General features: G+C 43.7%; 5 protein-coding genes and 1 non-coding gene across 7 annotated transcripts; 4 read left to right on the plus strand and 2 right to left on the minus strand.

Moving 5' to 3' along the window:
• Nucleotides 1–31,257: 31,257 nt before the first annotated feature.
• LOC121436689 (heterogeneous nuclear ribonucleoprotein H2) lies at nucleotides 31,258–37,140 on the minus strand. The gene is made up of 3 exons (XM_041636687.1): nucleotides 37,018–37,140; nucleotides 35,635–35,704; nucleotides 31,258–33,559 (listed from the first exon to the last, which is right to left on the minus strand). The coding sequence occupies exon 3, from the start codon at nucleotides 33,504–33,506 to the stop codon at nucleotides 32,157–32,159; it is 1,350 nt and encodes a 449-aa protein (XP_041492621.1). The 5' UTR covers nucleotides 33,507–33,559; nucleotides 35,635–35,704; nucleotides 37,018–37,140; the 3' UTR covers nucleotides 31,258–32,156.
• On the plus strand, nucleotides 34,413–34,513 carry LOC121436738. The gene has a single exon (XR_005972745.1). It is a non-coding gene; the product is annotated as a small nucleolar RNA U13 (small nucleolar RNA).
• A 192-nt stretch (nucleotides 37,141–37,332) lies between the features above and the next one.
• LOC121436690 (alpha-galactosidase A) lies at nucleotides 37,333–46,831 on the plus strand. 2 transcript variants are annotated; one of them, XM_041636689.1, is made up of 8 exons: nucleotides 37,490–37,620; nucleotides 38,023–38,128; nucleotides 40,335–40,509; nucleotides 41,606–41,783; nucleotides 42,466–42,557; nucleotides 44,334–44,495; nucleotides 45,630–45,827; nucleotides 46,462–46,831. In XM_041636689.1, exons 3-8 carry the CDS (start codon nucleotides 40,348–40,350, stop codon nucleotides 46,723–46,725), a joined length of 1,056 nt encoding a protein of 351 aa, XP_041492623.1. In that variant the 5' UTR covers nucleotides 37,490–37,620; nucleotides 38,023–38,128; nucleotides 40,335–40,347; the 3' UTR covers nucleotides 46,726–46,831. The 2 variants fall into 2 exon arrangements, with proteins under 2 accessions (XP_041492622.1, XP_041492623.1); XM_041636688.1 differs by lacking the exon at nucleotides 38,023–38,128 and having other exon boundaries at nucleotides 37,333–37,620.
• Nucleotides 46,832–48,107: 1,276 nt separating this feature from the next.
• LOC121436691 (60S ribosomal protein L36a-like) lies at nucleotides 48,108–51,147 on the minus strand. The gene is made up of 5 exons (XM_041636690.1): nucleotides 51,022–51,147; nucleotides 50,555–50,660; nucleotides 50,198–50,265; nucleotides 48,906–49,028; nucleotides 48,108–48,173 (listed from the first exon to the last, which is right to left on the minus strand). The coding sequence occupies exons 1-5, from the start codon at nucleotides 51,130–51,132 to the stop codon at nucleotides 48,153–48,155; spliced, it is 429 nt and encodes a 142-aa protein (XP_041492624.1). The 5' UTR covers nucleotides 51,133–51,147; the 3' UTR covers nucleotides 48,108–48,152.
• A 3,872-nt stretch (nucleotides 51,148–55,019) lies between these two features.
• On the plus strand, nucleotides 55,020–108,025 carry LOC121436695 (tyrosine-protein kinase BTK). Its single transcript, XM_041636692.1, has 19 exons — nucleotides 55,020–55,099; nucleotides 66,531–66,696; nucleotides 67,626–67,724; nucleotides 73,216–73,284; nucleotides 76,532–76,613; nucleotides 88,476–88,604; nucleotides 89,010–89,077; nucleotides 91,351–91,538; nucleotides 91,928–91,990; nucleotides 93,125–93,179; nucleotides 94,049–94,128; nucleotides 94,304–94,431; nucleotides 95,904–95,978; nucleotides 96,864–97,035; nucleotides 97,375–97,591; nucleotides 99,849–99,913; nucleotides 103,655–103,773; nucleotides 104,665–104,822; nucleotides 107,595–108,025. The coding sequence occupies exons 2-19, from the start codon at nucleotides 66,556–66,558 to the stop codon at nucleotides 107,664–107,666; spliced, it is 1,980 nt and encodes a 659-aa protein (XP_041492626.1). The 5' UTR covers nucleotides 55,020–55,099; nucleotides 66,531–66,555; the 3' UTR covers nucleotides 107,667–108,025.
• Nucleotides 108,026–108,766: 741 nt separating this feature from the next.
• On the plus strand, nucleotides 108,767–112,581 carry Timm8a (translocase of inner mitochondrial membrane 8A). The gene is made up of 2 exons (XM_041636706.1): nucleotides 108,767–108,971; nucleotides 111,570–112,581. The coding sequence occupies exons 1-2, from the start codon at nucleotides 108,840–108,842 to the stop codon at nucleotides 111,729–111,731; spliced, it is 294 nt and encodes a 97-aa protein (XP_041492640.1). The 5' UTR covers nucleotides 108,767–108,839; the 3' UTR covers nucleotides 111,732–112,581.
• The last annotated feature ends 9,315 nt before the right edge of the window (nucleotides 112,582–121,896 follow it).

The following is a 121,896-nucleotide window of genomic DNA, read 5'->3' on the forward strand; positions in this document are numbered from 1 at the left end:
TTCCAAGAAAGAGAGTTCACACAGTGTTTAAAAATTATCAGACCATCTCACGGGACAGACTATGTCCTGTGACAGGGCTATGTCCATGATGGGTAAAATATATCTTGACTGGAATTGCTCAGTTATGCATACTTCTTATCCTCTGGTAAAGCCTATACCTCCCTGGCGGTGTCACGAAGTTAATGGACTGCTTGCTTAGCACATTGAAAGCTAGCATTGCACAAACCAGATATAATGGTGCATGTCTATAACACCAGCACTCAGGATGGGGAGACAAAAGGATCAGAAGTTCAGGTTACTTCCTCAAGACCCAGCAATACCACTTTTGGGTATATATCCAAAGGATGCTCAGTCATGCCACAAGGACATGTGCTCAAATATGCAGCTTTGTTTGTCATAGCCAGAACCTGGAAACAACCTAAATGCCCCTGGACCAAAGAATGGATAAAGAAAATGTGGTACATTTGCACAATTGAGTACTTACTACACAGCAGAAAAAAAAAAATAACGACATTTTGAATTTTGCAGGAAAATGGATGGAGCTAGAAAACATTATTTTGAGTGAGGTAACCCAGACCCAGAAAGGCAATCATTACATGTACTCACTCAAGTGGTTTTTAAACATAAAGCAAAGAAAGCCAGCCTACAAACCACAATCCCAGAGATCTTAGACAACAATGAAGACACTAAGAGAGACTTACATAGATCTAATCTACATGGGAAGTAGAAAGTAGAAAAAGACAAGATCTCCTGAGTAAACTGGGAGCATGGGGACCTTGGGGAAGGGTTGAAGGGAGAAGGGGAGAGGCAGGGAGGGGAGCAGAGAAAAATGTAGAGCTCAATAAATATCAATAAAATAAAAAAAGAAGTTCAGGTTATACAGTGAGTTTCAAGGCCAGACTGGGCTATGTGACATATTGTATCAAAAAAGACAGAAATGATTTGCATGCATCTTAGTTGGTAGAGTGCTTAGTACACATGAAGTCCTGGGTTTCATCCCCAGCACTGCATTGATGTGGGATGCTCCTCTGTATGCTGTGAATACATTTTATTACCATTGGTTAATAAAGAAGCAGCTTTGGTATATGGCATGGCAGAATAAAGCCAGGCAGGAAATCTGAGCAGAGATATAGAGAGAGAGTAGGTAGGGTCAGGAGACACCGTGTAGCTGGTGAAGGAGAAGGATGCCAGAACCTTACTAGTAGACACCACAGCCTCATGGTGATACACAGATTAATAGAAATGGGTTAATTTTAGATCTAAGAGCTAAGTAAACAATATTTCTAAGCCATTGGCCAAAGACTGTTGTAATTAACATAGTTTCTGTGTGATTATTTGGGTCTGGGCAGCCAGGAAGAAACATTCAGTCCCCATCTACACTGCACAAACCTGACATGGTGATACATGTCTGCAGTCCTGTGCTACATGGCTAATTTGAGGTCAGCCTGGAATACAAGACTCCATCTCAAAACAAACAAATACCCTGGCCCTCTTTTTAGGGGCTGGAGAGATTGTCTCGATGGAGACATTGTCTTAATGGTTAAGAGCACTTGTTGTTCTTACAGACAATCTGAGTTCAACTCCTAGAAGCCACACAGTAGCTCATAACCATCCAGTTCCAGGAGATCTGATATTCTCCTCTGATCTCCACGGGCACCAGAAATGTACACAATACAATACACTTATGCAGGCAACATAAAAATATGCATAAAAATAAAAATCATTTTGGGGGAAAAAGCACAGCAGGGGCTGGAATGAAGTCTCAGCAGTTAGGAGCACAGACTGCTCCTCTAGAGGTCCAGGGTTCCACCCCCAGCACCCACCCAGTGGTTCACATCTGTCTATAACTCCAGTTCCAGGGAGAACTGACACCTTCTTCTGGCCTCTGCAGGCACCAGGCATGCACCTGGTGCACAGACCTATATGCAGGTAAAACACCCATATGTATAAATAAACTGTTTTTACCTGGCTGGTCTGAAATTCACTATATAGATCATTCTTGCCTTGAACTCAAAGATATGCTTGCCTCTGTGTAGTGAGGAGTGGTGTTGGGCGCCACTCTGTAGTGAGGAGCGGCGGGCCACTTCCCACCGCCCAGCTAGTTTTACCTGAAATAATTACACGGAAACTGTATTCTTTTAAATACTGCTTGGCCCATTAGTTCTAGCCTCTTATTGGCTAATTCTCACATCTTGATTAACCCATTTCTAATAATCTGTGTAGCACCACAAGGTGTGGCTTACCAGGAAAGGTCTTAACCTGTGTCTGTCTCGGAGAGGAGAATCATGGCAACTCTGCCTCACTTTCCTTCTTCCCAGCATTCTGTTCTGTCTACTCTGCCTACCTAATTTTCTGTCCTATCAAAGGCCAAGCAGTTTCTTTATTAATTAACCAATAAAAGCAACAGATAGACAAATGACCCACCTCCATCACCTCTGCCTTCCAAGTGCTGGGATACCTGTCCCTTTAATTGGCCTACTGAGTACAGGTAGCAGAGCCTAGCTGTTGGACCTTCAAGGAAGGATCAAGGCTTTGAACACAGCAACTCCAGTAATACTACAGCAAACATAGTTGGGGACTGAAACTTGCTTTGGTTACATGGATCTGAGTCTTTCTGGCAGCTGACTTATGAGCATATTAGGAAACTACTAAGACTGGACAAGTTTGAAAGACCATGAGGAAAGGTTTGAACAAGTCCACTGTGGGTTGGCTGGGGAGTCTCCTGAGAGATGTCCACAATTCCCACCCTTGAGGAAAGCAGAAAAAATGTGTTGGTTGACAGACATCCTGGAATGATGCACAAATTGGACCTACTAAAAGTCTACTTGCAGTACATGCTCCAGAAAAGGACTCAAGCTGCGTCCCATGCTTGATCCAGGCAATCTCTGGAGACCTGGTTTGGAGACCTGACTGTTTTCAGGTCTTGTTGGTAGGGAAGCGTTCACTAGCAGGGCATCCAATCGAATGGAAAACAGAGCTAAGTACAAGGAGCTCAGCTCAGAATTCAAGCTCTGTCTTTAGGGAAGTAGAGCAATGCAAAAAGCAGCCCTGAGGCAAGTACAAGGAAATGACTCAGAACTGAATCACTGAAGAGATCACAGGAACCCTCAGCTGATGTCTCTCACTCAGTACCCATCTCTGCTTCCAGAAGCCTCATTTCTGCCAAAGGGCTGCAACCGTGTATATTCTTTGCACTTCTGTGCTAACCACTGCTGGGGAGCTGGGGTCCAGAAACAAGCTCCAGGATAGGCAGAGCCCATCACCTTCTCAGTGGAGTCTTGCTCTGCTGACAGGATAGAAAGACAGGAAATTATGAGCACAAGAGATGGAGAAAAAGCCGCTCACTAATGAATCTGGCTAGCATCAGAAGCTTCAACACAGCTGATAGATCAAAGCTGCTTATAGAGGTGTGCTTGTTTTCCTAAAGGCTTTTCAAATAAAGATGCTAAAAACAACAAACTGGGCTGGGCAGTGGTGGCCGATGCTTTTAATCTGGGCACTCAGGAAGCAGAGGCGAGTGGATCTCTATGAGTTCAAGGCCAGCCTGGTCTTCAGAAATTTCCAGGACAGTCAGGACTACACAGAGAAACCACGTCTCAAAAAAACAAACAAATAAAAACCAAACAAACAAATAAACGAAAACCAAGCTGGACTTATCAAGGGCCAGAATGCTAATGCTCTTAACTGTATTTAGATCATTTCTCATCCCTCAATCTAAACACTGCATCTCAAGACATTCTTGTAAGTTACAAAGGAAAATTTCTTAAGATTAAAAGAAAGTAAGTAAACAGACTCATTTTTACAGTTTTAGTTTGTATTAACACCTCCCCCTTTTTTCCAAGACAGATTTCTCTGCAGCTTTGGAGCCTGTCCTGGAACTAGCTAGTTTTTGTAGACCATGCTGGCCTCGAACTCACAGAGCTCTACCTGCCTCTGCCTCCTAAGTGCTAGGATTAAAGGCATGTGCCACAACTGACTGGCCAAACCTCCCCTTTTTTTTAAGATAGGGTGTCTATGGATAGCCCTGGCTGGCCTGGAACTCACTAAGTACAACAGGCTGGCCTTGAATTCACAGATATCTGCCTGCCTCTGCCTCCTGAGTGCCTCTGCTTCCTAGTGTGGGGGCTAAAGGTATGTGTCACCACAGCTAGCGTTTTTTAATTTTTAAACTTGACTTAATTTTAAATTTTGCTTGATCTTTAAATCTTGTAAATTAGAACCTTTGAAAATGTAACTCAAAAAGCCATAGCATCTCACAAGAACCATTCTGAAGACTCCTAAAGACATCCCTATTCCTAAAGAGCCACATTTAAAGACGAAGTGTGTACTGTCCCTTATCACTCCTTCATAAGCGTGACAATGTCCCTTCACTCTGACTGTAGTGGAGGAGCAAGCTTTATGTGAGTGGAAATCCCTAAGTGGGGAACTCCTCAGATGGATGGAAATCGTGCTGACACACCCATGAACCTGGTGAGCCCATGGATATGCCTGCTCTGCATTCACAAGACTGAATTCCATGAATGAAAGTTGGAGCAAGTTATTGTAAAGTTTTTTTCAGCTCAATAAGCCTCTTCACCGACGCAATAATCCAAATCAGACCAAATCAAACTGAATTAGAAAAAGCCCAGGCTTAATGGATGCCATCGCTCCCGGGTGGCCTTCTGGGAAAACACGGAGAGGGAGAAGGAGAACCAGGAAGACCACAGAGAGGGGAAAGGAAGACCAGAAGACCACATGTTCATTCTCTGGGGGACAGTTTAAATACCCTGTGGGAGTGGTCTTGACCCTCTCTGGGGAAGGGTCACCGTTTGGGGGCTTTCTCAGAGGTAGAGTCTGCACCATGGCAACTCCCACGGGAAGGGGCTTGAAATGGAACTTTCCACCCAAACATTCCAAAATGGATGCCAGGGGCTGGGGTGAAGCCCCTTCCAAACAGTTATGAAATGTTCTCAGGATACTTAGTCTGGCACCAGACAGAACTTTACCCATCAGCAACTGTTTTACAATATCCCTTTCCCCTCACCTCAGAGAATAACGTCCTTTAGGTACGAATCAGCTCTGTTGAAAAGATAAAAGAACTCAGTTTTGACAAAAAAAATAAAATAAAAAAACCAGTTCCAGAGATGTCCTAAACTTGAACATAATGGCCTGAAGATGGATGGAGGAGAGCTGAGAGAAGTTAGGAATCTAATGGATACAGATGGAATCACCATAAACCTGTTCATGTGAAATATTTGCTCTGCATCCCTGCGCAGCTGGCCATCAAGGCCACTGCATCCAGAAGCTTTAGAGGCTGCTATTCCAAAAGCAGCAATAGTTCTCTGTATGGCCTGCCTCCTACTCCACTGTTCTGCGCTTCAGCTATGGTAAATGCATATCTGACAGAAAGAATGCTTCCCCTCCCCATTCTAGCAAAGGGGTTGTATTGCTGTAATAGACACCATGACCAAAAGCAACTAGAGGAGGCCAGAGTTTATTTCTGTTTACTGCTACAGTCCATTATGAAGGGAAGTTAAGGCAGGAACTCAAGGCAGGAACACACGGAGGCCATGGAGGAGGGCTGCTTACTGGCTTGCTCTTTTTGGCTTGCTCAGCCTGTTTTCTTATATACAAGAGGCTGGGCCCTCCAACATCAGTCACTAATTACAAAAATGTACCACAGGGTAGCCTATGGGCCAATGGAAATATCTTCTCTGAGGCACGGCAATAGCGCAAGCGCAAGCAAGTGCGTGCAATCTCACAATGAATAAGAAAAATTGGCCGCCACAACCTGTCAGCAGACCAAAAGCTCAGTTACTAGTGATGTGCTCCTAGCCAATCACAACACGCCAGCAGTGACCTCCAATTTCAAAAGGACCGACTAGAAACGTTCCTCCTTCGGCTTAATTTTCCTAACCCTATATAAACCACCAACCTGTTTACAATAAAGAGCTTCTGTATGGGAATCTCCCTGAGTCTGTGCCTTTGACTTCACATCTTCTCACCCCCTGCCCCTGGAAAATGGGGGCTGCACACAGGGGGCAGCAGCAAGCCAGCAAAAACTACACCTCTCAGATGTGGTTCCCTCTTCTAAGATAAGTTTAGGTGTGTACTGAGTTGACAAAAACCAACAAGCACACTCTCCGAGGTTTGCGACAAATACTTCATGTTCTAGATCTGGAAGAGTTTCCCAGCTACTACTAAGTTTTGCTTCTGGTTGTTGTGGATTCTGTAGTGGACCCTTGTACTGGTTGGTTTTGTGTGTCAACTTAACACACACTAGAGTCATCCAAAAGGAAGGAGCTGAGCAACCATGAAGAGCTCAGTAATCAGCTCCTCTCCATGGCCTCTGCATCAGGTCCTGCATCCAGGTTCCCTACTTGAGTTCCTGTCCTGACTTGCGTCAGTGATGAGCAGCAATATGGAAGTGTAAGCCAAATAAACCCTTTCTTCCCCAACTTGGTTTTTGGTCATGGTGTTTGGTCATTGCAGCAATAGAAACCCTAACTAAAACACCCCCTTTATTTCAGAAACCCCTTGGTCTCATGAGTTTTTGGATTAACAGTTTATAGCCAAGTTTGACGTGCATTTTCATAACAACCCTGCTCTCACACAGGATGTTCCTTGTTTAATTATTTTAGGATAGGATGGACTTATTCCAGAATAACAGAACGCGCAAATTGCAGGAACCATGAAGAATCTTGGAGCAGAACTACCCTAGACACTTGTCAAAATGCAACTTGTTGGGCCCATTCTCAGGGTTTCTAAATCAGTCACCTGAAGGGAAAATTCACATTCTTAAGGAAGTCGCATGGCTGTAGCTCCTGCTACTGCTGCTACTGTTGACGGTAGTGATCCACAAAGCCCTTGCTGGAGACCGCCCTAGGTTTTGGTCTTTATTGGTTTGGGCCTTTTGAAACCAAGTGTCTCCATGTAACCTGGGCTAATCTGGACTTTGAGATTCAGTAGAGTACTGCAATTATAGGTGGATACCACAACTAGCTCAGGACATGAGTGTGATTATTATACCCTCCCACGCTCTGTCTGATCCTGCCAAATAACTCATCTGTGCAATCTAAAAGAAATCCTCGTACACTCAAAGTCTATGGAAGTGATAGGGTGCCTCCATAGCATGGGTCAGGCCCTGTGTTCAATCTTCAGCACCACGAAAAAATTAAAATCAATCCAAAACTAATTAGCTAGGGATGTGGGTAGGCTGCCTACTTTATCTGCCATCAAACCTTCCTAGGTGGCATTAGATTTGAGTGTCAGGTCTCTGATGAGGGAGATTGTATACACATTTGTGTTGTTGTTCTAGCGGGGACGGTTGACCCTTGCAAGTCTCTAATGCTGACCACGGAACCTCTCCAGGCTTTCTCTCTTTTCTTTTCTTGAAATCAGTGTTTGACGAAAATGAAAGAAAGGGTTAGTTGCTTGTTTCTCAGCAAGTTCACCATGGTGAGGTGAAAGAATCATGGGATTGTTTACAGTCATGGGGGGGGGTGCTTGTCTTTGAAGGTTATACGGGGTCCCCAGTCCCCTCCCCACTTTCTCCTTCCTGTCTGTCATGAGGTGAACAAACTCTGTTTCACCCAGGGTCTAGAAACACATAGAAGTAATCATGGACTGGACACTTAGAAACTGTGAGCCAAATAAATGTTTTCCTCCTTGAGTTGTTTCTATTCGATATTCTGTCACAATTATGAGGGATGTAACCAATAATACAAAATCTCTAGGGTTGCCGGGCGATGGTGGCGCACACCTTTAATCCCAGCACTCGGGAGGCAGAGGCAGGCGGATCTCTGTGAGTTCGAGGCCAGCCTGGTCTACAGAGCTAGTTCCAGGACAGGCTCCAAAGCCACAGAGAAACCCTGTCTCGAAAAACCAAAAAGAATTAAAAAAAATAAAATAAATAAATCTCTAAGGTTATAGGAGTGTATCGCCATGCCTAGCTGAAAAGACATATGTTCTTATAATATACACCAACACAGGAAACTCTCAAAATAATTATACGATGTGAAAAAAATCAGATAATATATTCTGATTATTATCCCAACCCTCTAATTTCCCTCCCAGTCCAGTCAACCTCTCCTTCCCTACAAGTCCCTCTCTTATCTGCATGACTTTTTGCTTTGTTTTGTGACCCTGTGAGCCTAACTAGGCCATCTGTGTGACCATGAGTTTGGAACTATCCATTGGAGTCTGGTAGGTTCATCTACGAGGACTGAACTGAAGACAATGGCTGCCTATCTCCAGGAATCAACTAGTAGTCAATATTTCATAAGGGAGAGAGAGAGGGAGAGGGAGAACCCAGTAAGGCCCTCCCTAATCCGTGATTGGCTAATGACAGTCTCAGTCTTGTACAGGCCTCATAGAAGCAACCCAGGAGGAGTTTTATGAGATCAGCCTGGGCTATGTAGTGAGCTCCAGGGCTACCTGGATTACAGAGTGGAATCCTTTTTCTTTTGTTCTTTTCTTTTTGGTTTTTTGAGACAGGGTTTCCCAGTAGGTATGGAGTCAGTCCTGGAACTCGCTCTGTAGACCAGGCTGACCTCGAACTCACGGAGATCTGCTTGCCTCTGCCTCCTGAGTGCTGAAACTGAAGGCGTGCACTGCTGCAAGCCTCTCCTTAGTCTTCTTATTCAGAGCACCAGATTACACTTGCTACCTCCTTGGCTGTTGTAAGAATTAAGCAAGATAATGTAGGTAAAATACTTTGTTTACTGAGAAGCCACTTTTTTGGGCTTGGCTCTTTTCTTTTTCTAGGTGGTTGAGAACCTATAATCTTTGGTGGCATCTGGCTCTCCTCCACTGGACATCAAAATTTTGTTATACTGACTGCTTCAGGTATGCAGAAGCATTATACTTGCAATGTAATGCTTAAATCTATCATTGCAATCACAAAGCTTTTTAAATTTCTTTTTGAGATGGGTTTTTGATGTATTCCAGCTGACCCTCAAACGCACAGTTTTTAGCAAGACAGAGGGAATTGGGGAGAAGGGCAAGACCTGTCAGAGCCACATGACCCAGCTGGCTAGCATCTGTTCATTGCCTCTGCTCTCCAAGTGTGGGATTGCAGGCCTGTAGAGCCATGTTTGGCGGTATGTACCACATAGCCCCTTCTTTCCTTCCTACCTGCCTTCCCTCTGGCCCCCTCCCTCCATCCTTTCATTGTTTTCTTTTGCTTTGCCTTGTTTTGGTTTTTGAGAAAGGATTTCTTATAGCACAGGCTGGGCTGGAACTTACCACATGGCCAAAGATGACCTCAAACTCCTGACCGTCCCACTTTTACCCCTTGAGTATAGGGATTGCTGGCAGGCACTACCATGCCTGGTGCATATCCAATTTCTTCCTATATAATAAGCAGCCTTGTGTGGTCAAATTGAAATAGTTACTAGTTGCTATTCTGTTACAAAATTGAAGACAAGAGGGTCCTTTTGGCTTCGAGAAGCTCTCAGACTTAGTGATAGGCCTAGCCTACCTGTCTTACCGTGTATAATAAAACATTACAGAAACATCAGTAAATACAATATCTTGTGATTTTTCTCTCTCCTCCAGACTTTCCCAGATGACTCATTTCTGCCCCATAGAAATGGCTGGCAGAGTCAATAGAAGACAAGGCCTGTTCGGTTCGCTCCTTGCTGTCCCATTTCTGAGAATATTTTTTTTAATTTTTATTTATTTATTATGTATACAATATTCTGTGTGTATGCCTGCATGCCAGAAGAGGGCACCAGACCCCACTACAGATGGTTGTGAGCCACCATGTGGTTGCTGGGAATTGAACTCAGGACCTTTGGAAGAGCAGACAATGCTCTTAACCTCTGAGCCATCTCTCCAGCCCTTCTGAGAATATTTTATGCTGTACTAGTTAGTTGACCTCAGAGCTGTCTCCTGCAGAGGAGATTCAGTGGAAAGAGAATAGGCTCTTCTGTGTTGGTCTTGGTGCTAGGGTTTGTTTTCATATAGAGGGGCTGGAAAATAAAACTCACTATTGAGTTTTGGAGTTTAGAAAACTTGCTGGTGAGAACTTATTTCTAGGCAGACACTTGGTTGTGTGACAAAAAGCACTATTCTCTACCGCCAGCTGTCACTTTGGTTTGCTGTGTGTGTGTGTTTAATAAATATGTATCAATAGTCCAACCTTTGTGGGTCTCGATTTCATTATATCAACAGTGTTGATGTTTTCCTCAAACTAAAAGCCCTTCAGTTTAGCCACAGAAGTAATCGATCAAGAAAAGCTTATAATCTTCAACAAGTCTTTGATCCAGTAGCCACCTGCCTACACACCTATTTGGTCAATTGCCTCCCAAAGATTTACGGGTACTTGGGCCAGGTGCTAGGCATTGTGTAGGGTGAGGGGTGGGGACCTCAGAGTTTAACAGATTTTTATCTTGCACAAATGAAACAAGTCCCCTCTAGGGACCTCTTATAAGTGAACAGCCTTTGTGGGGTCATGGGAAATGGTAGAAGGGGAGAGGGGAGGAAGGGGGGAGCAGAGAAAACTGTATAGTGCAATAAAACAATAATATATATTTTTAGTATAATAATATTAATACTATATAATTATTGTAAATATGAAATAAGTGAACAACCTTCTAGTTGGGGTACAAAAGTGAGGAGAATTTTGGAAGGAAGAAAAACATTTATTGAATATGGATTGTATCATATTCATGAGATCCTGGAAAACCTATTAACTGCCAAGGGGATTGCTGACTCTCGACTGCAGGCAGCAGCACCTTAGGGTCTTCCCCGGAGGTGGGACTCTGAGGGACTAACACCCAGCATTGTCCTCTTCCTCTCGTCCTCTGTATGTCTCAGATGGTGATAATAGTATCTAGATAAAGGTGCTATTGGCTGTTTGTTTATTGTCTCCCATGCTGAGGGATATCTTGTTCATTTGGGATGATCAGACTTGAACTTCTTGCCACTTCAGAGGTGCTATCGCAGGGTACAAGTCTATCTAGGGGAATGAAAGGTTGGGTTTCCCTTCCTAACACAAGGCACAGTTGATGGAGGAAGGTCATTGGCTAATAAAGGCACTGCCCTGGCCCATTTTATTGGTTAGAGGATAGGTGGGAGGAGTAAACAGAACAAAATGCTGGGAGGAAGAGGAAGAGAGCTCAGAGACTCGACCGCTTTCCTCTCAGGAGCAGACGCCTGAGAGAGATGCCGTGCCCCGCTCCCGGGATGAAGCTCCGACCCAGGATGGACATAGGCTAGAATCTTCCTGGTAAGCGCACCTTGGGGTGCCATACACAGATGATTAGAAATGGGCTAAATTAATATGTGAGAATTAGCCTAGAAGAGAATGGGCCAAGCATGATTAAAAGAATACAGTGTCCGTGTAATTATTTCGGGGCATAAGCTAGCTGGGCAGGCGGCTGGGGTGTTGGGGACGCAGCCCCGCCGCCACCCTTATTACTTCACACAGTGAAGCAAGTATGAATAAATCATTATGACCTAGGTTTAAACATGTGCTTTGCACATACTTGTCTCGAAATGTGTACTGTGCATGTGGTCTTTTCTCTGCTTTATACACTATACTTCCCAGAAGTTCAAAGTCTTTCCCAAACCCCTGATAAACAGTTGAGGAATTGCCCATATCTGGTCTTAGAAAAGTTTACATAGCAAATTCCTTTAAGGCAGAAAGAGAGATAGCCATTTTTCCTGCCTTTGTTAAGAGGTAGTATTGTCCTGATCTTTTAAAAGCACTGTGCTCTATAGCAATTTTATGAAAACACAGGACTATTTAGAGAAAAATATGAACAGGGGAAATTGCTGTTGACATCTGGGCATATTTTCTCTAGTTTGTAAAAATAAAAAACCAACCAAACAAGCTGTGACTATATAATCTTAAAATCTCTCTTTCAAAAATTGGCTTTATAACATATATGTTTTTGTGCTGGCTAGTTTTTTTTTTCTGTTTGTTTGTTTGTTAGGTTTTTGAAGACAAGGTTTCTGTTATGGTAAAATGCTGCAGATCCCCAAGTTGTGGCAGTGGGCAGCAGGCACAAGACCATGGTGAGCCATAAAGGTAGCTGGTCCCAGGCAGGGAGCCATATAGTGGGTGAGAGACAGAGACGTATTAGACATGCTATGCAGAGAAAGAGAGTATTTATTTAGTGAGTTATGGAGAGGAAAGGAAAAGGGGGAAGGGGAGAAGGGAGAAGAGCAGACAGAGAGAAACAGAGAGAGAGAAAAAAACAGAGGGGGGGGAGTGGGGAGAAGGGAAAGAGGCAGAAACTGCCTCTTCAGGAGAGATGGAAAGAAAGGAGCTCAGGCTGGAAGCAGAAGAAAGATCTGCTTGCCTCAGTGGATGGGGGGTGGAGTGGGAAGGAGTGGCAGGCCTTGTCTCTTAAAGGGAAAGGACAGACCATTACAGTTTCTTTGTATAGCTTTGACGCCTGTCCTAAAACTAGCTCTTGGAGAACAGACTGGTCTCGAACTCACAGAGATCTGCCTGCCTTTGCCTCCTGAGTGCTGGAAGTAAAGGTGCATACCACCACCACCCGACTGTGCTGGCTAGTTCCATGTCAACTTGGCACAAGCTAAAGTTATCAGAGAGGAAGGAACCTCAGAAAAGGAAATGCCTCTAGCAGGCACAGTAACACAAGCCTTTAATCCTAGCACTTGGAAAGTAGAGGCAGGAGGATCTATGTGAGTTTGAAGCCAGTCTTGTCTAAGTGGTGAGTTCCAGGACAGCCAGGGCTAATAGTGAGACCCTGTCTTGAAAGAACAACAAGCGTGCCTCCATAAGGTCAGACTGCAGGCAAAACTGTAGGGTGTTTTCTTAATTAGTGATTGAGGAGAGAGGACCCAGTCCATTGTGGGTGGTGCCACCTCTGGGCTGGTGGTCCTAGGTTCTATATGAAGGCAGTTTGAGCAAGCCATAAAGAGCAAGCCAGTAAGCTCCTTGGCCTCTGCATCAGCTCCTGCCTCCAAGTTCCTGCCTTGTTTGAGTTCCTGTCCTGATTTCCTTCCATGATGGACTTACCTTGTGGAAGTGTAAGCCGAATAAACTCTTTCCTCCCCAACTTGCTTTTGGTCAGGATGTTTCATCACAGCAATAGAAACCCTAAGACAGTTCCCGAGTGTGGTTTCCAGAGCCAATTCTAGGACAGTCAGGGTTACACAGAGAAACCCTGCTTCAGAAATAAAATAATATTGCCTGTGAAAATTGAGAAAAGACAAAAATAAAGCGGCTGGAGAGATGGCTCAGAGGTTAAGAGCACTCACTAGCTGTTCTTCCAGAGGACCTGAGTTCAATTCCCAGCAACCATGTTGTAGCTCACAACCATCTATAATGAGATCTGGTGCTCTCTTCTGGCCTGCAGGCAGAACATTATATACATACTAAATAAATTTATTTTAAAAAAATTAAAACTTAAAAGAAAAAAGACAGTTCTCTGTTTCAGACCAATGTCTCAGGAGTATTTGCCTTTAAATTTGCATGTTTTCTCACTTATTGCCACAAGCAGATTCAGTCCACAACACCTTAGCCAGGAAACCCTCTCTAACCACTCCTGTCCTCTATTCCCTACCTCTAGAACAGACTGGACCAAATAAGGGCTTCCTAACTATTCCTTTATTTATTTATTTATTTATTTACTTACTTACTTACTTACTTACTTAATTATGTATGTATGTTTTTTTTTCAAGACAGGGTTTCTCTGTGTAGTTTTGAAACTCTCTCTGTAGATCAGGCTGGCCTTGAAGTCACAGAGATCTGCCTGCCTCTGCCTCCCAAGTGCTGGGATTAAAGGCGTGCGCCACCTCCATCCAGCAAGCTATTCCTTTATAATGGTTTCCTATGCAATAAAAAAGCCTTTAAAATCATTTTTAGGAAAGCTATTTCATTTCTCAAAGCCCTAGTCTCTTTATGAATCTACAAAGTTCCACTTTTTATTATAAAAAAGAGATGGGAATTTAAAGGTCTGTCCTGTCCTTTTAAGAAACAAGCCCCGCCCCCCCACCCCCCCCACCCCCACCCCCACTGAGGCATGCAGATCTTTATTCCCAAGCCAGTGACTGAATGTGCTCTACTAGTCTCACAGTGGCCTAAGAAATGACTTAAGAGAAGAATACTGGCTGAAAGGGTAAACTAGGACATAGCTTAGAAATGCTGAATAAACCAGCTGAATAATCCCAGCACTTGGGAAGCAGAGGTAGGCGGATCTCTGTGAGTTCAAGGCCAGCCTGGTCTACAAGAGCTAGTTCCAAGACAGGCTCCAAAGCTACAGAGAAATCCTGTCTCGAAAAAACAACAAAAAAAGAAAAACCAGAAAGAGAAAATGCTAATTAATCATGACACGGAAACAATTGTTCTTTGGAACCCACTTATTTTATGTACTTTGGACTACAGGGGCAGACACCAAGTGAAGCTCAAGCTTCCAACTCAGGAATATTTCCCATTACAGTATTGTTTTTTAATTTGGTGCTGAGGCTTGAACCCAACGCCTCACAGCTGCTGAGCATGCACTCCTCTACTAAGCTACACTGGACCTCACATGCATTCATTCATTCACTCATTCATTCATTCATTGCCGTCCGGTGGTAGGACTGAGGGTGTCCTGCATGCTAGGCAAACAACTTGGGATTATTCTCTAAAAACATCTGAGTGTAGGTAGGAGAGCAGGAAGTGCAAGGGAAACTAGTGTTTGACACTAGGTCACGTGCTCCATTCATCCAGGGTTTCCCACTCAACTTACACAACACTATAGTGAAGAGTCAGAATGCTAACTTTAGGGGGCTGGAGAGATGGCTCAGTGGTTAAGAGCATTGCCTGCTCTTCCAAAGGTCCTGAGTTCAATTCCCAGCAACCACATGGTGGCTCACAACCATCTGTAATGAGGTCTGGTGCCCTCTTCTGGCCTGCAGGCATACACACAGATAGAATACTGTATACATAATAAATAAATAAATATTTTTTTAAAAAAAAAAAAGAATGCTAACTTTACTGATCAAGTCAACCCTTTCCTAATGCTGTCACCTAACTGCTAAGATGCCAAACCTTCTGTAAAACTCAGTATTTTCCTAATAATTTCAACTGCATTGTATGGGTGTGCCGGATTGTTTATGCCCTCACTTATTCACATACATATCAGTTGTTTTCAGTGTAGGACAGCTATGAATAACAATAAGTAGAAAAGGCTGTGTGTGCATCTGTGTGTGTGTGTGTTTATCTTCCCTAGAGATGAACTTGTTGGGTCACAGAACAAACAAGTTTATCTAGCTGATTTTAAAGAACTGAGCCTTCCAAGATCTCCTGAGTAAATTGGGAGCAGGAGGACCTTGGAAGAGGGTTGGAGGGGAGGGGAGAGGCAGGGAGGGGAGCACAGAAAAGTGTAGTGATCAGTAAATACACACACACACACACACACACACATATATATTGAGTCTTCAGCTAGGGTGTGTGGAGTGGCTCACATCTTTCACCCCAGCACTTGGGAGAGAGAGATAGGTGGTTCTCTGTGAATTCCAAGCCAGCGTGGTCCATAGAGAGGCCCTGTTTCAAAAAAAAAAGTGAGCCTTACCCTTCAGTCTCCTGCCTTGCCTGGATTTTACGTAAATTAAATTATTCTTCACAAAATGGAAACTACACATACTTGCTATAGAACATTGGAAAATACATGATAAATATAGTGGGGCAGGCCTGTATTTCTAGCACGCAGGTGGCTGAAGCAGAAAAGTTGTGAGTTTGCACAAAAGCTAAGCTACGGAGTTCCAGGGCAACTGGAGCTCCTTAGGAAACCCTGTCTCAAACACAAGGAGCTGGGGAGGGAGGGGCATGAGATGGCACAGCTTGTATAGGTACTTACCACCAAGCCTGGTGACCTCGGTTCAGTGTTTGAAACCACATGGTGGAAGGAGAGAATAGACCGCTGCAAGTTGTCTTCTGACCTCCACGTATGCAACACGGATTGCATGTGCACAGTCCCCTCTAAGCAATCAGTCAATCAATAAGAAATTTAAAAAGTAAATGTGAGTTGGACATGGTGGTGCGTGCCTTTGATCCCAGAACTCAGGAAGCAGAGGCAGGCAGATTTCTGTGAGCTTGAGACCAGCCTGATGTACATAGTGAGTTCCAGGACAGACAGAATTATATAGTGAGATACTGTCTATAAATAAATAAATAAATAGTCAGGCATGGTGGTGCACACCTATTAATCCTAGCTCTTGGGAATTAGAGGCACAAGGATCCGTACCAACTACATAATGAGTTTGAACTCAGCTGAGACTACATGAGACCCTGTCTCCAAAAAAGAACGAAAGAAAGAAAAAGAAAAGAAAAAAGAAAATCCAAGGGAAAAATACAAAAAAAAAGGGGGGGGGAAATGAAATCTCCAATAACAGGGCTCAAAAATTCTCTTTTCTTTCTGGGATTCAGTGTTGATTACTGGCTGCCTTGAGACTGCAGAATCCTAGCTAGAGATTTTCTGGAAAATTAACTGAGCAGACTGTCAAGCATAAAATTAATTTGCAAATCCATAGAGAAGCTCTCTATGGAAGAATCGGGGCTCAATATACAATGAGACTCAGTTCACACAGAGCCTCTAATCAGGCCCAGAAAGGCAAACAACTGCCAGCCTTCCAGAGCTTTCTTCCTACACAGCACGGGAGACAAAGGAACACAACAGTTTATTCTGCTCTGGCAACCCAGCTTGTGCCTATTAAGAGAAAAATGCTTAGATCACATCATAATGCGTGCTGCATTTATTCTTCTCTGGCAACTCAGTATGCACCTAATGGGAGAAAAAAAACGTCTAAAAAGACCATATTATAACGTGTGCTGTGTTCACACAAAGGAATACAACACAGTCATTAAATATGATTATGGAGGCCTACGGCTAACAATAGTAAAGGATGATAAGGAGCAATTTTAGGACAAAGGCTCCTTTAATGGTCGAGATAATATGGATGTGATGCCTGCCTGCAAACCTAGCTTAAACAAATGAGACAGCTTTGCTGTCCTTCCATTTCATCATCTTGAAAAGGAGATAAAAATAATCTCCCACTCATTAGGCAGCTTTGAAGATTAAATAAAACACGGTGACACTTAGAAAGCCCTTAGGAAAAATAAAATGGGATTCATAGTAAATATACCATTGACAAGCTGACAATCAGAATTAGCCACTCACTTCTCCAGTTCGCTAGTCACCCCCAACCAGCTCTCACCCTCCAGCTCACTGAACCTTCGTCTCCATTCTCTTTGAACTTCCAACAGCTTGCCTTCCCATTGTCTCTCTGTGCACGTGACCACACTCCATTTACATAAAAAAAGGATGATTGTGCGCTGTCAGAAAAGAGCGCCCTCCGTCTTCCTGAATGCAATCACTGCAGGGTCCAGCTGCTCGAGCAGCCTTAGGAAGAGTCCCTCAATTAAGAAGTCCATGACCTTGCCTCCTATGCTCCGCCTCCATTTTCGGACCCAGATCCTGCTCTTTCTGAAGAGATGTACAATAGAGTGTAATCCCTTTCTCCGTTCGACTAATCACTCCCAACAGATGCTTAATTAGGATCTTTTCACAGCCACAACATTTCTCCCTATTAAAAAGGGCTTCTCTCTGGCACTTGGGAGGTGAGGGAGGAACTCCAGGACATCTCTGGCTGCTTAATATGTTTGAGGTCAGTCTGAGCGATGTGAAATTCTGTCGTAATAAATAATAATGATGATAGTGGTATCTCTTGACCTCTCAAATTCCTGCTACACTATTACATTCCCTTTACAAGCAAACTGCTTCCAATAATTCCCTATAGTCCTTGTTGTCTATTTTATTGGATAGTCCTATCAGCCAGTCATACCTCAAGTCACTCCAGTCAGGATTTCTACCCATCATTCTACAAAAATAGATCTGGCATATGCATGGTACCTCATGCCTATAATCCCAGCACTCAAGAAGCTGGAACAGGAGGATTGCCATAAGTACATACAAACCTGGTCTACATAATGAGCTCTAAGCCAGCTTGGACTGCAGAGTGAGATCCTTTTTCAAAGAAAGAAAGAGAGGAAGAGATGAAAAAGGGAAGGAAAGAAGGAAGGGAGGGAGGGAGGAAGGATAGGAAAAGAAAGAGAACCACCTTAAGACTTCACCTTAAGGCGTCCATACTGACCAGCCCCCATTTCTTCTATCATTGACTTCAATGATTGAAGCCTCTCCTATTGTTTTTTAAAGGAAGTTTCTAGATCTTTCCCTGTCTCCCTTGCATGCTGGTCCTCCTTTATTCTATATGAAATGTTTGCTGCTAGTTCTTAAGGCCATTTCTTGTCTTCTACAGTCTCATTCTGACACTATTTGACTTAAGCCTCGCCTGTGGTTTCTTTCTTTCTTTTTCTGGTGTTTTGAGACAGGGTTTTTCTGTAGCTTTGGAACCTGTCCTGAAACTAGCTCTTGTAGACCAGGCTGGCCTCGAACTCATAGAGATCCGCCTGCCTCTGCCTCCCGAGTGCTGGGATTAAAGGCATGTGTCACCATTGTCCGGTCTCACCAGTGGTTTCAATTAACGCCACCTGAATACAAATAGCTCACACTTTATACCTCCAGTCTGTAGACTCCTCCTAAACTCTAGATCCTCCCCTGCAACAATCTATATGGCTTCTCTTAGGTACATTCAAAGTCACCTACATTACAATATATCTAAGGCCAATCTCACACTCTTCTTCCCTGAATTTGGTATCAATTTTTCTGACCAGTACCTCAAATCAAATATCCAGGAATATAAAAAAGAAACTAAGGGGCTGGAGAGATGGCTCAGAGGTTAAGAGCACTGACTGTTCTTCCAGAGGTCCTGAGTTCAATTCCCAGCAACCACATGGTGACTCACCACCATCTATAATGAGATCTGATGCCCTCTTCTGGCATGCGGGTATACATGTAGGCAGAACACTGAATACATAATAAACAAATAAGTAAATATTTGTCAGGTAGTGGTAGCTGCACATGCCTTTAATCTCAGAATTTGGGGGCAGAGACAGGCGGATCTCAGTGAGTTCGAGGTCAGCCTGGTCAAAAAGTGAGTTCCAGGACAAGTGTGGACTGATATACAGAGAAATCCTGTTAAAAAAAAAAAGAAGAAAGGAAGGAAGGAGGGAGGGAGGGAGGGAGGGAGGGAGGGAGGGAGGGAGGGAGGGAGGGAGGGAGGGAGGAAAGAAACTAAGAAATTGAATTGACCTCCTTTTTTTTTCAGACAGGATCTCATGTAGTCCAGACTCCCTCAAACTCACTATATGCACATCCAAGAACAGACTTGAGTTCCAGAACCTCCTGCCTCACCCTACCAAGTAGCAGGATTAGAGGCTTGCATCTCCCCAGCTGAGAAAGTGTCCTTGACACCTTACCTAACATTCAGTCAGAACCTCCAGATCCCTCCTGGACAGTCTAAGAAGCTCCATTCCTGCCTCTCCAAAACGCACCCTCTCAGAGAATCTCCAAACAAAGGAAGGCACCAAAAAGCCCAGTTCCACTTTCTTGGCAGCTGTGGCAGCTTCCGCCCTTGAAGTTGCCAGTCACCCAAGTCCCTGCCTAAAGCGGTCAGTTTTTGACCATACTTGGGTACAAACCCAGCTTGTGGCGGACATGCTATCACCCCTTGCCTACAATCTATATAATCTTCTTTCTTTCATTTGTGGGCATGGTTTCCAGTCCCATCTCTGGGACTGGAGAATTTGTCTGGGAGTTGCTTTGCTCAAATACACCCATTGTTATATTTTTTTTTTTTTCAATTTGGCTTGATCTGGTTTATTGTGTTCAGCAGAGAAACCTATTACTGGGAGACAGAAAATCCTATTAACCCCCTCACTCTCTTTATAAGTTATAGAGAAAAGAAACCAAAGTCATCTTTTTCTTCTTCTCTAGTTGACAGAATCTTTTTGTATTTCCAAAAGTATCAACAATTTCTTCATAAAAAAAAACTATCAGTACTGCAACAGGCATCATCTGGGTCTTTTCAACAACTCTAACAATTTCTACTTTGAAAAATAAGGGTCATATTTCACAGGGCGAGGGTTAAATTTCAGAAGAATGTGCCCCCACACACCTCAGATGCCATGTCTTTGTGGAGATTTGTATAATCAACCATCTTTGGCCCTCCTTAGCTTTCAACGCCCCTCCCAGTCTCGGAGGTTGGGGTGGGGCTGAATGTTCCATTCATCTTATTGTGCCTTAGTCTTAGATTTTATTTATTTATTACTATGGGGAGGCAGTTGTCACAGTGCACATCTGAAGGTCAGAGGACAGCTTTGTGGAGTCAACTCTCTGTTTCCAGCATTTACATGGGTTCTGGGGCTCAAACTCAGATCACCAGGTTTGCAGGTTTTCCATTGAGAAGCTACTATGATCCTCATTAAGGAGCAAAAGGCATTCATTCTAAGAAATTCCAAGGGTTTTAGAAGTTGTATGTCAGGAAACAGTAGTGAAAACTTCCATTTGCCCTACCCAAAACTTATGTTGAAATTTAACTGCCATTCTAACTGTAGTAAGTAGCAGAAGAGCTGGGTGTCACTACTGTTCCCTCATCCTCTGCACCCAGCGCAGTGCCTGGCAACAGGCATGGGGTCCTAAAAAATAATTGCAGGAGCCAGAAAGATGTCTGGCAGCATATGCTTTTAACCCCACAACTTGAAAGACAGGAGTCTCTATAAGTTCAAGGCCACCCTGGTCTACATAGTGATCTCTAGGCCAGCCAGGACTACATAGGCGAACCCCGCCTCAAAAAACAAAAAGAACAGATTCAATGCAATGCCCAGCAAAATTCTTCAAAGACCTCAAAAGAACAGTACTTAACTTCATATGGAAAAGCAAAAAACCCAAGAAAGCCAAAACAATCCTGTACAATAAAAGAACTTCTGGAGGCATCACAATCCCTGACTTCAAACTCTACTATAGAGCTACAGTACTTAAAAACAGCCTGGTATTGGCATAAGAACAGACAGGAGGACCAATGGAACCGAATTGAAGACCCGGATACCAATCCACACATCTTAGAACACCTGATCTTTGATAAAGAGGCAAAAAATATCAAATGGAAAAAGAAAGCATATTTAACAAGTGGTGCTGGCATAACTGGATATCAACATGTAGAAGAATGAAAATAGACCTATATCTATCACCATGCACAAAACTCAAGTCCAAATGGATCAAAGACCTCAACATAAAGACAGCCACACTGAACCTCATAGAAGAGAAAGTGGGAAGTACACTTGTGCACATTGACACAGGAGACCACTTCCTAAATATAACCCCAGCAGCACAGACACTGAGAGAAACAATTAATAAATGGGACCTCCTGAAACTGAAAAGCTTCTGTAAAGCAAAGGACATGCTCAACAAGACAAAACGACAGCCTACAGAATGGGAAAAGATCTTCACTAACCCCACATCAGACAGAGGTCTGATCTCCAAAATATACAAAGAACTCAAGCAATTGGACACCAAAATATCACATAATCCAATAAAAAAATGGAGTACAGACCTAAACAGAGAACTCTCAACAGAGGAATCTAAAATTGCTGAAAGTGCCTGGTCTACAAGAGCTAGTTCCAGGATAGGCACCAAAAAGCTACAGAGAAACCCTGTCTCGAAAATCAAAAAAAAAAATTAAAATTGCTGAAAGACACTTAAGGAAATGTTCAACACCTTAATCATCAGAGAAATGCAAATCAAAACAACTCTGAGATTCCATTTTACACCTGTAAGAATGGCTAAAATAAAAAACACTGATGACAACTTATGCTGGAGATGTTGTGGGGGAAAAAGAACACTTCTGCATTGCTGGTGGGAATGCAAACCAGTACAGCCCCTTTGAATGTCAGTGTAGCGATTTCTCAGAAAAATAGGAAACAAGACCCAGTAATACCACTTTTGGGTATATATCCAAAGGATGCTCAGTCGTACCACAAGGACATGTGCTCATATATGTTCATAGCAGCTTTGTTTGTCATAGCCAGAACCTGGAAACAACCTAAATGCTCCTCAAGCAAAGAATGGATAAAGAAAGTGTGGTACATTTACACAATTGAGTACTACACAGCAGAAAAAAAAATAACGAGAGCTTGAATTTTGCAGGAAAATGGATGGAGCTGGAAAACATTATTTTGGGTGAGGTAACCCAGCCACAGAAAGACAATTATCACATGTACTCACTCACAGGTGGTTTTTAAACATAAAGCAAAGAAAGCCAACCTACAAAGCACAATCCCAGAGAACTTAGACAACAATGCAGACACTAAGAGAGACTTACATAGTAGAAAAAGACAAGATCTCCTGAGTAGATTGGGAGCATGGGGACCTTGGGGGATGATTCAAAGGGTGAGGGGAGAGGCATGGAGGGGAGCAGAGAAAAATGTACAGCTCAATAAATATCAATAAAAAATGTATAAAAAACCAAACACACGAAGTCATGCATACTGTTCTTGCAGATGACCCAAATGAATGTAGAACCCCCATCAGATGGCTTGCAACAGTTTATAGCCAGTTCCAAGGGGATCCAAAGCGTCTGGCTTCCCAAGGCATCCGCACTCACATGCATGCACATAACTACTTCCATTTCCCTCACATACACACACGCAATTAAATAATAAAATAATTATTTTAGGAAGTTTTAGGTGGATGTTTTAAGTCAGAGTCTCACTATGTAATTCTGGCTGACCTGGGACTCACTATGTAGGTCAGGCTGGTCTTGAACTCACAGAGATTGACCTTCTCTGCTTCCCAAGTACTAGGCCTAAGGATGTGTGCCATCATGCCCCTCTAAACTAAATCCTTAAAGAATAATTGTCCTCCTAGGTTTGGAGAGATGGCTCAGACATTAAGAGCACTACCTGCTCTTCCAGAGGTCCTGAGTTTAATTCCCAGCAACCAAGTGGTGGCTCACAACCACCTATAATGAGATCTGGCGCCCTCTTCTGGCCTGCAGACATACATGCAGACAGAACGCTGCATACATAATAAATAAATAAATAAATCTTTAAAAAGAATAATAATTGTTCTCCAGGAAACCAGACTATTATATATTAGCATAAATGTTGTATCTAATAGTATCTTTTTTTCCGAAAGAAAGTGAGCTACATTATTAGTTAAAGGTAGTAATGGTGTGAACTGAAAGATGGCTCAGTGGGGAAGAGTACTTACTGTGCAAGCATGAGGACTTGAGTTTGTTTTTAACTTTTTTTTTTCTTTTTCTTTTTTGAGGCAGGATCTCTTTGTTTTTTTTCTTTTTGGTTTTTTCGAGACAAGGTTTCTCTGTGGTTTTGGAGCCTGTCCTGGAACTAGCTCTGTAGACCAGGCTGGTCTCGAACTCACAGAGATCCGCCTGCCTCTGCCTCCCGAGTGCTGGGATTACAGGCGTGCGCCACCACCGCCTGGCGAGGACTTGAGTTTGAATCCCCAGAACCTATGTCCAAAAAAGACAGGCCCACTCGGGAGGCGAAGGCAGGTGGATCTCTGTAAGATCGAGGCCAGCCTGGTCTATAGAGTGAGTTCCAGGGCAGCCAGGACTGTTACACAGAGAAACCCTGTCTCAGAAAAAAAAAAAAAAAGACAGGCATGACAGCACAGCTTGCTGAGAAGCCAGCCTAGCTGAAGAGAAATAATGAAGCCCAAGTTCATTGACAGAATGTGTTTTGAGAGAATGGAGCAGAGAAGTGACCCAACTGTGGCCTCCTCGGGCACACAAATCCACCACCACTACACACACACACACACACACACACACATACACACACACACACACCACAGGCATATACTGTAAATACCACACAAAAAGAAAATAATAGTAAAGATAGATTTTTAAATAGGCTTTAAATTTTTTAAATTATTTTATATGTAAAGGTCATTTTGCCTGCATGTATACCTGTGAACAGTGCATGTACAGTTCCCACAAAGGCCAGGAGAGGGCATCATATCCCTTTGAGTTACTTTGTGAGCTGCCACATGGGTGCTTGGAATTAAACCCAAGTCCTCTGGAAAAGCAACTTGGTCTCTTAACCACTGAGTAGCTCCTAGATAGGTTTTTGGTAATATTCCTATAATAATGGAACAGGGGTTTCAATATAGAACAACTCAATTCCATATGCTGTGTTTGGTTTTTGTTTCTTTGTAAGACAGGGTTTCTCTGTAGTCCTGGAACACACTCTGTAGACCAGGTTGGCCTCAAATTCAGAGATTCACCTGCTTCTGCCTCCCAAATGCTGAAATTGAAGGCATGTGCCACCACCACGTACCTCATAAGTCCAAATTTAACAAGAATAGTGTAGACTTAGAGCCAAGGATCTGAGTGAGGGTGTCTCTGACTGGAAGACTACTAAGAGAGATATTAACAGAAGGAGGATTCCTACTAAAGTAGCCCTTTGTAGATTCACAGAGTTGTTCAAGCCATCACTACAATAGACATTTCGGACATTCTTAAAATGTCCATTTGTTTTTGGTTGTTTTTTGGTTTTTTTTTTTTTTGGTTTTTTTGGTTTTTCGAGACAGGGTTTCTCTGTGGCTTTGGAGCCTGTCCTGGAACTAGCTCTGTAGACCAGGCTGGTCTCGAACTCACAGAGATCTGCCTGCCTCTGCCTCCCGAGTGCTGGGATTAAAGGCGTACGCCACCATCGGCCGGCTGCTTCATGTCCATTTGTAACCATTCCTCAGTCTCTACCTGCCAGGCAGTTTTTGGAAGTCGTCACATTTAATGATTAAAAAGAATGGCCTGTGGAAGCTCAGCCAAAATAATAATAATAACAATAATAATATGATAATAACAACAACCAAATGAATAAACGACAACCCCACATGAACTCTGCCAAGCCCTAGGTGCTCGCCCTGACACCACAGAAGAGATATTTAAAAACAAAAAGCACACGTAGAAAAATTGGAGAATGATAAATATTACCCGTTCCGGTTTTTTGCTCAAAAACATTTAGAGACTAGAAACCAGCGTGAACTATCTCTGCACGGTAGCGCACGCCTGAAGCCTCAGCACTTGGAAGTTGAAGGCAGCAGATTATGTGTGTGAGGTCAAGTGGGCCTCCACAGTTCACACAAAACAAAGCAAAATGAGAACAAGTAAGTGTAAACTAGGGAGAGGAGGCTCAACAAAAGTGGTAAAAACATTTTTAGAGATTTACTACAAAAAAAAGGAAAGTGCTATGGGTAGAGAAAGAAAACAACTAGCATGTTTTCAGAACTTTTAAAAGTTCCAATATGGTGTTGTGACAGTTGGTGAGCTGTTTGTCCTTGATCCCGTCATCGATAGGAGAGATTCAAGAACAGAAGGAAAAAGATTAATCACAAGCCATAAAAGTTGGATCAACACTCAATTGAAAATAAATTTGTATCCTGCCGCTTCCTGCACGCCAAGCCAGGAGTACTGTGTAGGGTAATGTGACACCTTCTAGAGGTGCTGCAGGGCCCTTCCCACAGGCTTGTGAAGCTGCCCTCGAAGCAGAATCCCCGATTGGGGGTGGGAGGAGACTATCGAGCTTCCGACAACCTTGGCTGGAGGGGATCACTTATTGGCAGTGGGGTGGCTGTCCAGACTTCCTTATCTTTGCCTATGCCAGCCTTCCCACCTTGCTCGGTAGGACCAAGAGCGGAGGGAGAGGTCTGAGAGGGTGGGAGAGACAGCTCAGACTTTCCAGATGCCTGGCTAACAAAGGTGGTATTTATCCCTCTCTTAGCTCTGCAGACACCTTAAGCGTCTTCCTTTCCTTGCCGCGTCCGCCATTCATCACTCTTGACCACTCCCCCATTTGCTTCGGTAACCCGGTGCCACCCCACCCCATCCCACCCCACCCCCTCAGGCTCTAGCCGCCATTTCCTGGCAGCCTCTTCCCAACTCCTGTCCCTGAATTGGAAGATGCTGGGGGGAGCGGGTTGTTTAAGGGCCCCCGGAAATCTGGAGAGGAACAGATGGATTCGGGGCCAAATTCTCCCCAACCTCCTGAGCCCCAGCCCCCACTCCCATCCCCCTTACTGTGAGCTCCGGAGTGAGAACCAGCTTGCAGACTGAGAGAGGTTCCAGCGCTGCTTGCTCACAGATGCCCTCACCCACAGGTTCCCAGGAATGGCTACACAATCCCACGAGGATCCCAGACATGTCCTTCACTCCCCGACCCCCATTATTTCCTGCTTCCCTTCAGCACCAGTTTCTTTCCTCAAGATAGTTGACTTTCTGAGACTCAGTTTCCTCATCTCCAAAGAGTTCGGAATGGCAAGGAAACCTAATGGCATCGTGCATAGGAGAAGCAGATAAAGTACAAAGGATAGCAGAAAGAGGAAGGAGGGTAAAAAGGATTTTGGGAAAGATTCTGGCAATGTTCAATTAGACCTTCTAAAAAAGGGTTAGGTATGCTAGTGTCTGACATAGGCAAGGTTCAATCCTGGGCTCAACTTGTAAACAAACAAATATATAAATGAAAGAAAGATAGGAATAACAGATAACAGTTGGTCAAAGCCAGGCAGTGGTGGTGCAGGCCTTTAATCCCAGCACTCGGGAGGCAGATCTCTGAGTTTGAGGCCTGCCTGGTCTACAAGAGCTTGTTCCAGGATAGGCTCCAAAGCTTCAGAGAAACCCTGTCTCGAAAAATCAAAACAAACAAACAAACAAGAGTTGGTCAAAGTCAGGCACTGGTGGCACACACCTTTAATCCCAGCACTCAGGAGGTAGAGGTAAGCAGGAAAGCGTATCTCGGTGAGTGCGAGTCCAGACTGGTCTACAGACCTAGTTCCAGGGTAGACTCCAAAGCTACAGAGAAACCCTATCTCAAAAAAAAGGTGGAGCTGGGCCTTTAATCTCAGCACTCGGGAGGCAGAGGCAGGCAGATCTCCGTGAGTTCTATGCCAGCATGGTCTACAAGAGCTAGTGCCAGGATAGGCTTCAAAGCTACACAGAGAAACCCTGTCTCGAAAAACAAAACAAAGAGTTGGTCAAATAGCACATTAGAAATAGATAAATGGAATCAGGTGGTGGGGGCACACACCTTTAATCGCAGCATTTGGGAGGTAGAGGCCAGTTTGGTCTACAGAGCAAGTTCCAGGACAGCTAGGGCTGCACAGAGAAACCCTGTCTTGAAAGAGAGAGAGAGAGAGAGAGAGAGAGAGAGGAGAGAGAGCGAATCATAAATTGGACACTTAATGGAGCAGCAGTTAATCTGCTCGCTTTTCAAAAACGTTCCAATTTATTTTTGAGACAAGGTTTCTTTCTGTGGCTTTGGTGCCTGTGCCAGAACTAGCTCGTGTAGACCAGGCTGGCCTCAAACTCCCAGAGATCTGCCTGCCTCTGCCTCTTGAATACTGGGATTAAAGGCGTGCACCACCACCCAGCAAAAGGTTCCAATTTTCCTTTGCTTTATTTCGTTTCTAAGCATGCATTCCCTAACACTCTGCACTTCACTCTTTCTCTAACCTGAAGAGCATGGCTTTCTTTTTTCTTTCCTCTATCTTCTGCCTCCAGGCAGCTACCAAGATTTACAGTTTGCTGCCCTGAGATCTTTCTTTTAGATTAATTAAACTGTCCTCAAGCCTGGGGTGGGGTAGAAAAAGCAGGCTGTAGATTAAAGGCACTGGCTACTCCTAGAGGACCCAGATTCTGTTCCCAGCACTTATAGGGTGGCTCATTCTAGTTCCCCTCTTCAAGTTTCCACTGGTCCCACACACACAGTGGTGCACAGATAAACATGCAGGTGAGATACCTACCCATATGCATCATTTTTTTTAATGTTCAGAAAAGAAAGGAAGGAAAGAAAAGGGATAATATGTTAAGAAGACACCATAACTCTCAGCTGTTGCCACTCAGTACCGACCTCTTCTTCCAGAAACCTAACTTCCATCAGAGGGCTACAGTGTGTGTGATCTGTGAACGTCTGTCCGGGCCAGTGTTGCGGAAGGTGGGAGTCTGGAAAAAGGTTTCAAGACAGGTCCCACCTAAACTCTCACCTCCTCTGTGGAGACCTGGTGACCCCATGGCCATTCTGCTGTGTAGTCACAGGGCTGCTTTGCAGTCAGGGTGGGAGCGGGTTGTAAAAGGGTTCTCATGATACTCAGCCTGGTACTGGGCAAGCAAATGGATTTCACTCCTTCACCAACTGCCAATAGCTCTCAAGGCCCATCTTGAGTGGGGGGAAATCTCATTCTTACTGAAAGCACGAGATGGAAAAGGTGTTTCATTTGCAAATGAATTTGGCATCACATTTTCTTATTGTTTTGCTGGGGGGATGAGTCAACAGTCTTAGAGGGCTACATATGATTGTCTATATTTGGATACCCATTTTAAGGTCAGATGAATGAATTCTGGAAGGAATGAATGAATTGATGAGTTACGGAACCCACACACATACATAAATAAGCACATTAGCAGAACACATTATGTACTTGTTAAAAGACAGCTTGTTGGGACTCACTCCCTGACTTTCCCAATCACTTCAATCCATCTGGGGTGAAACATTGCATTCCCAAGGAAGCCTGAGATCATGTCGCTGCTGTTGCACAAACCACACCAGATCACTGACACAAGCTATTGTGGGAACAGCTTCAGGCCATGATTATTGTAGCTGACAACTTTTTGCTAATATTACCAGGTACCTTGACCCAATGGAGTGGGACATCGTCTTTACCTCTTCCAATCCTCCCCTGGGTAACTTTGGCAGTGGGGTGTGCCTAGGGATGTGTGCAGTACACAGGGACTGCTGTTGATGCCCTGACAGGCACTGCTGACTCTTTGCTACCTCTAATACTGGCCACTGAAATCCTCCATTTTTTCCTTTGCCTGTTCTATAGAGCCTGATTTTTTTTTAACGAATTTATTGCGGTAGGAGACACACCATATGGGCAGAGGACAACTTGCTGGGCTCTGTTCTCTCTGGGGTGGGTCCCCAGGTGTCAAACTCTGATGAGGGATGGCAGGAAGCACCTTTACCCGCTGAGCCCCCTTGCTGGCCCCAATTCAATGGAGCGAAGGGCATTCTAGCAAGCCAGGATTCAGCTCTCCTTTTCTGGGACTTGGTGACATCTAGTGGCTAACTGGAGCTTTTTCACTCATACTGAGAGAAACTTCTGGAAAAATTACTCAGCAATGTGGAGAGCAAAAACGCTTTGAATTTATTTACTCCTCTCAGAAAGGGTTCCAAATGAGCTCAGGAGAAAAGGGCAATCATTCCAATCCGTTATGGCACAATGGCATAGGAGTCAAATGGATTTCCTACTTTCCTGTCAATTGTAATAGAAATGAGAAATAATTTTAAAAAAAACAACCAAAAATATAAATTAGAATCCATCAGCGAATCTCAAATCTCACTGCCATCTTTTGTTTTAATTTTCAGAAACAATGCTTAATAAAGTATCCCTAAATACAGGACCAATTAATATAAATTTGGTATCTGCATCCAAATCTGTATACCTGTATACCACCGGATATTTCTATAGATGTTAAAGAATAGGCAACTCAAAGATCTAGTTTCTGGGCAGCTAGCTATCCAGAAATAGGTAGTTCCTGTGCAGCTGTTTACTGATCTGAGGGAGTCCAGGACTAAAGATCAGTGAGAGGTGAAACAGCTACCCACCGGGAAACAGAAGTGTAAGATACCGGAGCAGAAGTGCCACAGGTGCTCAAAATACTCCCCTGAGGTGCAAACTAAGGTAAACAGACAATCAACTGTGGCTTGCACTACAAAAATGTTGAACTACTTGCACTGGAAGTGGGGAGAAAACTGGTATCAGAACGCTATCTCTTAACAGTTCCTTTTAGAGTCGGGTGGGGCTGTGGTGGCGCAGGCCTTTAATCCCAGAAGAGGCAGGTGGATCTCTGTGAGTTCGAGGCCAGCTAGTTCCAGGACAGGCACCAAAGCTACAGAGAAACAGTCTCGAAAAAAACAAAATCAAAGCCGGGCGGTGGTGGCGCACGCCTTTAATCCCAGCACTCAGGAGGCAGAGGCAGGCGGATCTCTGTGAGTTTGAGACCAGCCTGGTCTACAAGAGCTAGTTCCAGGACAGGCTCCAAAGTTACAGAGAAACCCTGTCTCAAAAAACCAAAAAAAAATAAAAATAAAAATAAAAAAAAATCAAAACCAGTTCCTTTTAGGATTAGACTTTAGCAGTGGGAGAATGGTGAGCTGTCTCAAAACGTGGCCTCGAGTAATCTCAGCACAATATCTCAGAACCTTCCCAGGATGGGGTCCAGCAATGAGTCTTTAAACATGTTCCAATGACACTAATGCAGTGTCAGAGAACCAGTGGCTTACACACTTTACATCGTCTGCAAACCATAAAGGGTATTTGAAGGTTTTTATCATCAAGCAGTGGTGGTGCACAACCTTTAACCCCCCGTACTCGGGAGGCAGAGGCTGGCAGAACTCTGAGTTCAAGGTCAGCCTCGTTTACAAAGTAAGCTCCCAGACAGCCAAGGCTACACAAAGAAACCTGTCTCATAAAAAGATGGAAAGAAAAAAAATCAAAAAATCAAATTGCAGGGCTAGAGACAGCTTAATATGTAATGCTTGTTGTGCAAACATGGAAGACCGAAGTTCACATCTCCAGTCGTAGTCATCCACACATGTAACCTCAGTGTGGCCATCAGCAGAGACAGGAGGATCACTGGAACTTACTGGCTGCCAGTCTAGCTGCAGGCTCAGTGAGAGACAATTGAGAGCAATAAAACAGGGTACCCAATGTTTTTATGGTGAACATGTGTGTACACATACACTTGAACACACAAATCCAACACAAATCCAACTAACAGGGATTTGGATGTAGACCTGCTAGTAGAGTGCTTGTCGTGTATGCAGGAAGCCCAGGGCTTGCTCCCCAGCACTGCAAAGTGACACATGGCCAAAATTCCAGTACTTAGGAGCTAGAGGCAGGAGGATCAAAATGTTAAAGTTGCTGCAGTGAACACATTTAATCCCAGCACTCAGGAAGTAGAGGCAGGCAGATCTCTGTAAGTTCAAGGCCAGCCTGGTTTTATAGAGCAAGATTCAAAACTGGCTCCATAGCTACTGAGAAACTCCTGTCTTGAAAAACCCAAAACATCAAAATTTAAATGTCATTCACAGCCTGGAATATTTGAGACCCTGTCTCAAAAAAAACCTGAAAATTTACATTTAAACTACAGAGAACTTTAAAAGTTACTGTGTGCCCATATAATAGAACATAATTAAAAAAATCAAACTATTCAAGATTTTTCCAGTTTTTATTTTTTTTATTTTTATTTTTTTTTAAATATTTGTTTATTTATCATGTATACAATATTCTGTCTGTGTGTATGCCTGCAGGCCAGAAGAGGGCACCAGACCCCATTACAGATGGTTGTGAGCCACCATGTGGTTGCTGGGAATTGAACTCAGGACCTTTGGAAGAGCAGGCAACGCTCTTAACCTCTGAGCGCCATCTCTCCAGCCCCAAGATTTTTCCAGTTTTTAAAAGGAAGATTTATTTAACAAGTTTCACTTAGTACAATACATCTAAATGGAATTCACAATACAAGGTAAGATTTAAACCAAAGCCTCAGAATTCCATACAAACAACATGACCAAACTCCTGAAGTATTGGTATCACATCTCAAAATTGTCCCAGATCTTTTTTTAAAAAAAAAAAAGTGAAAGTGTACACTCACGTGCCTTACAGGATATTAAACCAAAAAGCTAGAATTAACAAACATGCCAAATGTTGTCACTTTGAATCATAGACACAGCTCCTATATTTGATTTTTACAGAAAAGCATGTTTCTCAACATGCATCTGAAGTTTTTGATGTATTGTGGTATAAGAGCAACATTTAACATAAGTGAAACTGCTTTAAACCTAAATATGCTTACTGCTTAAATACACTCCTACAACATAACTAACTTGAGGAAAGCTGAAAGTGGATTTAACAGTTATGGTCAATACTGAACTTGTTATTACATCCTAGATGAATATTTCAGTGTTCAAAATTGCTGAGCTTAAAGTTTGAAAACAATCTTAACTTTCACTTTACAGTAAGCATGAATCACAAGCTTGTAATGCAAAACTATTAAACTTAAATTTTGTTCTTAAAAAAAAGGAGAAAAAGGAAAGAAAGAAGCTGACCAATAGTGATCAGAAGCAATTGTATTACCCATTTACCGAGCATACTGGATATGCTGGACATCCTTCCTACTCTATCCAGTTCCTATAAATGCACAGCTGTTATTCCTGGAGCTGTTTGATGTTCCTTCTCTCCCTAAGCAAGGTTTGACTGATAGTCACTCGAGTTTTCCTGAAGAACTTGGTCATATCCACTCATACTGCTCTGACCTCCATATCCACCACCATACCCACCACTCAGCTGCTGGCTGGCAGGACCTCCATAACTAGACTGGTTGGATAAACCCATCCCTCCCATCATCTGGCTACCATAAGCACCACCGCTTGCCCCTGCTGTAGAATTCAGAAAGAGCTCTACGTAGCTATGATCGTAAGCTCCTCCGCTTGTCCCTGCAGTAGAATTCAAGAAGAGCTCCACATATCTGTGCTGCATATTAGCTTTATCTTTTGCCATAGCTGCCACGGCATCTTCATGAGTAGCAAACTCAACATCTGCCTCGCCTGTAACTCTGCCATCAGGTCCTATTTCAATGTGTACTCTCATGGGATTGAGAGGTGAGAAGAAATTGTAAATATCATTCTCAGTGGCTCTGTATGGTAACCCCCTCATGTGTACACAGTGCCCTGTGGTGCTCTGGAAACTGGACCCACCATCTCCGTATCTATGATCAGACATTCCTGAGAAACAGTAGTTTAGGTCTCTTCCAAATCTATCAGACCCAAAGCCATACCCGTCATTATACCCTCCATAGTCATCATAGCCTCCATACCCTCCACCATAGGCACCCCGCCTCATTCTTTCGAACCCAGCTCCTCTGCCAATGCTATTATACCCTCTTCCTGCCCCTGGCCTATCATAAGGACCCGGGCGCTGCATAGTCATGAGCTTTCGAGGCGGATCATAGTGGGTCCGGACTTCAGCTCTGCTACTCTTGAAGATCTCAATGTACCTGTGCCCTATTCTTTCCTTGTGTTTCTTTAAGGCCTTTTCAGCTATCTCCTGTGAAGCAAACTGCACGAAGGCCTCCCCTGTGCTGCGCCCCTGAAAGTCCACCGGCAGTGTCATCCCATTTGGCACAATTTCCAGCCCCGAAAAGAACTGAACAATTTCTTCCTTGCTACAGCCAAATGGGAGTCCTCTAAGCCGTACAAAGCCATCATTGGCAGTATCAGGACTATTCGGACCTGTATGCTTTAACACCCAATCCATTTCAACACTGTTGGACTTGAATACTTCAACATATCTGTGTCCCATGGTTTCTCTGTCTTTCTTTAAAGCCAATTTCACTTCATCTTCAGATTCAAGTTCGACAAACGCTTCACCACTTGGTCTGCCTTCTCTGGTGTAGATGAAACGAACACCTGATGTGCCATTCTGGATTTTGCAATCAGAGAAGAAGCGCATCACTTCCTCGGCTGAGCAGGACCAGGGGAGGCCCCTGACCTTCACCACGAACCCCTCCCGGCCCTCTGTGCTCAGCATCATGGTGACTGTTGGGCTCTTGGTGGCAAGCTTGGTTCAACACAATTTCAATGTGGCTTTAAAAAAATTAGAAAAGTATTGTCATGAAAAATTGTACACAATATACTAAGAGAAAACAAAACTGTTATAGAAGCTCACATCAGTAACTTCAAAAGATAGCCACATGGACAAAAGGACTGCATAAAACTATTAATTCATTCAATTAACAATTTCTTATTCCATTTCTTTATGCATATATCCAGTATAATGAATAGTGATTATTTCTTGGTAGCAGTACTATAAGACTTGCTTCCATGAATATATACATGGAATATCTTAGTACTTTTTTGAATATTCTAAATTTTCTGCACTGACCCAATGCATTAACACCATAGAGAGAAATTTAAAATTAAAGGTAACAAATAAAACTATCTCATTATATACAATTAAAATTTTCTTTAAATCAAAAAACAAACAAAACTAATAAGATACAAGGCCATTAATATCCTAAGAATATAAACAATGCATGCAAATCAATAAAATACAGAACTATTAAAGCCTAAGAGAAAAAACATTAATGGGAATTTACATATTCAAGCATCTTTTAGATGCTAGGACCAATACTCAGTTCTGATGCATAAGAATCAACGAGCCCAGAAAGGGCTTACAGTCCTAAAGGAGAACTGTATGCCTTTACCAAAGGTAAGTGCAAATACACAGAATAAAGGAGGATCGGTTGATGAAGTGCTAACAATTGGAGGCAGAATGGTTAATTGAATCAAACGATCCTGATCCTATTCAGGGATCCAGAAACAATTTATAAAAAAAAAATTTAATAGAGTACAAAATGGAAGGAGACAGAAATCAAAAGACAGGGCTGTCAAGAAAGAGGTAAGATCCTGAGGGTTCTATTTAATACAAGGAGGCTAGACTCTTGTTTGGTTCCCAAGCATGATGATTCAGTATTCACACCACTGTGTGACATATACCTCCCCCAAACCTTAAGACATTGGGACATTACTGCTCTGACGCTGGGTGTGGAGAAGGGAATATATATATAGCACCTTTTATGGATTTTAAACAGGAGTGATGTCATTATAGCCCTTTCAGACTTATCACCCAGGCAACTGGAGCCTTCAAACAGAAGACCGGGGGGCTAGGTGAAAAGAGCAAATTAAAAAATGACCTCTTAGAGATGTGTCAAGAGATCCATTTAAACAGCATCAAAGAGGTAGGGGGAAAAATGCTATCTGCCTAAATAATAAAGTGGAATCTGTAGGAATTGATAAAAAAAAAGATTATGAATATTAAGAGTTGATAGGTGTGGTGGTATTCAGGAAGCAGAGGCAGGTGGATTTCTGTGAGTTCAAGGACAACGTGATCTGTTTAGTAAGCTCCAGGAAAGCCAGGCCTGCAGGGTGAGACCCTATCCCAAAACAAACAACAAAAGAAGATATAGGACTGCAGGCAACTAAGAAATAATGAGTGGGAGAAGTGGGAAGAACACACTAATTAGTCAAAACATGCTAACACCCAATGGTCAGTCCTGAAAACCCATACACTAGGCTGAGCAGGCTGGAGTTGGATATTCAGGAACATGCACACTCGCCGCCAAGTAACAACTCAGAAAAAGAGGCCACAAATTTGAAAGAGAGGAAAATGGGGAGGTAATTAAACATAGGAGGGTGTGAAGGGAGGAAAATGATGTAATCATAACTTCAAAAAATTTAAATACAGCAGAAAAGGAGTATATAGGGAAAATGTCTGGGAAAGCTTCAAGCTTCAATCACTGGAAATGAAATTTAAAGTAAAGTAAACATTTTTAACACCAATCAAAAACAGTGGAGATTAAACTGTGACAATAAGTCAACATTATTTACAACTAGAGTTCTCTAGAAGGATAAAAACTGCTAACTATTCTGGAAAAATATTTTCATAGTATTTACCACACCTTCTGAAAGAAAATCAATCCACTTCAGGTATGTGCCTTAAGGAATTATCTGAAATTAAGAGCAGGACTTATTGCTGGAAAGGCATTTTAGGGAGAAAAGTGGACCAGTATACAATTAATATAAAGTTATAAAAATTTTAAATGAGTCAAGACCAAAGCCATTTTATAACCTCAATTATGTTAAAGTAAAAATTCACATACCCTTTGAGCCTGCTAGAGTTTCTTCCAGGAATCTGCTCGACAGAAATACTTAAGAATGTTTGCTGCAGCACTGTAATGGCAGAAAATGAGAAAACTCAATAGCCTTCAACAGAGACGGATAAATTCTATTTCTACCTTTATACGGATTTCTATGCAACCACTTATGAAAGACGTTTGCGCTTACCTAGAAAGATTTCCAAAATACATTGAATGAATGAATATATACAGTATAATCCTACTCCTATTACAATACAAGCATAAAACACAGTGTATAAACGTGTGAGAGATGATCTGAAAGGAACTTCGTATAAGATAAATTTGGGGACCAAATGGAGGGCAAGGCAGCAGAGGTGGCTTTTCACTTTAATACTATACACTTTCGTAGTCTTAATCCTTTAAACTCACTGTATTGGAACAAACGTAATCTTAGAAAAAAAATACAAGCATGGGAAATATGACCAAAAAAAATTTAAAACCTTTTTGTGTGCGCTGATGGCGACTGGACCTCACATGTTAGCAGTGGCTATTGATGCGTTTTTCCCATTCTTTTTTTATGCATGCCTAACGGTCTGCTGAAAGAATAATTTGACAAAACATCCCAGGGACGACGGTGATTTCTACAGCACTCTGCCTCAATAGGTCCTCCCTTGTGGCTGGGAGGTTTTGCTTCCTTACATTTCCTGAGAAGGCCACCAGGACTCTGTTACCTAACGTAGTAACCAGGATTTGTGAGTTAAGAATCTGTGTATTTGTACCTGTGTTACAGCACACTTTTTGTAACAGTAATAAGAGCTGGAAAGTGTCCCTTTTAAACGAATATATTACCTTTCGAATGACCAAAATTCAACGCGTAGATCGTTATAAGCAGAAAAACAAACGTTCGAATAATTAAGTAAACGCATTTACTGGGCGCCTCTCGAGCACGCAGTAATAGCCCAGCTCACACTCTAAGGGTGGAATTCACTCGGGACCCCTCGCGACCACCGGGCGATTTGAACAGTTGAGCGCCTGAATGGATGGAGCGGTACTCCGACCGCGGGTCTCATTATGTTTTTGGGGGGTTTTCTCCTAACTCCGGGCCGTGTTTTTGAAACGCTTTTCACCTTACGGGTCCCTCTTGCGAGAAGAGGAGGAAAGGTCCCCGAGACCCGGCCACACGAACCGATTTACAAAAACACGCACACAGTCACGACCGCACGACCGTCCACCATTTCCCCACCAGGCGCTGCGCAGGCCGCTTCCCGACACTCGGGGAGGGGGAGGGGGGAGGACGCGGAGGGGGGGGGGGGAAGCCGAGCACGAAAAAGGCGGAGGCGACCCCGGATTCCGCTCTGCTCTTCCTTATCACCACCCAGGGTCCCCAGTTCCCACCCACGCACCAACCTCCAACGAGACCGGGGGATTTTCCTCCTTCTTCCCTCAAACAGCTATAGCGAGGCGATAGACGACGACCAGAACTACTTCTGCTCACGTAAGCGATTGATCACGTGAGCGCCTACGTCATGTGAGATCTCGGTCACGTGAGCAACTCTCGGCTTAAACTCGGGATCACTGAGGTGCCGCACTTCCTCCCGGTTTGGAAATGGGGTGGACCAAGGTAAAGAGAGCGCCAATCTTATTGGTTAATGTATGTCTTACGTGATTGTTCATTGGTCTACCGCTGGCGCTAACTGTCCAGTTGCCTGAGAAACGATGATGTCATTATTAAATAGTTCATCCATGATTGGTCCGCCCCAAGGGTAAACTTAAAGCTGATAGCTGCAGGAAACTGAACTAAAGAATTCCTGTGACCATGAAGCTTTTTAGCGGAGATCCGCGACTGGTCTGTGAGCTTGCGCTTCGACCCCTGGCTTTAGTTTTTTTGGGCGTTCTTGGGGCCAAAGCACTGGACAATGGCTTGGCACGTACTCCTACAATGGGCTGGCTGCACTGGGAACGGTTCATGTGCAACCTCGACTGCCAAGAAGAGCCTGATTCCTGCATCAGGTATGAGATATTGAGTGGCCGTTTCTCTTTCCGTGTGTTTCTTTGGGCGTATTTGGTAGAAGGAATGGGAACATTTGAGCTGAAGGAGTAGATCCCCTACTGTTGCTGCTTCTTTATCCCCAACAAAACATCCATCCGGGATCTGGACTGCCCCTAAACTGTGAGCTGCCCCGAGATGAGAAACAGCCAGCAAGCCACTGCTTTGCTCCCTCTCCCTCTCTTTCTGCACTGGGAGCTTTTCATATATAATTTGGTTCAATGCAGACACTTTGGGTTTGTATTCTGCCTTTGTTTAGTGATAGCCTTGAGCTAGCCATAAGCACAATTGGAATGGGTAGGAGGATGACTAAGACCAATGTCATTTTTTCTTTTTGGATCACGGGTTCTTTGGCTGTACTGAAGCGAGAGTTAGAGAAACCATGAGATCACTGAGATGTCCCTCAACCCCTTTTCCTTGAGTGTGGCATCAGGCTGGAAAGTTGACCTGAAGGAACTTTACACATCAAAGGTGAGAGTTGAGACCTTGTTAAAGCTATCTGATGTTTACAATACTAGTTTGCAAACTAGCATCTTTTTTTTAACTCAAGGAGCTCTCTCTCTCTCTCTCTCTCTCTCTCACACACACACACACACACACACACACACACACACACACACACACACACAAAGCTGTAAAATTGCTGAGCGAGGTGGCACAGGACTAATCCCAGCACTCCTGAGGCAGAGGCAGACGAATCTCTTTGAGTTCAAGGTCAACCAGGGCAACAAAGTGAAACCCTGTCTCAAAAAGTAAGACCTTTAAAACGGTTATCTCACACAGATGAACTTGCAGTTAAACCCATTCTAAAAACCAACCACCATTCCTGCCCTGACCTCCTCAATTAGGCAAATGAAACAGATGTCTTTATCCTGGCATGTATAGAAAACTGAATTGTAAGTTTAAAAATCTGTGGGCATTTTTCTAGGGAAGAGATTTTTTTTTCTTTTCTTTTTTTTTCTTCTTTTTTGGTTTTTCGAGACAGGATTTCTCTGTAGCTTTGGAGCCTGTCCTGGAACTTGCATTTGTAGACCAGGCTGGTCTTGAAATCCACCTGCCTCTGCCTCCTGAGTGCTGGAATTAAAGGCATGCACCACCACTGCCTGGCCCCCTTCCTTCAAATTCTTAAATGAATCTGTAATTTTAAAAAGATTAAGCACCAAGTATTAGTGGCTTCTTTAAAAATATTATTGAAAACATAAAAAGGTCACCCAGTGGCGCAAAACTGCCTCTACAGGCAGCTGCCACAACACCCTCTCTATGTTCACAAGTTATTTCTCTGAATGCCTATAAAGATAAAATCAGGGTGTTGGTCAGACATCATAAAAGAAACCGGCTTTTTAGACTAAGTCTTGTTTGTTTTTCTTGATATTTGGGGACGTGGCCGCGGGCCTTGCACATGCTAGGAAAGTGCTCTATTACTAAGCTGAATTCCTTGCCTTTGGATTTGGGGACATGGTCACCCTATGTGGATCAAGCTAGTCTTTTGCCACCACTTCCTATTTTGCTGGAGTTACAGGCATGCAAGATCATGCCCAGTTTAATTGTTTTTTAAATTGGGCTGGGGTGGCCAGGCGGTGGTGGCGCACGTCCTTTAATCCCAGCACTCGGGAGGCAGAGGCAGGCGGATCTCTGAGTTTGAGACCAGCCTGGTCTACAAGAGCTGGGTTTTTATTGTGAGCCTGGTGGGAATGTGCACACCTTTAATCAGATACAGAAGCAAGTGGATCTCTGGGAGATTTAGGTCAGCATAGTCTACAAGGCTAGTTCCAGGACAGCCAAGGCTACACAGAAATCCTGTCTCAAGAGAGAAAAACAGGAAGGTGATTGTGAAACCTTGTATTCTCTGGGGAAACTACAAGACTCATGGCATGAGATGGGTGGAGCTCCTTCTGAAGTTTCAAATAACAGTAATCTTTGTGTTCTAATGCCATGCTACATGCAGTAGCTTCCCTTCTTTTATAGCACATCTTTTATAGCATTTCATCTTTTAGGTGAGCTCTTCAAATCTTTTGCCAAATTCCTTCAAAAGTCTGTTTGGGGTTCAAGGTTTTCTGAGCCAAGAGTAAGATTATGTTTCTCTATTTATTCAAACCACTAAGGAGCATGAGAATTTTAACATGGTTGATAAACATAATACTCTCTAGATAGCTTGGCCTTTTCTGTTTGTTTTTCTTTCTGTTACTATTGTGAATGAGATTGTTTCCCTGTACACAGAGAAAGCTGGTGCAGAAGCTGTCTATTCTGCTGACTCTTACTCTGTTGGGGTTCCTCTATTTGGATATAAGCCAGGCAGGCCTTAGACCTGCAAATCGTCCTGCCTCATTTTCCTCAATAGCCAGCATTTCAAACCTGTGTCACCACAACTTCTTAGCCACAATAACTTTGCGATTTTTTTCATATGTCTCATTCTTAGTTCAATTATTTGGAGGTTTTATTTCTTTTGTGGTTAGGGATGGAACTGAGGGCCCCACCCCTTGTGTGAGTCCTAGAGCAGAGATCATGGGTGGAGAGGGAGAGGAGAAACAGGAAAGAGTTAATTTTACCTCGTATGGGTTGTAATTATTACCACAGTATCACTGCATTTTTAGAAACCCAAATCCCAAGGTGCTTTACACTGGGAGCCCGTGGGCCTTCATCTCATGAACTGGAATGACTATTGGAAATTCTCTTTCAGCGAGCAGCTGTTCATGCAGATGGCAGAGCTCATGGTTTCTGATGGCTGGAAGGACGCAGGTTATGTATACCTCTGTATAGATGACTGCTGGATGGCTCCTGAAAGGGACTCGAAGGGCCGCCTTCAGGCAGATCCCCAGCGCTTTCCTAGTGGGATCCAGCACCTAGCTAATTATGTGAGTTTGGAGTGGAATGTTTCTTTTCTTATGGGTCTGTGTGCACTTAAAAAAGCTTATTGAGAAACAGGCCACGTGATACTTCAAAATGGTTGCTGTTAGCTGTTCATTATATTTATCCTGATGGAATTATCATCACATCAGCATATACACATTTCACAATAGTTCCTGAGCCCGAGGCCTGTCTGTCTTGTTGAAACTTTTTTTTTTTTTTTTTTTTTTTTTTTTTTTTTTTTTGCTGAAACCACTGAATTCTCTAGAAGAAAAGGAGAGCTTGGTTGTGTCAAGCATGCTTGTATTATCTCTATGGCAACGTGACAAGACTACCACAGTTATACCACTAATGAATTTTAAAAAATGAAAGCGCAAACATTGCAGAGACTACTAAAGACAGAAGAAGCCTGATGTTAGCTAAGGGTCATTAAGCAGGTTTTATTCAGGACTGTAGGAAAAAGGGTCAATCCAGGTGGACAAATGAGAATCTACAACCAATGAGCAAATACTGGGAGTTCAGTAGATGGAAAACTACTGGAAAGGAGACATCAAGTCAGGAAATGGTATGACTTAGCAGGATTCTTGCATTAAGTAAGCTCACCCAGATTCAGAGAGGCTTAACTGAAATGTAGTTAGCCTTTCTCAAGATAAATCTGTTGTCAGGCAGTGGTGGCGCATGCCTTTAATCCCAGCACTCCGCAGGCAGAGGCAGGTGCATCTCTGAGTTTGAGGCAAGGCTGGTCTACAGAGAGTTCCAGGACGCCAGGGCTATTACACAGAGAAACCCTGTTTTGAAAAACTTAAAAAAAAAGATAAATTTGTTCCAGTTTTGGAAAGAGACTGTGGGATCCCATGAGGAATATTAAAGTGGTCACAGCTTTTCCTCACTTCTGTGCTCCAGTTCACCATGTATAGTTAGAACTCTCTTAGCAGAGCTGGAGGATTTGTGCTCTGCTTCCAGCAAACTCAGCTAAGAAACTGGAGTGGTTTAGGGAAGCCCCCAAGCCTTGGGGAAAGCTCACAGCTCTCTGCTCTTAGCCTTAGTAAGTTACCCTCCTGTTTTAGAAAACTACTTCCTGATTCATCTTTCTTCTCATTTCAGGTCCACAGCAAAGGATTGAAGCTAGGAATTTATGCAGATGTTGGGAATAAAACCTGTGCAGGTTTCCCTGGGAGTTTTGGATACTATGACGTTGATGCCCAGACATTTGCTGACTGGGGTATAGATCTGCTAAAATTTGATGGTTGTCACTGTGACAGCATGACGTCCTTGGCAGATGGTATGTTTTTTTCATTACATTTATTTTTAAAATTATGTTATAGTCAACAAAATCAAAATTATGGTGTGTGTGTGACTGACTGTTTTGTGTGGGGGTGTGTGCTATGATGCCTGTTGAAGTCAGAGTGTCGACAACTTGCAGGAATTGGTTCTCTCCAACCTTTCGAGTTCCAGGGATCAAACTCAGGTCATCAGGTTTGCCTGCAAGTACTTTACTGGCTGAACCATTTTACCAGCCCAAATAGTATGGTTTCTTCCAGAAATACAGCCATAATCATTTCTCAGACTTTTGGTTAACATCAGCTGAAAGATCAAGCCACAGAGACAAGAACTTGAGGGCCACAGGGAAGCTGAGCCTTAAAAGAAATAATCCCGGTCATTTATTCATACATGTGGAATTCATCCATGCCTAACCATGGCATATATTGTGCACTTGTGATTCAAGGACTCTGAAAATGAATTATAATGAGTAATTCTAACTAAATCCTACCTGCTGCTTTACCCCTGCCTTTCCCTCTATCTGCATCCTCTCTGCACCACCTCCTCATTGCAATCCCAGCAGAGAGTAGCCTGTCCCTGTCACTGCTTTATAATATAGACATGGATTGGAGCTTCTTCAAATGTTCAGCACGAGCTGGGGATTTCCTTCTCTCCCTTATTTTACCCATTGTTTTCTCACACAGGTTATAAGTACATGTCCTTGGCCTTGAACAGGACTGGGAGAAGCATTGTGTACTCCTGTGAGTGGCCTCTTTATATGAGACCTTTTCAGAAGGTGAGCTAGTGAGCCCAGAATCTAAATTTCAGAACGCTTATAATTACAGCCGAAGCTTCCGCTAACCAGAAAACTGTGTTTGATTTCTTTCCCCTTTTATTTCACTGTTCACCAGAAAATCCTGCCAATGTTTGCACCAAATTCTATCTTGAATTACTAACATCTGTCATCCCCACCACATCTACACTGGCATTCCAGGCCACTCTCATCTCTGCCTGCTCTGACAGCCTGATCTCTCTACTTCTGCTCGCTTCCCTGCCCCCACCATTTTCCAAGCAGCAGCAGAACTGTCTTCTGAGAAATGTCAAGGGCATCCCATCAGTCCCCTCCTTAAAACTCCCCCCCCCCCCCCCCCCCCCCCCCCCCCCCCCCCGCTTTCCTTCCATTGCATTTGGAATACAATCAGGCTCCATTAACCTGCCTCTTGGCCGCCTCTCCATCCCCCAACAGCTCTTTCCCTCCCTGCGCTATATTTCCTTCTGTTCATCACATACTGTATTTACCTTGTCGGTGTGTATTCACTGTGCATGGTACTGGGCAACACAAAGACATTTTCATAAAAGTCTATGTCTTTTCATAAAAGTTGCTGACATAAAGTCTTTTCAGAAAAGTTGCTGACAAGCCTGCAACCAAGATTTTAAAAGGGTTGGCTACTTAACATTGAAATCTGACCAGATGCTGCAAACTTGAGTCTTCTCCATTTTAAAATAGTCTGCTGTCCATTTACTCTCTCATCATTTGCTGCTTGGTTTCCCTGTAAGAGCGTATCTTTATTGTTTACTTGTTTGTCCATCTCCCTACTAGAATGTAAATCCAGGACGGTAGGTCTTTCTCACTGAATCAATCCCTATTATTTTCTTTTTTTTCTTTCTTTGTTTTTTTTTTTTTTGGTGTTGTTGTTTTTGGTTTTTTTTTTTGAGACAGGGTTTCTCTGTGGCTTTGGAGCCTGTCCTGGAACTAGCTCTGTAGACCAGGCTGGTCTCGAACTCACAGAGATCCGCCTGCCTCTGCCTCTCGAGTGCTGGGATTAAAGGCGTGCTCCACCACCACCCGGCCCTATTATTTTCTTGAAATTTTTAGATAGTCTTTTTCCTCAACATTGTAGCCCTTGGATATCACACCTACATATCTACATAAACTGATTCATTCCACAAATTACTTGTCTCGAATTCAGATTTTATTGTGTTTAATGGCATCCTATATAATTTTATAAGCCTTATTTCTACTTATTTAGATCATTGTAATTATTTTATTACAAAAATAGAAACAAGCCGGGCGATGGTGGCGCACGCCTTTAATCCCAGCACTCGGGAGGCAGAGGCAGGCGGATCTCTGTGAGTTCGAGGCCAGCCTGGTCTACAAGAGCTAGTTCCAGGACAGGAACCAAAAGCTACAGAGAAACCCTGCCTCGAAAAATCCAAAAAAAAAAAAAAAAAAAAAAAAAAAAAAAAAAAAATAGAAACATGCCCACTTTAGGCTAGTTTACAGATTCCAGTCAAAAACAAAGTTCTTTCATAATGCCAGGCAGTACGTAGGCAGTAAAGTGCATAGCCAGCATAAATAATATTAAAGTCACTTTAATCAGGAACTTAAAATTATATGGCCTACATATGAAGTGAACATCTTCTAGTGAAATTCCCTTACATTTAGAACTCCAGGCTTTGTTATTTGTTATGGGGAGACTTTTGATCTGTATACTATAGAGGCCATCAGTGCCTCCTTTAAACAGGATCATTAGCATCTCATAACAAGTTAACCAATTCTGTCTTTTTATAGCCCAATTATACAGATATCCAATATTATTGCAATCACTGGAGAAATTATGATGATGTTTATGATTCCTGGGAAAGCATAAAGAATATCTTGACCTGGACAACAACTAACCAGAAAGAGATTGTTGACGTCGCTGGACCAGGGGGTTGGAATGACCCAGACATGGTAAAGATCTGAGCCCTCCTCATTCAAGAGCTGGTAGCTTTGTTTCTGTTGATGCCTGGGTCTGAGTGCAGGACCTAGCACAAACCAAGCAAGGTTTTTAGGTTCTCCATGAGTACATCCATCACAGTGCTGTGGAAAATGGTTTCTCTCAGTCAACCATCTAGGAAATTGTTTAAATGTTCTGACAGATACTGTGTAGCTGGAGTCTCAGCACTCCAGAGACAAGCAGGAGAGTGGCTCCAAATTCAAGGCTGAAAGGTTAGCCTGGACTATATAGTAAGACCTTATCTCCAAAAAAAGAAAAAGAACAACTGAGCGGTGGGGGGGGAGGGGAGCGGGGTTGCAGGTATCCAGTCAGAGAAGCGAACCCACAAAGAGATGAGAATGAAGTCCCAGTGCAGATTGACTTCGTCAGCCTGGATCCCACTTCGGAGTCTGATGCCAGGCGGTTCACTGTCAACATATTTAAAACACAGTAAAATTTGGGAAAAGGTTTCCAGGCAGTGATCACTCCAATCCTAGGTGTACAATAAAGTTTATGTGTGGCTACATTGAAACTTACACAGCAGAGTGTGGTGGCGCACACCTTTAAACCCAGCACTTGTGAGGCAGAGGCAGGCGGACCTCTGAGTTCAAGGACAGCCTGGTCTACGGAGCTCCAGAACAGCCAGGGCTACACAGAGAAACCCTATCTTGATTCTCCCCGCCCCACCAAACAAAGAAAGACTTACACAGTACGTGTGACCATGAGGGTGGGTTCCTAGCTAAAAGGCCTAGAATCTAGTGTGGTCCCTGGTAGCATAGAGGTCAGCAGAGCATAAAGTGTGTGCGACCTCTCCCCTAAGGATGGGTAATGGTCTAGGAGGGAGGAGTCTGGGATAACCATTCTGGGGAATTGGGGTGAGGTCTGCCTCCACAGATAACAAAGTCACCAGTTGTTAAAATCCTCTCCCAGCTTTCCCGGTAGGAAAGCAGGTATTTTATCTCTTCCCTCGAGAAGAGGCCCTGTGTGTTGAACATTCCAGTTTTCCTTAATGCTTCAATGTGAATGCAAGGATCTCTGTGCCCCAACAACAACAAAAAAACCAAACATTTGAATTTTCCCTTGCCTCATTCCTTTCCTGTTTGTTCTAGTTAGTGATTGGCAACTTCGGCCTCAGTTGGGACCAGCAGGTAACTCAGATGGCCCTCTGGGCTATCATGGCAGCGCCTCTACTCATGTCCAATGATCTCCGACAAATCAGTTCTCAAGCCAAAGCTCTACTTCAGAATGAGGATGTAATTGCCATCAACCAAGACCCCTTGGGCAAGCAGGGGTACTGTTTTAGAAAGGTAAGTAGTACTTCCTGGGAGAAAACTGACCAGGAAGATACTATCCTGCCTTAAAGTTTATCATTTGCAGTATCTTATGATGGCCTTTTAATACTTAAGTACCAAATTATCTTAAGCCTAACTGTGATACACGAAGAAATGATTGGCTTATTTTTTAGTTGTTTTTCCCTTGAATTTGCGAACTGAGTAATTAGAGCTATTACTGAGTTTTTCCTTTGTTTGGTTTTTCGAGATGGGGTTTCTCTGTGCAGCCCTGGCTGTCCTGGAACTCCCTCTGTAGATCAGACTGGCCTCCAAGTCAGAGACGCACTACCTTTGCCTCCTGAGTGTTGGGAGGATTAAAGGCGCTCAGGATCCCAGTGGTTTTTTTTTTTTTTTTTGCTTGCTTTTCAAAACAGGGTTTCTCTGTAGTCCTGGCCGGCCTCGAACTCAGAGATCTGCCTCTGTATCCCGAGTGCTGGGATAAAAGGCGTGCACCACCACCGCCTGGCTACTTTTTAATTTCTAAAACATCCTGCTGGCTGATCTTAATTTTTCCTCCAAGTTTATGATAGTTCTGACAATAAGGCTGAATATCAAGTAAGGCCAGTAATGGGGTCCCCACATGCTCATACTTCTTTTCTTGACTTTTCAGGAAGACAACATTGAGGTTTGGGAAAAACCACTCTCAAACTTAGCCTGGGCTGTAGCTGTGAGAAACCTGCAGGAAATTGGCGGACCTCGTTCTTACACCATCCAGGTTTCTTCTCTAGGTCAAGGAATAGCCTGCAATCCTGGTTGCATCATCACGCAGCTCCTCCCTGTGAAAGAACGGCTAGGCTTCTATGAATGGACTTTAACCTTAAAAACGCGAATAAATCCCTCAGGCACTGTTCTGCTTCGGTTAGACTATGTCTGAAGGCAGAGATGTACATTAAATGGCCAGTGTTACTAAGACCAAAACGCTCCCTGCCTCTTTCCTGTGATCCCTTTAATAAAGTATCCCAAAGTCATGGCCTTTAAAAGCTACTTGTCCTGGTAAGTTTTTGGAAAGGCTTTTGAAACAAAAGTGGGTACTCTTGTGTCAGATGCTGCTAACAGATGCTTCAGGTGTTCTGGTTCATATTTGAGTAAGAATCCATAAAGCCAGGATTTTAGGGAAAAAAAAATCTATGTTTGAGTGTCTTGCCTTCATGTATGTGTTCCACATGCATGCATGATGCCCAGGAAGTCAAAAGGGTATAGGTCCTCAGGAACCAGAATAACGGATTGTTCTTGATTACTTCACTAGCTCTAGAGCCTGGATTTAAAGACTTGCCAACCACACGATGACCACTAGGTGAGTCACTTGGTATGATTTGCTTAGTTTATTGCAAAAGAAAAATGAAATCAGCTTCCTCGGTAGAAAGATGGCAGTTGATGGTCAGGTGTGGTAGCATGCCTTTAATCCCAGTACTGGGAGGCACTGCAAATAAAGACAACCAAATGATGAACTACCCTGACAAACTGAGGTATTCAGGCAGTTTCAACCAAATTAGCAGACGTGCCAATCCGTGCCATCCATTTAACTATATACTCTCACAAAGCAATTGTGCATACACATAACCACAGCATTCAGAAGGCTGGAGGACCACCAAGGTTGCCCACGCGATGAGCAAGCATATATACCCGATATTCTCAATCCACAAAAATGGTATTAAAATCGCCCACCTGAGATACTAAAGGTAGCAAATAATTTTTTCAGGAAGTCTTAATGACCTGGGTTTGACCCTGGAACCCTTAGTAGGAAACTTTCAAAAGCTGATTTCTGACCCCCTACATTCACACCAAAAAATTTAAACCCCAGACATGGGCCGTAGTAGCTAACTCAGCAGATTGAGAGCACTTGCTGCTCTTCCTGAGGACCCAATTCCTAGCACCCACAAGAGGTGGGTTTGTTGGGGGGCACTTCAACAGCCTCACCTAAAAGGTATGTGGATAAGTCAAGGTGTTTACAGGAACATAATCTAAAGCAAGCAATGTGTATTGGGAGTCTACTATGCTGTCTGGAGAACTGTGCCAAATTGCCCCACTATACGCCAGAAGTAGCAAGACTCCTATACCTTAAAATAAAAGTATTTAGGATTTTATAACCAGTAACTCGTGTATTTTAAGCTGTAAGTGGGATCCCAATGACTAGTCACATTTCACACCAGCTCAACAAGGTTCAATCCTAAAGTAGCACTCAGCCAGCAAGCTGAGGGAATTTCTTGACAGCTTCATTTTTTTCCCTCCCAAAAGACCAACTGCAATCATACGAGGTTGAGTGAAAGCTCATGATTTTATTGTCTTCATAACAAGGTCAGCTTAGAACTGGATCACTTGGCCCTGTAAACAGAACAGAAGAACAAAGTGGTGTGCTTGTAGTTTTTAAGGAACCTTCCATTATCCATGGGCTCAGTACGTAGCTTAGTAGTTGGGTGCCTGCCTACCATGACCCTGGCTTCAATCCAAGACCACAAAACATTTCTAAGGAGACCCTGTTGCCCACACACTAAAATCCTTAAGCCATTCAGATATACTGATGTTAGATTTTCAGCTAATAAGGCACATAAAAAGCTCACAAATCTGAAAAACAAAACCTAAAAATAAAATACTTGCCAAGCGGTGGTAGTGCACACCTTTAATCCCAGCACCCGAGAGGCAAGGGCAGGCAGATCTAAGTTTGAGGCCCGCCTGCTCTACAAAGGGAGTTATAGGACAGCTGGGCCTACACAGAGAAACCCTGCCTCGAAAAAACAAAACAAACAAAAAAACCATCCTCCTGGCAGTGGTGGTGCACACCTCTAATCCCAGCACTCAGTAGGCAGAGACAGGAGGGATCTCTTTGTCTGCGGCCAGCCTGGTCTACACAGCAAGTTCAGGACAAACTCCAAAGCTACAGAGAAACTCTGTATTGAAAAACCAATCCCCCAAAAAACTTCTGGTCCCAAGCATTTCAGCTGTGGGCTATGGAACTTGTTTCTTCAGCTGTGAACGATTACTGTTGAGGATGCCCTGTGGCACAGTAAGCTCACAACAGTTTCCTCTACAAGTAAGGCCAATTTCAAAGGAGAGTACCTTTCTCTTCTTATCACCACCCAGTTCAAAATGCTTGCATCTCTTAATAGCCAGCATCCTCTTAGATCTGCAGTTGGGCTCCACACATTCCAGTCTCAGCACAATCTTCTTTGTAGTTTTTGCCTACAAAAGAAATGAAGTCAAATCCTTCACAAAATTAGGTTGCCACAATCTGTATTCAGGTATGGAGAGAAAAAAGATCCAGAAGCCAATCACTTTGCGCTAAACAGGAGGAAAACTGAAGGTGGATCTGGTTGTGCACACCCCCAGCACTTTGGAGGTGGAGACAAGCTGCAACCACAGGAATGAGGCCAGCCTGGGCTACATGACATTGCCGCCCCCTACCCCCCAAAAAAGCTACTTTAAAATTTGTAGCCTTTCAGGCTATTTGTATTCTTTAGTGGTTAAGTCAAATAAAAGCCAGCCAAATTTATGCAAATATGAAATAGAACTTTTGGGATTCACCAATTTTCTCAAGACTTCAATTAGCCCTAAAATCAGTTCCACTCCCCACTAATAATCAACTTTTTTCAGTAGAGGGTTTCTATAGACCCACCTGCTTCTGCCTCCCGGGGGCCGGGATTAAAGTCATGTACCACCGCCGCCTGGCTAATAATCAACTTTTAAAAATACACTAATTTAGTGATAGGTTTGTTGCTAGTTTGCAGTCTGAAAGCGGAAACACCTCCCTCTTCTGTACAAAATGGGCTTAACATTTAAACAAACAAGCATTCCCATTACACGACACCCACTTCAGGACCCAAAGAACTCATTTAATTTCTACAACCAGGCTGGCAGAGTAGGAACAAAGAGATGAATAAATGCAGGTTCCCTAAAGAAGGAACTTCATGAAACTGGAGAAGAATCTAGAATTCAGCCAGTGGAAGGCCTACACATGCACTGTAAGACTTCATGAGACTGAGAAATCCAGAGAGCCCTTCATGGCAATACAGGGAATCGAACCTGGGTTGCCCTCAAACTCTACCACTGAGCCTCCAGCAACAAAGAGTCACACATGACAATAAACGAATGAACGATCTTGCTGGGTACACACATCATTCCCTTCTTAGGAAAGCACATTCCTTCATTTTTGCCTCTTTAAAGTGAGATGCTCTACTCAAGACTATAGTCAGATCTGGGTTGACTCCCAGCTCCATTGCCTTGGAAACATTCCTGCCGCTAAGGGGGATATCTTAGCTGGAACACTATACTAATGCTTGTAGACTAGAGATGGCAAATGCCAAGGTCCTTACCACAATAATCAAGAAACATGTCAGTTAGGAATCACTAACCTTTTTGCGGAAAATAGGCTTAGTCTGCCCACCATAGCCACTCTGTTTCCTGTCGTAACGCCGCTTTCCTGAAAAAAGTTATTTGTTATGGTATGCTGTACACAGATCCTATGTCAAAACAAGTAGAAGTCTCAAGTTTAAATTGGAGGGGGGAATGCCTGGACTTGTTAATACTTCTCACAAGTGTCACATCCAAACCAGTTTACATGCAGGAAACAGGCACAGCCCCAACCCTTGAGAGGCTGAGGTAGGATTGCTTATTCCGGACCAGCTTGCTTTACATAGCTGGCGTTTATCTCCCACCAACTCCCCATCCCTATCCCCTAGCCATCATCAAATTACATATAAGCAGCTTACCCTGGGCATACAAAGAATCTTTGCCCTTCTTGTACTGGGTCACTTTGTGGGGTTGGTGTTTGCCACATTTCTTGCAGAATGTACGGCGGGTCTTAGGAACGTTCACCTAGTTTAAAAAAAAAAAAGTAAGTAAAGTGTTCAGAATGTGCAGCTACCGGACCGCAATGACCCAGCACCCTCCCTGGATTCAGATGAAGCTAACTACAGCTACTCAGTAAAACACAACCACCACGTAGATTTAAAAGGTGGTTCAGTCACATGCGCCCAACTGTATCCACCCGCAGCTAAATCGCCCACTTCAATTCCTCCGCCCAGAACTTCGCTCCCTGCGTTTCGCTCTCGGCAATGCTAGATTTCTTAGGTACATCGAGGTCCTAACGGAGCCTTGACGCAATCTGGGACAATACTGTCCACGCCGGCTGCAAGGATTGTGCTGGATACTACGAAACCCCGATACGCGATCATACCATGTTGACGGGTGCGATATCGGCACAGAAAGAAAGAGGGAAAGCCAGCAACGGAAGTTTATAGGCGGTGCCTGGGTGCACTTCCTCAGAGCCGTGGGAGACAGCTACCATAGAGTCTGTAAGGATCCCAGCGCAGCGCCCTCGGATGGCTGGATGATTTGCATCAGCCGCAGACAGGCGCTTCAGCCAAGGCTCCGCCTTAAGCCTACGGCTCTCTCCTCCACTTCCTCCCGCCTAGCGCCCGTCAGCTTTCATTACTCCACCCCTTTTGGCGGACTTTGCAATTTAGTAGCTTAAGGGAAGAAAGCAATGCTCTTCCCAGACTCTGATCTCCCGTGTTGGAGCAGACCAGGGACTAGGATCAAGTGGGAGGGGTCTTCCATCTCAGCCTAACATTCTTGTTCCACTTCAAGGAAAATGAAACGATCTTAAACAGCAAAATGTGGCTCACGGAAGCCCTGGGAGGTAGCCAGTTGCTTCAACTCATTTAGTTAATGTCTATTCTGTTTCAGGCACTGTTGTAGGAGCAGGACATAGTAATTGATTATGTTCATTACTGTCCAATCTCAGGCTAAGTACTTTGAAGAAAAAAAAAATGAAAGCAGTACCTTTTAGCTGAGGAAGTAAATTGGCTGATTTTAAATAGTTATGAAAACTAGCAATGAATTTATCCGGCTTCTGAGGTAGTTGGGCCAACCAAGAAAACATACCTCAGCTTCCCTGAGTACTTGGCAGCGGGCATGTATGAAGTTTCAAGTTAGTCCAACCGAGAAAGGTTGAAGGAAGCTAGCTGAGTTTTAAAATAGATTCTCAGAGTTAGTCTAGGAGGAACGTGGTAATGCTACTTCTATTTTCCAGGGGGAGGGCATTCATCCAGTAGCATGTGAAAGCTTTGGTCCACCGTCAACAGTAGTAGAAGCACACCTAACCCCCATGCGTTCTGTGATTCCAGAACTCTATTTCCTTTACTATCACATAATATTATAATATGATCATATAATATATGACCTGCCTATTATAACAGCTGTCTTTGGGGTGGGGAGAGCCTCAGACATCCCAGGGTGACCTTAAACTCACCTACATAGCAGACGATGGCTGTGAACTCCTGATCCTTATCCTGAGTGCTGGGGGCCACATGTATGTGCTATGTGCCACCGTGTCTGGATGCCTGCCTCTTGAATCCTGCCAATCTTCAGCAGCTGTTTCCTATGACTAGTATTTACCAAATGAGGAAACTGAGGCACCTGACCTATCCAAAGTCACACCCATGGTTATTTTGGAAGTTGGAATTCAACCTTCGGCCATTTAACAACACATAATTCCTAGTCTTAACCAGTATATTGCCCAGGGAAAGAGGCACCTACAGGGTAGATGTTTGGGCTAGAATGCAAGAGGAGGCAGCAGTGGCCCAGGAGCTGATGTTAGAAGGCCCGGGACATCTGCTTGTATGATGCTCCAGAAACAAGTTGACTCCACCCACATTTTTGTTGGGTGGTCCCCAGGGCTAAGATAACAACACCACCATAGCCCGCAGCATTTCTTTGCCAAGCTGCCAACCTGAAGTCCAGCAGTATTTTCCTCTGTCTAGACTCTTAAAAACCTCACTGGCCTTTAGGGAGTTTCTAAAGTTATTCTTTGTTTTGTTTTTCTGTTTTGTCTTGTTTTTGTTGTCCATGTAAGTAATCTGGAGATAAAAAGACAATTAGCCTTCTTCATCTAATTAAACTTTGTTTCTTGACTCATTCCCCATATGATGTGGTTTGGGGAACTTTTTTTGTTTGTTTGAAACAGGCTTTCTCTGTGTAACAAACTCTCTTTGTAGACCAGGCTGGCCCGGAATGCACTGAGATTCGCGTGCACCACCACTGCCCAGCAGAACTTTTTATTTTGAAATATTTCATTGACAAAATTGCATCTGTTTAAGGTATACAATATGATGATATACACTTATCTTGCATAACTGCCACAGTCAACACAACCATCACCATCCAATATTGCCTACGTGAGTGTGTGTGTGTGTGTGTAAAAACACTTAAGTCAGCTCTCTTATCTAATTTCAAACAAACAATAGAATATTAATTAGACCCCCCAAATTATTCATCCTATAGTTCAAAATTTGTTTAGCAATAGTCTACATGTCTCTGCTCATTATTTTCCCTAAAATGAAACATTCAGAACTAAAGACAAAAATCAAGGTCTAGTCGAGCATTGCACAGTTGTGTGAGACATTCACTTTCCTCCAGATATTTTACTTCTACAAAAAAGCCCCATGTCATCTCGATTCTCAATCATATATGTTTCTGCTTTGCCATTTCTTTTAGCTGCTGTCAGCAAAGCCCAGGTACCATTTTCACAAGCACTACTGCCACCTCCTCTCCTTCCGTGGACATTGAACACAAGTCATCAGGCTTGGCAGCAAGTGCTTTTGCCTGCTGGACCGTCTCGCCAGTCTATCCAGTGGTAGTCACTTGCATCTGTGCTATAAGCTTATTTGTCCGCACTGTTCCGTTTGGGCATGGTTCTGTTGGTACTAATGAGTGTGCTAGCTGAGTGGCTGGGAGCCAAGGGTGAAGAAGTAGCTTTTTCTACCCTTCCCCTTTGCCTCCCTGTCTATTTTCCCACGGTGCCCCTATGAACTCGCAATTCCTATCGCAAACGGACCTTTAGAAAGGATGGGGCATGTGACAGGGAGCATCGGACTAAAGAAAAGGGAAGGGGTGGTCAATGTCTGTGGTCACTCCATTGGTGACTGGAACAGTTACTACATGTGACCAGGGAAAGGACATAACTTGTCAGTAAAGTAGAGAGAGCCATATGACACTTGGTGCCCATCCATCTATACCAATGCAATGATTTCCCAACCTGCCATTTTATAAATGCTTTTTTAAAAACTCCCGGTGCTTTCGACATTCTGATCTGTTTTTAGAATCACTGATATGTTTCCATTTTAGAGTATAGCATCTCAGGGGAAGGCGATACAAAGGTGCCCCATGACACGGACAAGAAAATCAGTCACCGGGGGCTCTGACACCTTCAAGTTTGTGGCAGATACTGCCTGCATTTCTTTAGAGAATCCTTGGGGAGAAAACAGAAGCTGGAACACAAACTAGGGGCCTGCTGAGGTAACATGCAGGTTTCAAATAACATGTCTTGTTTACTGCTTTGCAGAATCAAAGAAAATGCTGTAAACTGTTTATCTTTGAGAGAGAAAAAAATGAGACAGACTCTCCTATGCTGTCCAGGCTTTGAACTTGTGACCAACCTACCTGCATCACCCTAGCAACTGGATTAGAAGTGTGTTTCCTCATGAGGTTGAATCTTGAAGGAAGAATATTCACGAAAGAACATTCACCAAAGAATGGGGAAGGGCACAAGTCTTTGTGCGGGCTTACATTCAGGCATATTTATCTGTAGAAAAAAAAACTTTCTTAGAAAATGACTCAGCAGGGGAAGTCTTGTCTCTACCTCTGTCAGGCTATGTATTTCAGGGTCTCTGAGGGAGCCCTCTTCATCCTTCAAGTTGAACTGCCTGACCCTGAGTCTCCCCTCCTGAGGGGACAAGAGACCTTGAAGACACTGGCTTGGTTTTGTGTCTTGCCAGCTTGGACATCTCTCTTCCTGTGCTGATCACCCCCCCCCCCCCACCCCAGCTCTTTAGGTATGTCTTCCCTTTACCCCAGGAAGGGTAGCCTGATGACCTGTGTGTTCGGTCCTGCCCCGTAATCTTAGGGAACTCAGCAGCCCCGGTAAAGGTAAGGTTCTCTCCAAGCTGGACTCTATTAGCGAAAGAGGTCCCAGGCAAATGAGGGTGGGGAGAGTTGAGGGGAGCAGAATGGGGACAGCAGCACGGAACCAGAGACCATATTGCTAAGAAGAAAAAAAGGCATTGGTTTAAGTCAGGAAACAAAAAAAGGGAACTGAGTGGCTGCAAAAGGGTGGGGTTTGTTCAGACTGTCCTTCCTCTCTGGACTGTAAGAATATGTCTCCAGGGCCAGTGTCTTCAGAGAGCGAGTCCCACCTTCCAAGTCCCGGCATCTCATTACATCTGGGAAGCTGCCTGCATTAAGTCAGAACTGAGGTGGGTCTGAGGTGACGCAGAGACGGGGTAGCAGCCGTAAGGACTTCTGTTGGGACCCTGAAAGGACAGACAGGAAACATGGCTGCTTCCATGTATCTACTGGTGGAGGAGACTCATGGAGAGTGGGAGTGTCACCAGCAGAAGACCCTGGCATGCCCTTCCAATGATGGAAGGGAATGTAAAGGTCTTCTGGAGAGGGTCAGTGTGGTGGGGTGGCTGGAGGAAGAGGAGACAGTGACCTGAGGTGACCATCTGAAAAGGTAGCCAACCTTGGAAATGGAGCTCTGCAGCTCTTGGTAGGAAAGCAACATTACAGATAGCCGCAGGGTGAAAGCAAGCCGTTTTCACCAGATATTGCTTGAAAATCCAAAATGTGTTCTCATATCAATGAGACCCTTAGAGGAAGGAATTCTAAGAGGCCGCTTAAGCTGCAAAACCTCTAAAATAGCTCATGGGTCTCAAATGGCAGTACTAACTGGGGAAAGGCCTGTGCTGCATGGGGCGGAGGCGACTTGGCTTGGCCTTCAACAGACCAAATATTACGAGGATGAGAGCTGGCTTCTAGGAAGGATTGTGTGGAGGCTGTGGGAACCTCGTGGTAACAGTGGGTAGGAGACAGGGCCAGCGCAAAGCAGCCTCCGCCCCAGCCGAGACAGTGTGGCCAACCCCTGAGGTCTCCGGGAAAGTTTTTCCTCTTACCATTGCCTACCATGTGCATGGCTACCTTTTCTCCTGCCTTCATTATTTCTCCTCTCATTTCCTGGCCGCTATCCCCTGATCCAGAAGCAGCACTTTAAATTGTATAAAATTTATCTTGCCACTTTCTCCTCAAACTATTTTTCCTTTCTCTTCCCCATTTTCACCTGCCTGTTGCTTTGCTTGGGCGTTCTTGCCAGGACTATGTGTGTAAATAAACGTAAAGTCATTAAGACAGGCCCCTGGCCAAAGTAAGTGTTGTATCTCAGCGGTCCTTACTAGTTTTGTTCCTCCCGAGCCCTGCCAGCACCACGCCTCATAGGGTTGGCCTAGGAGCAAATGGTGTGAGATTTAGATTCAGACTGCTGCTCTGATCAAGCCGACAGAGGCATTCTGGAGTGAGTGGCTAGACCTCCAAATGAGCCGGTACTTTCCTTACTACCCAGTTCTCAAGGCTGGAAGGTTTATCCCCTGCTATGCGGTTCTAGAGCAGCAGTGGGGGTGGGGCTGGGGTGTTGATCCCAAGCCCTGCAATTCCAGAGGCAGGAGAAGCAGCAGTCCAGAGACTGGCCAGGGGACACTGCAGGCAGCTCAGAGGCTGTCCTCTTTGCTGTTAGATGAACATTTTAGTTCTGCTCCTTCCCTCATTTTGCATGCCACACTTCTGAAGCAAGTAGACTATTGCCTTTTTCAATTATTTGAAATAAGCCACAAAATGCAAATTCTCATAGAAACCTGAAGTATTACACTCATGCAGTATCCTTTAAGACTTGCCTTATCCACTCTATTCTGACTTTTTTGATTTATTTTATTTGGAACTAAAGTTTTACCCATTTAGCCGAGGCTATGTAGCCCAGACTAGTCTCAGACTTGTGCTCCTTCTGCCTTACTTTCCTGTGTGCTGGTATTGCTTGTGGACATTACCACACCTGACTTGACTTTTTAAAAAAAATTCAGGCTGTTTAATCTATTTGCTTGTGCAAAAATCCAGGTTCTTGTTGCTTATGGCTGTTGATGTTTTGTTCAGACACTTTGCAAATGCCTTATGGCGAAGAACTAGTGTAACTTTCCATCTTCTCATAGGGTCTTGATGCAATTTAAATAGTCACTATGATTTGTTGTTTCCATTTGAGCAAATTTCCCATAGAGTCTCTTGTCAGTGGTCTAGAGCCATAGCAGAAAATCAGTTCTAACGGGGAAGATATGGCTGCTGAAAACCAAAGTTTGGGCCTTCTCCCAAGAGTCATCCATGTCTGCGTGCCTACGTTCCCCTCAGCAATGCTGGGGTCTGATTGCTAATTCCTGAAGATAAAGGAGGCCTAGACATTTGAGTGTAACCAAGCTCAAGGAACGGTTAAAGAAGAGTTGGGTGTGGTGGCACATACTTGTAATTCCAGCGCTCAGGAGGCTGAAGCAGGAGGATTACCTGGAGTTCCTGATCAACCTGAAAAGCAGAGCTAGACCTTGTTTCACAAATGTGGAGAAGAAGGAGGAGGGTGAAGGGGGAGGAGGAGGAAGAAGTAGTTGTTGTTATGGAGGAGACTGACTTATTTTACTCCAAACCTGCTTGGTTATGCATGAAACCGTCAGGGGAGGGGGAGGGGAACACGCCTCTGAGGAGCCTGAAACAATTGGGCCACGTGTAACTTTCAGTTTGTTGCAGAGGTTCATATAGAGCAATTGAGTATGATCGGGAGAGCTTCATAAACCTGGACCATTTAAGCACAGGCATTCCTCCCCACGCCCCACTCTTTGAAAGGCCTCTTCCAATGAGCCACAAAACGTAAAGACTTTGGGTAACACTGGTTATCTGAACCTCAGTTCTTCTCACTGCTGACCCTTACCAAAATGAAAATGACGTCTCACTCCTCGAAAGAAAGTTCGGAGAGTTCTGAGGACTTGAAGTGTAGGCAAGTGGGAGATTAAGACAAACTAGAATTTGAGACCACTGACCCAGTGAAAAATTTAGTGGACAATAAAGGCAGACTAGAAAATGCCTGGCAGTGAAGTGGAAATGAGGTAAAACTGGAGGGCAAAGGGGACTCAGGCTCTCAAAACCTGCTCTTTGGAAAGGATTTTGGCAATGAGTATCAAAATGCAAAGTGCACACACCGTTTTCACGTTTCTTTATGCATTGTGTGTGGTATGTGTGTGTCTGGATGGATGTGTGTCTGTGGTGTGTATGTGTGTGTCTGTATCTGTGTGTGTGTGTCAGGGTGTATATGGTGTATGGGTCTGTGTCTGGTGTGCATGCATGTGTGTGTGGTGTCTGTGTGGTGTGTGTGTGTGTGTGTGTGTGTGTGTGTGTGTGCATAAGTGTGTGCTGATGCTTTTAGAGAGTGTCAGATTCCCTTGAGCTGGAGTTCCTGGCAGCTGTGAAAGGCTTGATGTGGATGTTGGCAACTGAACTCAAGTCCTCTGGAAGAGTAGAAAGCCCTCTTCTTAACTGCTGAGCCATCGCTCCGATCCTTTCTCATTATTATTATTAATTATTGTTGTTGGTATTGCTCTTGCTATTTAGATTTTGAGGTAGGGTTTTTCTGTGCAGCTCAGACTGGCCTTAAACTCACTATGTGAGCCTCCTAGCTCAGCCTCCGGAGGGCTGAGATAGCACGCCTACTTCACAGGCATGGCTAGGAATAATGGTAAACAAGAATCTTAGAAACTTTGTTTTCGCAAAAAGTATTGTTGCATGGATAGATGAATGGATACATAGATAATTTTAAACATAAGCAAACTATACATGATATGTGCAATATGAATGCAACTACAATAAGAAATGTGCACAGAAAAAATGAAGAAGATGCCAAAAATACTAACACATCTATATATGAGGTTTATAACTGATTTTTAAATTTTTAATATCCCTGAACTTGCAGAAATTTCCTACAATGAATTTGTGTTATTTTGATATAATAAGGAAAAATAAACGTTTAACCAAAGGGAAACAAAAATTCAATTAAAAATTGCTAGTGTTAGTGTTAGGCTTTACCATGAATTTGGTCACCTGTAATGCTGACAAAATAAGTAGAGTCTAAACAATGTTTCAGTAGAGTCTAAACAGCGTTCCTTGGGAATTTACCACTCCTAATTGGGTTGCTTTGTTACTATGGAGATGACATTTTAAAGACCTTTCTTCTACCTGAGCATGATGAGTAGGCCTTTAATCCTAGACTTTGGAAGGCAGAGGCAAGAGGGTCTCTGGGAGTTTAAGGCCAGTCTGGTCTACGTAGTGAGTTCCAGGACAGCCAGGGCTACATAATGAGACCCTGCCTCAAAGAAAAGGAAATAAAGGGGAAGGGAAAGGACAGGAAGGGGAGGGGAGGGGAGGGGAGGGGAGGGGAGGGGAGGGGAGGGGAGGAGAGGAGAGATGGAAAGGGAAAGGAAGGCAAAGCCACTGAGTTTGATATCACCACATAACCTGGGTGTGGGAGTGCACACATCCCAACACTCAGGGGATAGAGGCAGGAGAGGATCAGAAGCCCAAGGTCTATCTTGACGACATAGAAAATTTGATAACAACCTTGGCTACATGGGACCTTGTGTCAAAAAAAAAGAATTCAATTTAAATCAATCTGGGAAGTAATGGCATGCTCACAAACTGCAAGAGCTACACAGCAGAGCTATAGAGGGATGGCGCTGGACAAGTCACACAGCCTACAGATATTAGTGCCCATGTGTCTGTTGTGAAGAACAGCTGGAATAACACACATAAGATGTTGATCAGAAGCTGGGCTATATGGCTCAGTGGGAGAGCTCTAGACAAGTAGGAATAAGACCCTGAGCTTCATTCCCAGCACCACAACCAGAAATACTAATTTTAAAAAAAAGTGCCTGACAGGTGAATGACACTGGAGCAGGAGTTCTCTTCCATATCCCTATAGAGAGAATCGAAATGACCAGAAGGAGAAATAATGAGAAAATGATACCTCTTGAATATTGTGGCTAAGGAGTTGTTTGGGGTACTATTGATTCGCATCTGTCTCATGAACTCTCTTCAACCACAGGCAAGCTGTGTAGTTATGGAATGTCGCTCCACTGTTGTCCCTGGCAGTGTTTTGTCTTATCATAAGTGAGGATGATTGCCACAGATGCTTTTATTTATTGACTCTTCATGTGTTATTTATATTAACTCCCTGGCATAGTGCAGTTTGTATGACTGAACTCTTACAAACAGGCTTCCTCTTTCTGAATTCCACTGCTGCTTATAGAGCTGGAAGGATGCAAACGGTGGCTTTGTGTATTCCTTGTATTCAGACTTCAGTAATGTTATAATACTGAAACCATATGTCATGCAAACAACTCAGATTTGCTGTCATTTTTCTCCCTCTTCTTTTGCATCATCTCTATGATCCTCTTTCAGTATATGTGACATTTCTTCTGTTTCAACCCTGTCTCCCACCCCTTGATTAACACGAGCAGGGGCAGCCCTCATCATGCATGTTTTGTGTTTGGATCACTTCTATTAGCCAATGGAATTTTTAGAGACAAAATAGGAGTTTCCCACAATGAGTAGCTACAAGGTTCTACCTGCTAACACAGAGCAGTCCGCTCCACTATACCAGCCTTCTGGGAGATGCAGAGATAGATGTTTCTCCTTTTCTATTATTGACTAAAGGACCAGAGGAGCCTAAGGAAGAACTGCCACATTTTGAGGTTGTGGGAGTCTGGATTTTACTCTAAGGAATGGGAGAGAAACAGTCAAGGGGATAACAAACTATGGAAATTGCAATAACTCTGCAGCTCTAGCTAGAGGCCATCTCACTCCTGGCTCAGAGGGGTGATGGTTGCTTACTTCCTCATACTGCAGCAGTAAACTTTACCTCAGCACAGGCATTTGAGAGAAACAGAAGGCTTCCTCTTGTATGAATTAGATGAGTTGAAGAAAAGAATGAAGGAAGGAAGGAAGGAAGGAAGGAAGGAAGGAAGGAAGGAAGGAAGGAAGGCAGGCAGGCAGGCAGAGGCAACATCCAGCATATGTCTTACAGGACATAAGAAGACATTATCAGGACTGAAAACAATGCTGGGTCTAACCAGGGAGTGTGTCCACTAAGATTCACAACATAATTGAAGGTCAAAGATCCCGCGACCTTTACTCTCTGGCACACACAAACAACTGGGCATGGTTTGTTGGAATGCTTTTGATCCTCTGTACTGCTTATGCTACTCACTTGCCTTAGGGTTTTATTTTGTCTTCTGTAATTTGGGTCTGCGTTCTAAAAAAGGTGCTTGATGTCATTCACCATGATGCATGAGTGCTATTATTACAAAGGTCTCCACGACTTAACAGCTAAGAAGACTGGAGTATGCTTGCGCTTTTACCACTACTCATTAGGAAATGGGGGGCAGTGCTCTAAGAGGAACTTCTTAGGTGTTTGGGCTGAAACCGAAGGTAGGACGGATTGCTCATAATCTTGCCAGCTTGTCACTCTGGTGGGAGTCCATTTTAGGCAGAGGCCAAGAAGGAGACTAATGCAGTGAGGTGCAGGGAAAGGTTTGCCTTTCTGCATCCTTTCTCTCTAAAGATCACCAACAAAACATTAGTCCCGTCAATCCACTGCCAGAAGAGAGCAGCAGCTCTGCAGTAGAAAGATGGCGAAGGTCATCGTGAGCATTTGGACATTCCTGGGATCCGTTCTTGTCTTCCTGTCATAATAATAGGACTGTCTGCACAGCAAGACAGCGCCAAATAACTGTGGAGAGCACTGGGCTTTGAAAAAAGACAGCCCCTTTCTCTCCCTACTGAAAAAGAAGTCAGTTTATCAGTGAAAAAAAAAAAAGGAAAGTGCACCGGGCGGTGGTGGCACACGACTTTAATCCCAGTACTCAGGAGGCAGAGGCAGACGGATCTCTGTGAGTTCGAAGCCAGCCTGGTCTACAAGAGCTAGTTCCTGGACAGGGTCCAAAGGCACAGAGAAACCCTGTCTCGAAAAACCAAAAAAAAAAAAAAGAAAAAGAAAAAGAAAAAAAAAAAAAGGAAAGTGACTTGACACTTGACTTGTTTGGTTTCCGTGGTGCCATCAGAAGCAAAAGGAATCTGGTGAAAATAAAGAAATAAAGCTCCACACCCTTGCAGGGAAAGTGCCCTGCTCCTCCCAAAGCTCCAGGGAGAGTTGATGAATTGTTTTTGTTCCATTTTAATGGCTACCATCTTTTCATTAATGATTCCAATAAAAACTTAGAATTTATAAAATTGTGCATAAACTTGAGATGGATTGATGTGGCGTGTGTATGTGTGTCTGTCTGTCTGTCCATCTGTCTGTCTAAAGAAGCCATCGGTGAGCCATGCCTGATGCTGCAGGCCTATAATCTAGATAGCACTCTAGATGCTGAGGCAGCAAGCTTAGGCCTGCCTGGGCCACCAAATGAGCTGAAGGTCAGCATGAGCTACACAGGGAGATGCTGTCTCAGAGATATAATATAAATTTCAAATAGGCTAGTGATGCACCTCGGTGGCTGAGTCCTTGTCTCCCTCGTGCAAGGCCCTGTGTTTCATCTTCAGCACCACAGAGACTCTTTAGTGGTTCATGAAATTTTCTGGAGTGTTCTAAGCATACTGTTCTTCCTACACGAGCACAAATGACATTCTTAAAAGCAACATAGTTACATTACTTTTTTTAAAGAAAAGGATGATTTACTTTTTAATTTTTATTGCATGGTTTATTGCATGAGTGTTTTGCCTGCAATTACATATATGCACCACCTGAGTGTCTGGTGCCCGTGGAGGTCAGAAGAAAGCACCAAATATCCTGGAACTGCAGTTACAGGTGCTTGTGAGCCGTTTGTATGGGCGCTGGAAATGGAACGCTGGATGCCTGCAAGAGCAAGTGCTCTAAACCATCTTAACCATTGCTCCGTAGTTACCTTACTGCTGCCTGCCGTCTAAAAGAAACTAAGGAAAGAGGAGGGGAGGCCAAAGCACCAATCCACTGCAGTAAAACTGTTCTCAACTTGAAGACAAAACTTCTCTCCTTTGTAACCCAGACAGCAGGGTGTTGCGGGAGGTCCTCCCACTCCTCCAGCCTATCACCGCTGAGGTACCAGCCCACTGGGGCGTGGTTTCTCTCCCTTTAAAAAAGCGGCCACTTCCCTCTTCTCTCTCTCTCTCTCTTCACTTCCTGCTCCGCCTGCGACTAGACTCCTTTCCTGGTTGCGAAGAGGGCTGTTGCCTGGGACAGTGATCTGTAAGTTTTTTCCCCTTTAAATAAATACCACCCTAATAATCATAACCCCGAATTGGTGTGGCATTGTTTGTGACTTACGCCTTCATTTTGGCGCCCAGACGTGTGGACAGCCTAAACCCACTTAAAAAACCTGAGAAGGCTTAAAAATAAGGGAGAGAGAGTTTAACACAGATTTTTGCTGTTTGTTGGTGGCGTGCTGTAGAGAGATTTCCTGATTCGGCAACAGTAGCAGAAAAAATGCTGTGTCATTTTAAAGCGCAACTTCCTGGGGCTGTGTCGCCATTGAGATCTCTGTCTGGCTCCTGCGGGAGACAGAGCTTTTGACTAGAGCATTTGGAGTAAAGTGCTACGATTTGTTTGATGGCAACTAGACTCGCTGTGTTCTCGGGTCTACTCTGCTTGCTAGAGGCAAGCAAGCGCCTCATCTAAGAGAGGCTTCCTGACTCAGCTTTAGCTGCAAAGCCTGCAGCTCATTAAGAGGTCCTACCACGAAACACTTAAATGGTGTTGACGAAAAGCTGAATGCATGCTTTTCGGTTTTCAGCCGTAGCAGGAAAAAAGCTGCGCCGTTTAAAAATGCCGGCTTTCTGGGCTGTCCTGCCAGGGCAAACTCTGACTCTTTTACGCAGGCAGCTTGTGCGGTTTGCTAGCACAGGCTGCTGAAGCTCGCTTGCTGGCTACAGCCAGTACCTCAGCCATGAGGCTGGAAAGCTAAGAAATGGACTGGATCTAGCTGGCAAAACCACGCCTTTAATCCTACCGACATTGCTTGGTAAATTAAAGACTCGTGTGGTCAGAAAAAGAGAGATATACAGTAAAGAGAGATTCAAAGACAGAGAAAATTTCTAAATGATTTACAGTGTGTTAAAAATATATGCAGACTAAAAGTTGAAGTTCTTAAAGTAAAAAACAAAAAAAGGAAGAGAGTTGTGTGTGGTAGCACACGCCTTTAATCCCAGTGCCTAGAAGGCAGAGGCAAACAGATCTCTGTGAGTTCAAGGTGTAGTAGTTTACACCTTTAATCCCAATGCCTGGGAGGCAGAGACAGGCGGATCTCTGAGAGTTCAAAGACAGCCTGGTCTACAGAGTTACTTCAGGTCAAAGATACAGAGAACCTATCTCAAAAAGCAAAAAGTTAAAAGTAAAAATAAACAAAATAGAGGTTAAAATAAAACGAACAAAGATGGAAAATACACAGAGAATCTTGATACTGTATGCTATTATGCTCTCTTTGAATTGTTTGAATGCTGAGGAAGGAGCAACAGCTACTAAAAGATATTTGTTTATAAATGCTGCTGAACTAATCCAACATAGATATTTTGTAAATGCCTTGACTTTGAAATTTGGATCTAAGGACATGATACTTTGGAAAGGAGTTTCTTATTTTGTTTTCACAGAGGATGAGATGCTGTTCATTTCTTCTATTCCGATTTGGTATGATGGACCACGCCCTCCTGAAGGGTTGCAGTGAACATCTTCAGAAAATTGCTTCGCTCAACTGCCAACTGAGATGAAACTAGCACACAGGTTATACCATGAAAGACCTAATTAACGACGCCCCCATTCAGCAGGAAGCAGTTTGGAGAGAAAAAACTGCGCCCATATTCCCAAATATGGTTTATAAACGTCCTTTTACATTTAAAGGGGGATGATATAGATATGAATAATTTACATTAGTATAGATTTTGCTTTATTGATAGAGATTTAAGGTCAATTTTGTTATATGTATAAGTGTTTCTGATTTTGATTAAGGTATTGTGATTGTGTAGTTCATTTAAATATGTACTGTATAATTAAGAAATATAGGTTGTTAATGGATAATCATCGATAATAGTAAAGCTTGTAGTCATGTTAGTTAGATTTTCTAGATATATAGAGATGTATTTCAGTTAGATAGACATTCTTCATGTCTTTCAAAGATTACAGAATAGGACATTTAATGTTTTAATAACTGAGGACTTTTCATGACAATGAGACACTCTGCTCCTGGCAGCACCAATCTACTTCAAGAGGAAGATGGGCATCGAAGAGGCTCGTTATGGAGTTTTGATAGCCATTTGGGCAAGAAACTGCTCTTGCCTGGACTATTGCATAAACTGGACACAGAGAACCCGCAGAGAGAGGACTACTGAACTTGCCTAAGGTGAGATGATCTTTCGGGGTTCCTGATTCATTTTGAAAGAGTCTGCGAGACATTCTGCAGGACACAACAGATAGTGACTGAACTGACTTTGAATTTTCCTGCTTTATGGAAATGTCTGCTGGATACCATGGGCCGGAAGGCTGAAGATGGATGCCCCAACGGTACAAAAGAACTTTGGGTGACTGTCCAGGCAGCGAGATGTCTCTGTCATTTCTAGAGTTTTAAAAGTTGCTTTTTTCCTGTTTGCTTAGGTAGTATTGTATCTTTCTGGAGTCTTTGATGGAGTTAAGAATAGTTAGTTATAGTTATAGTTTTCCTTAGTTATGATAAAGATTATTGTAACTTTTACTTGATAACTGTTTTGTTATATGTAATTTTGCTATGTTAAAGCCTTTTTTTTTTTTTGTTTAAACCGAAAAAGGGGAAATGATGGAGGAAGGTCATTGGCTAATAAAGGAACTGCCCTGGCCCATTTTATTGGTTAGAGGATAGGTGGGAGGAGTAAACAGAACAGAACACTGGGAGGAAGAGGAAGTGAGGTCAGAGACTCCACAGCGCTCTCGGGAGCAGACGCCTGAGAGAGACGCCATGCCCTGCTCCCGGGATGAAGCTCCGACCCAGGATGGACATAGGCTAGAATCTTCCTGGTAAGCGCACCTTGGGGTGCCATACACAGATGATTAGAGATGGGCTAAATTAATATGTGAGAATTAGCCTAGAAGAGAATGGGCCAAGCAGTATTTAAATGAATACAGTTTGTGTGTTGTTATTTCGGGCATAAGCTAGCCGGGCAGGCGGCCGGGGTGCTGGGAATGCAGCCCCGCCGCCCCTATTACTACAGCAGGGCATGAGCTGAATCAGTCGAATGGCAGTTATTGTGTGTTCATAAGTACAGGTGAACACTCCGGTGTCCTTTTGGTGACAAACCTGAATGGGTCATCTCTTGAAAAAATTATATCTATTGTTCAGGAAACTGGCAACGGAAAGTCCAGTATCTGCCATAGTGAAGTTCTGGTGCCCGAATTATCCCTTCTGAGAATATCCGGGTCAAGAGTTTCACAGAAATGCTGGCCTTTTTACAGATTCTGGCCACTTGGCAGAAAAGGATAAACAGTGTAAAGTGGTGTCTCGACGTTACCAAAGGCCTGGTATATGTTGTTGGTTAGCTAGAGCATTCAGTTCCCTTACACAAGAAGCCAGGCGTGGTTTAGTGTTCATTTCACTGAACCTGAAATTTGACAGAGTTGGGGACTGTGGAAGGAAGAGATCAGACAGACAGAAGGCGCCTTGCTAGTGTTGCGCATGCGTGTTTCATTTCAAACAGGTAGGAGGGCTGAGGAGGACCCAGGAAGGATAGAGGTGACTGTGCTAAATAAAACCTCACGTTCTGTCCTTATCCATAGCACAGCAGCGAGTCCCGGCGAGAGGAAACCATGGCTGCAGTGATCCTGGAGAGCATCTTTCTGAAGCGCTCCCAACAGAAAAAGAAAACATCCCCTTTAAACTTCAAGAAGCGCCTCTTTCTCTTGACTGTGCAGAAACTTTCCTACTATGAGTATGACTTTGAACGTGGGGTAAGTTTCCCAAATGTGAAGTCTGAAATTCACCATTTCAAGGATTTAGTCATCTTCGGCCTTATGTGAGACACGAGATGGGTCTTCCATGGTCAGGGTAGGAGGGCATAGAAATAAAATTGACCTAAGTACAACAAACTCTGACAAGTATTTCCTAGCCTAGGACTAGGTACAATCATGCCAGGGGAAAAAAAATCAGGTCTTTAATCCCAGCACTCAGGAGGAAGAGGCAGGCAGATCCCTGTGAGTTCAAGGTCAGCCTGTTCTACAGAACTAGTTCCAGGACAGGCTCCAAAGCTACAGAGAAAACCTGTCTCGAAAAACAAAACAAAACAAAACAAAACAAAACAGAAGAAGGTAATAGAATCTTGTGGTTGGTAATAACTCATATGAGCCAGGCGGTGGTGGTGCATTCCTTTAATCCCAGCACTGGGGAGGCAGAGACAGGTGGATCTCTGAGTTTGAGGCCACCCTGGTCTACAGACTGAGTTCTGTAGGCCAGGCTCCAAAGCTAAAGAGAAATTCTGTCTCGAACCACCCCCCCCCCAAAAAACCCACAATTCATATGCTTGTTGAGAATAAAATCCAAGAAGTCATCATTGCCTATTTCTTGTGACAAAATTGCACATAATTGTTTATCCTTCTATGTAATGTGTCTCCAATTTGGTATTTAAAGGTTAGATAGATGTTGGGTTCTGCCATGGGCACACACCTTTAATCCCAGCACTCAGTTGGGTATACATAGTGAGTTCCAGGCCAGCGAGGGCTGCATAGTGAGACCCCATCCCAAAAATAAACAGAAATGGGTTCAGGGTTCTGTTAGGCTTTATGTACCACCTCGCCACAGAGACTGATTAAATAACAATGTGTAAATGCCTGATTGCCTGAACATTCTTAATCTTTTTCCATTTTCTTCCTCATTCCTTCAGCGAAGAGGCAGCAAGAAAGGTTCAATAGATGTGGAGAAGATCACCTGCGTTGAAACAGTGGTTCCTGAAAAAAATCCTCCACCAGAAAGACAGATTCCGGTAAGAAGTCAGGGTCAAGGAGGGAGAGCTACGGGGTTGGAAGGCATTTGGAACTTCCAAGTACTCCAAATAGAATGGCACTGTTGTGCACTATATAACAGTCTTGTTTCTGTAGGGAGCCAGCGAGCTTGTCTGTGGGTAAGGGAAAATGCTGCCAAGCCTGATGACCGACCTGAGTTCTATCCGTAAACCTTACATAGTGGAAGCAGAGAGCCAACTCCTGAAAATCATCCTCTCATCTCCACATGAGAACTGCGGCGCGAGTGTGGACACACACATGCCCATGCACACACACACCCATGCACACACACACACACGAAACAGAGAGAATGTAAGAATGTAAGAAAGGAAAGAAAAGTCAGTTTTTTATTCAGATTGGGAGATGGCTCAGTGGTAAAGTGTTTGCCAGACAAGCCCGAGGAGGATTTGAGAATCCTAAAGCCACACCCAGCAGTGCATCTGTAATCTTGGCACCCTGATGGTAAGGGAGGTGGAGACAACTAGTCTGGCATATGCAACAGCTAAAAAAGTGATCACGTCTCAAAGAAGGTGAAAGATGAGGACTGACACTTGAGGCTATGCCCTGACCTCCACAGACACACATACATGCAGAGAGAGAGAGAGAGAGAGAGAGAGAGAGAGAGATTAAAAAAGAATTTGCCAAAAGAGAATTTGCTTGCTTTTGTTGTTGTTGTTTTGTTTTGTTTTCAAGACAGGGCTTCTCTGTTAACTTTGGAGCCTGTCCTGGAAGTATCTCTTAGTTCCAGGCTGGCCTCGAACTCACAGAAATCTGCTGCCTCTGCCTCCCGAGTGATCCGAGTGATGGAATTAAAGGCGTGTGACACCACCACCGGGCTTGCTTGCATTTTTTAAAAAAATTTGTCTTAGTTTTAATTATGTGGTGTGTGTGTGTGTGTGCGCGCACGCGCGCGTGTGCATGTTTGTGTTTGTGTGTTTACCCCCAGAGGCCAGTGTCAGATTCCTGAGTTAGAATTTCAAGCAGTTATGAGTGGGCATGGCTTTTTGGGAACAAGCATGGACCCTCTGGGGGAGCAGTTATGTGCTCTTAACCACTGAGCCATCCTTTCCAGCCTGAAAGGTCTTCAGTCTCCCACAAATTGGTGATACCAAGTCAGCATCTTTCCTTCTTAGCAGGTACACACTTAACCTGGAAAACTTTACAACCCCTGACATAAAATACTGCTGGACTGCCCTCTCACAGGGGCAAAGAGGACTGACTTTCCTCCTTCAGCTGTCAGTGTCAGAGTTATGGCTTGAGGAAGTCTCCATGCCAAGGCTGAACCACGGGAGAGTTGATTTTTAAAGAGTTGCATGTATGTATGTATGTGTGTGTGTATGTATGTATGTATGTGAGTCTCACTCTGTCTGGGATTCACCATGCAGCTCAGGTTGACCTTTAATTCTTTGCAATTCTACCTCAGCCCTCCAAGTGCTGTAATCTCAAGCATGAAATTAGAGTCTATTTTTTTAAATTTCACAATTGCTATTTTATCATTTGTTTGTGTGGGGGTATTTTGCCTGTATGTATGTCTGTGCACTACATTCTCGCCTTGTACCTACCTGAAGATGCCAGGGGAGGCATTGGATCACCTGGAGCTTTACTTCCAGATGCTTGTTAACCACCATATGGGTGCGGGGAACTAAACCAGGGTCCTCTAGAAGAGTAGTCAGTGCTCTTTACTGCTGAGCCATCTTTCCATCTCCAAGATTAGATTCTTTAATATCTTAAGATCTATTCTCCCTGAATTCCCAGGCTCTTTCCAGGGAATAGCACCTGCTGATTATTGAGCTGATTTTTTAAGTGAGTTTTTAATATTTATTTATTTATTATGTATACAATATTCTGTCTGCTTGCATGCCTGAAGAGGGCACCAGACCTCATTACAGATGGCTGTGAGCCACCATGTGGTTGAAGAGCAGGCAATGCTCTTAACCACTGAGCCATCTCTCCAGCCCTGAGCTGATTTTTTTTTATCATTTTATTTTTCCTGTTTATAGGAGTATGCCTATCTAGTATAGAAACTGGAAAATATAGAAATAAGAAAACTAAGAAAAATGATGTATAATCCCACTATTCACTTAAATAATAATTACCATCCTGGCACATACAGGTTTTAATATATCTTCTCTACTAACAGCAGACATGCACTAATATATATTATATAATTAGAACACAATACTACTATATACCTTGCTTTGCAATTTACCTTTATTTTCTTTGGGAAGGAGTTGGTGTTTTGGATTTTTTGATTTATTTTTTTCTGGGTGTATGTGGTCTAAGTGTATGCAAATGCGTGCACACCTGCTTGTGTGCATGTGGAAGCCAGAGGTCCAAGTCAGGGGCCATTCTCTGTCATTTTCCTCCTCCTTTTCCCTTTGAAAGGTTTTCATTATATGTATCTATCCATCTGTCTGTCTACTTATTTATTTGAGACAGGTTCTCACTATGGACACCTGGCTGGCCAGGATCTCACTCTGTAGCCCAGGCTGAACTCAAACTCAGAGATCCACCTGCCACTGCCTCCTGAGTGCTGGGATTAAAGGCATGTACCAGTATGCCTGGCTATACTTACCTATCTCTATATTTAGCTATCTAGCTGGCTTGCTATTGCAGGTAAGTGGTTGAGGGCCAACGTGCCACAGCATGAGTAAGGAAACCAGAGGATAGCTTGAGGAAATCAGTTCTCTGGGCCATTTTGTTGGCCCTCTCCACCTTATTTTGAAAAACCATTTTATTATTTTATGTATATGGGTATTTTGACTGTATGTGTACCATATGGTTACAGTGCCTGAGCGGCCAGAAGAGAGAGTCAGATTCCCTGAAATTGGAATGACAGACATTTGTAAGCGGCCATGTTGGTGTTGGGAGTCAATCCTGGGTCCTCTGCAAAAGTAACCAGTGCTCTTAGCCGCTGAGCCATCTCTCCAGCACCCCGCCCTTATTTTTTTTAAGGCTTATTATTATGTGAATGTTTGCATGTATGTATGTGCCCTGCATACATACCTAGTACCAGGTGCCAGTGGAGGTCAGAACACTGCTTCAGATCTAGCGTAGGATTCCATGGAGCTGAAGTTACAGACAATTGTGAGCCTCCATGTAGGTACTGGGAATCAAATCTGGGTCCTTTGAAGGTTAGCAAGTGTTTTTAACTGCTGAGCCACCTTCAGTCCCAACATTTTGAAGATGCTTGAGAGTGTTTTCCTGCATGTATATAAATGTAGCATGTGTGTGTGTGTGCCTGGTGAGACTAGAGGCCAGAAGAGGGTGTCGGATCCACTGGACCTGACGTGATAGGTGTTTGTGAGCTGTGGCGTGCATCCTGAGAGTTAAACTCCTTTGCAAGAGCAGCAAGTGCTCTTAGCTGCTGAGCCATCTCTCTGGCCCCAATGCTTTTGGTATTTTTGTTTCTATTTCATTTCATTTTCTAGAAGTGGAATTGTGGTATCTTACAGTCCTGTTAACTATGTAGGGTGGTATTTTCTCCATCTTTATAACTTGAAATATTTTAAATACTAGTTAATTTTTCAGAGAAGAAAAATATTTCATTAGTGACTTAATTTTACTTATAAGACTAAACAATGTGTCTACTGCTCATTTCTATTTTTTCATTTGTGAATTGCATGTTCATCTTTTAGCCCACTCTTATTGAGATATTTAATGTGTTTTTAACACTTTCAAAGACATCTTGATATAAGAGTCCTTTGTCAATATTAGTGTGTTGAAAATATTCTTCCAGTTTTTTTTTTTTTTTTTTTTTTTTTGGTTTTTCGAGACAGGGTTTCTCTGTGGCTTTGGAGCCTGTCCTGGAACTAGCTCTGTAGACCAGGCTAGTCTCGAACTCAGAGGCCTGCCTCTGCCTCCCGAGTGCTGGGATTAAAGGCGTGCGCCACCATCGCCCCGGCTCTTCCAGTTTTTTTTAAATCTCTAACTTTGGTTTGGTTTATTTTATTCTGCCCACCTAGTGGTTTCTTTCCTTCCTTCATTCTTTCCCTTAGTTCTCTCTCTCTCTCTCTCTCTCTCTCTCTCTCTCTCTCTCTCTCTCTCTCTCTCTCTCTCTCTCTCTCTCTCTCGTCTCACTATGTATTTCTGCCTGACCAAGCTGGCCTTGAACTTACAGAGAGCAGCCTCTGCCTCCCAGGTGGTAAGATAAAATGCATGTGCCACCACACACAGCTCTGTCTTCCTTTTGTTTCTGTCTTTCTTTTTCTGTGGGTGTTTTTACAGCTCGGGTATAACCCAGATTGGTTTGATCTCCCTCTGGAGCCTCAGGCTTCCAAGCACTGGGATTACAGGTGCACTCTATCACTCCCAGATCATAATTTCTTTATATGTTTTTGCCTTGCTGGTAATTGAACCCAGAACTTCATGCGCATAAGGCAAGCACTCTAGCACTGCGCTGCAGCCCCATCCCTTCATAGCTCTACTTTCACTGTCTGCTCTTAAATCCATTTGAACTTTACACTGGGGTATTATGCGAAGTGGCTATCCAATTCCTAGCACCAATTATTGAGAAGCTACAGTTTTGCTAATGATTTGGAATATCTATGGGTATATGGGAAATAATCATTAAGAAATTCTTTTCAGGCCCGGAGAGTTGGTTCAGTAGTTAAGAGCAATTGCTGCTCTTGCAGAGAGCGTAAGTACAATTCCCAGCATCCACAGTGGATGGCTCACAGTCACCATAATTCCAGTTCCTGGGCACACGTGCTTTTTTTTCTGGCTTCAGTAGACATTTCACACACACACACACACACACACACACACACACACACACACACACACACACACACACACACACACAAAAAAAAAAAAAGTATTTTTTTTAAAAAAATAAGAGCTTTTTGCAAATGTTTTCTGCATCCATGCTAAAATATCTCCCAAACGTAAAGAAATTCCGAAAAGAGCAGCACTTCTGTCTTACTTATGTTTTGGTTACGGTGATAGAACACCATGACAAAACAACTTATAAAAGAAAGTGTTTGGGCGGTGATGGCGCACACCTTTAATCCCAGCACTCGAGAGGCAGAGGCAGGCGGATCTCTGAGTTCAAGACCAGCCTGGTCTACAAGAGCTAGTTCCAGGACTGGCTTCATAGCTGCTGGGAAACCCTGTATAGAAAAACAAAAAAACAAAAAAAAAAATAGAAAGAAAATGTTTAGTTTGGGGCTTGGCTTCAGCGGGTTAGTTCATGATGATAGAGTAAAGGCATGTCCACAGAACAGCCTAGAGCTTACATCTTGATCCACAATTTGGAAACTGAGAGGCTGGGAATGAGTCTTTTGAAACCCCAAAGCCTCGCTCCAGTGACAGGCCTCCTGCAACAAGACCACACCTCCTAATCCTTCCCTACAGAAGTTCCACCAATCAAGGACCAAGTATTCAAATATATGTAAACCAATGGGGGCCATTCACATTCAAACCTCCACAACATCCACAGGTAACCATATTTCCTTTCTTCTTTCATTACAGAGGAGGGGTGAGGAGTCTAGTGAAATGGAACAGATTTCAATCATTGAAAGGTTCCCGTACCCATTCCAGGTGAGTTATTTTGTGTAACCCACTCCGGAAAAGCCTCTGTAATGAAGTCACTAGGGATCGGGTGAAGGATACTAGGTTCCGGTGAGCAGAAATTGAAGTAGTCAAGGAAGTCCTGTTAGGGAACCAGGCCCCTGCATGGTATGCTGTCACTGCGATGAGTTTTCAGCAGAGAAAAAGTTTATCTCCAAGGAAGACACTCGTGGAAATAGGAGACACGAGTCTCAAAGTGTCTTCCCTGAAAAGGTTGAAGGGCATTTATCAGAAAAATAAGTGGGGCTTCTTAACGTGTGGAGACAGGGTTAAAGATAACCAGTCATCAGCAAATGCACAGTCAATTGTCACAGCTCTTCATGGGACCTGTGTTCAGAAAATGGCATAATATGGGGGTGGGGTTTTCAGCTCTACTAGACCATTCTTTGAGAATCTGCACAGGCTCAAGGGAGGAGTCAATGGTTTCTCCTAATTTCGTATCTCTCTCCATTTTACTTTCTCCTAATTCTCCTCTCTCTCTCTCTCTCTCTCTCTCTCTCTCTCTCTCTCTCTCTCTCTCTCTCCTCTCTCCCTCTCTCCCTCTCCCTCTCCCTCTCCCTCTCTCTCCCACTCACTGTCCCTTCTAACGCCCTCTCCTAGCCGTCTCCGCTTTTGCCATAACCCTCTTTCTCTCCCTCCTAACCCCCATCTTCTTTTTAGTCCTCTTTGTCTCTATTCTAAACTCTAAACTCTCCATCTTAATCTTCCTCTTCCTGTCTCCTCCAATTTTTAAAAAGATGAGGTCTCTTTATGAGCTGTAAAGCAGATCTCAAACTTACAACCTCCTACCATAGCCTTCCAATTGCTGGGATTACAGGTTTATTAACTAGTGCTACCACATCTAGTCAGAACTGGTGATACTGCTTGCTAAGAGATTTTGGCAGCCTCTGAAAGGTAACCTAGGAAACCATTATTGTAATTAACTCTATGTCAGAGGTCTTATCTACAGCAAAGCTCGGGCTGGCTAATACATATCCCAGCTGTGTCACTTGCAGGATTAATGATTTCTTTTGAAGTCAAATAAAAGCAACAAAACATAGGCTTGTGTACATGAGATTAGGCCAGCTGTGTTTGTTGGCTGGGAACAACAGAAGCTATGATGCTGGCTTTCCATAGAGTCTTAGAGAGAGAGGTCTTATTCTTTGAATGCTAACATTCATGAGAACGGCTCTCAGGTCCCCACGAGATGCTTCTGAGCTGCAAATGAGATCTGTTTGCTATTGGAAGCCCTTCACTTATTAAATATGCAGCAGAAGCCTCTTGGCAATCCAGCAAAGGATTGTTTGTTTATTTCCATCTAAAAATTTTACAATGTATGAGATTGACAAGCATGTTTGATTTTGTATTTTCCGCATCTATACAGGTTCTTTCTATATTTACACCTCAAAAATACTATAAATCAATGCCAGTCCTATTCTGATATGTCTTGTTTATGATGGCTGAATTAAAAGAGACACTCTGCTTGTTGACTGCTCATGTCACTTCCCTCTGGCTCTGCATGTCTACTTATTGGTGGTCACGTGGGTTGAAAAGACCAGAGAGGAAAGGGGTAGTATTAGGAAGTGCAGTGTGGGGAAGGCTTATGAGATGTAAACCTATGCTCCAGTCTAGTCTGAAACAGGTCAACAACATTGTTTTGATAGCTAGAGCATAAGCCATAGCAAAGAGTACGATTTGGCCTTCGAATGGGCTTGCTTGTATCCTGAGAACTGTGGAGGCAACACGCAGTGAATGTAGCAGCCTCGGCAGCAGTGAAAGCCAGAAAAGGAAGTGGAAAGTCTCAGGGGAGGGGGCTTTCTGTCATGGATGTATGAGCACAAACAAGACCAGCAAGCAAAAAGAAAAATGTAAAATGATCTCTTTCGTGGCTGACTGTTAGAAAACTCGTGAGGGAAGGGTGTTTGTGACATGGTTTTTATTACCACTGTCTTTTAACCCGATGATCTCACTTGGCTGCACGAGCCGATGATGATGAATTATATAAAGAACATTAATTCATAATTCAAAAATAACTTTTATTTGACTTTAGAATTCATTCCATGATGCCTACTAACTCTGTGAGGGTTAGACCTAGCTCTTTTTTTGAGACACTATTTCACTGTGTACCTCAGGCTAGGCTAGCCTTCTTCTGCCTCAGCCTCCCCAGCGATGGGATTACAGGTGTAAGTTACCATGCTTGACTCCAAAATAAAATCTTTTATATTTTATGCGTCTGTGTAATACCCAGCATAATGAACGTGGTAAGTGATGGGCTGGAGATATGGCTCAGTGGTTAAGAGCACTGGCTGCTCTTCCGGAGGGCCTGAGTTCAATTCCCAGCACCCACATGGTGGCTCACAACCATCTGTAATGAGATCTGGTGTCCTCTTCTGGCCTGCAGACATACATGGAGGCAGAATGTCGTATACATAATAAATAGATCAATAAATACTTAAAAAATGAACGTGTTAAGTGTTAAAAAACAATACTGATTTGATGATAGTCCCTGAAGTATACTTACTCAATTTGAAGTAACTTTGTAGCTCTAAATTTTTTTTGGCAAATAATGAGAGAAAGCCCCTGAAAAGGGTTGTTAATAGTCATGAATGAAAATTTACTTCCTCTTTTCCAATTTGAAAAACCCACAAATACTAATCAAAGTTTAGGTCATATACATTGCCTTTCAATTTACTTCCATAAAAACCAAAATTTAATAATAAAATATCCCTTGTTTGTTTTGGGGCTTGTTTTTGTTTTTCAAGACAGGGTTTCGCTGTAGTTTTAGAACCTGTCCTGAAACTAGCTCTTGTAGACCAGGCTGGCCTTGAACTCACAGAGATCCACCTGTCTCTGCCTCCTGAGTGCTGGGATTAAAGGCATGTGCCACCACTGCCCGGCTAAAATATCCCTTGTTAAAGAAAAAAAAAAACTCTACCAAATGCTAAGTGAGATATTGTGGACTAAATAGGCACATAAATTAAAATATACATCAAAAGGGCTTAAGAGTATTGAAAAGCCAAGGGCTTTGAGGTCTTGCATCCCTGGACTTAAGTGTTCAGGAATTCTTCAACTGGTTTACCTGACCCCCGGACCACAGCTAACTGAAGACCCTGGTTTTCTTTCTTTCTTTTATACAACAGATATACAATGTTGTTTCTTAAGATTCACTTATTGCTTTAAGATTTTTCTTCTATTTTCTGATCCCTAACCTTGAAATGTGGTATGTTCATAATTCCAGGTTGTATATGATGAAGGACCTCTCTATGTTTTCTCCCCAACTGAAGAGCTGAGAAAGCGTTGGATTCACCAGCTCAAAAATGGTGAGTTTTACTTGGAAAGTAAACTAGTTTTAAAAAGGAAAAGAGAACCGAGTGGTGGTGAAGCACACCTTTAATCCCAGCACTGGGGAGGCAGAGGCAGGTGGATCTCTATGAGTCCAAGGCCAGCCTGGTCTACAAGAGCTAGTGCCAGGAAAGGTTCCAAAGCTACAGAGAAACCCTGATTAAAAAACAACAACAACAAAAGTAAAAGAAAGAAATCATAAAAAAGAGAGGAGATGTGAGAGAGAGAAGGAAAATTGAGGTATAGAGAAAGAAAGAATGAATTAACGGAAGAGAAAGGACTCAGAGGAGGGAAAGATCGAGACGGTTTGCCTCAACATATGAACAGAAGATGACATACTAGACTGAATTGTAACCTAGTCCTGTCATCTCTCCAGTGCAATTTTGTGCTTTATTATACTATGATGATGATGATGTTGATGATGGTGATGTGTGTGTCTGTCTGCCACAACATGTATGTGGAGATACTTTCAGTAGTTGGCTTTCTCCTTGCATTGCATATGAAAGCTCCTTTACCCAGGAAACCATCTCAGCAGTCCTTTCTTTTTTAATATATATGTATGCATTTTTTATTACAATTTATTGAGCTCTACATTTTTCTCTGCTCCCCTCCCTGCCTCTACCCTCCCCCATTCAACCCTCCTGTAAGGTCCCCATGCTCCCAATTTACTCAGGAGATCTTGTCTTTTTTTACTTCCCATGTAGATTAGATCTATGTAAGTCTCTCTTAGTGTCTGCATTGTTGTCTAAGTTCTCTAGGATTGTGCTTTGTAGGCTGGTTTTCTTTGCTTTATGTTTAAAAACTGTCTATGAGTGAGTACATGTGATAATTGTTTTTCTGTGTCTGGGTTACCTCACTCAAAATAATGTTTTCTATCTCCATCCATGTTTCTGCAAAATTCAAGATGTCGTTATTTTTTTCTGCTGTGTAGTACTCCGTTGTGTAAATGAACCACATTTTCCTTATCCATTCTTCGACTGAGGAGCATTTAGGTTGTTTCCAGGTTCTGACTATGACAAACAAAGCTTCAGTAGCCCTTTCTAATGCAGTTTTGTAACTGTGAACACCTTCATTTTCTTATTTATATAAAACTTTCACTAACAATATCATGCAAATGCTGCACCATTTACAAAGGTGATATGTTGCTCAGTGATTATCCAATATTTCAAGTCCTGGATATGAAATACCTAGCTCTAGAAATTAATTAGCTGGGGTGTGGCAGTGCTTGAAGCCAGAGACAAAGAGTTCAGTTTCAAGCCACTTTCTATTATTGACTTTAGGCAAGTAAGCCATGGGCTTCTTGGTGGTCTAGCTTTTCCTCCCAAATGGCAATGATGCTAATGCCTGCCATACCCACCTCCAGAGTTGCCTAAGAATCAAACAAATAATAACACGTGTGAAAGTATGAGAAAAACCATAAGGCACCAGATAGAATGGGGCAAGCATCTCCTCACTGTGGGGCACTATCTCTGAAGGAGCTAGCTTGTAGTCATTGCTTTGGGAAGACCTAAACTTGAATATTTCCTCAGGGCTTCACCACACAGTGGTAGAGATAAGTTTCGCTGCAGATGCTTGCAGCACAGGATGCATGCACAGAGTCTCGTGTGTATATATAGCGACATGTCAAGTGACTGAGAGATTAACTGGTTGAGTTGACATCAGGAAAGGCTGCCTCGAGAAACAGGAAGGAGGGCAGCCTGATAACGGCACAGTTGGGTTATTGCACGACAGCCCTTTGTCTTCACGAACATTTAGACTCCAATACTCAGCGGTTTGCCTTAAAAGTATACTTAGTACACATTGAAATCACCAATTCTTTCAAACTGAAGGAGAAAAGGATGGGAAGGACCATTTAGTTATTGAGTTCTTACTGTGTAGCCGACACGGAGCTAAGTAAAAAGCTCTGGATTAACTGTGTTTCGTTCTCACAGTAATCTTGGACTAAGAGCAACAGTAACTAGCACGTTACAGGCAATGACTGTGTACCAGGATCTGTGATAAGTGCTTCAAATGTGTCGGCTTATTCAATCCTCACAATAATTTTCTGATTTAGCTCTCTCCTATTTCCACGTGAAAGAACTGAGACTCAAAGAAACGACATACCCGCTCATGAGCATGTACCAGTCAGTGGTGAAGCCTGGCTACAGGCTCGAGATTCGATTCGCAAAACAAATAGACTTTCGCCAGGCCAGAGAACTATTCCTAGTGACTGGTATAAGAACTACCGAGGCATCGAGATTTGTACCTCTTTGGTTTCTTCGACAGTGTTGCATTCAATCACACAGAAAGCCATTGATAAACAGATACCCAAATAGATTTTTCTATGGGAGTAAGTACCTGCCACCAATTTAGGCTCTGCACGAATGGCTGACAGTGAGTTAGGAAACAGGAAGCCACGGGCAGCCTATCTGAGGAGAAGCGAGGGAGAAATGTGTGAGTTGGCAGTTCTTTTACACTTCAAACATTAATTTCCAAACCAAGCTCATTAACCAAAATTACAATAGGCTAAGCATAAAGCCAAGATGACAAAAACACTGTCTCTTCAGCTGGTTTGCTAATGGTCAGTAGACCTAGGTCAGGGTACCTAGGTGCAGTTTTGCGTTCCCTTCTGCTTTGCTGAAGATGCGCCCGGTATAACTTGTCAGACCTCTTTGGCCATCCCACAGGGGACAAAGCAGAAACTGCTGCTTCTTCTTCTTCGCAACTTAATTGGGCTTTATTACTGTCCTTAATTATTTTTAGATATCTTCAGAACATACTTTACACACAAAAAAATGTTACAGAGGTGTTATATGAGAAACCGTGTTTCATTGCTTGCTATTTTTAAATTGTGGTCTTTCTTTCTTCTCCCCCCCCCCCCCACAAAAAAACCTACAGGACTGAAGATGTATCTCAGTGGTCAAGGGCTTGCCTAGCATGTGCAAGCCCTGGGCCTTGCTACCTAGACTATTAAAATACAAAGGTAAAACTTCAGTGTGGAAGTAGTTCCATGCGCTAAAGCTGGGCTAAGGACAAGTATGGTGTGTCACTGGCTTGCATGGAAACAGCAGCCAGAGCTCACCTAACAGTGACTTCTTTTAGAATCAACTAGGCTTTCAGTTGCCTGAGTCACCCTGAGCAGACGAAGCAGGAGCAGCTTCTGGCGATTTGTATTGTTGCTTTGTTGCTGAGAGATTCAGATGGAAGTCTTAATAATCTCAGGATAGTCTTTGGTGCTAATAATGGGGGAAAAGGGGAGCTGTCCTGCTTGTGGTAGTGCACGCCGTTCGTTCCTTTGGTGTGCCCAAAGGAGGTAGCATTGAGAGGTATTAATCGTAGAGAGGCATGGAGGCGCCTTCCAAAGTATTCGATCTCTGTTGTAGTATGGAGCGGCGGGCTGTGTCCCGCCACCCAGCTAGCTTTACCCGAAATAATTACACGGAAACTGTATTCTTTTAAACACTGCCTGACCCATTAGTTTCAGTTTCTTATTGGCTAGCTTTTACATATTGATCTAACCCATTTCTATTAATCTGTGTAGCCCACGAGCTGGCTTACCAGGAATGATCTTAACCTGCGTCTGTCTGGAGTGGGAGAATCATGGCGACTCCCCGACTCAGCTTCTTTTTCCCAGCATTCCGTTCTGTTTACTCCGCCTACCTAAGGGTTGGCCTATCAAATGGGTCTAGGCAGTTTCTTTATTAATAAGAAATCACTCCCACATCATTTCCCCTTTTTCTGTTTAAACAAAAAAGAAAGGCTTTAACTTTAACATAGTAAAATTACATATAGCAAAACAGTTATCAAGCAAGAATTACAGTTACTATATTTATATCTATTTTATCTTTTATCATAACTAAGGAAAACTATAACTATCTATTCATTCTTCAACTCCATCAAAGACTCCAGAAGGATATAATACTACCTAAGTAAACAAGAAATAAGAAAACTCTAGAAATGACAGAGACATCTTGCTGCCTGGACAGTCACCCAAAGTTCTTTTGTATGGTTGGGGCATCCATCTTCAGCCTTCAGGCCCATAGTATCCAGCAGACATTTCCATGAAGCAGGAAATTTCAAAGACAGTTCAGTCACTATCTGCTGTGTCCTGCAGAATGTCTCGCAGACTCTTTCATGAGTCATGAACCCCAAAAGACCGTCTCACCTTTAGGCAAGTTCAGCAGTCCTCTCTCTGCGGGTTCTCTGTGTCCATTTTATGCAACAGTCCAGGCAAGAGCAGTTTCTTGCCCAAATGGCTATCCAACTCCATAAGGATCCTCTTCGATGCCCATCTTCCTCTCGAAGTAGATTGGTGCCACCAGGAGCAGATATGTCTCATTGTCATGAAAAGTCCTAAGTTATTAAAACATTAAATGCCATATTCTGCAGTCTTTGAAAGATATGAAGAATGCCTATCTGAAATATATCTCTATATATCTAGAAAATCTAAGTAACATGACTACAAACTTGACTATTATTTATGATTATCCATCAACAACCTATATTTCCTAATTATACATTACATTTTAAAAATGAACTACACAATCACACCTTATTCAAGATCAAAAATACATATACATATAACAAAATTGACCTTAAAATCCATACCAATGCAAATTATTCATACCTATATCATATCCCCCTTTAAATGTAAAAGAACATTTATAAACAATATTTTGGGAACATGGGCGCAGTTTTTTCTCTCCAAACTGCTTCCTGCTGAATGGGGGCGCTGTTAATCAGATCATTTAGGGTGTAACCTGTGTGCCAGGTTTATCTCAGTTGGCAGTTGAGTGAAGTAATTTTTTGAGGGTGTTCACAGGAACTTTTCGGGAGGTCGTGGTCTATCATACCATATCGGGATAGATGCAATCCATAGGGTCTGGTCCTCTGAAAACAAAAGAAGACCCTTTCCAAAGCATCATATCCTTAGACCCAAATTCTGAAGTCATACCCTCATGATATCCGTTTTGGTTCCAGTTGGCAGCCCATAGAATGAAATGTCTCTTTGTACTTAGCTCCTTCATAGTCAAAAATTTGAAAGAAAACACAATGAACATAATCCAGACTCTCTGTGAATTTTCCATTTTTACATGGCTTATTTTTCTTTATTTCTTTTAATCTCTTAACTATCTGTATTCTGTCTCTTTAAAGACTACCTTTTTTTTTTAAACCATTAACTTTATTCTCTATATTCTTTTCTTCTCTCTCTCAAGCCTACGTACACTCATCCAACACTGTGGTCTTTTATGTCTGAATCTGTTTTATTGTGAATCTGTAACATTTTTTTTACTATCCAGGAGCATTTCTTAAAATGTTAAGCAGTTCTTAAAAACTTAAGTTGCACCATGTACAGGTAATACGGTACCGCCTGTGTCCTGCCCAGTTGAAACCTTAAATGCGCTGTTTTTATGGTAATTACGGTAGTTTCTGCCTGAGACCAGCACAGTTCAGCATGGCAGAGCTGAGCCAAGCCGCTCCTGCCTCAGAGCCATTTGGTGCCCCTGAGCCACACACAGTTCCAGGCACACAGCAGTCCACATTGCCATCAAGCAAGCCGTAGAGCTTTACTCCAAATGTTCCATTTAAAAGCTCTGTCTCCCACAGGAGCCAGACAGAGATCGTAATGGCGGCACAGCCCAGAAAGCCGGCATTTTAAAACAGCCAGTTTTTTCCTGCTGCTGAGTCAGGACAGTTTCTCTCTGTGGCACGCCACCCACAAACAGCAAAAAGCTATCTTTTCCTTATTTTTAAGCCTTCTCAGGTTTTTAAGTGGATTTAGCCCCACGTTGGGCACCACTCTGTTGTAGTATGGAGCGGCGGGCTGTGTCCCGCCACCCAGCTAGCTTTACCCGAAATAATTACACGGAAACTGTATTCTTTTAAACACTGCCTGACCCATTAGTTTCAGTTTCTTATTGGCTAGCTTTTACATATTGATCTAACCCATTTCTATTAATCTGTGTAGCCCACGAGCTGGCTTACCAGGAATGATCTTAACCTGCGTCTCAGGAATGATCTTAACCTGCGTCTGTCTGGAGTGGGAGAATCATGGCGACTCCCCGACTCAGCTTCTTTTTCCCAGCATTCCGTTCTGTTTACTCCGCCTACCTAAGGGTTGGCCTATCAAATGGGTCTAGGCAGTTTCTTTATTAATAAGAAATCACTCCCACATCAGATCTCAGTGAGGGGAAGCACCGAGGGACAGAAGTGGCTTGCTATACACCATAGGTCTGCGTCTTTATCCTAAGTACGTTGTACCTTAATTTTTAAAGCAGGACCTAATATCCAGCTGCTGTGTTTTCTGTTTCCTCTTTCTTCTCCTCCTCCTCCTTCACCTCCTCTTCCTCCTTTACCAGCGCATCTTCCCCTTCCTCCTCCTCTTCTTCCTCCTCCACCTTTTATTAAATTTGAGAGCATGTGTGTACAAACATGAGCACCATGCAACAAGTCTGGAGGTCAGAGGACAACTTGCCTTGTGGGATTCAAGTCTCTCTTCTCATCATGTGGATCCTGGGTATTGAAGTCAGGTTAGCAGATTTGCTAGTAGGAGCCTTTACCTGCCTCTTTCTATTTTTATTTTACTTTATGACCGTATCTCATAATGTAGCCCAGGCCGGTATTAAACTTAGGGCCAGCCTTCTGACTCAACCCTATCAGTGCTAGGATTACAGGCGTGAATCACCACACCAGGTTTATGGTGACTTTCTCAATGGAATCTTCCATAAAATAGCCATATCACCAGAACTTAGACACGAGCTCTTTCGTTCCGTTTTTCTTGAACACAACAATGGGTACTTCTACATTAAAACAACACGCATTTCTCTCCTATCCCTCCTCCTCCTCTTTAGTGCTAGTACAGAAAACCAGGGCCTTGCTCATGCTAGGCACTTGTTTTGTTGCTGAACTATACACCTCAGTCTCACATCTATTCTTGAATTTGTTTGGTCAAGCTCAACAAAGCCTATCCTAATTGACCTTCAGATACAACCGCCCTGATCTCATCAAAATTGACGGCGCAATGGCACAAGCAGAGTTTCAATAACAAATAAGGGCAGCGAATTATGCCTGTTTGAAACAGAATTTTAGACAGTCTTCTGGTAGCGTGAGTGCCATAGATCAGGCTTTCAAATACTCAGAGAGTAAGCACCAACCATTGAGCTTACTGAAGCTATCAGTCTCCCCTCTGTTCTCCTGATGGAACACCCGCTTTTATAATTCGTTTCTAAGTCGCTGGAAATGCCAGGCTTCGATGTACAACAAAAGTAGGGATGCTGTCTTCAAACTTTTGTTGTCCTTGTGCTCTTTGGCTTTGTCTTGTTTGTTTCGAGACAGGGTCTCACTATGTAGACCAATCTAGTTTAAAATTCACTGTGCCCCTGAGGCTGGCCTCAGACTCATGGCTCTTCCTACTTTAAAGTTCCAAGTGCTGAAGCAGCCATAATGCAGCAGGCCTGGCCACAGAGTAGGCAACCCTTCTACCATGGAACTACCAATCCCAGGAGACTTCTTATTTTATTTTATTTTATTTTATGCATGTTAGTGTTTTGCCTCTATGTATGGATGTGCACCTTGTGCATGCTGGGTGCCAACAGAGGTCAGAAGGCAGCATCGGGTCTCCTGGAACTGGAGTTGCATATGTTTGTGACCTACTATGTGGGGGCTGGGAATCAAAGCCAAGTCCTCCACTAGAGCACCAAGTGCTCTTAACAGCTGAGCCTACTCTCCAGCCCTCCCTCCCAGAGGGACTTCTTAAGAAACAGACACTATTCGGGAATGTAAGTAGTTCCTTTTTGTTGTTCCTTTGGGGCTAGAGTCTCACCACAGAGCCCCGACTGCTCTGGAACTTGTTTTGTAACCCAGGTTGACCCTGAACTTCTGCCTGAGACTCCCAAGTGCTGGGATTACAGACGTGGGCCTATAATTTTTTTTTTTAAGACAGGGTCTCACTTGCTATGCAGCTTTGGAAGACCTGGAGCTCCCTTTGTAGATAGTTCTAGCTTGGAATTCAGAGATCTGCCTGCCTCAGCCTTCTGAGTGCTGGAATTAAAGGCATAGCCCGCTATACCAGGTGGCAAAAGGATTCTTTCTTCCCTTCTTCTTCTTCTTCTTCTTCTTCTTCTTCTTCTTCTTCTTCTTCTTCTTCTTCTTCTCCTCCTCCTCCTCCTCCTCCTCCTCCTCCTCCTCCTCCTCCTCCTCCTCCTCCTCCTCCTCCCCTCCTCCTCCTCCTCCTCCTCCTCCTCCTCCTCCTCCTCCTCTTCTTCTTCTTCTTCTTATTCTTTCTTCTTCTTCTTCTTTTTGTGACAGGGTTTCTCTTTGAAACTGTCCTGGCCTGGAACTCCCTTTGTAGATCAGGCTGGCCTTGAACTCACAGAGATCTGCCTGCCTCTCTCTGCCTCCCGAGTGCTGGGATTAAAGGCTGCACCACCACAGTCCGCACGTACTGAGAGGATACTGAGTATCTTGAAACTGGAGAAAGTAGGAAGCTTTATCCTACACCCACACCAGTAGCCTATATGCATAGACTGGTTTGTCAGAGTGGCCCAGTGTTAAGTATTCTAGCAGTGTCTATCGGTGCCTGTCCTCCACAAGGCACAGAGGAACTGGAGGTCTTAAAGCCCTTGGTGAAGGGAGCGGGGAGAAACAGAGGGCGCTTGTGGTCAGAGCAATTAGCCCAGGCAGGCTGGAGTTTCAGTGGCATTATTTAGAAATACCAGCGCCTGCTAATAATTACAGGTAGATGAACTGCTGGTCACTTGTATTACATTAGTATTTTTCAAGTCTCTATAGGTGATGCAACTGCCACCACACTGTGCGTGGTAATGTGAAGAGGAACCCTGAGAAGTTGGCAGGGGAAAGTGGGTAAAAGTCTCAAAGGTCGTGATGAGGAACTGGGAATGCGGCTCGGTAGTACAGCACTAGCCTAGTGCGCTCAGTTCCTAGCACTGCATGCACCCCTTCCCCAGTGCATGCTGCACCCCCCGTTCATGTTGTGAAAAGCACCTTTTTTTGTTGTTTTGCTTGTTTGTTTTTTGAGAGAGGGTTTCCTGTAGCGCAGACTGGTCTTGAACTTGCTACGTACTTAAGAATGGATGGCCTTGAACTTCAGCCTCTACTCCTGAGTCCTGGGATTACCAGTGCATGCCACTACATCTGTTTTTGTCTTGTTTCATTTTATTTTGTTCGTTTTGTTTTTCGAGACAGGGTTTCTCTGTGTAGCTTTGGGGCCTGTCCTGGAACTCACTCTGTAGACCAGGCTGGCCTCGAACTCTGCCCACCTCTACCTCCCGAGGCCTTTGCCACCACCACCTGGCTCCCTACACCTGTTTCATGAGGGATTGAACCCAGGGTCTTGTGCGCTCTAAGCTTGTGCTCTATCTAGTGAGCTACATCTTCAGCTTAGGGGTTTTTTTTTGTTTTGTTTTGTTTTGTTTTTTGAGACAGGGTTTCTCTGTGGCTTTGGAGCCTGTCCTGGAACTAGCTCTGTAGACCAGGCTGGTCTCGAACTCACAGAGATCGGCCTGCATCTGCCTCTCGAGTGCTGGGATTAAAGGAGTGCGCCACCACCACCTGGCTAGCTTAGGGGTTTTGTATTGTATGTAGCCCAGCCAAACTTTGAACTTTTGATCTTCCTGTCTCAGCCTTCCAAGTGCTGGGATTATAGTCATGCACTTTTTACTTTTATGTTACTTTTAGCTTGTTCACCTGTAAAATACAAATGGCCCTTCAGATTTCTAGGCTTCTTCCCACAGCTTTAAACGAATAAGGAATGACTAGTAAGCTCTCAGAACTTAAGGTATTTTCTACACTGGAATGTTCTGGTTTTGATCTCATGTTATAAAAGAGTCTTCTTGGCAGTAGTGTGCATGTGTTTGGAGCAGCCTGGGTCTTTGTCCCAGTGCCCAATGTTGTCAGCTGTTTCCACTGTCCACTCCCCACCCCCACTTTTTAAAGATTTATTTATTTTTTTTTATGTATACAGTGTTCTGCCTGCATGTATCTCTTCAGGCCAGAAGAGGGCGCCAGATCTCATGGTTGTGAAACCATGTACTTGCTGCAAATTGAACTCAGGACCTCTTGTTTCCACTGTCTGACTTTTCTCAGTTATCCCACACCATCCTAGACGCCTTTTAAAGGGGACTCTCCTGCCCCCACCTCCCACCTTGATTTCCTTCTCTGACATCCATCTCAGTTACAGTTTGCAGACCGCAGTTAAGTTTTCTAAGTGGGGTCTGAGAATCCAGTTCAGGGTGTCAGGCTTCAGTGATAAGTACTTTCACCATCTGTCTATTTGTCCTGCCCTGGATCCTTTTTTAAAAATGAAACTATTTTTAATACAATATATTTTGATCATGGTTTCCCCTTCCCCCAACTCTTCCTAGACTCTAGAATAATCTTCCCCATCTTCCTACCCAGCTTTATATTGTCTCTCTAAAAAAAAATGAAAATCAAGACAAAATAGCAAGAAGAACCCCTAAGACAAAAAAAAAATGTTTTGAAATTGAGTTCTCTGTAAGTTTCTTTTTTTTTAAAACAGTTTTTCGAGACAGGGTTTCTCTGTGGCTTTGGAGCCTGTCCTGAAACTAGCTCTTGTAGACCAGGCTGGCCTCAAACTCACAGAGATCCGCCACCACCGCCTGGCCAACTGTAAGGTTCTTGAGATGCCACTGAGTTAATTAATTATGAACAATAATTGCACATACCTGTAAACCACTATTTGCCAATTACTTTGATTTCTAGAAGAGTTTTAGAGCCTGCCTACCAGCCCTGTAAGGGAAATGGAACTGCATGTGTATTTTGGCAATAAGAAGATTATATATATATAATTATTTATGTATATAATTATCTTTATATATATTTATACACACACTCATATATATATATATGAGTGTATATACTTGTCTTACTCAGTGGCCAAGGAAGAGTGGAATTTTGTGGGGTTTTTTGGTTTATATGTGTGTTTGGTTTCTCCTAAAGGCAGACACACAATTTCTCTCAAGCTCAGTTCTGGTGACTATTCTATCTATGCACACAGAAAACCAAATGCTGCAAGTTCTCCCTAAGGCAGGTGTCCCTAAAATATGACTTAGGATCCAAGCAGAGTAGCTCACACCTGGAACCTCAAGATAAGAGAGACTGAGGCAGTAGTCGTTCATTTTAAGTATAAGGCTATCCCAGGATACATAGTGAATTCCAGGCCAACCTGGGCTGTACAGTGAGACTCTATCTCAACAAACAATAACAAAGATGACTCAGAAATTGGGAGCCAGGAAATCGGTATAGTAAAATATGGAATGAGTTAGACCTAGGCTCATGTATTTCCCTCTTCTGAAAAACAAACATCATAGTTAACAACTGCCTGGTACAATAATTATAATGACTACTGGGAAAACACGCATATCTTTGTCATTGGGTTCTGGAGGCATCCGCCAGTTTTATTGTGTTGTGGTTGGAGAATACTCATTATGACAGGCCACTGAAGGTAACTGTGGCTATGTAGTGGTGGTGTAGCCTTTAATTCTAGCACTGGGGAGGCAGCTACAGGTGAATCTCAGTGGGTTCCAGACCAGCCTGGTTTACAGAGGGAGTTCCAGGACAGCCAAGGCTACACAGAGAAACCCTGTCTTGAAAAACCAAAAAAAAGGAGACAAGTGTACAGGACATAATTCAAATCAGTGCGAACAGGCAGGCCAGGCTACCCCTGTGAACCAGTCTGGCTCCTTGCTGTCTGTGTCCTTCAGGGTGGTTAAGGAGAGAGAGGAGTTGTTTGATGATCAACACTTACCTCTGGCAAAGAGGATACAGGCAGATGGCATATTCTCTGGCCTATTCTGTGTGATCTCTCTTCTCTTTCGCAACAGTAATCCGCTACAATAGTGACCTGGTACAGAAATACCACCCTTGCTTCTGGATTGATGGACAGTATCTCTGCTGCTCTCAGACAGCCAAAAATGCCATGGGCTGCCAAATTTTGGAGAACAGAAATGGAAGTAAGATATCTGATCGATACAACTCCTCTCCTGTGTGTGTGCACAGGCGTGCGTGCATGCGCGTGCGTGTGTGTGTATGTGTGTGTGTGTTGCCTGGAATGGAACCCAAGGCTTCAGACAACTGTGTCCCCACTCTGATTTCTCCTTCCTTTGAGATTATTTCCATCACAGTCTCAAGGGCCTGTCAAATTCAAGGACATGGCACAAATTTGCACATTTTGACTGCTGGGGGTGTTAGTTAATGTGGGCTGAAATTCAGCTGGTGTTATTCTAAGATGAGTGGCTGAGCACCCAGAATCTCATTTTGTCTTGCCAGATGCGATGTATACAGCAACAAATCCAAACCCGTCTCTGGGCCCTCCTCTAAAATGCATCTTATAGTGCCACTGGCTTCTTGTTTTACAGGCTTAAAACCTGGGAGTTCTCATCGAAAAACGAAAAAGCCTCTTCCCCCTACTCCAGAGGAAGATCAGGTATAATGGGAAGTTACATACAGCTGTAAGCTAAATGTAAACTTGTCACCAGGCATGGTGGCCCATACTTTTAATCCCAGCACTCAGGAGGCAGAGGCAGGAGAATCTCCGAACTGAGTCTAGCCTGCTCTATAGAGCGAGTTCCAGAACAGCCAGGACTACACAGGGAAGCCCTGTTTCAAAAAACAAAACAACAGAAAACTGTTGTGAATTGCTGACCACACATTAGAGTCTTAGACTTGCCTGGAACTTGGAAGTGCCCATTGCTGTTGACACTGAGCAAAAGGGTTTGCCCAGCTACTTAGACTTCCTCTTCGATGAGGTCTATCACATAGCTCTTGGCAGCTATTTAATGTATTTAGTCTCAATTTTTTGAGACACAGTAATTTGAAAGAAAATGGCCCCTATAGGCTCCTAGGGAGTGGCACTATTAGGAGGTGTGGCCTTGCTATAATAGGTGTGGCTTTGTTGGAGAAACTGTGTTACTAGAGGGTGGGATTTGAACACTGTATACATAATAAATACATCTTAAAGATTTAGATGTTCAAACCAGGCCTAGTGGCGCAGTCCCTTCCTACTGCCTTTGGATCTGGATGTAGAGCCCTCTCAGCTCCTTCTCCAGCACCATGTGTGCCTGTAACCACCATGCTTCCTGCCGTGACGATAATGAACTAAACCTCTGAAACTGTAAGCCAGCCCCAGTTAAAGATTTTCCTTTATAAGAATTGCCGTGGTCATGGTATCTCTTCACATCAATAGAACTCTAACTAGGATAAGACAGCGTCTCCCTATTTAGCCCTGGCTACCCTGGAACTCATCCTGTAGACAGGCTGACCTCAAACTCACAGAGATCTGCCTGCCTCTGCCTCCAGAGGGCTGGGATTAAAGTCATGCCCCACCATGCCCAACTTATTTCTTTTAGTTAAAAGTGTTTTCAAACATACAATAACGTTAAAGACTTTAGCACTTGGGCTGGAGAGATGACTCAGTAGTTAAGAACACTGGCTGTTCTCCCAGAGGTCCTGAGTTGATTTCCCAACAAGCACATGGTTACTCATAACCATCTGTAATGTGATCTGGCGCCCTCTTCTGGCATGCAGGCAGAACACTGTATACATAATAAATCTTAAAAGAATTTATCACTGAACATTTTTAGATTCTACCACTGCCATTTTCCATTTGTTTCTCTCTTGCTTTCTCCTTTGCATTTTGAGATAGAGATAGAGTCTCACTATGTAATCCAAGGTGGCCTCAATCTTTCTTTCTTTTCCTTTTTTGGGGTGGAGTAGAAGGGGAGGACATGGTCTTAGGTAGCCAAAACTGGTCTCAAACTAATATCTAGTTTCAGGTGGTCTTTAACTACTAATCTTTCTATGTCCTCATGCCAAGTGCTGCCATATGTGGTATCATGTTTGACTGACCTCAAACTCTTAATCCCCCTGCCTCTGACTCCAGAGTGCTTTGGGGTGCTGTTGAGATGGCTTGTCGGGTAAAGACGTCTTCCACTGTGTCTGACAACCCAAGTTTGATCCTTGGGATACACGTGGTTAAAGAAAAATTGTACTCTGGCTTCCACATGTTCACTGTGGCACACTTGCATGAATACACACACACACACACACACGGTGGGGGAAGAAATATCAGTTAAAAAGCTTGATTTGGGGCTCCATTTGACTTTAGGTTTTATCATGATCATTTTGCAAAGAAGGAACCTGAGGTTCTGAATCAGTTAGTGGATCAGTGTATCAAGTAGGTTTCCTGGTCGCAGATAGAGAATGCTAATGTTTGGGTCCCGCAAGCAGAAAATGTGATGTAGTTGGTCTGTTAAAAACTTTCTGGAAGCCGGGTGGTGGTGGCGCACGCCTTTAATCCCAGCACTTGGGAGGCAGAGGCAGGCGGATCTCTGTGAGTTCGAGACCAGCCTGGTCTACAACTAGTTCCAGGACAGGCTCCAAAACCAGAGAGAAACCCTGTCTCGAAAAAGCAAAAAAAAAAAAAAAAAAAAAAAAAAAAAAAAAAAAAAAAAAACTTTCTGGAGATAGGAGTGTTGAAACACTCCCTAGGTGATCTTCACGTGGACTGCAGCTGGGAACACCTGCTTGGGGCTTACTTAAAACGTCATGGAATGAAAGTTGACTAAGATATTCATTGTGCCTGATGTGAGTTAGAGTGGTTTCTTCCTCCTGTAATCCAGAGAGTTAGAAAGGAGGAGAAGAAAATGTCTGATGACTAGCCAACCTTCTCCCCTTCTACTTTTCCTCCCAACTGCACAGATCTTGAAAAAGCCACTCCCCCCTGAGCCAACAGCAGCACCAGTAGCCACAAGTGAACTGAAAAAGGTCGTGGCCCTCTATGATTATATGCCAATGAATGCAAATGACTTGCAATTGCTAAAGGGCGAGGAGTACATTATCCTGGAGGAAAGCAGCCAAACATGGTGGCGAGCGCGGGATAAAAATGGGTGAGTGTGTGCAGCCACTCCTGAGCCTTTGCCTGCCTGTTCCACCTGCACACAAAATGCTGCGAACAGAATTCTCCTGTGCTGTGTCTGGACCAGAGCGTATTCTTCTCACAACACAATGAGTTCACTCTCCCTTCAAGTATTTCCCAGTGTACAGCTCTAATGCAGCACCTGTCACCTTTAAGAACATCTGTAGTGATGCACACAGTGCAATGCCAAAGTTCAGAAGCTCCACCCTTTACTAGCTTAACTATGTATCAGCGATATAGTCTTCTTTAAGGGTTATATTTATATCTCTGAGATTTGGTTTGAACTCAGGGAAGTGGGTACAGGAGTCTGTCTACTTGAGGGTAAAGAAGCACTGCGTGACCATATTGTCTCCTCTACAGGCAGGAAGGCTACATCCCTAATAACTATGTCACTGAAGCAGAAGACTCCATAGAGATGTATGAGTGAGTATGCCTAGGTTCTCAGCGCATGGACTTGCAGGAAACGGCACAGTGCATGCTTTTTATACATTAAAATAACTCATTTATTTTTATTTCACGTGCATTGGTGTTTTGCCTGCACATATGTCTGTGTGAGGATACTGGGTGAGGATCCTCTGGAATGGGAGTTACAGACAGTGATGAGTTGCCATGTGAGTGCTGGGAATTGAACCCAGGTCCTCTGGAAAACAAGCCAGTTCTCTTAACTGCTGAGCCGTCTCTCTAGTTCCCAGTATATACTTTTTTATACTTTTTTGTTTTTCAAGACAAGGTTTTTTTTTTCTGTGTAGGCCTGGCTGTTCTGTAGACCAGGCTGGCCTTGAACTCACAGAGATCTGCCTGCCTCGAGTGTTGGGAATAATACGCACACACACACACACACACACACACATATATACTTATACATAATACTATATAATATATATTAATGTATATATATTAATGTATATATATTCCTATGGGAATAATACACACACATATATACTTATACATAATACTACATAATATATATTAATGTATATATATATACTTTTAATGAGTTTTGTTTATTTAAAGATTGATGTCAAAATTAGTACCAACTCAGTCAAATGATGCCACCATGCAAAGTTAGTGTCTATATTTTGTTAGGATGCTCACCCGCAAATCCCTATCCCTATGAATGCTGGAAAGTTTTTTCATTCTCCCAAATACAGAAGAATCTCGCTCATACTCCCAAATACAGAAGAATCTCACTCATACTCCATAATACAGAAGAATCTCACTCAAGGCACTGAAACTCTCACAGGAAAGATTTACAAGCATAAAAACCCCAAAAGCGAACTGGTGGCCTTTTTTTCCTACACCATTGAAGTGGATTGTCCTTGAGAGAGTCATTCCTAATACTTATAAATGCTGCTACTTGCTTGCCCTCCACATCAGTTCTCGGGGTCAGCTTGAGCTTTGAAAGACCTAGAGTTTGCTGTGTGGATTATACTGATAGATCCTTGATAGTGTTGGAATGAAATGATGGGATCATAGTACCAGCAAGACCTGAGGATTCTCTCACTTTCAAGGCACTAGACATGGCCTAGCAGCCAATCGAGTATTCCCTTTTCACAGGTGGTATTCCAAGCACATGACTCGGAGTCAGGCTGAGCAACTGCTAAAGCAAGAGGTGAGTGCGGGCCACAAGTAAAAGGCATTTTCCGTACACAGTAAATACAAGCCAAGGATTGGGTCCCCATTCAACTGGGATCTCAGTTCTACCTTTTAATTCATTAAAAGCAAGGAGCTCCACAACCTCTCCAGCAAAGGCTATCATTGGTGTTTTTTATTTTAGCCATTCTGACAGGTGTAAGATGGTATCTTAAAGTTGTCTTGATTTGCATTTCCCTGATCGCTAAGGAAGTTGAGCATGACCTTAAGTGTCTTTTGGCCATTTGAACTTCTTCTGTTGAGAATTCTCTGTTCAGCTCCATGCCCCATTTTATAATTGGGTTGATTAGCATTTTACAGTCTAGTTTCTTGAGTTCTTTATATATTTTGGAGATCAGACCTTTGTCAGTTGCAAGGCCAGCTGGCCTGGGTCTGAAAAAGCCTGGGATAAAACCGGACTCGCTGAACATAGCGGACAATGAGGACTACTGAGAACTCAAGAACAATGGCAATGGGTTTTTGATCCTACTGCATGTACTAGCTTTGTGGGAGCCTAGGCAGTTTGGATGCTCACCTTACTAGACCTGGATGGAGGTGGGTGGTCCTTGGACTTCCCACAGGGCAGGGAACCCTGATTGCTCTTTGGGCTGATGAGGGAGGGGGACTTGATTGGGGGAGGGGGAGGGAAATGGGAGGCAGTGGCAGGTAAGAGACAGAAATCTTTAATAAATAAATTTCAAAAAAATAAATAAATAAAAGCAAGGAGCTTGTGTCTCCAACCTGGACCTTGAGGGGAAAATCAGGGGCATTTCTCCTGTGTTTGGGCAGGCAGGATGCAGGCATAAGCACAAATTTCTCTTATGGTGAACTGCTTTCTCGTTGTTTCAGGGAAAAGAAGGTGGTTTCATTGTCAGAGACTCCAGCAAAGCTGGAAAATACACCGTGTCTGTATTTGCTAAATCCACTGGGTAAGTGTTACTGTTCCAATGTCATGAGGACAAAGGACAAGGGTAGCCTCACAACACTTCCTGATGGTTTGCCTCTCTCACCTCATCGGCCTTAAACTCAAAAGGCACCCCACTTCACTCTCTGGGTTCTCCCGTATCTGGTCCTCAAGTTGATGACTAAATATTGTTTATTCAGGGACCCACAAGGGGTGATACGCCATTACGTTGTGTGTTCAACACCGCAGAGCCAGTATTACCTGGCTGAGAAACACCTTTTCAGCACCATCCCGGAGCTCATTAACTACCATCAGCATAACTCTGCAGGTGAGTGCCTAAGACAGAGGGATGGAGGAAGTGTGGTCACACAGTGTAGTTAGGAAAGCTAATCCCTGGGATGCTGGCTAGGGTACCAGTTAAGATGGAATCATACCTCGCATCCAATGGAATGATTTTTCTTTTAATGTAGTGCCAGAAAATCGAACTCGCCATTCTAGGCAAGTGTTCTATCACTGAGCGATTTTCCCAGTCTTGTTTGTTTTTATATTTTTTTCTTTTGGTTTTCAAGACTGGGTTTCTCTATGTAGCCCTGGCTGTCCTTTTGCTTTGCAGACCAGGCTGGCCTCGAACTTAGAGAGCTGCCTCTCTGTCTCTGCTTCCCAGTGCTGGGATTAAAGGCTTGTACCACTATGTCCAGCTTTACATTTTTATATTTTTCCACAGGCTCTCTCTATGTTATTCAGGCTGACCTGGAACCTTAATCTGTAGCTCAGGCCATCCTTGAATTCATGCTTCTCCCGCCTCAGTTTCCTGAGTTGGGATTACAGGCCTGCACACCAGGACTGGCAAGACTACTTCTCTCCCTCCTCATTCTTAACATATTTTCATTATTTAACGTGTGTGTGTGTGTGTGTGTGTGTGTATGGTTATGTGTATATGAGAGAAGGTGCCTGTGGGGACCAGAGACACTGGATCCCCTGGAACTATAGTTATGTGTATTCCGGGGCCTGCATTCAGTTTCTCTATAAGAACAGAATGTGCCGGGCGATGGTGGCACACGCCTTTTATCCCAGCACTCACGAGGCAGAGGCAGGCGGATCTCTGTGAGTTCGAGACCAGCCTGGTCTACAGAGCTAGTTCCAGGACAGGCTCTAAAGCCACAGAGAAACCCTGTTTCGAAAAACAAAACAAAACAAAAAACAAACAAACAATAACAACAAAAAGAACAGAATGTGCTCTTACCACTGAGCCACTTCTCCAGGCTATGACTAGCTTCTTATTTGCGGCTAAGGACACATAATGGAGAGCCTAATGACGAACAAGTCAGCAAGTGTTCACTAGCAATTACTCATGTTTCTGCCATGTTTGAGAAAGCAGGATGTGAACTAAGCCCAGGCTGGCAAGTGGGGATACATTTAGTCATTCAGTAAGAAGGATATTTCTTTCTGTCTTTTTTTTTCTTTCACATTTTATTTTGAGATAAGGTCTTGCTATCTTGTCATGTAGCCCAGGATGGCCTCAAACGCACAGTAATCCTTCTGCCTCAGTCTCCAGACTGATGAAATTACAGGTGCGAGCCATCATACCCAACAATAAGGAATATATTTCAGTTATCATTTTCCTTTTTTTTTTGTCCTCAAAAACTTTTTTGAAGAAAGAAACCTTCAGAAGACAATGTGGGTTATTTGAGATCTTGGATTCAAAATTACTTAGAAAGATTCATGCTGGAATTGTGAGAATTTAAGATGATGAGCACGGGATTCCTATTCCCTATGCTGACACTGTAACTTCTTTTTCAGGACTCATATCGAGGCTGAAATATCCCGTGTCTAAACAAAACAAGAATGCACCGTCCACTGCAGGCCTGGGCTATGGTAACGGCTTCTTTCTGTTGAGTTGGGCGGACTGGCAGTTACAAGAATTGCCTCAGTAGACCTTGTCTTCTGGAATGTTCTTAAGATATACTGCTCTGATAGCTGGGTGGTGGTGGCACACGCCTTTCATCCCAGCACTCAGGAGACAGAGGCCGACAGAGCTCTGTGAGTTTGAGGCCAGCTTGGTCTAGAGAGTGAGTTCCAGGACAGCCAGACATCCACAGAGAAACCTTGTCTAGAAAAAAAGAAAGAAAACCAAACCAAACCAAAACAAAAAATGATATACTGTTCTGTGCCAGCTGTCTCTAGATATTTAACAATTTTCTCCCTCTGGTGGTTTCTTCTGGAACTGCAAAAGCAGCTTCAGGAAAGGATTTATTGTTGATGGTTTACCTTTTTACCTTTATTTATTTGTGTGTGTACACACAAATGTGCATTAGCACACAGATATAGGTCAGAGGATAACCTGTAGTTGTTTCTCTCCTTCCAACATATGGGTTCAGGGGATCGAACTCAGGTTTTCAAGTTTGGTGGAAAACACCTTTACCTACAGGGCCGTCTCACCAGCTCTATTTTAGTATGTAAAATAATTTCAACATCATTCATAAGTTTATTAACTGTCATAATTAGCCTAATCATAACTGATTTTGGAAGATTGTTTGGTTTACCTTCTTGCCTTTTGGCCATTTTGTACCTAAAACCCCCAGATTTCTCTAACCAGTAATCCCCTCCCCTTGAGAGTTACCTGAGTAAAGAAAGGTAGATTAGTACTCCTGAGAATTCACCCTTTACTGTTTTTCCTATTTGTTCCCTAATTGGGAATCTTATATAGTAGTATAGGCAATATATAGATCCTAAAGAATCACAACAAGACTTTATTGGTAGGATCATGGGAAATCGATCCAAAGGACTTGACCTTCTTGAAGGAGCTTGGAACCGGACAATTTGGTGTAGTGAAATATGGGAAATGGAGGGGCCAATATGACGTGGCCATCAAGATGATCAGAGAAGGCTCCATGTCTGAGGATGAATTCATTGAAGAAGCCAAAGTCATGATGTGAGTTACATATTAAATTCAACTCTCCGTCCAGTTGTAGAAGGAATCTAGAAACCATAAAGACCGCACACTGTGGCCTAATATTACTTACAGTGACAGGAACTGAGGTTTGTTATGAGGGCCCTTTGGTGGGTTACCTTAAAGAGCTCCAGAGGTGCTGGGCGCTGGTGGCACACACCTTAATCCCAGCACTCGGGAGGCATAGACAGGCTGACCTCTGTGAGTTCGAGTGCTATCTTACTGGATGTTCTATGCTAGGCCAACCCCTTCCCTCCCCTTCCTTTTTATAACTGGTCTGCAGGGGCAAAATGGAGGACTAGCTCCCTGTCTCTCTTGTAGGAATCTTTTCCATGAGAAGCTGGTGCAGTTGTATGGAGTCTGCACCAAACAGCGCCCCATCTTCATCATCACTGAGTACATGGCTAACGGCTGTCTCTTGAACTACCTGCGGGAGATGCGCCACCGCTTCCAGACTCAGCAGCTGCTGGAGATGTGCAAAGACGTCTGTGAAGCAATGGAGTACTTGGAGTCGAAGCAGTTCCTTCACCGAGACCTGGTGGGACCTCAGAAGGACTGGGGTGGGGAGCAGTATGTGGGACGAGCATTGGAAGATATAGCATACAATGTTGCGGGGGGTTGCGAGTCCCAAGGTTTAGATTTTCTCTAGAAAACATCACAGATTCAGTGTACATCTGGCCCAGTGTTGAGCCCATCAGTTGTCTCCAGCCTCAGTTTCTACAGGCTTACCACTTACCCTGAGTCTCTGTTACCTGTGAGGAAACACTACCCATTCTAGACCTGGAAGAGAAGAGCAGTCCTGTGTCGCCCACTAGGGCCACTCCTGGTACAAGGGCTACCATTCGGTTACAGCAGAGTCACAGAGAGGACCCATGGATACATTCTGATCCACCTTTCCTTTTCTTTCTATTTTATTCTATTTTTGAGACAGGGTTACATGTAGACCAGGCTGGCTTTGCACTTCTGATCTTTCTCTACTCCCGAGTGCTAGGATTCTAGGTGGACATCACCACACCTGGTCTATGCAGTACTGGCAACTGAACTCAGGGCTTTGCTAGTCAAGCGTTCTACCAACTGACCACATCTCCAGTTCTTTCATGGTTTTATATGATTTATTTATTATTTTTATTTTATTTTTTGTTGTTTCGAGAAAGGGTTTCTCAGTGTAACAGTCCTGGCTGTTCTGTAACTTGCTTTGTAGACCAGGCTAGCCTCAAACTCCCAGAGATCTCCCTGCCTCTGCATCCCAAGTGCTGGGATTAAAGGCGTGCACCACCACCACCAGGCCCTTTTTATGATTTATTTATTTATTATGTATACAGTGTTATGCCTGTGACCAGAAGAGGGCACCAGATATCATTATAGATGACTGCAGGTCACCATGTGGTTGCTGGGAATTGAACTCAGGACCTCTGGAAGAGCTGCCAGTGTTCTTAACCTCTGAGCCATCTCTCCAGCCCTCTCTTGTGGTTATTAAAATCTTTTTATTTTATTTATTTATATTTATATTTATTTATTTATTATGTATACAATATTCTGTCTGTGTGTATGTCTGCAGACCAGAAAAGGGCACCAGACCTCATTACAAATGGTTGCGAGCCATCATGTGGTTGTCGGGAATTGAACTCAGGACCTTTGGAAGAGCATGCAATGCTCTTAACCACTGAGCCATCTCTCCAGCCCTAAACTCTTTTTATTATACTTAACATATTATAATACTTAAAGAGGCATATTCTACATTTAAAAAACAGTGCACTTTGTAGTTTTTCTTGAACATCTAGACCATCTGAGAAGGCAGGACCCACAATCCCACTGTCTGTGCTAAGAGTCACCTGGAGTTGGGTTGCAGCTGTCGCCTTCATGCCAGGCCTGTGTGCTCCTGCACTCTCTGCCCACTCCACTGCACTCTGCTTGCCTGCTTAGCCCCTGCAGGCATCAGTCTGTACCTCTGTTTCTTTCAGCCAGATGGAGACTCAGATTCCTCTAGTCTCCCTTCCAGAAGACAAAACACGCTTGCCCAGCGTTCCTTCTGAATTCTCTTATTGGTTCAATGAAGCGGAGTGGTCCACATGAATGAAACTGTTCTGCATGCTTAGTTTAGGAATGCAGAGCGGGTTGCTCTCCATGTCATGAGAAAGCAGCAGAATTTCTCAGGCTCAGCCCAAGTAGGCTGCCTCACCCTCATAACTTCAGCACTTTCGAGACTGAAACAGGAAGCGTCCCATGAGTTTGAGGCCAGCCTGAGCTACGTAGTGAGGTCTGGTTCAGCCTGCAGTACAGGTTAAGACCCTCTTGCTAAAAAACAAACAAAAACCTCAAAATTAAGGGCATGGGAGATATTTTTGTTGGTAAAGTGCCTTCAAGGTAAGAAAAGAGCCAAGTTCAGATCCCTAGCACCCCTGTAAAAGCCCGGTGTGGCAACCCACATCTGTAATTCCACCACTAGGGATTTGGGCAGAGACAGACAGATGGCCTCAAGCGTGTTGGCCAGCCTAGCCCAACCAGTGAGCTCTAGGTTCAGTGACCCTGTGATCAAGGAAGACACCTGACCTCAACCTCTGGCTTCCACATGCACACACATACATGTATATGTATGACTACACACATACACACACACACACACACACACACACACACACACACACACACACCTCAGTAGCATCAAATAACTCCTTTAGGTGGGAGGTGCCTTTAGCTGAAGTCCATCAGTCTTCCCAGTTTCATTTTGCTGGTAGGCAGAAGCATCATGTCTTTAACCTGGGGCCAAGGGCTCACTGGTATCTCTTGTACTGCAGGCGGCTCGAAACTGTTTGGTAAACGATCAAGGAGTTGTGAAAGTATCCGACTTTGGCCTGTCTAGGTGAGTGTGTCTTTTTCATCTTCCTGTTTATTGTTTCTTTTGGAAAAACAATTGTGCTGTGTAGTCCATGGTGGCCTCAAACTCATCAGTATGCTATCTTGCCACTTCTCTGCTGCTGGGATTACAGGCATTGCTACCACACCTGACTTTTTCATCCACTTTAAATGCAAAAACAACACACAGCAAACAAGGGCACATTATAATTTTCAATCTCTTTGTTTTGTTTTTTTGTTTTTGTGTTTTGAGACATGGTCTCTCTATGAAGGTCTAGCCGCCCTGGAGCTCACTATATAGAGCAGGTAGAATTGAAGGCATGCACCATCATGCATGGGCTTTCTGTTCTCATTATACTGTCTTCTAATAGCTGCATATTCTGAATTATTTAGTTCACTCCTTTCTTTCTCTCTCTCTCCCTCTTTCTTTCTTTCTTTCTTTCTTTCTTTCTTTCTTTCTTTCTTTCTTTCTTTCTTTCTTTCTTTCTTTCTTTCTTTCTTTCTTTCTTTCTTTCGTTATATTTCTTATCTTTTTAGTTTTTCTCTAAGACTAGCCCAGACTAGTCTGGAACTCACTGGGCAGCCCTGGCTGGTCTGGAACTCACTGCAGCCCTGGCTGGTCTGAAACACACTGGGCAGCCCAGGCTTGTCTGGAACTCACTGGGCAGCCCAGGCTGGTCTGGACCTCACTGCAGCCCTGGCTGGTCTGGAACTCACTGCAGCCCAGGCCCGTCTGGAACTCACTGGGCAGCCCATGCTGATCTGGAACTCACTGCAGCCCTGGCTGGTCTGGACTTCACTGTAGCCCAGGCCGGTCTGGAACTCACTGGGCAGCCCAGGCTGGTCTGGAACTCACTGCAGCCCAGGCTGGTCTGGAACTCACTGCAGCCCTGGCTGGTCTGGAATTCACTGCAGCACAGGCTGGTCTGGAACTCACAGCAGCCCTGGCTGGTCTGGAACTCACTGCAGCCCAGGCCGGTCTGGAACTCACTGGGCAGCCCAGGCTGGTCTGGAACTCATTGCAGCCCAGGCTGGTCTGGAACTCACTGGGCAGCCCAGGCTTGTCTGGAACTCACTGGACAGCCCAGGCCGGTCTGGAACTCACTGGGCAGCCCAGGCTACTCTGGAACTCACAACAGCCCTGGCTGGTCTGGAACTCACAGCAGCCCTGGCTGGTCTGGAACACACTGGGCAGCCCAGGCCGGTCTGGAACACACTGGGCAGCCCAGGCCGGTCTGGAACTCACTGGACAGCCCAGGCCGGTCTGGAACTCACTGGACAGCCCAGGCCGGTCTGGAACTCACTGGGCAGCCCAGGCTACTCTGGAACTCACAACAGCCCTGGCTGGTCTGGAACTCACAGCAGCCCTGGCTGGTCTGGAACACACTGGGCAGCCCAGGCCGGTCTGGAACTCACTGGGCAGCCCAGGCCGGTCTGGAACTCACTGGGCAGCCCAGGCCGGTCTGGAACTCACTGGGCAGCCCAGGCCGGTCTGGAACTCACAGCAGCCTAGGCTTGTCTGGAACTCACTGGGCAGCCCAAGCTGGTCTGGAACTCACAGCAGCCCTGGCTGGTCTGGAACTCACTGCAGCCCAGGCTGGTCTGGAACTCACTGGGCAGCCCAGGCCGGTCTGGAACTCACTGGGCAGCCCAGGCCTGTCTGGAACTCACTGGGCAGCCCAGGCCAGTCTGGAACTCACTGGGCAGCCCAGGCTGGTCTGGAACTTACAGCAGCCCAGGCCAGTCTGGAACTCACTGGGCAGCCCAGGCTGGTCTGGAACTTACAGCTGTCCTCCCACATTACCCTCTGTTAGTGTCTTTTATCAAAGATGTATTTATTCATGTATTTTATATATATGAGTCCTCTGTCTTCGTGCATACCAGAAGAAGGAATCTGATCCTACTACAGATGGTTGTAAGGCAGCATATAGTTCCTGGGAATTGAACTCAGAATCTCTGGAGGAGCAGTCAATCACTGAGCCATCTTTCCAGCCCCCTCCTTTAGTGTCTTGCCTCATGAGGGAGACCCTGCAAATATCCAGGCAGGGAAGAGAACTCTCGAAGAGATGAAATTGAAACCCAGTGCAGCATGACTTGGTTAACCTGTATCAGACTTTGGGAAGTCTGATGCCAGGCGGTTCACTGTTAGCATATTTCAAAACACAGCACAATTTGGGGAAAGATTTCCAGGCAACAGTTGGTCCATTCTAGGTGCACGATAAAGTTTATGGTGTGACTGCATGGGAACTCTTACATCACTGGGCAGTGCTCACACACACTCTTAATCCCAGCTCTCAGGAGGCAGAGGCAGGCAGATGTCTGAGTTCGAGACCAGCCTTCTACAGAGTTCCAGGACAGCCAGGGCTACACAGAGAAACCCTACCTTGAATTCTCCCTGCCCCACCAAAGAAAGACTTACACAGTACGTGTGACCATGAGGGTGGGTTCCTAGCTAAAAGGCCTAGAATCTAGTGTGGTCCCTGGTAGCATAGAGGTCAGCAGAGCATAAAGTGTGTGCGACCTCTCCCCTAAGGATGGGTAATGGTCTAGGAGGGAGGAGTCTGGGATAACCATTCTGGGGAATTGGGGTGAGGTCTGCCTCCACAGATAACAAAGTCACCAGTTGTTAAAATCCACTCCCAGCTTTCCCGGTAGGAAAGCAGGTATTTTATCCCCTCCACTGGAGAAGAGCCCCTGTGTGTTGAACATTCCAGTTTTCCCTAGTGATCTATGGGTGCAAGGACCTCTGTGCCTCCACCAGACTCAACCTCTGCAGTCCTGGGATTCCAGGCATGCGCCACCAGCCCAGCTTCATCCTTTCCTTTATTGTTGTAACCCTTTTCCCTTTCCTCAGTTTCCTCTGCATCCTCCCTCCCTCTTCATCTCTCTATTTCCCAGGTATCTTGTCCTGTTATTAAATCTGCTGACTTTCTTCCATGACTCCTTTCTTGGTCTAACCATGATTGCCTACTGCAGGATGAAAGAAAAGGGGAAGAAGAAATGCAGAAAAAAGGAAAAAGGTGGAGTGGAAAAAAGGAAAGAAGTCCTTATTAGTTTTTGTTGTTGTTGTTGTTTATTCTTTGTAACCCCTGTGGATCAGGAAAGCTAAATCAGAAGTCAATATGGAAGCTGAGCCTGATGGTGCAGGCCTGGAATCCCAGCTCCTCTGCAGGCTCAAGCCGTGTCATGACTGAAAGTTCAAGTGGCTGAAGATGTGGCTCAGTGGATAAGAACCCTGGCTGCTTGTGGCTCACAATTAGCCAGGTGGTGGTGGTGGCGCACACCTTTAATCCCAGCACTCTGGAGGCAGGGGCAGAGGTTCTGTGAGTTCAAAGCCAGCCTGATCTACAGAGTGAGTTCCAGGGCAGCCAAGGCTACACTGTGAAGCCTGTGTCAAAAAAAAAAAAAAAAGTTCAAGGCCAGCTTGGGTAATTTAGTGAGACACTGTCTCAATTTTTTGAAAATACAAAAATGGGCCAGAAGTGTATATCACTATAGGGTATTCTCCTAGCATATGCAAGGCTCTGGGTTCAACCACATAGAAGGCAAATCAATACTTTCCTAAAGAAAAAGAAATAAAAACGGAGGTTTTATTAAAAGTAATATTTGGAGAATGCCATGGCTGGCTAGCAGAAACTTTCAAGAAAGACTGTAAATGTTTGTGTAGCTGTTTGCACGTGCTGAGAAGACTCAGGCACACTTCAAGCTGTCTAAATCTTCACGGCCACAAATCTCGAATCCCTTGCAGGTATGTCCTAGATGATGAATACACCAGCTCGGTAGGCTCCAAATTTCCGGTCCGGTGGTCTCCACCAGAAGTGCTTATGTATAGCAAGTTCAGCAGCAAATCTGATGTTTGGGCTTTTGGTAAGTAGATATGAACATATTGGTCAAGGTGAGGAGATGGCTCAGTGGGCAAACCAAATTGCTTCTCATGTAAGCTTTGCAACCTGACTTCAGATCCCCATAACCCACATAAAACCTGGAAGCAATAATGAGCATAGGCTTCTGTAATCCCAGTATGCCCTTAGCAGCAGAGAGGCAGAGACCAGAGAATCACAAGTAGCGCATGGGCCACACAGCCTGTAGAATCTACCAGAAAAACGGCAAGGGAGACCTGTCTCTAACAAGAAGGAAGGTGTGGATCAACACCCAAGGTTGTTATCTGACTTCCACTGTATGCTGTGATGTACATGGGCATGCATGTACACACATGCACGTACACACACACACACACACACACACACACACACACACATACTGGAGGGCGGGGAGAAGAGAGAATATAGATTATATAGCTCAGAAAAGAACATAACAGGACAGTACAAATTTGCACTCTTGTCATCATTCATCTGATCCTTGGGTGCCTCTTATGTGTCAGGAGCCATGGGGGTTTCTGAGGACAACCACAGCAAACTGGACATAATCTGTGTTTTCTTACAACTTACAGTATATCCCGGAAAACAAACCATTCATTATTCAAAGGCTTCTGAATACTGATTATGTACCAGGCACCCTGCCAGACCCTGAAGCCACCAACACAAACAAGTCCCAGTCTCTCTTCTAGAGTGACTAATAGTCTAGCATAGTGCAACTCCCCATAGCTGGAGTGCAGCCGGCACCATGGCAGATGTCTGAAAAGATGCAAAATTCACAGAGGAGGAAATCAACTTATTCTAATCTTTAGGGTTCATCCAGAAGGATTAGGGCCCAAATATTCCAACAAGACTGAATACACTTCTCCTTTTTATCTCCTAGGGGTTTTGATGTGGGAAATTTACTCCCTGGGGAAGATGCCGTATGAGAGATTTACTAACAGTGAGACAGCAGAACATATTGCTCAAGGCTTACGCCTCTACCGGCCTCATCTGGCATCAGAAAGGGTATATACCATCATGTACAGTTGCTGGCATGAGGTAAGTGTTGTAGTGTCCCCGCTTAAACTCTTCCCTTAATGTCTCAGTTAGCTGGCCAGTCTCCTCTCTCCATGGTCACTTGTCGCCTGGGTACAGACGTAGCTCCACACGCTTTCTCGCTCTGCCCTGTGTCCTAGTCTTCTGATGGCTTCTCTGTGCCTACCCTAAACCTCGCTAGAGTATCATGAGCAGACCACACCCTAATACCTATATCAGCTTTAAGAGCAGGAAGTTTGTAGGACCATGCCATCTCCCAAAAGGCACTCAGGTGAGACAGTGGGGGTTACAGTTTCTATAATCATCATCTGGGCCTCACCTAGGAGTTTTGACCCTTCTTCTACTTTACTAGCTGCCGACCTTTTCTGGTTGAGGGTCTAAGTGAGACATTTAAAACCCTGTCTCAGAGTTGGAGAGATGGCTCAGCTGTTAAAAGCACTGACTGTTCTTCCAGAGGACCCAGGTTCAATTCCCAGCACCGACATGGCAGCTCACAACTGTCTGAAAACGCAGTTCCACGAGATAAATAAATAAACCAATGCACATAAAATTAAGTTAAATAAATCATTAAAAAAACCCTGTCTCTCAGAAGGAACAACCTAAAATAGCTTTTGTTTGTCTGCTTTGATTTTTGGGTTTTGATTCTAAAATATTTTTAATATTATTTTACATGTATGTGTGTCTTGCTTGTATGTATGTCTATGTACCACATTCATGCCTGGTACCCATAGAAGCCAGAGGAGGGCATCAGATGTCCTGGAACTGGAGTTATGGACAGTTGGGAGCCACCATGTAGGTGCTGGGAATCAAGCTTGGGTCCACTGGAAGAGCACTCGGTGCTCTAAATGCCTGTGACAACTTTCTAGGTCATTTTAAAAAAATGATATCTTATAGATTTGGAGGCGGTGCACTTGTAGTATTTTAGAAATAAGGATCAGGTTTCACTATTCTAAAAATGCTTTGCTGGGGTTGGGGAATGTGCCTCAATTGGTAGAGTGTTTACTTAGCATTAATGAAGCTTTCCTTTGGTCTCCAGCACCTCACAAGCCAGGTGTGTGGTTCAGAGGTTTGTTTGAGACAAGGTCTCGAATTGTCAGGCTGGCCTCAGATTCATTATGTAGCCAAGGTTGACTTTCAACTTCTGGTTCTCCTGCCTCTACCATCCAGACACTGAGGTCACAGGCATATACTTTTATGCCGTACTCCTAAGGATTTTTTAAAGATTTTTTTTTTTTGAGATTGAGTCTCTCTACATAGCCCTGGCTGTCCTGGAACTCACTATGTAGACCAGACCATTCTTGAACTCACAGAGATCCACCTATCTTTTCCTCCCAAGTGTCAGGATTAAAGGCATGTGCCACCATGTCCAGCCTCTTAAGGCATTTTCAAAAACAGAAATTACTAGGCTTCTTTTCCAGAAAGTCTGCCTAAGTACATCTGCGGTGGAACTCATCGAGGCTTTTGTGTTTCCCGGAACTTCTGATACTTGTCTATTTCTGAAAACCACGATTTGAATACTAAGAAATTGATGACCCTTTGGTTCTGACAGACTGAAGCCATTCTGTCATGAATCCTTCCTGAATTATCAAACACTTCCAGGCAAGAAGGTTAAAGTAGTCCCAACACTCAGGAATCTGAAGGTGAAAGGTTTTCCATGATTTTAGGCTAGCCTGGGCTATATATTGCCTTCTAGGGCAACCTGAGATATAGAGTGACATCCTATCTCAAAATAAACAACAAAAAACTAAAACAAATTTTCTTTTTTAAAAAAGACCAAATCTTAACCAGGTGTGGTGGCACATGCCTTTAATCCCAGCACTTGGGAGGCAGAGGTAAATGGATCTCTGTGAGTTCGAGGCCAACTTGGTCTCTTTCCAGTGTTTAATCTGACCATGGATCTCCAAAAGAGCTGTAATCTTAAAGTCAGACTAACAAAAGCCCTTGGCTGTTCAGGGTCCATTTCAGGCCTTTGCAAAGTTAAATCTTTTGTCCGTTTAGCTTGGCGATGACAGGAAGTACATTTGGAAACTAAACATTTTCCTTGCCTGTAGGAATTCTGTTCTGCCAACCAGTGAAGTATACTCAACAGCCATCTTCATTTCAAGCTCTGAAATAATGAGATAGTGTGTATAAATTTGCAATGAATGTGTCCACAGTTTTGATCAGTGGTGGTGGGTGGTGCACCCCTTTAATCCAAGCTCTCAGGAGACAGAGGCAGGAGGATCCCTGTGAGTTTGAGGTCAACTTGAGCTACAGAGTGAGTTCCAGGACTACACAGAAAAACCCTGTCTTGAAAACAAGCAAATAAAGAGCAATCCTAGAACTGTTTGTATAACAACCAGGTGGAAGTGGGGATGGGAAGTCTATGTCTGATTTCTGGAAAGAGATGCAAGGGATGGGTTGGAGAGATGCCTCAGTGGTTAAGAGCACTGGCTGCTCTTTCAGAGGACCCAGGTTTAATTCCCAGCACCCACATGGCAACTCAAACTGTCTATAACTCCAGTTCCAAGGGATCTGACACTTTCACACAGACATACGTGCAGGCAAAACACCAATGCACATAAAAGTAAATTATGAAAAATAACTTGAGATGAAAAGCATACAAGCACATTTTGGAGACCTGCTTTTTTATTTTTCTGCTTTTCGTGGTAGCAAGAAGGTATACAGTTAGGTATTTAGGATATGCTTAATCAGCTTCATGCTTTGTGATTAATACGGGTTCCTTCGGGATTCTGGATTCTACACTGTAACACTATCTGTTTTCTTTGGTTTTAGAAAGCAGATGAACGTCCTAGTTTCAAAGTTCTCTTGAGTAACATTCTAGATGTCATGGATGAAGAATCCTGAACTGGCTGATAAGCTTCGTGGATCTCCTCCTCTCTCCTTCAAGCCCTAATTCCACTTTTTCTGAGGGTTCCCAGGCTCCCGGGCTCTAGCCTTCCATGCTCCTACTGAATGCATAAAGGCCCCTAGACATCTAGGAACACCTTTCTTCTTCCAGTCCCTGGCATAACGCTTCTGAGCAAAGGCCAAGGGATTTCTGTGCCTGGTATTGACCATAACTTCAAGACTCCTAACAGACTGGATTTGGGATGGGAACATTCTGGGGGAGGGAAAGATGTAAATAGCTCCACTAGTTGTCTAACAGCTTGTTGGGTAAGTGTTAAGAGTTTGAAGGCAGGACAGACTGGAATGGTGCCATTAAATGGGAGGGGTTGTTTTGATAAAATAAAATTACTAGAAAGAGTAAAGGTATCTCCTATTTTAATTCATTACACAGCCGCCCTGAAGCTCTCTGTTTGAGAATTGCAGAAAACCGTATTATTAGCGCGGCGTATTCCTAATCTAGAATTCGACACATTTCACTTCTCTCTCTTATTAAAGCTTGCCTCTTAATTGTAGACGAATGCACAAGCCTTCCTCCGTGCTTGGCACACAGTGGACATACGATTATCATTTGACCGAATCTTAGCGTTAGGGACAAACTCAGCCAGCGCCTCATTTCCCTACATCAAGACGAAAACCCCATCACAGAACTGGACCCAGGGGCCCAAGACAGCCAGTTAATTCGCAGAAGAGTTCTGCTGGGGGCAAAGCCAAGGCTGAGAAAGCACGGGCCAATTTGGAAGAGGGTAGGGCGGAGTTTTAGGGCCGGCCCTTTGCTGGACCATGTGGTGTGAAGTAATTTCCTCCTTTCCTCTACACTGCTCTTTTCTTCTGGCTATCCGCTCCCATGGCGCTCCAGGCCACAGCCGAGCGCTGCGGTTGGGGTGTGGCGGGGAGCGGACCCTGCCCACCGAGCCTGGCCGCGGGCTCCCTGGCCGCGGGCTCTGCGCGCAGACGCAGTGCGCTCACAGGGCGGTTCCTGAGGCGGGACAGGGCGGGGCGGGGCGGGGCGGCGCGCGCGCGCGGGAGGGCGTGGGGGGGGGGGGGAGGTTGTGGTTCCGGTTCCGTCACCCAGACACGTGAAGGTCGGCGAGTTGGTTCTGTGCTCGCTTCGGCCCGCGTGGTCGCCCCGGGATGGACTCCTCGTCGTCGTCTTCGGGCGCGGGTTTGGGTACCGTGGACCCGCAGTTGCAGCATTTCATCGAGGTGGAGACGCAGAAACAGCGCTTCCAGCAGCTGGTGCACCAGATGACGGAACTTTGTTGGGTGAGGATCCCTGGGCTCGGATCTGGACGCTGTGCCTACTTTTCCCTGTGTCCTTGCCCCACGGGTCTTGCTGGGTTGTAGGGAACTCCAGAGTGGGTGGTTCGGACTGCACTCTGGTTTCCTTAGGCCAGGTCTGAAGGGACCATGGTGACTACTTTGGGAGACCGTAGGTGCAAAGGGTTGGGAGTCAAGGGATTACACCGCTGTCCCACCCAGCACTCGGAGGTGTTAGAGGCACCTGAGGTTGAGGCAGTAATGCCGGCCACTAAGACTAATCAAAGCCCCAGTCCTGGAATTTTAGGGAGCCCGAATCCCAGAGAGTCCGTGACAGTTATTTCTGGACTCCTCGGGAATTTGCCTGGGTTACCCAGTCATAACCCCTCCTGATGAAAAGAAAAGCGGCTCTAGCTCATTAAGTATGAAAGCGGCATAATCTCTCCCAGCATACACATTTATTTGCCTTCACTGTGAGTTGTTGTGTAATACTAAGATTAAGGTCTGAAGGTTGAGAAATTGAATCGTCTCGGTGAGGGGACTTTGGCAGAGGGGCAGAAGGCATTCCTTTGTAGCTGAGATCAAAGCGTTCTGGTTGCCAAGGACAAGCACACTGCCCTCCTGTGATATAAAAACTTAAAGAATTTAGAGGCCAGGGAAATTCTTTGGAATTAGAGACTCTAAGTCTTGTGTATAAAGCATGAAGGAAATTTACTCTAAAAGCTTCTAACCATAATGCATTGATTTGCTTGGTCCTGTAAACTTATGTGTTGCTGGACTATGCTCTTTAGAAATACTGGATTAATTCTGGTTTGCCTTGGATCAGAGGGCTTCAATTCTTTGTTTTCTTTTTTTTTTTCTTGAGACAAGTTTTCATGTATTCCAAGCTAGTCTCATACTGAATGGATAGCTGAGAATAGCCGAAAATGACCTTCAAAATGGGCTTCCTGCCTCCTCCAGCTTTTTTTGCTTCGGTTTTTAAATTGTTTCTTTTAAGACAGGGCTTTGCTATTCACTCCTGGCTGGCCTGGAATTTATAGAGATCGCTCTGCTTCTGTCTCCTGGTTGGTAGAATTAAAGGTATTTGCCACCAAGATAGAGACAAGGTTTCTCTGTGTAACAGCATTGGCTGTCGTGGAACTCACTTTGTAGACCAGGCTGGCCTCGAACTCAGAGATCAAGTCTATGCCTCCCGAGTGCTGGGATTAAAGGCGTGCACCACTATGCCCAGCTTTTTCTTTTTTTAAAAAAAAGTCTCTGATGCCTTAGGTTTGGGTGGAAAGTGGTATGGTTAATAACTACTTTAAGAGTAATGAACCAGGAGAGGAGAATTCATTTTTCTTCAATAAATGATATAGTCCCTAAAGTTTCTCATGCTCCAGTAGAAGAACCTTATATGCTCTTGCAGGCAACCCAAAATCTAGTGGATCCTAAAGAAAGGGCATATAGTAGGAAGAGGACTTATTGGGAATGAGGAGTTGGGAAGTAGAGGGGGTTGAGAGGGTAATGGGGAAATATGGTCAAATTATATACATGAGTGTCATATGTATGAAATTGTCCATGTTTTTCTTTTTTCTTTTCTTTTTTTTTTTTGAGACAGGGTTTCTCTGTAGCTTTGGAGTCTGTCCTGGAACTAGCTCTGTAGACCATGCTAGCCTCGAACTCACAGAGATCCACCTGCCTCTGCCTCCCGAGTACTGGGATTAAAGGCATGCACCACCACCGCCCATTGTCAGTGTTTTTTTTTTTTTAATCTGTGAACTATAGGGCCTTTACAAAACTCCAGTTTTTCACTCCTCCCAAGGGGATTCAAGAGCCTTTGATGCGTGTTGGGTAGGTGGTACAGTCCCAGAACTTGGGAAGCAAAGATGAAAAACAAAGGATCTCAAGTTCCAGGCCAGCTTGGGACCCTGTCTCAAAAGACAAACTACTCTGTCTTAAATAAACAAGGCTAAAAAATGTTCATTCATAGATTTCCTTTGTTGATTGGTTTTAGGGCACCTAAGTAGTTTTTGTTGTTGTTTTATTTTTTCCAGATAGGGTTTCTCTGTGTAGCCCTGGCCGGCATCAAACTCAGAGATGTCTCTGCCTCCCAGCTGCTGAGATAAGGTGTGTGCTACCACCTGGAAAAGGTTATTTTGCTTGGCATTTTTCTCTGTTATATTCAAGATGTGCCATATTCTGGCTCCTTGACTTTTGAGCAAATACTGCCAGAGATTCCACTGGTAAAAATGAGGATGGAGAATGGTGTTTTCCATTGGCTTGTTGAAAAATGTAATAGAAGCTTGTGTCCAATTGGAAAGATGCCAAATGTGAAATTTTTTATATTCATTTTTTTTTGCTTAAAAAGTCATGGGCTTCATCATATCTGTTCTTTTCATGTGTTTTTCTTGCCTCCCTCACAATTTCTTTCCTCACAGTCTTTTTCTTAGTTACATCACACCTGTATAGATACATACTATGCGATTTTAAATCTAGGTGTCACAGGTAAGAGAAAAATTGGGGTCCAAATTAGCAAATAAGATAATTTAGATGAAATTATTTGGACAAGCAAAAGGCTTATTTGTAAGTGCCCTTTGTGATTCTGTGTCTTATTCTGAACAGGAGAAGTGCATGGATAAACCTGGGCCAAAGTTGGACAGTCGGGCTGAGGCCTGTTTTGTGAACTGTGTTGAGCGCTTCATTGATACAAGCCAATTCATCTTAAATCGACTGGAACAGACCCAGAAGTCCAAGCCAGTCTTCTCAGAAAGCCTTTCTGACTGATCTCAGCATTACCTCTGTGGAAAAGTAGTTCAAGAAACGAAAAGCTGTTGATGGGATAACTGAAGAAATGGTTCTGGGAGGGGGGGGGGTTGGCTCCCAAGTTTCTTGGGACATCTTGTCACCTGAGATTGAACAAAGACCAATTTTTATGTATGGGAGTTGAGAGTCATGTGTATTTGGTTGTGTTTTTTAAAGCTAATCTGTGAAAATAATTGAGAGATAAATGAAATTACAAGATGCATTTTACTGTATATGGGACTCTGCTTTCTCAAGGTCCCTTAACTGCTTTATATAATTTTGATAGTGGAAGTGCTTTCTATAATTTGATAGTGGGACCACATAGGGTAACTCTAAATTTGTATGGATTCATTTCTGATTTTTTAAAGGAGCCCTTTGCATCAGAAAGAGCAGCAGTGAGGAAACAACCTGGCACTGTTAACCGCAAGCTTTCTTATAGTTCAAGTTTGACTATCGGAGCTGAAAGCAATTCTCTGGGTGTTCATACAATCCAGCCTTTTAGGTTGTCTTTCTCCCAATGCCGTGGTTTACTTCAATCCTGAATGTAAACACAATCTCAAGGTAGTGGCAGCCTGAGAATCCAGAGGGCTTTAGTTAGTTAAAAAGGACTCTAGCTCCTGAGTATAATTCTTACTACCAGACTGGCGCAGGAGGAAGTTAATTTACTCTGTATAGCAGGATACAGAATATTCACAGATGTGCCTAAAAAATGATAACAATTTAGGCCAGTCAAAAATGAAACAGTTTCAGGTAGACGTGCATGCCTGACGTTAGTCATAAATTCATTAACTGCATTCTTTTGGTCACTGAAATAAAAGCTCTGCAAGATCAACTTGTGATGGAGAGGCTTTCTATTTTGGGTTTTTATCTGCAACTCAGATTTCATGTGGGCGCATTTCAAGACAGAAATGTAGTTAAGTCTCTTCTAGAGGTCCCTGAAGTTTTTGAGAAGAGAGTACTTTAAGATATGATTAGAAGAGGAAAATCTTAGCTAATACCTAGGGCCCTTAGAGTGAATTCCCCTCATAGACTGGAGTGTAGACTTAAAGGAAAACTGCTTAATACTAATCCATGAATCTGGGCAAATATATACCTCTAGCATTTCTTCATAGGCATAAAGATTTTGGTGTAATAAGCTCCATTAGGAAGCCGCATGGGACTGTAGAGATTGCTAGGTGGTTTAGAGAGCACATTGTGCTCTTTTTTTTAAAGATTTATTTATTGTGTATACAACATTCTGCCTCCATGAGAGCACAGACCAGAAGAGGGCGCCAGATCTCTTTACAGATGGCTGTGAGCCACCGTGTGGTTGCTGGGAATTGAACTCAGGACCTCTGGAGGAACAGCCAGTGCTCTTAACCTCTGAGCCATCTCTCCAGTGTGCGCTTGCAGAGGACTTGGGTTCAATTCTCATTACCCTTATGGTTCACAACCCTCCCCCAAGGCTGTCTTCTGACTTCTAGTGCACCAGTCACATATGCTACACATACAGACATCCAGGCAGGTCTTCATGCACATGAAAATAATTCTAAGAAGAAGTTGAAAAAAGAAAAAGTGCAATAAGGGTGATAGGAAATGTTTATGGAGCTTTATTATTTTCTAACAAATAGTTGAGACCTGAAAGAACCAAGTAAGCAAGCCTTATGAGTATCAGGGAGAATTCTGGGGAGAGCTAACAGTCCAGGTGCCTCGGGGTAGAAGCTATATGCCATGAGATAAAACTATAAAGTCCAGTAGGTTGAAACAAGCCATTGAGAAAGGTAAGACAGTTTGGGACCTTTTGGCTTTTACCTGGCATGATGGAAGCCGTTTGACTTTTTTTTTTCCCCGAGACAGGGTTTCTTTGTAGCTTTGGAGCCTGTCCTGAAACTAGTTCTTGTAGATCAGGCTAGCCTCGAACTCACAGAGATCCGCCTACCTCTGCTTCCCAATTGCTAGGATTAAAGGCGTGCGCCACCACCGCCCGGCGAGTGACTTTTTTTTTTAACATGTTGGGTGTCATATAACTTTTTGCTTGGTGTAGTAGTGCTACTAAAAATAATGCCATTTTCATGTTGAGCAGAGTTCAAGCTCTCAGGTATCTGACACACATACCTTTTATATGTTAAAGTAAAACAAGTGGCATAGAGTGTTCTTTATTTTTATTTGCTCTTTGTTTTTCTATTTTTGTCTTTTGAGACAGAATTTCTCTTTGTCTTGGCTGTCCTGGAACTCACTAGATAGATCAGACTGGCCTCAAATTCAAAGAGATCCTCCTGCTTCTTTCTCCCAAGAGCTGGAATTAAAGACATATACTATTATGCCTAGAATTATTCTCCATTCTTAAAATATTGTGTTATATCGTTATTCCTTCTGGTTTCTCACTTAGCAGTATTCTCATTGTATGTATGTACAAAGTTACATGTCTTCTCTTCCAATCTTACCACGTAATCAGTGAATGCAATGAGGAAGGTTCTGCCAGCTGCATACATTATGCTTTGGCACCGTTGCTGAGTTAAGCACCACTAGATACAAGATAATGGGGAAGAAAAAGCATGACATATGCCCCTGCTTCTAGTAATTATGAGCAACCACTGGGAGTTTGGCAGTCTCAGGAATGTGTTTTCACGCCTTGATTAAAAGTGGAATACTGTTAGTCCTGAAATTCCAAACCTTGATTTCAGATATGTTTACATTAGAAAACTCAAGACTGAACTGTAAAATAAAAGGCTTAACTTAGTAAATGTGACAGGAAAGTCTAAAATGAATCTTAGAAGTCTAATATGTAATAACAAAGGCCAGGCTGCTCTAATGTGGATGCTACTACCTACTTGGGAGCTGTGCTGTTGCCTTGTCTGCCCAGACACTGACTGGAGCCTGACCCATTGCCTTAGAGACCCTAAGTGTTCTGTCTAAAATCCAACTAATATTAGCAATGGTAGAAGGGAAACCAGGACTTCAAAATGAGAACAAGCATCTTTAGAAGGAGTTTGAAGTCTAAAATGTAACAAGTCAACCCATGGAAAGTCTTTACAGGAAACAATTGATAGCCCTTTCTTTAAACAAAACAAAAAATAAGAATCACAATACCAAACTTTCCTCTGATATACTACTGAAACAATCTTGGCCTAGGGAGCAGTTATTCTGGCACAGTTCCCTTAGAACTTCCTTCAGGCCTATGTTTATTGGCACATAATAGAATCAAAGGCTGGTGGAGCAATGTCTCATATTTTGCATCATTTGTCTATGTAGGCATACGGGTATTCAGACTAACCATCCCAAGTGTATGGGTTAGATAGTATTCAGCATGCATTCAGGTACTGAAAGCTTGGCCAGTGTGGTGGTAATGAAAGGGCTATTTAAGAACTGGGACCTTAAGGCTGGAGAGATGGCTCAGTGGTAAGAGCATTTGCTGCTCTTGAAGAGACCTTCCCAGGGTTCAGTTCCCAGCACCCACACCGTGATTTACAACTGTTTGTAACCCCAGCTCCAGGGGATCCAGCTCCTTCCTCTAGCCTTTGTGGGCACCAGGCATGCATGTGATGCATAGACATACATATAGACAAAACACTCATATAAAAAATAGAGGTATGTCCGGAGAGATGGCTCAGCGGTTCGTGGCCCGATCGCCCTTCCTGCCAGAAGGTCCTAGTTCGATTCCCGCTGAACACACGGTGGCTTGCAGCCCTCCGTCCTGAGCTCTGGCGCCCTCTTGTGGGAAAAAATAGAGGTAGGACCTGAGGGCAGGTCATTAAGTCTTTGGTGAAGTTGACCTTGGGTAGGGTTAAGGTACCATTCACAGGCTACTTACTGATCCTCAGAGACTGAACTACTAGAACAAACCTGACCTGGGTTGCTATTTGCCTTCTTACTTGGCATTTTGATCTCTTCACCCCATCCATGCTCCCATTTTTGACAGCTGCCATAAAGTGACAGAGCTTCTAGGGGAGCCCTTGCCACAGCAAATGTGTTTGAACACTCACTTTAAATCTTTATATAAGTCTTTATATACATTTATAGAGTTAGCCTGCTAGAGGCATTTTATTAAAGTAAAAAAAAAAAAGCAGATTACTATATTACCCAGCCAGGCAATGGTGGCCCATGCCTTTTATTCCAGCAGTTGGAGGGAGAGAGGGAGAGGCAAGTGGAACTCTGTGAGTTTGAGGTCAACCTAAGGTTTTCAGAACAAGTTTCAAAACAGCCAAGGATATGCAGAGAACCCCTCTCTTGAAAAACAAAACAAAAAGTCCCAGATTGCCATATTCTCAAAATGCCAACAGGTATGAACTAAAAGGAACATCTCCAAAGGCATAGAAAAAAAGAGGCTAAAAATACATAAAGAAAACCATAGATAATACCAATAAAATTTCTAAGACTGTAGGTTGTTATTGCTTGAGTTAGGAAAAGGACAACGTAGGAAGGACTACAGATGTGCTGAATATATCCAAGCCCCGATTTAGACAGTTCATTTAAATGCTTACAAAGCTCACATGCCAAATCAAGCACATCCAGGTTAGTGCTGTGCTCCTAATTAGCTTTTTAAAATAGTCAGTACTTTCAAGATGGTGTCCAACTCTTGTCACCTAACAAAAAGTGGGACTCTAAAGAACAGATAGGAATATCCAAAGGGGGACTGGAGAGATGGCTCAGAGGTTAAGAGCACTGGCTGCTCTTCCAGAGGTACTGAGTTCAATTCCCAGCAACCACATGGTGACTTACAGCCATCTGTAATGAGATCTAGTGCCCTCTTGTGGACTGCAGGCATACATGCAGGCAGAACACTGTATACATAATAAGTAAATCTTTAAAAAAAAGAATATTCGAAGGGGTTAGGTTAGTTACTCTGGCTATAGGAAGGCCTCACTGAGGATGAATAAAGCAGAACTGACTACTATACCCAGGACCAAAAAGACAGCTCCTGTGATAAAGGAATTGAATTGCTCTTTTGATTCATAAGAAAGCTGAAGCAGTTTGGTTGGTAGTTGGTTCCTTAGCACCTTAATCAATGAGCATCATTTGAACACATGAACAATTTGTGTTTGGACTGATTAAAAATAGACTTGTATATATAAACCTACATCTTGCAAAAATCAGTCTCACAGATGTAAAGCCTATGCAGCATAATCATGGCAGTCTGCTGTACAGAAATGTATAGAAGGGACAATAGGATATGGCAAACCAAGGCTCTGAAATACGGGCCAAAAAGCCCAAATAAGGTTTGCTGAGATGACTCAGCAGGTAAAATTAGGAGTGCTTGTCACCAATCCTAACGACCTGAATTTCATCCCCAGGACTTAAATGGTGGAAGGAGAGAATAGACTACCAAAAGTTGTCCTCAAAACTTCACACACATGCCATGTGTGGAGGTTTGAATGAGAATTGCCTCCATAGGCTCATAGATTTGAATATTTGGTAATCAGGGAATGACGCTATTTAAAAGGATTAGGAGATGCGGCCTTGTTGGAGGAATTGTGTGTTTCATTGTGGATGGGATTTGAGGTTTTAAAAAGCCCATTCCAAGCCCAGAGTCTCCTTCCTGCTATCTGCAGATCCTGATGGAGAACTCTCAGCTCCTTCTCCAGCACCATGTCTGCCGGTGTGCTACCATGCTTTTTGCCATGATGATAATGGACTAAACCTCTGAAACTATAAGCGAGCCCCCAGTTAAATGTTTCCTTTTATAAGAGTTGCCTTGGCCATGGTGTCTCTTGAGAGCAACAGAACACTAAGACATCATGGCACATGTACCTGCACTCTCTGTCACACATGCACACAGACACAGACCTACTACTATCATCACCACTACTATTAATAATAATTTTTAAAAACTCACAAATGAAAACTGGGCTCATATGGTGCTGGAGATGGAACCCAGAACTTTCTGTATACTAGGCAAGCATTCTAACAATCATTAGAATTGTTACATCATTACATTAGCTATATTATTAGCCCAACTTTGTGTGTGTGTGTGTGTGTGTGTGTGTGTGCATGCACACTACACATACCCTTGCCTGTGTACACAGATGGAGGCCAGAGATTGACATTATCTTTCCATATCATTCTCTACCTTATTTTTAGATATAGAGTGGTATGGGAGGTCCTTCTGTCTATGTGTTTCTTTTATAGGTTAATGAATAAAGAAACTGCCTTGGCCTGTTGATAGGGCAGAATTTAGGTAGGTGGGCAGAACTGGACTGAATGCTGGGAGGAGGAAGGTAAAGTGAGGAGATGCCATGGATCCTCTGCCTGAGATAGACACTGAAAACTTTACCCAGTAAGCCACTGCCCCATGGTGATACACAGATTAATGGAGATGGATTAAATTAAGATGTAAAAGTTAAGATGTAAGAGCCAATTAGAAGCTGGGCAGTGGTGGCGCACGCCTTTAATCCCAGCACTCGGGAGGCAGAGGCAGGCGGATCTCTGTGAGTTCGAGGCCAGCCTGATCTAGAAGAGCTAGTTCCAGGACAGGCTCCAAAAAAGCTATGGAGAAACCCTGTCTCGAAAAATCAAAAAAAAAAAAGAGTCAATAAGAAGCTAGAGCTAATGGGCCAAGCAGTGATTTAAATAATACAGTTTCTGTGTGATTATTTTGGGGCTGAGCAGCCAGGAACCAATAAGTGGCCTGTTGCTACAGCAGAGTCTGAATCTGGAGCACCATATTGGCTAGAGTGGGAGGCTAACAAGTCCCTGGGATCTGCATATCTCCATTCCCCAGCATTGGGGTAATTGGCACATGCCTCCATGCTTGGCATCTTATGCTCATGCTAGGAATCCAAACTCAGGTCCTCATGATTGTGGGGCAAGCAGTTTACCCAGTGAGTTATCTCTCAGCCCTCTTTTTAAAGATTTATTTATTTATTGATTGATTGATTTACTACATATATAATGTTCTGCCTACATGTCTCCTTGCATGCCAGAAGAGGGCACTAGATCTCATTAAAGATGGTTGTGAGCCAACAGGTTGCTGGGAATTGAACTCAGGACCTTTGGAAGAGAGTAGTCAGTGCTCTTAACCTCTGAGTCATTTCTAGCTCCTCACCCAGCCCTCTTTAATCATCATTTTTTCATCTATTAAACCTACTTCAGAGGGTTGTAAAATGAGATAACATGAAAAGCATTTGGCATACTGTAAATGCTAACTATTATTACTGTTGCTCAGAACTGAACACTTTAAATTTATTTTTTTTATTTATTTATTATGTGGAGAGGGGAGATGTGTGTGTGTGTGTGTGTGTGTGTGTGTGTGTGTGTGTCTGCGTGTGTGAGATATGGGATTCTCCTCTGTATGCTATGAATATGTATTATTACCATTGGTTAATAAGGAAGCTGCTTTGGACTATGGCAGGGCAGAATATACCTAGGCGGAAAAACTAAACTGAATGCAGGGAGAAAGAAGATGGAGTCATGCAGATGCCATGTAACTGCTGAAGGAGAAAGATGCCAGAACATTACTGGTAAGCCACAACCTTGTGGCGATACATAGATTAATCAAAATGGGGTAATTTACAGTGTAAGAGCTAGCTAAGAATATGCCTGTGCCATTGGCCAAACAGTGTTGTAATTAATATAGTTTCTGTGTGATTATTCAAATCTAGGCAGCTGGGAAGTGAAAGTGCAGTCTCCATTTACAGTGTGTGTATGTATGTGAGTGTAGATCAGAGAACACAAAATTCATTTCTCTTCTTCCACTATGTAGGTCCCAGGGATTGAACTCATGTCGTCAAGTTTGGCAGTAAGCTCAGCCATCTCAGTGGCTCAAGGACAAATTTTATTGAAAGTCCATTGTAGCTTTTTTCCAGAACTGAGCATCTCTGATAATGCTGGCAAAGTAATCGCTTGGGAGAAAAAGAGAAAAATAAGAAATCATTTTAAAGCCTGCTGTGGCAGCATGTGTCTCCAATCCCAACATTCAGTAGATGAAAGAAGAATAATGAGAAGTTCAAATTCATCTTTGGTTACATAGTGAGTGTGAGGCTACATGAGGGTATGTCTTAGTTTTTTTTTTGTTTTTGTTTTTTAAAAAAAGATTTATTTACTTATTATGTATACAGTATTCTGCCTGCATACATGCTTGCATGCCAGAAGAGGGCACCAGATCTCTGTACACCCCCTGTGTACCTTTTGCCCAGCAAAGGTGTCAGATCTGGTACTGAAATTGTAGATGGTTGTGAGCCACCATGTGGGTGCTGGGAATTGAATTCAGGTCCTCTGGAAGAACAGCCAGTGCTCCAGCCCTTATTTTCTATTTTTTCTTTGTGTGTCTGTGTGTCTGCAGGCCACATGTGGCTGTGGGCCTGTAGAGGTCAGAAGAGGATATCCAAGCCTCTGAATGCCTACACAGTCCCCTGATGTGGGTGCTCTGGAAGAGCAGGAAACCTTTTAACCACTCCCTCCCCCTTTAAAGAGTCACTTCAATAGCTAATTAACTGATGAAGTACCAGAGCCAATGGAATGTATTATGTTAAGAATTTTGAGTTTGGGGGCTGGAGATAGGGCTCAGTGGTTAAGAGCATTGTCTGCTCTTCCAATGAGTTCAATTCCCAGCACCACATGGTGGCTCACAACCATCTGTAATGAGGTCTGGTGCCCTCTTCTGGCCTGCAGGCATACACACAGACAGAACATTGTATACATAATAAATAAATATTTTTTTAAAAAGAATTTTGAGTTTGGAGTCACTAGTCTCTGCTTCCTGATTGTGGATGCAATGTGGCCAGATCTTTCCTGCCTTTTCTGCATGACAGACCATGTCTCCTGGAACTGTGAGCCAAGATAAACCTTTAAAAAGGGTATCTTGAAATGCTGGAGAGATTTCTCAGTGGTTAAAAACCACCAGTTATTCTTCCAGAGGACCTGAATTCAATTCCCACAGGGTACACAGGGGGTGTACAAACATATATGCAGGCAAAATATCCATACACATAAAATGAATATACTTTGGAGTTTTTCCTACAATCAATGGAAAGATATTGGAAGATTTAAGACAGTGAAGCAATAATATTTTTGAATATTTTTAATTACTTTTAATAAATGTCATATATATTGTTAGGAATTTTTCCTAACACGAGCTCTCTGCCAATGCACAATCCTAATCAAGCCAAATCAAAACAAGCCAAATTAAGATATATCCAGGTTTGGGCTGGAGAGATGGCTCAGGGGTAAAGAGCATTGCCTGCTCTTCCAAAGGTCCTGAGTTCAATTCCCAGCACCACATGGTGGCTCACAACTATCTGTAATGAGGTCTGGTGCAAGCATACACACAGACAGAATATTGTATACATAATAAATAAATACATATTTTCTTTTTAAAAAAGGAATATCCAGGTTTAATGGGAGTTCTGCACTCTCGGGTGGCCCCAAGGGGGAACCAGGAGGCCATGAACACAACCACCAGGAGGAAGAAAAATAGACCAAGTGTCCCTCTTTTGGGAGTTCATTTAAATACTGTGGGAGTGGTCCTGACCCTCCCCCCCCACCAGGGGGGGTTAGGACCTGGCCTGCTGGGATTTGGAGTCCAGACCAATATAACTCTCAGGGTCAGGACCTGGTCTGCTGGGATTTGGAGCCCAGACCAATATAACTCTCAGGCTTGGGGGCTGGGATAGATGCGAGGGGCCTGGGCCTATGCTCCCAACTTAGCATTTCAGACTCTTTAGATATAGGAAAGACAGAACATTGAAGTGATAATTATGACAAACATTTAGGCTCTTTTTGGGAAAAAAGGAGATAGACTCAAATCTGACTACTTCCTGCAGGCATGGGGCAATGTGGGGAAGGTGAGAGCCAGGTGTCCATGTTCAGCGAGAGGTGTGGCTGGAGAGGCATCCCATGAACTGTCATCCCGGAGAAGGCAGGCATCTGTTCCTTGGGGGAGGTGAGAAGGCAGGTGTCTAGGAAAAAAAAGACTGTTATCACCAAAGATGAGTGTGCCAGAATGAGGAGCAGGTAGACCCTTCATTGTGGCATCCTGGAAAACCGGAGGGTGGAAGGTCCTGTCTGCTGGACAGACCAAGTGTACTAAGTAGGCGCCTGCTTGAGCCTGGAGAGATGGTACCAGCATGGGTGTCCCAAGAGCTTGGCAGTCGAGGGGGTGGTGAAAATTACCATGTGAGGTCCTGTCCATCGAGGTTCGAGAGACCTGAGTTCAATAGAGAGCTGGGTTAGT

The sequence above is a fragment of the Microtus oregoni genome, unplaced genomic scaffold (assembly GCF_018167655.1).
Source record: "Microtus oregoni isolate MIOR12 unplaced genomic scaffold, Mior012 000050F_002, whole genome shotgun sequence".
Classification (NCBI taxonomy): Eukaryota; Metazoa; Chordata; class Mammalia; order Rodentia; family Cricetidae; genus Microtus; species Microtus oregoni.

Coding starts and splice junctions, on each gene's coding strand:
- LOC121436689 (XM_041636687.1), bottom strand. CDS start 33,506: ATGATGCTGAGCACAGAGGGCCGGGAGGGGTTCGTGGTGAAGGTCAGG.
- Timm8a (XM_041636706.1), top strand. CDS start 108,840: ATGGACTCCTCGTCGTCGTCTTCGGGCGCGGGTTTGGGTACCGTGGAC. Junction 108,972..111,569: donor AGATGACGGAACTTTGTTGG/GTGAGGATCCCT, acceptor TATTCTGAACAG/GAGAAGTGCATGGATAAACC.
- LOC121436691 (XM_041636690.1), bottom strand. CDS start 51,132: ATGGTAGCTGTCTCCCACGGCTCTGAGGAAGTGCACCCAGGCACCGCC. Junction 50,266..50,554: donor AGATTCTTTGTATGCCCAGG/GTAAGCTGCTTA, acceptor AACTTTTTTCAG/GAAAGCGGCGTTACGACAGG. Junction 48,174..48,905: donor GTGGTGATAAGAAGAGAAAG/GTACTCTCCTTT, acceptor TTCTGTTTACAG/GGCCAAGTGATCCAGTTCTA.
- LOC121436690 (XM_041636688.1), top strand. CDS start 37,427: ATGAAGCTTTTTAGCGGAGATCCGCGACTGGTCTGTGAGCTTGCGCTT. Junction 41,784..42,465: donor CATGACGTCCTTGGCAGATG/GTATGTTTTTTT, acceptor TTTCTCACACAG/GTTATAAGTACATGTCCTTG. Junction 42,558..44,333: donor ATATGAGACCTTTTCAGAAG/GTGAGCTAGTGA, acceptor GTCTTTTTATAG/CCCAATTATACAGATATCCA.
- LOC121436695 (XM_041636692.1), top strand. CDS start 66,556: ATGGCTGCAGTGATCCTGGAGAGCATCTTTCTGAAGCGCTCCCAACAG. Junction 89,078..91,350: donor CTACTCCAGAGGAAGATCAG/GTATAATGGGAA, acceptor CCAACTGCACAG/ATCTTGAAAAAGCCACTCCC. Junction 95,979..96,863: donor CACTGCAGGCCTGGGCTATG/GTAACGGCTTCT, acceptor CTTTATTGGTAG/GATCATGGGAAATCGATCCA.